General features: G+C 34.5%; 1 long non-coding RNA gene across 1 annotated transcript; it reads right to left on the bottom strand.

The window, feature by feature from the left end:
- Nucleotides 1-52,039: 52,039 nt before the first annotated feature.
- Nucleotides 52,040-120,753, bottom strand: LOC125934329 (uncharacterized). The gene is made up of 3 exons (XR_007461322.1): nucleotides 120,675-120,753; nucleotides 57,476-57,585; nucleotides 52,040-52,311 (listed from the first exon to the last, which is right to left on the bottom strand). It is a non-coding gene; the product is annotated as an uncharacterized LOC125934329 (long non-coding RNA).
- Between the last annotated feature and the right edge of the window lie 8,658 nt (nucleotides 120,754-129,411).

Consider the following 129,411-nt stretch of genomic DNA (forward strand, 5'->3'; position numbering starts at 1 on the left):
TCCATTAACAACATCCCCCATCCGAGCCAGCACATTTATTATAATCAATGAACCTACAGTGAAACATTGTCACTCAAAGTTTATACTTTACCTTAGGGTTCACTCTTGGTGTTGTACATCTGTGGATTTGACAGATGTATACTAACATATATCCATCATTAGGGTATCATACAGAATGGTTTCACTGCCCTAAAAATTCTCTGTGTTGCACCTATTCATCTGTCCCTCCCCACAACCTGTGGTAACGACTGACCCTTTCACTATCTTCATAGTTTTGCCTTTTCTAAAACAACACACAGGTGAAATCATATAGTATGTAGCCTTTTCAGATTGGTTTATTTCATTTAATAATGTACATCTAAAGTTTCTCCCTGTCTTTCACGATTTAGTAGCCTGTTCCTTATTAGCATTAAATAACATTCCATTGTCTGGATGTGCCACAGTTTATTTCTCCATTCACCTATTGAAGGAAATCTTAGTTGTTTTTACATTTTGGCTATTATAAACAAAGATTCTGTAAACATAAGTATACAAGTTTTCGCATAGACTTAAGTTTTCAGCTCATGTGGGTAAATGCCAAGAAGCACCATTGCTAGATGGCAAAGTAAATGTTTACTTTTGTAAGAAATAGCTAAACTGTCTCCCAAAGTGGTTGTACCATTTTGTATTCCCACCAGCAATGAATGGGAGTTCCTGTTGCTCCACATCCTAACCAATATTTGGTGTTGTCAGTGTTTTATCAGTTTTTGCTATGTGTGTAGCATTATTTCATGGTTATTTTAATTCACAATTCTCTATGTGCCTATGATGATGAACATCTTTTCATATGCTTATTTCTCATAAGTAACATGTCTGTTCAGGTCTTTTGTTCATTTTTTAATTGGTTTATTAACTTTTTTATTGTTCATTTTAAAGCATTCTTTGTAAATTTGGATAATTGTCCTTTGTCAGATATATTTTTGTAAATATTTTCTCCCAGCCTGTAGTTTGTCTTCTCATTCTCTTGACTTGTATCCAATTCTCACCTTTATTAAAGCTGGGCATACTGGAGCCACATGTCAATCAGGGTTATATAAAAGACTTGGCTAGTGTCTGTTCATTCTAGAATATTAATAGTAGTGTCAGATATGGTTCAATTCTAGTCCCATATCTCCTACTTACGAAATGTGTAACCTTCAGATTTTACTATTACTCAGTGCAATCTTAGCTGGTGCTCACTCAGATCTCATAGAGACCGTAATACTGTTCAGGAACCATATGATCATTTAGGAGACAGTACAGCCATGTGGCCATGGTTCATTTATTGCTTCCTTAGCAATAGCTATACATGATTTGCTATTCTAGTGCTTCTTCTGCATTCTTTGTTTGTATTGTTCAGCTCTGGATCTTGCCACTGCCTTTACTCTATTTCTGCATGTTTTATGCAAAACTCTGCAAGACAGGACTGATTAGTTTGGCTGGAAGAACACACATACCAGCATTATTATTAAACTCCTGAATCACTGTATGGTTTGATGGCTTTGGGCCAGATATATTTTCCATGCCCAGTCAGCTGTTGCAAGAATAACTGAGCCCTATGCTCTGGAAGAAAACACTCTGAACTTTCTAAAAATTCACTATATACATATATATATATATATATATATATATATATATACACATTTATTTGTATATATATTTAGTATATATACTATATATACACAATGTGGAGTTGTAGGCATGGTTCAACTAATAGTGTCATGAAAAATACTAAAAAAAAAAACCTGTGTCATTGTCTTTTGTATACAAAACTAAAATGCTAATATCTATCAATCTATTTCTTTGCTTATTTTGTGAAATTTGAGGTTTTCATATCCAGTAAACTGTTACCAGTTGTAAAAAAATATCTACAAAAATATATCTGACAAAGGACAAAAATATATCTGACAAAGGACAATTATCCAAATTTACAAAGAATGCTTTAAAATGAACAATAAAAAAGTGAATAAACCATGTTACCATGGTTTCCAGGGATCTATATATCTATATATTTATATATATATATTTTATATATATATATATATATTTATATTTTTCAAACATATAAAATGTATATACAAAATTTAATATTTTGTACCACTATACCTCTATCCCCTCCCCTCCCCTCCCCTCCCCTCCCCGCCCCCCCTCCCCTCCCATCCCATCCCATCCCATCCCATCCCATCCCGAGAGAGGGAGGAGGGGAGAGGGGCAGAGGGAAAGAGAATTCACCTGAGTTGAATCATGACCTGAGCTGAAATCTAGAGTCGACTGCTCAACTGAGCCACCCAGGTGCCTCACTATACCTCTTAATCACTGAATTTCAACCATGCTGATTTTATTTTATTTTTTTTAATTTTTTTTTTAACATTTGTTTATTTTTGAGACAGAGAGAGAGAGAGCATGAACAGGGGAGGGTCAGAGGAAGAGAGAGACATAGAATCTGAAACAGGCTCCAGGCTCTGAGCTGTCAGCACAGAGCCCGACGCAGGGCTCGAACCCACAGACCGGGAGATCATGACCTGAGCCGAAGTCGGACGCTTACCGACTGAGCCACCCAGGCGCCCCCATGCTGATTTTATATCTGAAATTAGAAAACATGTCTCTTCCACAGGGGCTTTGTCTCTTTTTTTTCTGGGAGCATTCTTTCTAGATATTTTAAAGTTGATCTCATCTAGTAATTTCAGACTCAGCTTAAACATACTTCCTAAAGCATTAGACTTTCCCTGGCCAACCATCTAAGGTTACTCCCTATTCAATTACCAGGTTTTATTTTCTCTACGTTATATATCCATCTAAAATTGCTTTACTCTTCTATTTGTTATTGTACTGGAATATATGCACCATTAAGGCCTGGATTATGTCTTCTTTGTCACCCTGAATCACTAGCATCACACATTGGCTAGGACAGAGTAGATGCTTACCTGATGATATGAATATACTAATGGGTTATTAGCAGAGATTTAGAACACTATTCCCCTCAATCAGGTAAGGTATATCAAACACCTTGACACTACCCTGTGTAAAAAGTGGTGTTGACAAATGCTCCCCAAAATTTAATATATGAAAATGCCTTTTTTTTTTTTTTAATTTCCTAAGACAGGACTCATATATATTCCATCAATGTGTGGAAGCTTCATTTGCTGTTTGGTTTTCCAAGCATTTTGAATGCTCTCAAGACCCTGAAATTCTGCTAGTGTTGGAGTGGGAGTACCTCACAAACCATTGCAGTGATGCTACAGTCTCCCCAAAGCCTAGATTCTATGCTCCAGGCAACAAAAAAACACAATAGTGTGGGGGTGCCTGGATGGCTCGGTCTGTTGAATGTCCAACTCTTGATTTCATCTCAGGTCATGATCCCAGGGCTGTGTGATCAAGCCCTGTGTTGGGTTCTCTGCTGAACATGGAGCCTGCTTGGGATTCTCTCTCTCCCTTCCTCTCTGCCCCTCCCCTGCTCATTCTTTCTAAAAAGTTAAACACACACACACACACACACACACACACACATACACACACACATACACAATAATTTGCTTTAATTTTCTGAAGTCTGGAGAGATCAGTTTCCTTTTAAAGTTCCCATAGCTTGCCACATGGTAACAGTTTACTGGATAAGAAAACCTCAAATTTCACAAAATAAGCAAAGAAATAGATTGATAGATAATAGCATTTTAGTTTCGTATACAAAAGACAATGACACAGGTTTTTTTTTTTTTTTAGTATTTTTCATGACACTATTAGTTGAACCATGCCTACAACTCCACATTGTCTATATATAGTATATATACTAAATAAAGTAAAAAACAGAATGAGGGGAAGCACAGAAAGAAATGAAGGAAATGAAGTAAGTTAAAACTTTGTATATTTTTCTTAGAGAGTTTTAACATTAAGTATTAAATTGCAAAAACATAAAACATATTTTTTTTCTTTTTAGTTTTCTCTGCTAACCAGCAGAACCAAAATGTGAGATCACTTTACCTGTTCCTGTGATTCTTAATGTAGACTATTTTATAAGAGTAGTTTGCACAGGAAGATTCCTGAAAATATTTTTTCACACAGCCAAGATCAAGTCTTTCTGGCAAAGTAATGGAGGTGCATTTCTGTATTAACAGGTTTTGTTGCCAGAGATCTTGTTTGTTTTTATTTTATTACTATGTATGTGTGTGTGTGTATGTATATATAGTGTGTGTATATATATATATAGTGTGTATATATATATATATATATAGTGTGTGTGTGTGTGTGTGTGAGTGAGAGAGAGAGAGAGAGAGAGGGAGGACATGCATGAGGAGGGGAGAGGCAGAGAGACAGGGAGAGAGAATCTCAAGCAAGCTTCATGCCCAGTGTGGAGCTTGATCCAGGACTCAGACTCATGACTGTGAGATCATGAAATGAGCTGAAATCAAGAGTTGAAAACTTACCTAACTGAGCCACCCTGGTACCCCAAAGATCTTGTTTCTAATGCAGGCATCAAAGAAAAGAATATGAACAAAGCAAATACCTTGTATAGAATTGTAGCAAAAAATGGTCCCTCAAAATCTGAAGACAATAGAAATGAATGTAAACAAAATGTGTAAACTTATTTGTAATAAATTTTTATCTGATATAAAGCCATAATTCAAGAAGATAGAAGATAATAGCCTATACATTGCAATATCTATTGAAACAGTGTTGACATGAATTTCAGGTCCTGGTAGAAATTACAGAAGAATTTTTAATATTATGCCCTTGGAATTAATTTTAAAATTGACTCTTTGCTACACTGAAATCAATTTTTATTATTTCTCTAATGGTATCATTTTGGAATTATAAACAGGGAATTTAATCAGAATAAAAGGGATTAGTTTACATATGTATATAGTTGTATCTTTTATTGGTTTATATATAACTTGAAGGAAATTGGAAAAATATTTTAGAACAATATCAATTGGGAGTACAAATAACAAAATCCATTCTGGGTAGATCAGTAAAATATGTTAGATTGTTCACAGATTCTTAGGGAGATCCAGAAAGTTGTAACTATGCCCATATACGCCCATTAACACAAATGACACCTGCATCTGGGTACCAGCATTTCTGTCACTATAGTCCATGAAGAATCAGGTCTTCATTACCACACTGATTGACACCAAACCCAAATCTTGTTCACTTGTATCTGATTGATGAAACCTGGGTCATAAACCTGCACCTTAGATATAGAGAAGTCTGCCATTATAAGTTATCGGCCCTTTGTAATGGAAAATCAAGACATCAAATACAAGGAGTTATTACAACATTCCCAATGTTATGAAAGCACAAATAACAAATATATACTATAAAATCATGCCAGAGTTTATTAACAAAACTGCTTCGTACAACAGATAATTTAGATTTAGATATGATGACTTGAGTTCAAGGAAAGATTTCTGAAATTGAGTTCAGCTTTCTGGCCAAATGTGACATGTAGAGCTCTCCTCATTATCAGGATTAGAACTGAGTTATAACTTTTTCTTAAGTCCTGATATACTAATTCCCTGGAGTAATTCTAATTTCCCTAAAGAGCCCTCAAAACTTAAGCTTTTCACTTCAAACCCGCTAGAATGGCTAGAATAAAAAATCAGATAATAAGTATTGGCAAGGATGTGAAGAAATGTAAATCTAATATAGTGCACATAGGAAAGTAAAATCATGAAGACACTTTGAATGATGGTCTGGCAATTTCTCAAATAGTTAAACACAGAGTTAATATCCAAGAAATTCTAAGTTATGTATTCAAGAGAACTGAAATATATGTCTACACAAAACTTGCACAGGAATGTTTATAGCAGTATCATTTGAAATAGGCAAAAAGTGGAAATGTCTCCAAACTAACAGATGGATAAACAAAATATAGTATATCCAAACAATGGAATATTATTTGGTCATAACAGTGCTACATGCTACAACATGGATGATCTTTGAAAACATTATGGTAGGCAAAAAAAAAAAAAAAAAAAAGTTACACAAGAGCACATATTTATTTATTTATTTTTAATTTTTTTTTTAACATTTATTTATTTTTGAGACAGAGAGAGAGCATGAACGGGGAGGCTCAGAGAAAGAGGGAGACACAGAATCTGACAGGCTCCAGGCTCTGAGCTGTCAGCACAGAGCCTGATGCAGGGCTCGAACCCACGGACCGCGAGATCATGACCTGAGACGAAGTCGGACGCTTAACCGACTGAGCCACCCAGGCGCCCCAAGAGCACATATTTATAATTCCATTTATATGTAATGTACAGAACTAGGAAAATCTATAGAGGATCTAATATATAACATGGTGACTATAGTTGATAACACTGTATTGTATAATTGAAATTTTCTAAGAAAGAACATAAATATTTTCACAAAAACAAAGATAATAAATGTATGTATGAGTGTGTATGTGCATACACATATATATGTGCATATATATATATATATATATATATAGAGAGAGAGAGAGAATATATATGTGGGTATATACAGGGGAGAAAGGGAAGGAGAGAAAGAGACAGCAACAAACAATTATTTGCAGTTCTAGACCTAACATTACTTTTTCCTTAAAACCATCAATCAATGACCAATGAAATACTTGCGTTCATTTGACTACTTTCAAAATTCAAATGTATATGACATAATTTTTTCACTGTTACTATCATATCCGTAAGGATGCCTGGCATATAATAAGCACTTAAAATATATGTATTAAATGAATAAAGAAATGAATAAGGTAAAAAGAATAAATTTAGGCAATATCAACAAATTGATAAAGAAAGATTACTAAACATTTTTAAAATGTTATGACCTTAAAATGACTGAATAAACTCAGGTAACGGTCAAAATACTGGCATAGACAAACTTATCAGCTTAAATCCTGAAGGCAGAGAATGGTCGAAATTTAAGAAATTTGATACCAGATGATCATTACATAAAGGAAAATATTGTTAAATAAAGAATTAAATCTGTAGATTTAAAAAGGCACACTGCAGAACAAGAAAAAAATGGTGTAGAAACATAAATAGTGAGTTATATAGATCATATTATTCAGCAAAGAATTCCCTTCACTGCTCCCTATATCAAAGAACCACTTTCTGCCCCATTGATGTATGGCCAAGTAATGGCTTTGGGAATATGAATAGATGTATGGTGGCCTTGTTTACAGTCTAGGCCTAAAGTGATTTTGAGAGATTCTGCAGGTCCTATATAAGCCTATGATTATTGCCTTAGGAATCTATGATCCAATATCCAGGGCCCCATTTGCCCGGATCCCAAAATGAGATACACAGAATAAATCCTCCCCAACCGACCAGCAATCAACAGCCTGAGACAGAGTTGCCAAAGCCAAACTCAGGTATATGAATGATGCTTATCCTTATATGCCACTGTTTGGTGCAGGTGGTTATATACTATTACTGTGGCAAGAACTAACTAATATCAGATATTGCACTTTTGCTTTTAAATTAAAGGAAAACAAAAAGATTCATGAGAAAACAGGCATAAAAAGTAAATCCCTTTAAAAAAATCCCTTGTATGAGAGCAAATAAGTACAACTGTACCAAAAAGAATAAAATACCTAGGAATAAACTGAAACAAAGAGGTAAAAGAGCCACATTCTCAAAACTATAAAACATCTATGAAAGAAACTGAAGGTGACACAAACAAATGGAAAGATATCCCATGTTCATGGATGGGAAGAATTAATATTGTTAAAATGTCCATATGGGAAGAATTAATATTGTTAAAATGTCCATACTACCCAAAGCAATATATATAGTCAATGCAATTGCTGTCAAAAGACCAATGTCATTTTTCACTAAACCAGAACAAATAATACTAAAATTATAGGAAACCACAAAACACACCACATAGCCAAAGCACTCCTGAAAAAGAACAGAGCTGGAAATATCACAATTCCAGATTTCATGATATAGTACAAAGCTATAGTAAACAAAACAGTATGGTTCTGGCACAAAAATAGACACAGATAAATGGATCAGAGCAGAGAACTAAAAAATAAACTCTCACTTATAAAGTCAATTCATCTGTGACAAAGGAGGCAAGAATTGGGGAAATGACGATCTCTTCAATAAATGGTGCTAGGAAACTTGGCCAGTTCCATGCAAAAGAATGAAACTAGACCACTTTTTTACACCATACACAAAAATAAACTCAAAATGGATTAAAGACCTAAATGTGAGACGTGAAATCATAAAAACCTAGAAGAGAACACAGGCAGTAATTTCTCTGACATCAGCCATAGCAACATTTTTCTAGATATGTCCCCTCAGGCAAGAGAAACAAAAGCAAAAATAAACACTCAACTACACCAAAATAAAAACCTTTTGCAAAGTGAAGGAAACCATCAACAAAATGAAAAGACAACCAACTAAATGGGATATTTGTAAATGATATATCCACTAAGGGGTTAATATCTAAAATATATATATATATATATATATATATATATATATATACCTTACACAACACTGAAAACAAACAAATGGACAGAGGACATGAATAGACATTTTTCCAAAGAAGACATACAGATGCTTCGCAGACTCTTAAAAAGATGCTCAACATCACTCATCATCAGGGAAATGCAAATCAAAACCTGTCAGAATGGCTAGTATCAAAAGGCCACAAATTACAAGGGTGAGCAAGGATATGGAGAAAATGGAAAGCTTATGCACTGTTGGAGGGAATGTACACTGGTGAAACCACTATGCAAAACAATATGGAGTTTTCTCAAAAAATTAAAAACATAAACACCATATGATTCCATAATTCCACTACCCTGTATTTACCACCCCCCACACCAAAAATAAAACTACCAATGTGAAAAGATGTATGCACTCATAGGCTTACTGCAGCATTATTTACAATAGCCAAGGTATGGAAACAACCCAGGTGGACATCAATAGATGAATAATCAAGGAAGACAGAGTGCCACAAGGAATAGGAACAACCAGTAGAAGCTGGAGAAGTCCAGAAAATGGATTCTTCCCTGGAGCCTCCACAAAGAAATGCAGCCCTGCTGACATCTTAGTTTTAGTCCAATGAGGCTAATTTTGGTCATCTCACCTCCGGAACTGGAAGCTAATAAATCTTTAAGTCACACACACACAAAGAAGAGCAATTTGGGTGGTCTCCTCCACATAAATAGCAAATGTCATATGACAATGGAGCAATGTTTGCAAATTTTTCAAAACAATTTTAACACCAATATTCTAATCAAATCATTTGTAAGCTTATTAAAACAATAGTGATGTAATAAAGATGAAACTATTCAAAAAAGGTATACATGAGAAAATCTTGGCGAAAGTGCTTGACTGGATTTCAGCCAACAATAAAATCAACCCAAGTAAGATAATTAGGAGTGGAAAGCTGTGGTAAACAAAACAGACAACTGATAATGAGCAATTGGAACGATTTTCACATAACTTAGGTCCAAACAGGTAAGTATTATAGAAAGAAACTATATCTTAAATACCATAACTTTTGAAAAATAAAATGAATATAATTCTCCAATAGGAAGTAGAAAAGCAGAAGAAAGAGAAATCACAGCAATAAATAAAATGTGTACTTTTCTGTCATTGTCCACAATCATGTTATGTTTATTTTCACTCTGTTTTCTGACCGAAGATAAAATGTTGGTGAATATTCCATGTGCACCAAAAAAGGAAACATTTTCCACTGTTGGGTGAGGTACTCTATAGATGTCAGTTATATCCATCTGGTTTATGGTGCTGTCAGTTTTATATTATTTCTCTAGCATTTCTGTCAATTACTACAAGAAGAGTATTAGAAGTCTCTATGAAAACATTGGATTTGTCTCCTCTTTCTATTAAATCCTTATTTGCTTCATGTATTTTAAAGCCCTTTTGTTAGGTACATGTACATTTTAGATTATAATGTCTTTTTAGTGAATTGACTTTTTTATTATGTAATATCCCTTTTATTGTTGAAAATTTTCTTTGATCTATAGTCTGTCATTTGATACAATTTTACTTCTGCCTGAAGAACATTGTATAGCAATTTTAAAAAAAAGTTTTCTTGCAAAGGATTCTCTTAGTTTTCTTTAATCTGGGAATGTATTCACCTTCCTTCTTAAAAAATATTTTCATTGGATATGGATTTCTGGGTTGACAGTTTATTTCAGCTCTTTAAACATGTTGTGCTACATTTTCCTGGCCGCTATAGTCTTTCAAGAGAACTATACTGTCATTTGCTTTGCTGTTAACTTTAAAATTTTCCACTAGCTCCTTTCAGCATTTTTGCTTTGTCTCTAATTTTTAGCAGTTTGATTATGATAGGTCTTAGTATCAATTTCTTTGTATATTATTGAAGGAGGTCATGAGAGGACATGATTGCCATTTGACCCCAGAGCTGGACCTGGGCAATCAGAGGATCCTCACCCCCCACTCCTGACTTTGGAATGTATGTTCTGCCCACCATTTCCATAATAGGAGCCCATTTTAAGTATGCAAACTTGAGAGAGCAATATGTTACTGAGACCATCTAGACTATGTACATGACCTGAACCCTCTTAAGGCCTTCCTATGAACTTTTAAGATCCTCATGGGCAGATCTTTTTGTCTTGACCAAAATTATGTTCTGTATGTAATGTAGCCTTGTATGTAATTTTCATTCCTTATTAAACCTATCACCTATCACTCTGGAGTGGTCCGCCCCTTCCTTCCAACTCTCTGCCCTTCTCGTGTATGGGAGCTGGTTTTGGATTTGACCTGGGAACTCAGGTTGCCAGTTGTGTATACTGTTTAGGGTTCGTTTAATTTTTTGAATCTATGTATTTATGTATTTTGCCAAATTTGGGGTTTTTCTAGGCTTTTTAAAAATTTTTGACATTTTTAAAAATTTTTAGTTTCTTATTGAATTTTTTTCTCAGTTTCTATCATGGGTAGTCTCTTAAAGGAATCTGACATACTATTTATATTTTTCAATCTTTTCTCTTTTGGTCATTGGATATTTTATTTAGGTTTATCTTTAAGTTCCCAACTCTTACCTTTGTCATCTCCATCCTGTTATTGAACCCAAAACACTAAAGGAGTTTTCTTTTTTAAAATTTCCATTTGAATTATAAATAATGTTTCCCTTCTTTATATCATTTATTACATTGCTGAGAATTTCTGTCTTTCCATTCATTTGACAGGTGTTTGTCCTTATTTACTGGAATATTTTTACAAAGTGTTGCTTTCAAGTTTTTCTCAAATAAATGTAACATCTGTGATCTCGAATTTGATTCTGTTGGTAATCTTTTTCCATGTGAATTATTTTTCTGACTCTTTTTATGCCAAGCAATTTTGGATCATCTGATTTTCACTTTGAATAGTATATTATGAGACTGTGTCTTGTTTAAACCCTATAGAGTATGTTGGTATTTTTGATATTTTGACAGAAAATCAACCTAGTTGCTTAAGACTTTAAGTTCTGTGGGTCATGGCTTTAAGTGTTGTTTTCAAATCTTTGCAGGGTTATTCAGCGCTGTCTCATTGTGCCCTACCCACTGTCTAATCTGGGATCTTGGCAGTGGTCTATCTCATGGTTCAGTTTCCAATGTCTGTGCATGTTAGATCAGATTCACGGGGCGCCTGGGTGGCTCAGTCGGTTGAGCGCCGACTTCGGCTCAGGTCACGATCTCGTGGTCCGTGAGTTCGAGCCCCGCATCGGGCCCCTGTGCTGACAGCTCAGAGCCTGGAGTTGCTTCAGATTCTGTGTCTCCCTCTCTCTCTGCCCCTCCCCTGTTCATGCTCTGTCTCTCTCTGTCTCAAAAATAAATAAACGTTAAAAAAAAAATTAGATCAGATTCACATATGCACGTCTTAGAGGTGAGTTCAGGAGTTCATATACAACCCTAAGGGGTTGCTTTCTAAGTGTGTCTGTCTCCATGATCCCCTCCCCCTACTTGTGGTACCCTCATGCTTCTTTTTGTTTTTTGTTTTTTTTGTGTGTGTGTGTGTTTTGTTTGTTTTTTGTTTTGTTTTTTTATTACATTTTGGCCAGAAGCCTGCACCTTTATTTTCCTGGATCTGCTATGAACTGTGATTCAAGAGACAAGATGGAGAAGGAAAAACCACAATAGCGACAGAGATTTGTTTTATCCTAGTGGGACCAGGTCCTCTATTTGGAATAAGTTTCCCTACCTTAGATTTTCAGGTACTCCAGCTGCCCTTTCACTGCTGCTGCTACTTCTACATCATAATCTTGTTTGGGTGCTGACACATAGGAGAACAGAGAAAAAGTAAACTTTTGAGGATTCCTCCCACTCACGTGAATGACAGGAGACCCTTTTTCCTCAAACCGAAACTAGAGGGCTTATCTTTGACCACACTTGCTCAGACTCCATGCTCACTTCTAGGTTTCAAGCTGCACTAAGTGCAAATCAGGGTATAGCACTAGGGGGAAAGTGCCAAACAACACTCTCCAGTCATATTTTGAATTTCCATTGTATTCCTCGATATACCTGCTACTGTTTACTTTTCAGAGCCCTCCAATAGCTGTTCCATGCATTCTGTCCAGGTTTTATAGCTTTTTACAGTAGGAGAGATGGTGGAGTGTGTTTACTCCACATTATGTGGAACCAGAACTCTTCACCTCATCCATAATATTTTTATTCTATCAAAAAGTATAATCATTAGTCCTAAAAGGAAGAGGTCACTGAACTTGGATTTTCAGAATAACACATTTTCAGGGCTCTCTAAAACTTGATGTGTTAAATCTTTATTCATTTTTTTAGTCTATTTTTTTCACTGTAAGCATATGAAAAATTAGCCATAGTTCAAGCTTTTTCAACTAACCAGTCTCTGTATACCTTAGAACTTCCTTTCTTCAGCAGAAAAATGAATGAGCCAGAGAAAAATATTCTAATATATTTCTTTCAATCCAAATCATTTTATTTAAAATTCAATTTAAGTAAACCTATAATCCCCATATTTTAGTCTTTATTACTTCTCTATGGTATATTAAGCTTGGATCTTTTTTTCTTGATAAAAATATATCCAGTTCCATATTAAAATTATCTTATTCACTTATGTGCTGAGGCCAAATGACTCCGATTCATGAGAGCATTTTGGGTACATGTATTTTCCTAACTCCACATTCACTGATGATATATTAGTAGTTTGGATTCAGCTACAGTAGGAATATTTGATTAACACAAATTTTCAAATGGTATAAGTTGGATCTTCGCCCCACCCCATAACTAGTTATTAAACATTTACCAAAACAACCCTGCTTATACTTCTCAAGAATAGAAATTTGTACTTCATATAAAAATTATTTTATAGAATATTTCAAAGATTGCAAAGGTTATCAAAAGGTAGATTAGAACATAGTTCTATCATATATTAGATATATTAGTTCTTCTCGCAATACAATCTACTGTCACAGAATTTGGCTGTTATTGTTGAAACAATGCCTAGTATTTTCTGACACCCTGTCAGATTTTGATTACAAATAAATTAAAATTGTACAAATAAATTGTACCTTACAAAGCCAAAACCATGGCTATTTTTTCAAAGACTCTATTCATTAGTCTAGGAGTAAGGCTTGCAAATATTGCTTATAGACCCTATAGATAGAGCTTATATGCTATATCCAACTATAAATTTAACTGAATTGGAGAAATTATTTGCACATCTGTAGCAAATTTCTTTCCAACTAACATTTGAGCAGAAGAGCGTGTGAACATAGTTTATTTGAATCACTTTGAGAGAAAGTAATCTTTTGCTTTTAAGAATCCCTCTTCTAGTTACAGTTACCAAGACATGTTTCCCCTTGCTGTGGTTAGAAGTTAAATGGAGGAGGGGTGCCTGGGTGGCTCAGTCGGTTAAGCATCTGACTTCGGCTCAGGTCATGATCTCCTGCTCTGTGAGTTCGAGCCCCGCGTCGGGCTCTGTGCTGACAGCTCAGAGCCTGGAGCCTGCCTCAGATTCTGTGTCTCCCTCTCTCTGGCCCTCCCCTGTTCATGCTCTGTCTCTGTCTCAAAAATAAACGTTAAAAAAATTTTAAAAAAGAAGTTAAATGGAGGAAGGCAAGAGGGTGGTGCATAATAGTCTTGTATTGAGAAGCAGGGAGTGATAAATAGCTCTCATCCAACACACATTTGCCCTGGTGATTTTATCATTGTACCGCAATTAAGTTATGGTCCCCATGTTGAAGAGTCAAAAACCAAATTTCATCAAACAAGTATGGGCCTTCTACCTGGGGAATGGTTCACATAAGTAAACCTGAAGATTGGCATATGAAAACAGAATACTAACCATATTTTACCAAAGTAATTGAACCTAGCTATACAAATAGGCAGAGCTACATGGAATACCAAATCATAATCAGAAAATTATTAATTTTAATCAAATGCATTTACAATGGCATCAGTTCTGGGAGAGTAATCTGTTCATCTCTGCAACAGGATTTATGTATTCACTGAAGCTATAATTACTGCTATCAGGGGATGAGATAATCTGGGCTGGCTCCACTAAACTTATTCTGGAATCCATCATCCAAAATCTATTGGCCAAGGCTGTTACTAGGACTCATCTGATCTGACAACTTTATCTGATATTCATATTGAAGCAGTCTCTTCTTTATATTAATGTTTTTTTTTTAAAATCACATTTTATATTTATTCAGAGTAAAATGAAAGTATTCCCACATACACTTACACATGTTTAAATTCTTAGGGAGAAGTAACAACCCAATTTATAATGAGAGGTTTTCTAATGTTTTTTAATTAATGATGTCAAAATAAGTTTGTAAGCAGAACACTGCTGATTATGTGACTCGTATAAAGAAAATACTGTAATATACTTATTTATATTTCTCTCACCCCTACCTCTAAAAGCATTTGATGCAGTTAATAGGTAGAAATAGAGCAAAATAGAATATTCAACAAAATAAAACAATCATCTTTGGTAATGTGATAGTTGTGATTGTGTGGACTCATTTTTGCTGCTGAACATAGAAAGGTAATGAGATTAAAATTTTATTTATTTTTTTAAGTTTTTATTTAAATGAGATTAAAATTTTAAAAAATACATCAAAGCTCAAAAGACAATACTCAAGGGGTGCCTGGGTGGCTCAGTCGGTTGAGCGTCCAATTCGGCTCAGGTCATGATCTCACAGTTCGTGAGTTCGAGCCCCACATCAGGCTCTGTGCTGACAGCTCAGAGCCTGGAGCCTGCTTCGAATTCTGTGTTTCCCTCTCTCTGCTCTTCCCCTACTCATGCTCTGTCTCTCTCTCCTTCAAAAATAACTAAAACATTTAAAAAGTTAAAAAAACAACAACAAAGGACAATACTCAAGTGCCAGAAATAAATTCACCAAATAAACACTGCTCACTAGTTGAGGAAATGATAAAGAAAGCTTGATGCCTGGCTGGTACTGAAAAGGAAAGAATGTTATTTGGTAGTAAAGGACTTGCTTTTCTTAGTAAAGATAACATGATTAATCACTTAATGTATATTATTGACCACAGGCTGAAAGGACCTCTTATAAAAACCCAGATCTTATTCCTTTTCAGATTACAGGTGGTTAACATGGACAGAAAATGTTTCAATTTTTATAAAACTTTACTGAAAAACATAAGAAATAGCTTACAAATATTTATGAAAGACGTTTTTCTACACTTTACTCTCAGTAGTATACTCCCTGATTTCCAAATACACATCGGGCAACAATTCAATTGTTTTGCATTAAGGACTATAGACATCCCAAGTGAAGATGAAGGAATTCTCATTGCTCTGTCTCTAATGTCAACTAAGACAACTTCACATTTAAGGTCCTTCCCTTGATATATTCTATTTTCAAATATCAATTTCTGTGAGCAAAACCCAAATTAAACTACCTTAACCAAGAAATGTAAATATATTACTTCATACAACTGGGAACTAAGAGTTTTGTGGTTACAGCAAGCTTCAATCATGAATGGACCTATCGACTTAAATTAGTCTCAGGCCTTTGATTCTTTCCTCTTTCTTGACTCCAGTAGTCTTTGTTTAGTTTGATTCTTCAAGGATGATCTCACTACTTGTTGATTGATCTGACTACTAACTTACACCTCAGTAGTCTCAGAGTCTAACATCCTTCTTAGGAATCTAGCTTTCCTGACAGCTCAGACACACCATGTATAGGAAGATTTTCTCAGCGTGGGCTTCACCTCAACTTATGAAATAATCAATTGACAAGATGATGAGGTTCTTTTGTTGCTCTGACCTGTGACACAGGCCTAGCCTCTCTGTTCAAGATATGAATTTGCTTCATCTAAGCTGTGTTCCCCTCAGGCAGAGAGGTATGGAAACAGATAAATCATTTGATATTCACTAGAGATTCCTTTCCAAAGGTATTTTCCATTTGCCCCATTAGATCCATTCCCTACTAGTTTATACTCTTCTCTCTATAAGAAGCAAACCAGGACAGAATAAATCAATGAGCACCCTTTTCTCTGTTTTGTTTTGTTTTGTTTTGTTTTGTTTTGTTTTTCCCAAGCACCAGGCTCCTTAGAACTGGATCTCAGGAAGGAAGAGAATGATGCTGATTATTTTGCCAGCTCCTCTATGTGGAGTCACTTCAGGCTAACTGCATCAGTCACCTCAAGGTCACAGCTTTTCTCACAGTACACTTTTCTCCATTAGTCACCCTTTTCAACTTTACTCACATCTGATGGCACTATTTGCTTCCTCTTGAAAACCCTATTGACAGAATATGTTTGTTTCACTGGTCTTCATTGGTTTTATGTTTTACTGCCTCTTAATTAATTCATCTTTATTATTCCCCCCTTTTATTCTGATCAATTTTATCATTAATTTGCTGGCAGAGTAGTGGAATGCTTGCTTTCTGTATTTTTTTAATCTTTCTATGTATCTGGATTTGTTTTTCTAATCTCACAATTACTTGGACTACCAGTACCCTTAAGGTAATGTTTTCTTGAAAGATAGCAGCAATTATTCTTCAAATTCTTGACTTTTTCTAATCATAGTTCTGTTGTATTATCTACATAAGTAGAAAAGAATGAAATACCTTTGCAAAACTGTGTCAAAATTAAAATATTTAAACAGCACAAACCACTGACCTCAAATATAATTCCCTATGTGTACATAATATTATAACTTAAGAATTATTCCATAATCAAATCAAAGTCTGATACATAAGATCAAGCTCAAGGAACCCCATGAGGAATAAGTAAGTGTCATTACATTCCAAGTCCTAATAAGTCTTGCTCTCATGGCTTCTACTTCTGATTAATAGCTCCCTTTTTAGCCCACATGCATGATCTCATGAGGAACTCCCTATAATCAGTAGACTAAAGGAAAACAAAGTTGAACTTTTCCCCACCTACAGGTAGAAAATAGCAACAAAATAGAAAGACATCCTTAAACACTAGTGCTGAAGGAGAATCTCAGTAGACAAAAGTTCAAAAAAGATGGCCATAATCATCTACAATGATCCATAAGCCACTACCCATTTGCTGGTTGGATGCCATGGAGTAGGAAACAACACAATTCATAAATTAGTGATAAGAGTTTAGGGGAGGAGATAACTAAAATGACATCTTAGTATAGACAGAAATCATAACCACAACAGAGAAGCTATAAATATCCAGATAGAAAAGATGAATGTTTGATAGCCTCTCTTCCCAGAAGCCTCTTTGGTTTCTCAGTGGCCTCTTGAATAAAGTGGCCATGGTGACAGGAAGTTAGTTGTAGACTTTAAAACATAGTACTTCCTTTATCCGAGAGTTAACTTAACTAGAGCTCACTTGCCAGTAGTTGTGATTAGCTATAAGCTCCTAACATGACACCATTTCCCTGGGACAAACCTGTCACTTGATACCAGGTCTATTAACTTCCATAGGAAGTTGATTATCTTGTATACTTTCATGTTAGAAATAACAGCATCTGCATTCCTCAGAACAAATATTCATTCTGGGTAGAGACCTGCTTTTCCTGCCTTATCTAATGCTCTATTCATGATCACATACCATCATTTACTCTAAGCCCTGTCATATACACAACAACCTTAAAGATACTAAAGAGCTGAGGGATATTTGAAGAAGAGAATCAGCAGGATAAACACTTAGCGTGACTGGGCAGTGTCCTCTTGGATATGTTATATGCTCTGTACCAGTGATCAGTAGGATAGTGTTCTTTATCTCAGCAATTGTTCATATCACAAACTTAATTTCCCATCAGCAGAAGTTTTGTATCCTATCTTCACAACATTCGGCTATGATGATCTGGAGTCATGGTTACTAAAGAGGAAGGTTATTTGAACTAAGGGACTCAAGATTGATTCCATTTAACCAGAAACTACACATTTTATTTTCCTTCTGTCACTTGAACATTAGGTAAAGAGAAGAGATTTACTCTGTTAACTGAGTTGATTTGTCTTAATTGGAGTTCTATTATTCAATGGAGGCAGAGAGAAATAGGCCTGGAATCTAGGAGATTCTCTTACTACATCTGTGTTTTCTGGTTAAAAAAAAAGTAATGAAAAAATGGAACTACTTCCCACAGGGAACACTACTTAGGGCACATGATCTTTTGGCAATTAATTTGAGGATGCACCAGGCAAAGAATTATGATTGGCTATTGTGCTAGCTGAAGAGGAGGGAATGTGGACAGCAGTGAAAAGGGAAGTTTTAATTGCCAACTAGGACAATGCAACTTTTTGCAAAGGGAAGGACTGTAGTGATTATGCATATTTTTTTCTTTGTATTTATGTACATGTAACTTTGTAAATAATAACAAATCCATTTTTTCATCTTTCTCCCTGTGGTTCTCATATTATCTAATGTACATGGTATCACTAGAGATTGAATTTATATTTTACTTTTTAAGTTTCAAGATACCAAAGAGGGATAGTGACTGAGCTGGAAAAGAAATGAACATTATCCAGAGATTAATAAATAAAATGGCATATGGGATTTTCTATTTCCCTTTGTCAGAAGATGATTATCCCTTTGACTATACACGGATAGTTCTGACAAGTTATGCAAAACATTATACTATTACTTTTGGTCAGGTGTTAAATATGCATAAAATGGGTGTGCATAGATGGTAATTTCACAAATATGTGCATAATACAGGACCATCTGGGGTCAATTAGGCACCATTTTCACCTGCGAAATAGAAACTACATTTCCCAGAATCTTCTTCACTATATGATTATTGGATAAGATTTCCCTATGAGAGGGAAGGCTGGGGTGAAGGAGAAGCAATTATTCCCAGGCAAAGATGAAGTTCACCATAGCACTCTGACAAGTTCTTGAAAACCACCCTCTTCTCTGGAACAGACTTAACATTTTGTGGGAGCCTCTCAAAAGTCCTCAAGGAATGTAGCAGCTTGTGGGCAGACACTTGAGGAACTCTAGTTTAGTTCCTCAGGTAAGAAAAACCTCAATGTCAACTTTTTGTGAACTTCTGTGGCATAACCCCGAAAAACTGGTGGAAAATTTCCCTAAATTTCACTCCTCAAGCAACTGCAAAGTCAGGTAAAGGTTTCATTCTATATTCAATGTAGAGTGGCTTGTGTTTTCCTGGCTGAATCCAGACTGAAATTGGAGTGTAGTTCCTGGAGGACTGCAAATGGAATATATGTTTTCTGCATCTATTTAGTGTTTAATACATAAAAATTGTTCAATCAACTATATGTCCAGATTGAATCTGTTCTTAACCTCACATGGAGAAAAAGCTCAAAAAAAGTAAATGGTAGGGAATTTTAGGAAGAGATAAAACTGTTGCTTCCATGCAATCACCTTCCTACACTGAGAAATAATCAGTCAACAATCCTCTCTTGAGAATTCAAAGGTCCTGAATTATTCAGACAGGCCATTGTAGCACTGACTGTTCCCTTACTTTTACCACATAGAATTTCCACTGATAGCTTAGATCCCCTGGTATTTCTGTAGGTCAGTTGCCTCAATAATGAAAATGCAAAAAACAAAACAAAAACACCAAGGAAAACTACAACAAAAAATTTTCACCAGTAAAATGAAATAAAGTATGCAAGAGTTGTAATTAACCCTGCACATTACTATATTTCTATATTTCCTAGAAATCTTGTCTTTAAGTACCTCTAATATTGTTTCGATACCTTTAAAAGTCAATTTTTGCTAATCTCTTTCCTGAAATGTACATTCTTTGACAGATTTAAAATTACATAGTCATAGAAGGTTTTGTCCAAGCTATACTATAGAATTCACAGTTTGATAGTCACATGCATGCACAGAATACGTTTGATGGCCTGGATCCTAAATCATGTCTGCTTATGTGTTTTTTTCATTTATTTTTTCTTCTCCTAAGATGACTATGAGTAAATGGCAACATTCAAGCCAGGAAAATTGAGATTTTGGTTGAGGGTAGATAATCTAACATAACAGAAGTTGCGAACAGACTCTACATTTTATAATTTAATATCAGAAATACCAACTGGAAAGCAGTCAATAAGAAATTATAGAATTTCACTGACCACATTTTGAGAATGATTCATTCAATTCACTTAATGTTTTCCATAACTAACCACTTACTTGCAAGAACTAGCAGGACATACTTTTTACTGACAGTAATCCTTGCTTTTGGTTACAAAAGTCTGTTTCAGCTAAACTAAATTGACATTTATATCACTAACTTAGCAGGTATGAAATTTTAAGGAGTTCATTGCTCTGCCCTGAGGGGCAGCAGCATCACATAACATAAAAGGCTTTGATCTGGCTTCTAAGGTAGAAGGAAAGAAAATGTATATACAAGTACCAGTTCTTTTTTTCATACAGCAATTTAGCTGCACAGTGGACTACACTGTTTTTATTGTGCACAGAAAGGTATATTTTGATGAATGGATTTATAAATACATATCATCTGGTTGGATTCAGCTGTTAATAAGTGTAATGAAAAAAGGGAAGTATCAAATTAAGCATGATTAAACTTGGGAAACAAGCCTTTTATAATTCTTAATGTTTTCTTTAGAGTCTAGATAAGAATAAAACTTCCCTGAATTCACAACACATTCAAGATACCTGTGACTAATGATAATAAAGGCAGAAACTAGTATGATTCAGTATTATTTCTCACCAATATTACTATCCAGGTTATTAAATTTGGATGGCCCATTTCTTCTTCTATACTGTACTTATTATATTCCTATCCTATTAGAAAATAAATTGTTTCCTAATATTGCTGCAAAGCTATTTTGTGTATTGTAAAGAATCTATGATCCTGCTCTTTTGATAGATTCTATTGTTTTTTTTTTTCATTAATATTGATTAATGAAATGGTATTGTCCTCCCCTTTACTCTAAGTCCGCTTACTTTCAGGGATTTGATCATTTAGCTGTTGCTTCAATCCTAGTCTTAAACAGATTTCTATTTAAATTCTCTTCTCTATTTATATTTGGTCTAATTTTTAGAACTCATTCTATTAAGGTTCCAATATCCATTTCAATATTAAAGTTATTTTATTTTTATGGACTATTATGAAAACAACTGCCTTTGAACAATTTTCTACGTTTCAGGTTGCAATAATGTCATTAGTACATATTATTTAAATTAATAATCTAGGGAATATCTGCTAATACCTACACTACTGAATAAACTGAATATATTCTATTTTTTCATAAATGTTTAATGTTTTCTCATCTATTTATAAATCTTTTCAAATAATTGGGTTTGAAATGTCATAAACATTATATGGTTATATTATGAATATTCTTTATAATATTCATTTAGCATGGTGCCTGGCTGGCTCAGTCTGGAGAGCATGTGACTCTTAATTTTGAGGCTGTGAGTTCGAGCCCCATGTGGGTAGAGATTAGTTAAATATATAAATAATTAAAAAAAGAAAACAAAACCATGTGCATTTAGTTATCTTTAACTGGAGGCACTCTCACAACAATTTGAAATGTATGGAGTAAGATTTACAAACCTATTTTTCTTTGTACACTGAAACAATCTTTGCAATATATTCTAAAAATTCTGCTTCCTCAGAAAAATATATTTTTAAAATATCACCAGATTTGAAGAACATGAGAGTGGTGAATATTTATTGTCTTTTAAATAATGTATAAGTAGGCTAGCAGGAAGTGAGTGACATTGGATTTTGTGAAAGGTAAGAAAATATAATGAGAATGCAAGGCCTGTATAAAATAAACATATTTTGCATGATACAAGGAATAATATTTCTCAAGGAGATCAAAGATAAATCATGAGGTTGTTAATAAACTCATAAAGTAATTTTCACCAATTAAAATCACAGCAAGTTTTATAACTATTTATACTATTAAGGTCTTTTAAATACAGAACTCTAAAGAGGAAAAAGTCCCCACTCCTCATATAATCAATCAGTATTGATGAGTTTGAAAATATAAATGGGTATGTTTAAAATTCAAATGTATAAAATGAAAAGGAAAATTCCATACTCCCTCCCACATTTCCCTATTCTTATATGTGTACCTACTGTCACATGTTTTTTGCATTCCACAATAAGAAACAGACAGCTAGATAAATAAGTAAATGCATGTAAGTTCCTATCTTTTGATAGCAACAAATAGATTTTTTATACAACTTTTTTCTTTTAGTATATATACATTGTACTATAAACCTTCCATCTATTGCCTTTTGCCACAGTATATTTTGGGTATATTTTCAAAGCAGCATAGTAAAGACATAACTTGTTTTTGTATATAAATATAAATGTGCACACACACACACACACACACCCCAGAATGTATTTAAATAATTTCTGCTTATTAAACTTCAGTTATACTTACTTTGCTATTATATGCAGTTTTGCAAAACGTATCCTATTGTATATAAGCATATTTTTTAAGTATAACCCTATGACATATTTCTACATCTAGAATCTATTGTTTATAATTTATTTTGTATAGCTGTCAGTTTTGACCCTAAAGGTGTTGAGTTGCCATGAATCTACTCCCTAACTTATCTCTTTTTTTTTTCCTCTGTCTCTCATTTTCTCTCAATTATCATGTATCTCATAGCTTAAAAACTGCTATCTCATTTGTATTTTTTTTATTTACAGGTGATGCTATATGTCTTTCTGTGTATATACTAATATTTCTAATTGCTGCTATTTTACTCTCAATTGCTGACTTATATCCTTTCATAATTGGCCTATTTTCTAAATCTTGGTTGAGGCTTTTTTACATTAATAGAGTTGTTTTCAAAAATGCTTTGGTTTTATTACTTTTATTTCTCTCTTTCTTTTCTGTCATTATTTTGCAAAACAAAAGTATTTTGTTCCACTTTGTAGCTTTTCATTAAAAGCATTGAAAAATAATTTCTGATTAAATCATTTCTCATTTCTGGTTGAAAGGATTTCTCCACCTTAGGATCATAAACATATTAAAACTGTGTTTTATCTAGAATAGCATTAACTGAAAGTATGTTGTGAGCCAGATATATAATTTAAAATGTTCTAGTAGTCACATTAAAAAAAGTAAAACAAGTAAAATTAATCTGATAATATATTTTATTTCAAATATCCTAATTATTATTTTAACATGTAATCAATGTAACAGTTATTAATGAGATATCCTGTAGTATTTTATGATTGGCATATTTTAGACTTACATGACAAATTGTAAAGTTTTCATTGGAAATACTTGATCTGTATTTTACTTTTCATTTTTTTTTGTTTTCTTTTTTTTTCTTTCCAAGATTTTATTTAAATTCACATTAGTTAACATAAAGTGTAGTATTGGTTTCGGGTGTGGAATTTAGTGATGTGTATTTTAATTTTATACAATTTACAGTTTAAAATTTAGATGACATTTCAAGTTTTTCCAATCATGTGTAAATATTTTCTAATAACTGAATCAAATATCAGTTTTTAATTCAAATATAAATTAAATAAAATTAAAACTTGAGTTGCCAGTTACACCATCCATATTTGAAGTTCTCAAAAGCCATATGAAATTAGCAGCTCTCACATTAGAAGCACTGTTCTAGAAATTGTGCACTTTAGTCATTTGAATGGCTAATTTATCTATTTGAATGATTTTGGGATCCAGCTTCATTTTTCTCCCAAAGAGTTAAGCATTTTTATTAACATTATATTTTTTAATAAAAAATTTTAAATAAAATATTTAAACAAAAATTTTTATATAATTTTTTAATAAAATTTTTTCACCACTAATTTTTGTCAACAAAATTCCTATTCTTTGGGTCTATTTCCATATTGTTCTTCTGTCTCACTGAGTTTCTTGCCTATTTCTTCTCTGCATTTTTTATTTCCTGATAACTCTGGTATAACCCAATTCTGCCTTCCTGTTTGTATTTAAATAACTATATAATTTCTTCCTAAAGTGCTCTGAAGAAACTGTTTTCATTTTAGCTCACATGTCAATTTTAATATAGTTGGAGTAGATACCATTGTAGTTAAAAAGCATTCACGTTTTTCCACTTTCACTGAGAAGTTTGGCTTCACTTTTTTAGTCATACTTTTCTAACTATGTATTTTTCCCCATTTATAGGAATCAGATTTATTGTTAAATTCTTCACTAAGAATGCTGAGTTAGAGCATTTATCTCCTTTTATTTACTGTATTCTGGTAGGCTTTTGAGAAATTCCCCAGGTATACTGCAGCACATGTGTTCATTTTGCTCTCCAACACCCCAAAATATTTTTGCATCAAAACTAAATGATCATTTAGTCTCCAAATATTGAAGGCAAAATATCATCCTCTGTTTCAAATTCAACACTGCATTTTATGTAACTTTTCTCTTTAGGCTCCTGGACATCCTTGTGACATGTAACCGGCAGCATCAATGCCACTAATGGTCTCTCCAGTGGCATCTCCCAGATCCTGGCTGGGTTTTATCAGGGAATAGAGCATCTTTCTTCAATTTCTTCCATTTTTCAGTTTTAATTACTTCAGTTCAAGTTTATATTTTTGGATAAAGTGATGCAGGTAAAGGAAGAACTGAATTATTCTCTTTGATAGGCCCACAATGGAGTCTTCCCACCTACATGCACATTCTACACGAGCATGAATTCCACAGTGTGGCAAGGGTGTGCTGTGGGAGAGACGCAAACACAAGGAACTTTCTTACACCTTTGTGGTACTGGTGGGGGTGGGGGCAGTTCTTAATAATTGCTTCATTTTTGTAACTTATTCTTCTCTTCTTATTTTCTTGGTAAGCCCCATTTAACAGTGTGTCACATTCTAAAGGAGCATACATTCAGCTCCAAAAGACTTTAAAATGATGTAACATTGATGCAATGTGCTTGAAAAGGAAGCTTGGAAACTGTAACATTCCATCCTTAAACAAGGCACTACTGTTCTAAAATTCGTCTTTGGACAGTTTTTCGCTCAAAGTTCTTATCATCTCAAGGGCTGCTCCTTCAAATTTGGTGTCTACCCCAAATTAAAACTTGAGTTGTCATCTGTCTGTAATTCTTTCCTTTCACTTTGCAGATATTAGCTATTCTCTGATAAACAGATTTAATTTCCTTTTAACGTAAACCAAATATGCTTTGCCTCGATTATTCCACTTTTCTCTACTTCTCCATATCAAATGACAATGGAAACAGAACTATGTAGAGAGAATGCAGAATTATCTGAATAAGTATATATGCCTTAATATTTCCCATGTTATATTTATGAATATATATGTGATATGGATTTCTTTACCTGTCACAGAAAAAGTTTTCAAATTATTCACCATACAGAGATTATATCTAAATATAGATTTACACAGGTCTCATCTGCCTTTTTAAGCATCAGTTATTATCTGATAGTTATCATTATTCACTATATTATTGGATTAAGATAAAATATTGTCTAAACCAGACAGTCTTCTCCACACAAATTAAATACTAGATACTAACACTTGTTTACTTTTTAGTAAAACTGTTTCTTCTAAATTGCCAAAATGCCTAAGAGTGAAAAATTTTTTTTCCAAAGTAAATGATACTTTATATAACACCAAATACATTTCTTCTTGCGGGGAGGAAGGCAGGGGCACTATTTGGTGGTTTGGAAGTCATTCCTATTTTTTTTTTTTAAATACTTGTTTATTTTTGAGATAGAGAGAGACAGAGCATGAACAGGGGAGGGCCAGAGAGAGAGGGAGATACAGAATCTGAAACAGGCTCCAGGCTCTGAGCTGTCAGCAGAGAGCCCGACGTGGGGCTCGAACTCACGGACCGTGAGATCATGACCTGAGCCGAAGTCGGACGCTTAACCGACTGAGCCACCCAGGCGCCCCCTATTTTTTTATTCAAATTCTCAATAAATTATTCATACTCATAGACTATATCCAAGGTCAACTCTATTTGTGTTTAGATAAAATTCCTAGGATCCAAACTAAAATAGAATCTAGCATTTGTGAAGTTCTAGAAAAGACAACTTCCTTCATCTACTAGTGCTTCTAATATTTCCCTTATAACCAAGAAAGGATGATTTGGAGGGAACATTTTCTCTCCCCCTATATCCAAAGTAACAGATGCGTTATTCTTTGGGCATATCCCCTCCAGGACACAGCTTTATGCAAAGCAGAATCACCAAAGCCATTTCTAAAATTCAAACCTGATCTGTTTAGTAATGTAATCTGGACTCACACTATGGATAGTTTCAACACTTATAAATGTACTCAACACTTTATATACAATCCTTCAGCATACATATGTAAATCTTATAAACTATGGCTAATCCCTTACCAACATATTTATGGATATGTCTCCAAAAGCAAGGGAAACAAACGCAAATATAAACTATTGGGATAATACCAAATTAAAAAGCTTTTCCACAGTTAAAGGAAGCCATCAACAAAACAAAAAGGCAACCTACTAAAGGAGAGAAGATACTTGTAAATGATATACCTCATAGAAGGTTAATATACACAACACATAAAGAACTTAGACCACTCAACACCAAAAAACCAAAATCTGATTTAAAAATGAGCAGACCTGAACAGACACTTAAAAAAAAAAAAAAAAAAAATATATATATATATATATATATATATATAGTTACAGATAAATAGTTATAGATATATAGTCAACTCATACCAGTCCAACTGGCTAATATCAAAAAGACAAGTGGGGCACCTGGGTGGCTCAGTCAGTTGAGGGACCGACTTCCACTCAGGTCATGATCTCGCTGTCCGTAAGTTCAAGCTCCACATTGGGCTCTGTGCTGATGGCTGAGAGCCTGGAGCCTGTTTCAGATTCTGTGTCTCCCTCTCTCTCTGCCCCTCCCCAACTCATGCTCGCTCTCTCTCTCTCTCTCTCTCTGTCAAAAATAAACAAACATTAAAAAAATTAAAAAAAAAGACAAGAAATAACAAGTGGAAAAAGAAAACACTCGTTCACTGTTTGTGGGAATGTAAACTGTGCTTCCACTGTTCAAATAGGTATGGAGGTTTCTCAAAAAATTATAAACAGAAATACCATGTGATCCAGTAATTCCACTCATGGGTTTTTATCCAAAGAAAATAAAAACACTAATTAAAAAAGATATATGCACCCTTATGTTTACTGTAGCATTACTTACAATAGCCAAGGTATGGAAGCAACCTAAGGGTCTGTTAGTACATGAATGGACAAAGAAGTGGTGTACACACACATGCACACACGCATGTATACACACAATGTAACATTACTCAGCCATACAAATGGCATTACTCTTGCCATTTGCAACAACATGGATGGACATAGAAGGTACTATGCTAAGTGAACCAAGTCACAGAAAGACAAATGCCATATGATTTCACTTCTATGTGGAATCTAAAACACAAAGCAAATGAATAAAGGAAACATATACTCTTAAATACAGAGAACCACCTGGTGGTTGCCAGAGGGTAAGAGAATGGGTAAAACAAAGGGGATTAAGAGGTACAAACTTCCAATTATAAAATAAGTGAGTCACAGAGATGGAAACTATCCATAAAATAAAGTAAGGCTAATTTCAATAATTACTATGGAAAACTATTGCTTTAAAACCTTTTAAGATGCTAGTAGGAAACTCCACAGGCAAAATGGAAAAGTCAGGAATTATAGGCTGAATTGAAAATTTAGGAAAAGATAACTTTGGAAAGAAATACCTGAAAAGTAAAATATCAACAAGATACAGACAGTAGTACTAGACATAGCAAATGCTCTGATTATCAGAAACGAATATTTCCAAATAGCACACTTGCTACTACATATTCCCAGAAAATTGAAGTTATTTTTATATTTGAACAATATGAAATCCTAAAATACAAATCCCAAAACTCTATGGACCTCATATTATTCATTTTTCTAGAAAAGAGAGATCTTTTTTTTTTTTTCTGACAGGTAGTCAGTCATCTTTGCTTCATTTGTGAAGATACTTGACAATCTAGACTGTCCTCATATACCTGGCAGAATTTAAAAATACGATTATGCATGAGACAGTTAGTCTTAAATATGGTATTGCACAGCACAGGTAATGATAGAATATTTAGTGGAAAAAATAAAGCCATGTGAATATTTTTTTATGAAAGGTATAAACAAGATCAAAAACAGACCTTTCCCTTTACCTATACCTAATGACAAAGCCAGACACAGTTCCTTCCCCTTTCATCCTTCCTGTCATGTTTTTTGTCCCAGGAGTAATTAGAATTAGAATGCTGTGTCCCCCAGAAACTAGCTCGACACAGAGATAAACATTTCCCATTCAAATAAGTGACTGACACTCCCCCTACATACAAAATAACTCTGAGTGTAAAGCACCCTGACTATAGCTTTCTTCCCCTCACTATAAAAGTTGCTAAGGCAAAAAATACTCTTCTGAGACACTTCGATTTTCAGATATAGCCTGTTCTGCTTATTGCAGTGGCCCAATAAAATCATCTCTTAATTGTCTGAGGAATTTTGTCTTTGACAGTGCCATCCATCTCCATCAATAATTCTAAACAGATAAAAGAATAAGTAATAGCATTTGAACTGAGGCAAGTGACTTAAAGAATGAAAACAATATGGAGGAAACAGATGAATCTGAAACACATATTTCATTGTCAATCAGTACTGGACAGATAATACAAAATTCTACATTAATAACTTATATGCATGGGAGTTTGAACTATTTCATAAGATCAATTTCAATGAACGCTGCCTTGAAGAACTATTTCTAGAAATAAAGGGAGAATATTGTTACATACAGAAATGAAGAAGTACAAGACTTACCATTCCTTCACTACTATATAATCTTTAGTTTTCTTCTCTAAACAAGTCTATTCTCTACCATCTGCTCTATTTTATTGCTACCATTTTTGCAATATATCTAATAAATAGAAGAGATGCACAATTTACCAGAACTCTCAATATGATGTGAAATCAAAGAAATTAAAAAGGAGCAGTACTAAATTCAGAATGACAGAATTATATTGAAAAATTCTAGTATAAAATTATTTATAATCTAAACCACATATACGTATCTTGTTGACCTCATTCACTTTCTATTTCTTTTTTTTTTTTGTAACTTCTGTGATTTTCTTCTCATGTCCCAATAATTGGACCCATATACAATGCCTACAGTTTATCTTTTGTTTAAAAATTTTCTTTGTCCTGTTGACATCCACAGCGAGGCACTATTTCTATCTTCTTCAGTTACTGCTAGACTTCCCTAGTTCTCGCTTAGCTACAGATTGTCTGACGAAATGGAAGGATAGATCATAATTCAAATGTCTTTTTGTAATATGTGTATAAAGACAATAAACCTTAAATTTTTAAATATTTTTCAAAATTGTCAAGGTCATAATAAAACAAACAAGACTTAAATACAGTCACAGATTGGAAGAAACAAAGGAGAAATTATAATTAATAATTAAATATAGTGTGCTATTGTGGATGGAGCCTGGAGCAGACAAAGAGCACTATTGGAAAAAATATGAGGAAATGTGAATCAAGTTTGGAGTTTAGCTGATGGTAGTACACAAATGTTGGTTCTCAGTTTTATAAAAATATATCATCATGCTGTAAAATTTTATAATTGGCAAAAAATCTAGATGAAGAGTGTATGAGATAAGACAGGGAATTCTATCTTTCCAATTTTTCTGTAAATCTAAAATTACCACAAAATACAAAACTAAAACTAAAACACAACAACATTATAGAAGTACCTACCTTATTCTTCTTCAAGAAAACCTCCACAAAGTTATCTTTTTCTGAGAGACTGTCTCAAAGTCCTGACTATGCTCACTGGGAGAGTTCTCGTTTGGATTTGATGATGTCACTCAATGCTCTCAAACCTGGAAATCAAAGAAATGATATTGTCTATATTCTCCATCGTGACCATCATTCTGGTTGAGGCTTGTGCTCTTGGCCCTTCTTCCCCACTCTGGGTAGCTTTGGGTCACCCTCTCTCAGGAAATGTGCCAACAGAAAGTTCTTTAGGAAAAAAAAAAGTCTGAAGCCTCTCCTTTTCATATGATTCAAACTCTATTTTATTGCAACATTTGGGACCCAAACCATTCTATCATTCATTGCCATTTCTAACCTGTAACAACCCTAATAAGTCACATGTGTACTTCCTCCAGCCAAAATCAAGTGAGAATGAAGATGCAAAAGCTATGATTCATCTACATCTCAAGCTCAGCAATTCATCGGATATAACCAGCATGTCAAATTCCCCTGAAGTGCACACACAGAATTCTGCTCTTTTATTGTTACAAACAATAGTTGAGCACAATTTTCTCTGAGAGGTTCATGAGAAGTCTCTACTAAAAATAAAAACAAAGCAACTATTCAATAATGGTCAAAAGTGAATATTAATCATTGGTTATTTGATGGAGTTGGTATTCATCATGTTCCTTAACTAGCGCTAAATCTGCATTTACAACTCTGCCCTGAAACAACTGAACTCATGCTGTAAAGTCTTGCTAACAAGCTGGGCTCCGGTGAAGACACTTCCTAGCAAAATGTATAATTTGAATCTGAAGAATATATACACTTTTTGACCATATGAAGCAAAGATGTCATTACCACCATGTTCTGCTTCCATCAAGTATTTAAACTCCTCCCTTATTCTTTAATGATTAACACTTTAGAGTCGGTATGATGTGCCATTTCTTCACAGGCCTTCATGTCAGCTACGAAGTTTGTTTTATACATATATAGCCAATGGCTGTATAGGAGGCAGATGTGACTGGGAGGCCTTTTAAACAGTTGAAAATCCATTCATATTGTTATCTGATTCATAGGCCATGAAAATTAATATTATTTATGTTCTACATGGCTGCCTTTACTGCAGGAAGTTAAAAGGTTTGGAGAGAGATGGGACATTTAAAGGAATTATTTTTTTCAACTTGGAAGAAAGATGGCATGTAAAGGAGCATTAAAAATTCATAGATGTACAAAGTGCTTTTGGATTTGCTAATTGTTTTCAAAGATTTACACGGTATCTAGAGAAATATAAAGTTATGAGCTATAATAAATTTTTATGTAATTTAAAAAATTGATTTGGATCAGAAGCACTTATTCACTAGTATGGATGTTATTGACTTTATGTAAGAGCAATAAATATTTTGCATTTAAATTAAAATGGTGCATTACATTACTTGTATCTGCATCTACCCACAAGGCTACTGATGTATGACTTTATGCCTGCAAATAACAAAAAGGGGGCAGGCGACATTAGGAGCAGTTATTTCTGTTGCTCTATTTTTTTTAATTAAAAAAAAATTTTAATGTGTATTTTTGAAGGAGAGAGAGACAGAGTGTGAATGGGGGAGGGGCAGAGAGAGAGAGAGAGGGAGACACAGAATATGAAGCAGGCTCCAAGCTATGAGCTGTCAGCACAGAGCCTGACGCGGGGCTGGAACTCACAAACTGCAAAATCATGACCTGAGCCCAAGTCGGACGCTCAACTGCCTGAACCAGCCAGGCTCCCCTCTGTTGCTCTATTTTTTTAAATTAAATATTATTTGAAAACATAACCTATGCCATATCATTAAAGAAAATTATTAAAAAGATCATGAATAGGGGCATCACTCAGTGAGTTAAGTGTCCAATGCTTGGTTTTGGCTCAGGTCATGATCTCATGGTTTGTGGGTTCAAGGCCCGCATCAGGCTCTGTGCTGGCAGCATGGAGCCTGCTTGGGGTTCTCCCTTTCTCCTTTCTTTGTCCCTTTTCTGTTTTGGCTCTCTCTCTCTCAAAGTAAATAAATAAAACTTTAAAAAAGGTAATGAATATTCTCTTAAATGTTTATTAGAAACAACAAAGTATCTTTTTATTCCATATACTTAATTCTCTTTGGTTCATGTACCAACCACATTATTTTCCTCTGTTTGTTCATTTTAATGAAACATACCCCTCCTAAAAAAAGATACAAAATATGTTATATATTAGAGTATATATAATGTCTTCTTCATACACTCTAAACACAAAGATTATATAACTTCTTCACATTATAAAAATAGCTGTTTATTAAATTTTTAATTTAATTTCAGTATAGTTATCATATAGTGTTATATAAAAATAAATGTTATGTGGTGGCTAGGTGGCTCAGTGGGTTGAGCATCTGACTTCAGCTTAGGTCATGACCTCACAGTCCCTGAGTTCAGCCCCGCGTTGGGCTCTGTGCTGACAGCTCAGAGCCTGGAGCCTGTTTCAGATTCTGTGCCTCCCCTCTCTCTGCCCATTCCCCACTCACGCTCTGTCTCTCAAAAATGAACGTGAAAAAAATAAAAAGTAATAAAAAAATAAAAATAATCCTTCTTTTACCGATTGTTTTTTATTTTTCTTCCGAAAACATTTATTTATTTATTTATTTATTTATTCATTCATATTGAAAGAGGGCAAGAGAAAGCACAAGCAGGGGAGGGGCAGATAGAGAGAGAAATAGAGAATCCAAGCAGGCTACGTACTGCCAGCACAGAGTCTGATGCAGGGCTTTATCTCATAAATCATAAGATCATGACCTAAACCAAAACCAAGAGTCAGATGCTTAACTGACTAAGCCACTCAGGTGCCCCAATTTACTGATTGTTTTTTAAAGGACATTAGTCACCAAGGAGACTAAAGAATATCATACCTTTCTAATTGCTTATGTTAGAGAAGACTGATAATTGGAAGAATGACAAAAATGCTTATAGACTGCAGGCATGCTCAGACAAGGGGGGTAAAATTCATCTTTGATAGAGTGTTAGGTCCTTTTCATTGTCAGAAAAATCCATTAGAATATTTTTCATATACCTAACCAAAAGCTGATTCTTGTGTTTAATCCTTTGTCTTTATAGCTCTATGGAGTGCCACAGAGTAAGACAGATATTATCAGCTCATTTGAGAGTATGTATATTCCTTTGATTTAAAAAACTTTCATAGTTTCTTTAGAGGTTTCATATCTAGTTTGCTTTCCTTACAAGTATTTTAACTCTTGTTCCTCATAAAAATCTGGATTTCTGAAGTAAATGCAACGTAGGGTCTTACGAAGTCTATAAAATGGATCTATCCTGGAGCACCTGGGTGGCTCAGTCGGTTAAGCGTCTGACTTCGGCCCAGGTCATGATCTCGTGGTTTGTGAGTTCAAGCCCCACATTGGGCTCTGTGCTGACAGCTGGAAGCCTGGAGCCTGCTTCTGATTCTGTCTCCCTATCTCTGCTCCTCCCCTGTTCATGCTCTGTCTCTCTCTGTCTCAAAAATAAATAAACATGCACATGGATTGATCCTTTCTTCTGGATTTTTTTTTTTTTTAAGTTGAGAGGGAGAAAGAGAGTGCACGAGCAGGGGAGGGTCAGAGAAAGAGGGAGACACAGAATTGGAAGCAGGCTTCAGGCTCTGAGCTGTCAGCACAGAGCCCCAGGCAGGGCTTGAACTCATAGACCCAAGATCATGACCTGAGATGAAGTTGGACACTTAACCTACTGAGCCACCCAGGTGCCCCCTCGATCCTTTATTCTGGATTCTGATAAAGCAAACCCAATCTTCATAATTTTTCTGTACTCATATGTCCCCATATTTTAAATACTTGAGAGTGAAATCTAAAGATCATTTTACCAATTTCCCCCTATCTTGTCATGTTCATAATTATTTCCTCACTTTCTCTTCCTTATCTTCTAAATTGAAATGAACTAGTCACACGTTTTTCTCATAAATGAATAGTTTGAAGATAACTATGAAAATGGTGAAGGTTGGCGTTTGTGTTTCTAAAGCATGCTTATGAGCCAAATATTCTAGGTAAATGGAACTAACAACCAATTTCCAAATCACTGCCTACTATATGCCATACATTGAGCTAGGCACTGTGTATATAATGGTGAATACAACTATTTATGATTCTTGCCTTAAAAAATTTACAGTCAAATGATGGAGTAACTTCAATAACAAAACCCACAACTGTTAAAAGTACATGTAAAGAGTGGTGAATATTAGTACATAGTTCGATTTTAATTATGGAAATTTTCACACAACTGTACTTAAATAGACACAAAAATATCCATGTTTTGGAATAAATCTAACAAAACATATTCAAGATCTAGACATAAAACACTAAAATATATTCAGAAAAAATAAGGTCCGAAATTAGTGGAGTCCTATACCATGTTCACAGTTTGAACACTAAAAATATTAAAGGTGTATTTTCTTCCAAAATTTATCTATAGATATAATGTCATCCCACTTAAAAATCCTACATATGTTAGTCAGGTTTGATTAAACTCAAAGTGGGACTACCTAGGAAAAAAAAACTGACAAATCAAACTTCAAAGTTCAAACACAATTCTAATCCAAGAAGATACACATGTAAAAGTTAAAGGCCTAAGAAAAAAAGATTCTAAAAATTAGTAAATACATTCTTCACTAAAGAGAGGTTTATTTTTAATTTTTTACTTTATTTTCCTTTCTATATATGTTTACCATATTTAGCACACAAAACTCCATGACCCCTAGTTAAATGTAGATTTCATATAAGCACTGAAAAATCTTTTTTTCATATAATTGCATACATGCAATACTTAGAAGATACATGTACTAAAATATTTTGTGTGGCTTATCTAAAATTTACATTGACCTGGGTATCTTGTATTTTATCTGACAACTCTATTTCTTGGTAAATATGTAAGAGAAAAAATGCGTATGGGGACCAAAAGAAAATTATAGTAATGTTCATAGCAGTATTATTTGTCAGAGTTCTACACTTGATACAACTCTATCATTGGTAGAATGATAAAGAAACTATAGTATATTCACAGAATGAAATACTATAAAGTACTTTAGATGAACAAACTACAGCTAAAGTGAGTAAGAAAAGTCCTAACACTGAATACACATTTTATGATCCTATTTATAAAAGTTCAAAAACAGGAAAAATTACATTTAGTATTCTGAGGTGCTGCCAATGTTGGATTTCTTGATCTTGTATGTATGTATACTTAGAAGTGATTCATTGATATATATATGTATACTTTTCAGTAAGAGTTATAATTCAATAGAAAATACTACAATTCACAGCTACACGCATGCAGCATAATTGATTTTAAGGCAAAGAAGCTTTACTAGAAACAAAAAAGGTCACAATACCATAGTAAAATATTCAGTCAACCCATGAGATGTGAAAATTGTGATATTGTGTTTAGGTTGTAATTAGTTTTAAAATAGTGAAAGTAAGAAAATGGCAAAACAGCATGAAAGTTTCTTTTGTGTCTCGCATCCATGAAATACAGCCAGATCAACACTAAACCATCCTGTGTGCCTAGAAAATTGATTTGAGGATTAATACAACAATCTTAAAAAGTTGAACCACAGAACTCAGCATGTACATGGCACCAAGAGGTGAAATGGGGGAGAGAGAAGCTGCAGAGGGCAGGGAGCTGCTTTTGCTTGCAGAGAGAGGAAAGAGATAGAGGGGGAGAGTATAGGAAAAGCATCCCCCCCAAGAGCCTCTGGAGAGAAAGTGGAGAAGTGGAAACAGCCACGGGGACTGAACAAAAAGGGAGAAAGGAGAAAGGAGATGGTTTAAATTCCATTAAGACTCTATATAAACATGGAAAGGGAAGAGTCTGAAACTCTGCAGCTCAATACCTGGCAGTGCTCTGGTGAGAAGGGCGAATCCTGAGGAGCCAAGTGAGGTCTGGGGATCCTCAGGCCACACAGGGAGAAACAGTTCACCTGCTGAGAGGACATTTGGTAGAGGATGTGTGGCCACCCCACAGGCAAAAGTCCCAGCAGACCCCAAAGAACAATCAACAGTCACTGGTACTGGAACAAGGCTAATAAGGGTGAAGCTTGGTGCCAGATGTATGTTATGATTTTCCATAATCCCTGAAATTCTGCTGCTACACAATCATGTGAACTTTTTCTGTGGTGGTCTGGTACCCAGCCACAGTCACTGGGCATCGGCAGCAACACGGTCCTGCAAACATACCTGGGTGTGGCCAGCACCTGGCCATTGCTTGGTGAGACCCTTCCCCAGAAGTTCTGAGCAGTTCAAAACCACAGTCCCTCAGAAGTGAGGGGTGGGGACACACAGCCACATCTGAGATTAAACTCAGGAGGGAGATGCCACCTGGCAAAGTGACGACTTGTACACAGACAGTGTAAAAGTGGGGAGTGGACAGAAGCCAGAGACAAAGGATGACCACCGAGAGCAGAGTTCTGATACTAGAGACTGGGTGATGCCATTTTAGCCACTCCTATGCATGTGCATACACACATATAAGAGCCACAACAATCCACCCAAGTAAGCTAAGCAGCGCCATCTAGTGGAGAACAGAGCGTTACACTAAGCACCACCCAACTGGGCCAACCTCTCTCTTCAGGAATACCACAAGTCTCTCCGCCTGCTTAGTTTACGGACAATAAAGTGCTTCAGAGTTTGACTTATAGGGGAAAACAACGTAATTTTAATTGTATTTCAGTCTGTTCACTGGTCCATCTATTCACTCCTTTTTTTTCTTTTTCATTTCTTTTCTTTTCTTGAATACACAAAGAGAAAAATTTTATTTTCAATTTTTATTAAAAATGTTTGCCTCTAATTTTTTTCTACTATATGCTTTGCTTTTTTGTAAAAGTAAAAATTCTATTTTACTTCCATCATTTCATTTTATTCTATTTCATTGTATTCCTTCTTTCAAATTTTCAAACATTTTCCTTTTTTTCCCCCTTTTTTCTCTAATTTATAAAGCTCTTTTCAACACCCAGACCAAAACACACCTAGGATCTAGCATCATTTATTGATTTGTGTCTGTGTGTGTGTGTGTGTGTGCGTGTGTGTGGTTTTTAATTTTAATTATTTTTGCCTTATATATCCTTTTCTTCCTTCAAAATGATGAAATGAAGGAATTCACCCCAAAAGAAAGAACAGGAAAGAAAGACAGCCAGGAACTTAACTCAAATAAAAGCAAGATGTCTGAACCAGAATTTAGAATCACGATAATAAGAATACTAGCTGGGGTCGAAAATAGATTTGAATCCCCTTCAAAAGTGATTTGCGGAGATAAAAGAAGTAAAAAATAGCCAGAATGAAATTAAAAATGTTACAACTGAAGTACAATCTCAAATGGATGCCATGGCAGCAAGGATGGATGAGGCACAGCAGCGAATCAGCAATAGAGAGGACAACCTTATGGAGAATAATGATGCAGAAATACAGCGAGACTAAGGCAAAAGAGCAAGATTTAAGAATTAGAGAAATTAGTGACTCATGAAAAAGGAACAACATCAGAATCAAGGGGTCTCAGGAAGAGAGAGAAGTAGGGGTAGAAGTGTTATGTGAGCATCATGGCTGAAAACTTTCCTAACCTGGGGAAAGACACAGACATCAAAATCCAAGCAGCACAGAAGACTCCCATTAGATTCAACAAAACTGACCATCAACAAAGCATATCACAGTCAAATTCACAAAATACTCAGGCCGGGAAAAATCATGAAAGAAGCAAGGGGAAACAAGTCCTTAACCTACAAGGGAAGACAGAGCAGGTTTGCTGCAGACCTATCCACAGAAACTTGGCAGGCCAGAAAGGAGTGGCAGGACATATTCAATGTGCTGAACTGGAAAAACATTCAGCCAAGAATTATTTATCCAGCAAGGCTCTCATTCAAAATAGAAGGAGAAATAAAGTTTCCTAGACAAACAAAAATTAAAGGAGTTCATGACCACTAAACCAGCCCTGCAATGAATTTTAAGGGGAAATGAGGGGAGAGAAGATGGGGGGAAAAAAAAGACCAAAAGCAACAAAAATAGAAAGGACCACAGAACAGTACCAGAAACTCCGAACTCTACAGGCAACATCATGGCAATAAATTCATATATTTCAGTACTTACTCTAAACATCAATGGTTTAAATGCTCCAATCAAAAGACATAGGGTAACAGAATGGGTAAGAAAACAAGATCCACTATTTATTGTTTACAAGAGAACCACTTTAGACCTAAAGACACCTTCTGATTGAAAGTAAGGGGATGGAGAACCATCTATCATGCTAATGGTCAGCAAAGAAAGCCAGAGTAGCCATACTTTTATCAGACAATCTATACCTTAAAATAAAGACTCTAACAAGAGATGAAGAAGGGAATTATATCATAATTAAGGGGTCTATCTATCAAGAAGACCTGACAATTGTAAACATTTATGCTTCAAATGTGGTGGCACCCAAATATATAAATCAGTTAATCACAATCATAAAGAAACTCATTGATAATAATACCATAATAGTAGGGACTTCAACACCCCACTTACAACATTGGACAGATCATCTAAGCAGAAAATCAACAAGGAAACAATGGCTTTGAATGTCACACTGGACCAGATGGACTTAACAGATATATTCAGAACATTTCATCCTAAAGCAGCAGAAGACACATTTTTCTCCAGTGCAAATGGAACGTTCTCCAGAAAAGATCACATACTGGGACACAAACCAGCCCTCAGCAAGTACAAAAAGATTGAGATCATACCATGCATATTTTCAGATCACAACGCTATGAAACTCGAAATCAACCACATGAAAAATTTTGGAAAGGTAAGAAATACCTGGAGACTAAAGAATACCATACTAAAGAATGAATGGGATAACCAAGCAGTTAAAGAGGAAATTAAAAAGTACATGAAAGCCAATGAAAATGATAACACCATAGCCCTAAATCTCTGGACGCAGCCAAGACAGTCCTAAGAGGAAAGTATATAGCACTCCAGGCCTTCCAAAAGAAGGAAGAAAGTTCTCAGTTATACAACCTAACCTTACACCTTAAAGAGCTGGAAAAAGAACAGCAAATAAACCCCAAGAACAGCAGAAAACAGGAAAGAATAAAGATTAGGGCAGAAATCAATGCTATTGAAACAAACAAAAAACAGTAGAACAGATTAATGAAACCAGAAGCTTATTTTTTGAAAGAATTAACAAAATTGATAAACCACTAGTCAGTTTGATCTAAAAGAAAAAGGACCCAAATAAATAAAATCAAGAATGAAAGAAGAGACATAACCAACACAGCAGAAATAAAAACAACAATTAGAGAATATTATGAACAATTATACACCAATAAAATGGGCAATCTGGAAGAAATAGACAAATTCCTAGATACATATACACTACCAAAACTGAAACAGGAAGAAATAGAAAATTTGAACAGACCCATAACCAGTAAGGAAATCAAATTAGTAATCAAAAATCTGCCAAAAATGGCTTTCCAGGGGAATTCTACCAAAAATTTAAAGAAGAGTTAACACCTATTTTCTTGAAGCTATTCCAAAAAACAGAAATGGAAGAAAAACTTCCAAACTCTTTCTATGAAGCATTACCTTGATTCCAAAACCAGACAGAGACGACACTAAAAAGGGGAACTATAGACCAATTTCCCTGATGAACATGGATGCAAAAATCCTCAACAAGATATTAGCCAATGGATGAAAGACCTAAATGTAAGACAGGACCCCATCAAAATCCTTGAGGAGAAAGCAGGCAAAAACCTCTTTGACCTTGGCTGCAATAACTTCTTACTCAACATGTCTCCAGAGGCAAGGGAAACAAAAGCAAAAATGAACTCATTAAAACAAAAAGCTTCTGCACAGCAAAGGAAACAATCAGCAAAACTAAAAAGGCAACTGACAGAATGGGGGAAGATATTTGCAAATGACCTATCAGATAAAGGGTTAGTATCCAAAATCTATAAAGAATTGACAAAACTCAATACCCAAAAAATAAATAATCCAGTGAGGAAATGGGCAAAAGACATGAATAGACACTTCTCCAAAGAAGACATCCATATGGCCAACAGATACATGAAAAAATGCTCCACATCACTCATAATCAGGGAAATACAAATCAAAACCACAATGAGATACACCTCACACCTGTTAGAATGGGTAACATTAACAACTCAGGCAACAACAGATGTTGGCAAGGATGCAGAGAAAGAGGATCTCTTTTGCACTGCTGATGGGAATGCAAACTGGTGAAGCCACTCTGGAAAACAGTATGGAAGTTCCTCAAAAAATTAAAAATAGAACTACTCTATGACCCAGCAATTGCACTACTTTTATTTCTCCAAGGGATACAGGCATGCTATTTCAAAGGGGCACAAGAACCCCCAATGTTTAGCAGCACTATCCACAATATCCAAGGTATAGAAAGAGCCCAAATGCCCATCGATTGATAATGGATAAAGAAGATGTGGTATATATATACAATGGAGTATTACTTGGCAATCAAAACGAATGAAATCTTACCATTTGCATCTACCTGCATAGAACCAAAGGGTATTATGCTATGCGAAATTAGTCAAATAAAGACAAATATCATATGACTTCATCCATATAAGGACTTTAAGATACAAAACAGATGAACATAAGGGAAGGGAAGCAAAAATAATATAAAAACAGGCAGACAAAACATAAGAGACTCTTAAATATGGAGGACAAACAGAGGGTTGCTGGAGGGATTGTGTGAAGGGGGGATGGGCTAAATGGGTAAAGAACATTAAGGAATCTAGTCCTGAAATCACTGTTGTACTATATGCTAACTAACTTGGATGTAAATTAAAAAAAAAAAAATTAATTAAATTGAAAAATAAATAAACCATGAAAAAACAGCCTCCCCCAAAAAATAATAAAATAAAATAGTGAAAATAAAATTAACATTTTTAAAAATTGACAAGACTGCCAAATAATTGGAGGTTTTAACATAACTTTCCCCAAAAGAAGTTATAATATAGATTTAATAACACAAAATTAAGTTTAATCCAATGAATATAAAAAGAATATTGAACTAAAAATCGAAGCGTATGCATTCTTTTTCAATATATAGAAAATATTTACTAAACTCACCACTTACAAGATCATAAAGTCATGTTTCAATGAATTTCAAAGAATAGGTGACTTTAAAACTATTTTTTTCTGCCTATGTAGTTTTTAATAAAAAATGGAAAAATAGTGGAACCTGGGTGGCTCAGATGGCTAAGTGTTTGTTGATTTTGGCTCAGGTCATGGTGTCAGGGTTCTGAGATCTAGCCTCCCATGAGGCTCCACACTGGGCATGGAGCCTGTTTAAGATTCTCTCACTCCCTCTTCCTCTGCTTCTGCCCCTTACCAAATCACGCATCTTTGGACACCTGCTCTATAAATACATAAATAAATAGATAGATAAATAAATAAATAAAATAAATGACCCTCCATATATTTATATATTAAAAATACACTACTGAGTCAAAAAGAAATCAAAGTAGTAATTGAAAATGCTACCCAGAACTGAAAAAATAATTTATATATCCAATTACTAGGATTAAATTTATGTGGTATACAGAAAGATTTTTATAGCATAAAAACCAATATGAGAAAGAAGAAAGGGTATAATTTGTTGATGAATATTTTTAAAAATACAGACAAGACAGTCTTATTTTAGATATAAATTGTGTTATGTTCCTATCCTGGTATATGGTTGCAATGGACCAAAATTGAAATAAACCACATGACTTTCATTAATACAGTGGTAGTGAACCTGTAAGTCAGAGAATACTACATAATGTATTAACATAACACATGTCAAATGCTTGCTTAGGACTACCGGTGTGTAATATTATTTTTAAAAAGAGAATGAGTGAATGATAAATACAAAACCCTTCATTATAGTTACCTCTAAGAGGAACAAGGAGAATGTGAAGGAGGAGGGGCACACAGGTAAAAGATACTTTTAATTCCTCATTTCTGTTATTTTGAAAAAAAGTTATACAAATATGACATGGATGCATCACCTTTGTCAAATGATTCAAGCACTGCATTGAAAGTAGGTTATAAAGTGTAAGTCTCTTAACTTCCCTCTTAGCACTAAACTTTTCTGTGACCATGCCTTTTAGACATTTTTCTATTCATTAAAAATGAATTTAAACTATTACCTATGTATATATAAGCATATAGTTGTTTTATTACATAAATTATATGGAAGCATTCATACTGTCCTATTAACCATATGTCTTATAGATCTTTTAATATCAGCACTGAAAGCTTGGTTCTCCTTTTTCCTAAATAGTTGCATAGCAGTCCAAAATATAGATAAGACAAATATTTTAAAGTAACTCCTTCTTGAAAGATACGTAGGTATTTTTTACTGAGATTTCATTTTTATAGATACTAAATCAAAGAATACTGTTTATTACACAAATTTTTACACATACACATTTTTAAGAGGAGAATATGAGAATTTAGATTGTATCTTATTGCATAATCATATAATAACATTTCAGAATCTTTCTCAAGGGCATCTGCTTCTCCTTCAATCAATGAGCTCTGAATCTGAATGGTACAGACATGGAAACTAAGTTAGGTATCACTATTTTCTACTGTAGAGCTGATGTTCATCTTTTTCTCACCAGGTCTTGTGATTTCCTAAGAATATCATGTCTCTGAGCCATTACCACAGATCTTTGTGGGCTAAGGTAATATATCTTATGGTATCGCTAGCCAATGTGATAACTATCCTTGTCTTTCCTTTGTCTTGTTAGTACTGACACTTGTCTTCTACTATTCTGGAATTCTATCATTCCCATGAACTCTAAGGACTAGAACCCAGGTACATGACGGCCTCTCCACTGCCAACCCTGATCTAGAGCAAAGGGTCACAATTAATCCTCTAAAAAGTAATGGTGACCCCTTGACTGGAGTATTCCTTATTGCTTTAATGAAAGGAATATTTTTAAGCATTTATTACAGAATATTTTCAGCTGTGGGTCTCGTAATAAATCCATTCTAAAATTCCCTAATCCTTGAGCTTCTGGAGTTATTCCTTAAGATTCTTCCAAAGCTTTTCTAGCAAACTATTAAATAGGAAGACTTAAATGGATTAAGTCTGCCTTGTCACACTTATGATTGAATTTTGACCCTGAGTTTTATTAATGTTTGCCTTGTGACTGCCAGGCTTCCATAAATGATACTCACGTTAAACATGGCCATGACTTTTCCAGTGTGTTTTGAGTGATGTTTGTTGACATGAATCTTTCATTCTTTCTTTATGGCTTTAAGGCAGCTAACCAAAAGAAGACAATTTTACATTTCTTACCACTACAATTGAGCTTATACTATTTTAATGCTAGACTTAGTGCATTCCCCAATGCCACCTTTTCTAGTTCACCAATCTGTCACACAGGATAGGTTTACAAATGCTAACGCTATTGTGTTCCAGAATCTCCTACTGAACGTCTGTTTTCTAGGGCAGAGAGACCATCATGTGCTTCACTGCAAGCGGAGCATGAGGTTAGACTTGGATAAAACTAGGTTATTGTGAGGTGCTACCAGCAAGCACAAGTGAAGGAGTGGAAAGAGGAAGAGCCAGGGAAGATGGAAAATGAGTATAAGAGTGAGTAATGTCACAGCAAAGACTTAGCTGTGACCTCTAAGAAGTAAAAATGTCCTCCAGTGATGCCAACCTGAATGAAAAGAAGCCAGTGCATTTATCCAGTGACTCCCCCTCCCCTCACTGGCTTCAGAGGCACTCTTACAGGCATTAACAATCTCACATTTTATGTTGTACATGAATGTGGTCAAATTAGATTGTCTCAGCGCCAAAGGGACCCTGAGGCAGAAAGTGGAAAATTGAGTGGCACACATTTGAGATGGAATGCAGCTAGTGCATTCCAGAATGCAGAATGAGCCTTCCTACAGCTGCCTTGTGAAACCATATATAAACAGAGGAGATATGATGTGAGAGCCAAAGGTATCTGCCACCATGGACAGCACAAATGATATCTCTTGGCAAGGGCTCCTGGAAACTAAATGGTATTCTCATCATATTTATGATGTAATGTCTATCAAAAGTTATTAGAAATAAATTTATATTCATTATTTAAATGTATATGTAAAAGATGCTAGACCAATTTTTAATTCTGACCTAATAATGCAGGTATGAGTCTATTTATACAATTGTATTTGTATTATTATAGTTAGGAATACTAGAATCATTTTTTTAAGATGACACTTTTTTTTTTTTACTCTGTGATACAAGAACTTTGTGATTTTTCCCACCTGTATTTTGATGAAACTTAGAGCTATGGTTTATATTTATGTATGAAAAGAACTTGAAGTAAAAACGCTTGACCCTGGATTCATACTATTCAGGTGTCATACAGAATGAAAAATTTAGTAACTACAATATCCAGGTAAATAATGTTACACTGTTAACTCTTGATGGAAATCAACAATATTATTTTAAAACAGCTACACATGTCAACTTTTATGAAAACGAGTCATTGTTCTTAATGTTAAAATATTAAATATGAGTTGGATACTACTTTATTATAGAAATATATAAAAACTATAATATCTTTGGGTTTATAGCTTAATCAGGTCATGGCTGTACTGCAAAAATTTCTTAAATTGATTTTTTTTTAAAAAGCAAATGAACAAATCCTGCGAATTGTTGTTTGCATGTTTGCTTATTTTAATGTGGTATCCATAAGAGAAATATTTTACTTTAGGTAATTTAAGGAGAAAATATTAAGAATCCATTAGGTAGGGAGACTTTCCAGTGATTTCCTTCAAGATCTTTTCCAAGATCTCCTTCAGTTGAGATCTTTTCCTTTTATTCAAAAAAGATATATTTCTACTTTGATGAACAGAATAAGAGAATTTTGCTAGGAATACTTCCTACTACCTAAATAGTATCAAAATGCAGGCTTTTTCTAAGATATTAAAGTCAAAAAACTACCTGATTTTTTCTAATACATTCCTTCTCCATTTTAATTAACAATATCAGTTTCTATAATTTGTATGCAATAGCTATTATTATGAAAACATATATCTGGCAAGCTCTATTCCTGAATTTATAGGAACCTCCTTTGGCATATTTTAAACTTAAAATACGTGATTTAATATTGTTAGTTAAACTATGGTACTATGCTTCTTACCACTTAGAATTTTTATTTTTAACGTATTAAAAGAGCTCCTTTGGACTTAATTTAGTCATATTCTTATCATCTATAAATCCTAGCCATATGTAATAGGGAAAGTATAAGTGAAATAAATTGGCTAAGATGTTCCTAAACATCTCTGGGATGCCTGGGTGGCTCAGTCATTGAAGCCTCCTACTCTTGATTTTGGCTTAGGTCATGATCTCAGTTTCATGAGTTCCAGTTCTGCATCAGGCTCTGTGCTGACAATGTGGAACCTGCTTGGAATCTCTCTCCTCTCTCTCTGCCCCTTCTTCTCTCTCTCTCTCTCTCTCTCTCTCTCACAATAAACTTTTTTTAAAGATGTTCCTAAACATCTCTACACTTAGAAAAAAAATATGTGATTTAACACTGATGCTCAAAATTTTTACATTTTGGTTTTTTTTTAGTCAATTCTGAAACATCATAATTCAATTCGATTGTACATTCATATCTTTTTTAAAGTTAAGAATAATTTTATCTATTGCACCACTGCATTTTGTTCTGGGTGAATTTTTCTTATACCTTTCTGGAAAACTCATTCCTTGTGTTTTTAATGTGAAGTCTTTCATCACTTGTTTTCATCTCTTATTACTCCAGCCATACATTCATAAAGAGTTGGTGGATTTGTCCTCTCTATAATATTGATCTTTGTTTATATGGTTTTCTTTTTTACAACAGTAACAAAAAAAATTTTATTCTACATTAAGTTTTTGGTTCCTTTCTTTTGTTCCATGTATCATCATACTTTCTTTTAATCAATGTGTATGATTTTGTCATGTCTTCTAAATATCTTCTTCTTAAAATTATTTAAGAATACAGGGAAGATGGTGGTGAGAGGGGATGCTGGGCTTACCTCGTCCTGCTGACTGCTTAGATTCCACCCACATCTGCCTAAATAACCCAGAAAACCATCAGAAGACTACCAGAATGGATTCTATGGAACCAAGCATAGACAAGAGGCCCATGGAAGAGGGTAGAAAGGGCAGAGAGTCAGTGCGTGCTACAAAGACTGGCGGGAGGGAGCCAGGGCGGTGGGGGGGTAGCCCGCCTAGCAAGGCAGAGCCCCCAAAGTCTGGCTTGCAAAAAGCACAAGGGCCGGACTGTGTGAGTTCTGACAGCCCGCAGGACTTATCATCTGGAATGTTAAAAGTCAACAGCACTGCTCTTGGAGAGCAGGGAGGGTGAGAGGACACTGGGAGGGAGATTTGTTGAGCCCTGGAAGAAAGAGTTCAGCTCAGCTTGGGGGGGTGGGTGGGGGGGAAGTGCTGGCAAGTGCCATATCCCTCTCCTATCCCCCAGCCAAAATTCCAAAGGGAAGCTGTTCCCATCACCGAACTTGCTTGCACCAGGCAAACGCCCAACATTGTGCTTCTGTGGATCCATCCCTCCAATGAGTCTGCCTCCATCCCAGTGCTGCAGGGCCCCTCCCACAGGGGACCACTGACCCCAAAGCAAGCTAAGCCTACCCCTCCCACCCCTGTGCAACTTGTGGATCCACCCCAGCTAATACGCCCTTGGCCAGATCCCACTGAGGCAGCACCACAAGCATGGCACTGTGCAAGTAGCCCAGACAGAGGTCACACCACTCCACAGTGAGTACTGCCCTTAAGAGAGGGGAAGATAAGGTACAGTCCAATGTGACGGTGGCCAGAGCGGTGGGCTGGGGGCAGACATTGGGTCTGACTGCGGACCCACCCACCAACACAAGTTACTACAGACAGCACAGCAGAAGTGCCCTGCAGCTTGGAGCCACTACAAGGACTACCAAAAATGACAAAACGGAAGAATTCTCCTCAGAAGGAACTCCAGGAAGTAGCTACAACTAACGAATTGATCAAAAACGATTTAAGCAATATAACAGAACAAGAATTTAGTATAATAGTCATAATTTAACCACTGGGATTGAAAAACCAGAGAGGACAGCAGAGACTCTATTGCTGCAGAGATCAAGGGACTAAGAAATGGTCATGAGGAGCTAAAAAATGCTATAAATGAGGTGCAAAATAAAACGGAGGCAGCCATAGCACAAATTGAAGAGGCAGAGGAGAGAATAGGTGAATTAGAAAATAAAATAATGGGAAAAGAGGAAAATGAGAAAAAGAGAAATAAAAAAATCCAGGAGTATGAAGGGAGAATTAGAGAACTAAGTGATGCAATCAAATGGAACAATATCCGTATCATAGGAATTCCAGAAGAAAGAAGAAAGAGAGCAAGGGGCTGAAGGTGTACATGAACAAATCATAGCTGAGAACTTCCCTGATCTGGAGAAGGAAACAGGCATTAAACTCCAAGAGGCACAGAGAACTACCTTCAGATGTAACTTGAATCGATCTTCTGCATGACATATCATAGTGAAACTGGCAAAAACAAGGATAAAGAGAAAATTCTGAAAGCAGCTAGGGATAAACATGTCTAACTCACAAAGGGAGATCCATAAGAGTAGTGACAGACGTATCTACTGAAACTTGGCAGGCCAGAAAGAAATGGCAGGAAATTTTCATTGTGATGAACAGGAAAAATATGCAGCCAAGAATCCTTTATCCAGCAAGTCTGTCATTCAGAATAGAAGGGGAGATAAAGGTTTTCCCAAACAAACAAAAACTGAAGGAATTCATCACCACTCAACCAGCCCTACAAGAGATCCTAAGGGGGATTCTGTGAGTGAAATGTTGCAAGGACCACAAAGTACCAGAGACATCACTACAAGCATGAAACCTACAGACATCACAATGACTCCAAACCCACATCTTTCAATAACACTGAATGTAAATGGACTAAATGCTCCAATCAAAAGATATAGGGTATCAGAATGGATTAAAAGACAAGATCCATGTATTTGCTGTCTAAAAGAAACCCAATTTAGACCTGAGAACACCTTCAGATTGAAAGTGAGGGGATGGAGAGCTATCTACCATCCTACTGGAAGTCAAAAGAAAGCTGGAGTAGCCTTACTTATTTCAGACAAACTAGAATTTAAGTTAAAGTCTGTAACAAGAGATGAAGAAGGGCACTGTATAATAATTACAGGGTATATCTATCAGGAAGAGCTAACAATTATAAATGTCTATGCGCCAAATACAGGAGCCCCCAAATATATAAAACAATCACAAACATAAGTAACCTTATTGATAAGAATGTGGTACTTTCAGGGAATTTAATACCCTACTACAACAATGGATAGATCATCTAGACACAGAATCAATAAAGACACAAGACCCCTATTGATACATTGGATCAGATGGACTTGACAGATATGTTTAGAACTCTGCATCCCAAAGCAACAGAATATACTTTCTTCTCGAGTACACATGGAACATTCTTCAAGATAGATTACATACTGGGTCACAAAACAGCCCTTTGTAAGTAGAAAAAAAATGAGATCATACCATGCACACTTCCAGATGACAATGCTATGCAACTTGAAGTCAACCACAGGAAAAAGTCTTGAAAACCTCCAAAAGCATGGAGGTTAAAGAACACCCTACTAAAGAATGAAAGGGTCAACCAGGCAATTAGAGAAGAAATTTAAAAATATATGGAAACAAATGAAAATGAAAATACAACAATCCAAACGCTTTGGGATACAGTGAAGGCAGTCCTGAGAGGAAAATACATTGCAATCCAGGCCTATCTCAAGAAACAAGAAAAATCCCAAATACAAAATCTAACAGCACACCTAAGGGAACTAGGAGAAGAACAACAAAGACACCCTAAACCCAGCAGAAGAAGAGAAATAATAAAGATCAGAACAGAAATAAACAATATAGAATCTAAAAAACTGTAGAGCAGATCAATGAAACCAAGAGTTGGTTTTTTGAAAAAATAAACAAATTTGATAAACTGTAGCCAGGCTTCTCAAAAAGAAAAGGGAGATGACCCAAATAGATAAAATCATGAATGAAAAAGGAATTATTACAACCAATCCCTCAGAGATACAAGCAATTATCAGGGAATACTACGAAAAATTATATGCCAACAAACTGGACCACCTGGAAGAAATGGACAAATTCCTAAACACCCACACGCTTCCAAAAGTCAAACAGGAAGAAATAGAAAACTTGAACAGACCCATAACCAGCGAAGAAATTGAATCAGTTATCAAAAATCTCCCAACAAATAAGAGTCCAGGACCAGATGGCTTCCCTGGGGAATTCTACCAAACATTTAAAGCAGAGATAATACCTATCCTTCTCAAGCTGTTCCAAAAAATAGAAAGGGAAGGAAAACTTCCAGACTCATTCTATGAAGTCAGCATTACTTTGATTCTTAAACCAAACACCCAGCAGACGAAGAGAACTACAGGCCAATATCCCTGATGAATACGGATGCAAAAATTCTCAACAAGATACTAGCAAATCGAACTCAACAGCATATAAAAAGAATTATACACCATGATCAAGTGGGATTCATTCCTGGGCTGCAGGGCTGGTTCAACATTCGCAAATCAATCAATGTGATACATCACATTAATAAAAGAAAAGAAAAGAACCATTTGATCCTGTCAATCGATGCAGAAAAAGCCTTTGACAAAATTCAGCATCGTTTCTTAATAAAAACCCTTGAGAATGTCAGGATATAAGGAATATACTTAAACATCATAAAAGCCATTTATGAAAAGCCCATAGCTACTATCATCCTCAATGGGGAAAAACTGAGAGGTTTTTCCCTGAGATCAGGAACACGACACGGATGTCCACTCTCACCGCTGTTGTTTAACATAGTGTTGGAAGTGCTAGCATCAGCAATCAGATAACAAAAGAAAATCAAAGGCATTAAAATTGGCAAAGATGAAATCAAGCTTTCACTTTTTGCAGATGATGTGATATTATACATGGAAAATCCAACAGACTCCACCAAAAGTCTGCTAGAACTGATACATGAATTCAGCAAAGTTGCAGGATACAAAATCAATGTACAGAAATCAATTGCATTCTTATACACTAATAATGAAGCAGCAGAAAGACAAATAAAGAAACTGATCCCATTTACAATTGCACCAAGAAGCATAAAATACCTAGGAATAAACCTAAACAAAGATGTAAAAGATCTGTTTGCTGAAAACTATAGAAAGCCTATGAAGGAAATTGAAGAATATACAAAGAAATGGAAAAACATTCCATGCTCATGGACTGGAAGAATAAATGTTGTTAAAATGTCAATACTACCCAAATCAATCTACACATTCAATGCAATCCCAATCAAAATTGCTCCAGCATTCTTCTCAAAGCTAGAACAAGCAATCCAAAATTTGTATGGAACCAAAAAAGACCCCGAATATTAACAGGAATATTGAAGAAGCCCAAAGCAGGAGGCATCACAATCCCAGACTTTAGCCTCTACTATAAAGGTGTAATCATCAAGACAGCATGGTATTGGCACAAAAACAGACACAGAGACCAATGGAATAGAATAGATACTCCAAATTTGGCCACCAAAGTATGGCCAACTAATCTTTGACAAAGCAGGAAAGAATATGCAATGGAAAAAAGACAGTCTCTTTAACAAATGGTGCTGGGAGAACTGGACAGTAACATGCAGAAGAATGAAACTAGACTACTTTCTTACACCATACACAAAAATAAACTCAAAATGAATAAAGGATCTGAATATGTACAGGAAACCATCAAAACTCTAGAGGAGAAATCTATAACCTAAGCTGCAGTGATTTCTTACTCAACACATCTGCAAAGGCAAGGGAATTAAAAGCAAAAATGAACTATTGGGACCTCATGAAGATAAAAAGCTTCTACACTGCAAAGGAACAATCAACAAAACTAAAAGGCAACCGAGGGAATGGGAAAAGATATTTGCAAATAACATATCAAAGGGCTAGTATCCAAAATCTATAAAGAACTCACCAAACTCCACACCCAAAAAACAAATAACCCAGTGAAGAAATGGGCAGAAGACATGAATAGACACTTTTCCAAAGAAGGCATCCAGATGGCCATCAGACACATGAAATGATGCTCAATGTCACTCATCATCAGGGAAATACAAATCAAAGCCACAATGAGATCCCACCTCATGCCAGTCAGAGTGGCTAAAATGGACATATCAGGATACTATAGATGCTGGACAGCATGTGGAGAATCGGGAACCCTCTTGCACTGTTGGTGGGAATGCAAACTGGTGCAGCCACTCTGAAAAACAGTGTGGAGGTTCCTCAAAAAATTAAAAATAGACCTACCCTATGACCCAGCAATAGCACTGCTAGGAATTTATCCAAGAGATACAGGATTGCTGATGTATAGGGGCACTTGTACCCCAACGTTTATAGCAGCATTTTCAACAATAGCCAAATTATGGGATTTCCATCAATTAATGGATGGATAAAGAAATTGTGGTTTATATACACAATGGAGTACTACGTGGCAATGAGAAAGAATGAAATATGGCCCTTTGTAGCAACGTGGATAGAACTGGAGAGTGTTATGCTAAGTGAAATAAGTCATACAGAGAAAGACAGATACCATATGTTTTCACACATATGTGGATCCTGAGAAACTTAACAGAAGACCATAGGGGAGGGGAAGGAAAAAAAAGTTAGGGAGAGAGCCAAACCATAAGAGACTCTTAAAAACTGAGAACAAACTGAGGGTTGAGGAGGAGTGGGAGGGACGGGAGGGTGGATGATGGGCACTGAGGAGGGCACCTGTTGGAAGGAGCGCTGGGTGTTGTATGGAAACAAATTTGACAATAAATTTCATATTAAAAATTTTTTTAAGAATACAAATTAGATACATTATAAAATATTTATTTTAACAATTATTTTTCTTATAGAATTTTCTTCAATATTTAAAATTATGCTCTGTTTTCCAGCTGTTTCAGATCATTTTTTTGGATTGGGATTTTGTTTCTATTTATTCATCCTTCAGCAAAGAGGGTTCTAGGAAGAACCAGTATCCACCGTAAGCTGCAAGGGATGTTCTCATTTTCTCTTGATTTACTGGAAAAAACAAAACAAAACAAAAGAAAAAAACCTGTTCACAAATCAAGTAACTAGTCATTGATAAGCATGTGCATCACTGAAATTCAAGTTCCTAAGGCTGATCCTAGCTTCTACTGAAATTGTTCCGGTTGGTGGTTGGGTTCACTTTCTGCTCATTTTAAAGATGTAAAACCCTTGTTTATACACAAATTACACATAAAAATTGACTATCTTAACAGGCCTTGATCATAAAGCTCTTAATGTCTTTCAGAACTACATGGCTTAGTTATCTAATATTTCTGTATCCAAAAGTGTAATGATTTCCCTAACAGGTCCCTCTCTAGCCATACTCATACTGTATACCAGGAGTTTAAATTATTGAATGGGAATGGAAACAAAGAATCTGTTTGAAGTGGTGATTAGCAGGATTTCTGTAGTATAACACTTGTATAAAAATGGCCTCTAAAAATCTATAGATTATAGAAAATGTGGCAGACAAAACCTTTTTACTACATTTTAAAAAGTCACCAACATAGTTTGTGGTGCCTGGGTATCTCAGTCAGTTGAGCATCTGACTTTGGCTCAGGTCATAATCTCACAGTTCATGGGTTCAAGGCCGGGTTCAGGTTCTCCACTTTCAGCATGGAGCCCAGTTTGGATTTCCACTCCGCCACTCACACTTTCTCTCAAAAATAATACACATAAAAAAAGTCATCAGCATTGTTTTTTTTTTAATTTTTTAAATCTTTATTTATTTTTTTATTTTATAATTTTTTTTAACGTTTATTTATTTTTGAGACAGAGAGAGACAGAGCATGAACGGGGGAGGGGCAGAGAGAGAGGGAGACACAGAATCTGAGGCTCCCGGCTCTGAGCTGTCAGCACAGAGCCCGACGCGGGGCTCGAACTCATGGACCTCGAGATCATGACCTGAGCTGAAGTCGGCCGCGAGATCATGACCTGAGCTGAAGTCGGACGCTTAACCGACTGAGCCACCCAGGCGCCCCTAAATCTTTATTTATTTTTGAAAGACAAAGAGAGACGGAGTGCGAGAGGGGTAGGGGCAGAGAGACAGAATCTGAAGCAGGCTCCAGGCTCTGAGCTGTCAGCACAGAGCCCCATGCAGGGCTCAAACCCACAAACTGCAAAATCATGACCTGGGCCAAAGTTGGACACTTACCTGACTGAGCTACCCTGGCACCTCAAAAGCCACCAACATTGTTTTAAGTAAGGAACATTTGTAGTGCTGCTAAGTCACTGTCATTTCATTTCCAGGGCCTTGAATTTAAAATGAGACTGATGTCAATATGGTAGTTTTAAGCATCATCATGTGTGCCTACTTATAAATTGAGAACCAGTGAAGCAAGAACTACTAGTCTGCTGCTAAGACAGGAAAATTCTGCTAACTAGGATTTAATCAACATTGGATCTTAAATTCTGGATTTGCATTCAAACATACTGGAAACTAACTTCTGGGTTGAAAAAATACCAATAAATCCTTTGTAGTCTTGAATTTATTAACTGCCTTATATCTGAGATTTCTCATTACAAACACTTTAATTTTATCTCCAGTTATGGGGTTATCCAGTGACAGTGGGATGAAAGAATACCATGAACTCTTAACAGTTCTTTTACTAAGTTTTATGGGCAAAGCAACAGCCTGACCATTATGCAGTAACAGTTTTATTTAAGGTTTTTTAAATGGCCAGATTTTATCCATAATTATACATTACAGCTTGAACAAAGAATATAATATTTTTATAAGACTAGCCATCCCATCTGACAAATGGAAATTACTGAACAAGTCATTTGATATATATTATTTATTAGTATTAAAATAATTGTGATTCATGGCAAAGCCTACTCAATGTTGTAATTTCAGTTCTTCATTGTCATTCTTAAAAATCTATCTGAAAAATAATAGCTCTTGAAAATCATATCAAGAATAAAATTTGCTAAACGAATGACTCTCTTTGGAAATGAATAAACAGCTCAAGAGCTTAGCAATCAATCACTGCAATGATACTATAGAAATATAATTTTCTGTTCCATTAGTATTCGGATTATTTGCTGTATTTTTCTGTTATTTAATATATTGGTTTGTTTAAATTATTATGAACAGTTATTTTATACTTCTGTTTATTTCACTATAATATTTAGCTTAATCTATAATTTCAGTGACCTTCTTTTGTTTATATATAAATGCTCTTTCTAGGAGATCTTGCCAATTACCAACTGCCTTAATTACTGAATAAAGAAATGTAATGAGAGATTCAGTACAATGTATTTGTTTCTTATAAGATAACTGGGTGAAACTCTATCAAGATTTCTTATCAGATATCTTTGTCTTTTATTTTCAATGAAGTGAAATCTGATGCTATTAGCTTATTTACCAAAGGCTTATAAATGATATTCATTAATCTCACAGATAGTTGATATTCAAAAATTGATTTGATATTATGAAAAACTATATGCCAATAACTTAGACCACCTAAAAGAAATGGATAGACTCCTAGAAACATATAACCCACCAAAACTGAAGTAGTAAGAAATAGAAAAATTTAACGGACCGATTACCAGCAAGGAGATTGAATCAGTAATCAAAAAATGTTCCCAACAAGCAGAAGTCCAAGAGCAAATGGCTTAAGAGGGGACTTCTACCAAAAGATTTAAAGAAGAGTTAATATCTATTCTTCCCAAACTCTCCCAAAAAATGAAGAAAACTTCCAAATTCATTCTGTGAGGCCAGTATCATCCTGATGCCAAAACCAGATAAAGACACCTCAAAAAAGATAACTATAGGCCAGTATCTCTGATGAACACAGGCTCAGAAATCTTCAAGAAAATACTAGAAAACCAAATCCAGCAATACATTAAAAATGTCACTCGCCACAATCAAGTGGGATTTATTCTTGGGATGTAAGGATGGTTCAATATTTACAAATCAATCAACATGATACATCACATCAGTAAGAGAAAGGATGAAAACCATAAGACCATTTTAAGAGATACAGAAAAAGCATTTGACAAAGTAGAACATCCATTCATGATATAAAATCCCTCAACAAAGTAGGTTTAGAGGGAACATACCTCAAAATAATAAAGGCCATATATGAAAAAACCACAATGAACATCATACACAATGGAGAAAACGAGAGCTTTCCCCCTAAGGCCAGGAACAAGATACTGATGTCCATTCTCACCACTTTTATTAAACATTGTACTGGAAGTCCTAGGCACAGAAATCAGACAGCAAAAAGAACTAAGAGAAGACCAAATCAGTAATAAACAAGTAAAACTTTCAATATTTGCAGATAACATAATACTATATATAGAAAACCATACAGACTCCAACAAAAACCTACTAAAACTAATAAATTCAGCAAAGTCACAGGATAAAAAAAGATCAATATGCAGAAATCTGTTGCATTTTTAAAAATTTTATTTCATTTTTAATTGGTCTCTACACACAACATGGGGCTTGAACTCACACCCCAAGATCACCACTCGTGCAGTATTGAGGGGAATGCAAACTGGGGCAATCACTGTGGAAAACAGAATGGAGTTTCCTCAAAAAATTAAAAATAGAACTACCCTATAATCCAGTAATTGCACTCCTGGGCATTCATCCCCAAATACACAAACACTAATTCAAAGGGATATATGCACCCCTATGTTTATATCAGATGTACCTTAGCCAAATTACAGAAGCAGCCCAAATGTCCAACAATTATTTAGTCATATTATCTAATCATAAATAATATTGTTTATGTTAATATTAGTCATAAAATATTATAATTAAATAATTTATTACACTTATAAAAAGAATGAAATCTTGCCATTTGCAAATGTCCAATTATTTAGTAATATTTTTTAGTCATAAAATTATTTGTTAATATTAGTCATAAAGTATTATGACTAAATACTTTATTATTTACTTGCAAAAAGCAATGAAACCTTGACATTTGCAATAACATGAATGGAACTCAAGAGTATAATGGTAAGCGAAATAAATCAGTCAGAAAAAGACAAATACAATATGATTTCACTCATAGGTGGAACTTAAGAAACCAAACAAATAAGCAAAGTAAAAAGAGAAATCAAGAAACAGCTTCTTAACTATAGGAAGAAACTAGAGTAGAGGTAGATGGGCAAATGGGTTAAACAGGTGACAGAAATTAAGGAGCACACTTGGAAGAGCACCAGGTGTTGTATGGGACTGCTGAATTACTATACAATACATCCGAAACTAGTATAACACTGTATGTTAACTATACTGAAAGAAATATAATTTAAAGAATGATTTGTATTATACTGAGAGTTGATTCAAAATTCTTCTTGTTTAGATTACTTAATATCTATTTTGCACACCTAGAAGATAAGAAAAAAAAAAAGGTGTGTGTGTGTGTGTGTGTGTGTGTGTGTGTGTTTAATGCAGCAATGCGCTTGTAGCTGTTAACAGGCTCTCCAGAGAGGACAGGAACTGATTTGTAGCATTTGACAATTTCTCTGATGTAAACTGTCCCATCAAGGACAATTTTTGTGCTCCTCATGTGAGGTCACTAAATGAGGAGTTAGGAAGGAATAAATACAACCACTTTCATGAGCCTATAAAAGCTGATATTGATAGCCACCATGACATTAAATATGACAAAGTTTTTTACTTAAAGTTTATAATTAGGTAAATATATTAAAATCTCCTGAATGTGTTTTAAAATGTATGGTGGTCTATAATTGAAGGTTAAAAGTTGTTTTGTAGTAATAGGTGGCCTTAAAAATAAGCTTTTGTTATGCCATTTGCCAGGTCTTATGCTAATGTTTCAAATTTTCCCATACTTTCTACCCAAAGATTCTTTCAAATGTCACCTCCTCACCCATCTCACTCCATTTGTTCATAATTATTAGAGTTTCATCACACCCCAGCAAATGGTAGCTGATCTATGTGCTATTTCCCTCATCTCCTACTTGATACACAACAACATTTTCTAAATGTTCCTAAGTACTTAAATATGGGTGTACACCTGAAAAATAGACCACAAAACAACAAAACAACAAATGATTTTTAGTAAGTTTAGTAAGTTTTTTAGTAAGTTTAGAGCAGGAATGGCATTTATTGACTTTTCAAGTGTGTCAATTTAATTATTATATTATAATATGTGATTAATAAAATCATTAAAATTACCTTCTGATATGAAAACCTTCTTCTGTTAGGAATTCACATAAAGCACCAAATGTATATTACACTGAAATATTGGAAACCAGGAGGATTAGGTGGAAAATGGAGGAGGGATGCTGTGAAAAGGGAGGTAAACATTTCAATAACATTTACTAGGTATTAAAGGAAAAACAAATTCAAAATGTCTTTCCTCCAAATATGCTGGCACTTGCATAAAACACTGGAGATATCTCACCTTGGGAAATAATTTATAGCTGAAGTCCTCACTTCTTTTCTGTAAGAATTGGAATCATGCAAATATAGAAAATGTGCTCAAGATCCACAAACAATCTTAGTGATTTATATTTCTGCTCAAGATCTATTATTTTATCAAAAGAAAAAGCTCAAATAAAAACTTCAGAATCAACCAAGAAACAGACTCTTAACTATAGAGGACAAACTGATGGTTCCTGTAGGAGAGGGGGGTTGAGGGATGGGTTAAAGAGGTGATGGGTGTTAAGGAGAGCACTCGTGATGATCACCAGGTATTGTATATAAGTGATGAATCACTAAACTCTATACCTGAAACTAACATTACACTGTATGTTAACTAAGTGGAATTTAAATACACATTTGGACAGAAAAAAAAAGCCAAATGCTCACCTTCATCTAATATAAAACAAGAATCTATTTATACACACAGGACATAAATTACCATTCTTTTTGTTTGTTTATTTATTTTGAAAGAGAGCATGCAAGCACGCAAATGGGGGAGGGGCAGAAAGGGAGAGAGAATCCTAATTGGGCTCTTCATTTGTCAGTATGAAGCCAGATGCAAGTTTAAATCCATATACAGTGACTTCATAACCTGAGTGGAAACCAAGAGCCTGACACTTAACTTATTGAGCCATCCAAGCACCACAATTACCATTATTTTCTGTCTATGCTAATGCATACAGGTTGCTTAGATCATGGGTGATTTACATTTACTCAAGTTACACTAAGTAAATTCAGCAATACAGGTAATTCTAATTACCCAAGTATTTGCTTTCCAAACAAACAGTATGGATGTTGTATAGCAAAGAGAAAACATCAAAACAAAATAATTCACCAATGACAAAACAACTTAAAAAAAGTAACTATCTCTCAAACATCCACACCCATCTGAAATGTTTGCCTCTTCCTGAATGGAATATGAACAGATTTGTACATTTGTAGGCTTAGAGTGTGGCTTGTTTCATGTGGTTCAACACTTTTGAGATACATCCATGTAGATGCATAGGGATGTATGTCTCAGCAGTCTGTTCCTTTTTATTTATTTATTTATTTTTTTTTTTTTTTAAATTTTTTTTTCGATGTTTTTTATTTATTTTTGGGACAGAGAGAGACAGAGCATGAACGGGGGAGGGGCAGAGAGAGAGGGAGACACAGAATCGGAAACAGGCTCCAGGCTCTGAGCCATCAGCCCAGAGCCCGACGCGGGGCTCGAACTCACGGACCGCGAGATCGTGACCTGGCTGAAATCGGAGGCTTAACCGACTGCGCCACACAGGCGCCCCTGTTCCTTTTTATTAACATATGGGTGTGTTAACGAAATATTTATTTACTTATTTATTTAATGTATTTAATTTCAGTTGATGGGCACTTGTTTTTTCTGGGGGGGGGGGTGGTGGCTATTATTGAAATAGCCCTTAAATGTATTTGTATACAGGCCTTAGTGTAGACATTTATTCTCATTTCTCTTGGGTAAATACCTAAGGGGGATTATTGGCTTATATAGTATATTTTTGAGCTCTTAAGAAACTACCAAACTATTTTCCAAAATGGCTATTCATTTGACCAGCTTTCTGCTTATCTCCTCAGTCACTTCAAAACCCAGTTTTTCCTCATCTTCTCAGGTACTTTGGAGTGTCTTGTCTTTCTTTTTTTTTTAATTTTTTTTTTAACGTTTATTTATTTTTGAGACAGAGAGAGACACAGCATGAACGGGGGAGGGGCAGAGAGAGAGGGAGACACAGAATTGGAAGCAGGCTCCAGGCTCTGAGCCATCAGCCCACAGCCTGACGCGGGGCTCGAACTCTTGGACCGCGAGATCGTGACCTGAGCTGAAGTCGGACGCTTAACCGACTGAGCCACCCAGGCGCCCCTCTTGTCTTTCTAATATTAACTATTCTCATAGGCATGTGCTAGTATCCATTATGGTTTAAATTTGCATTTCCCTAATTAATAATTTTGAACATTGTGTCATGGGCACAGTGCAATTCATATATATGCCTTGGTGAAGTTCTTTGTTCATTTTTAAATAAAAAATGTTGCCCCATTTCTTTTATTATATTGTTACCTTATTGTTGAACTTCAGGGAAATTCTCCATATTCTGCATTCAAGCTTTTTATCAGGTAAGTGTTTGCAAATATTTTCTTTTGGTCTATGTCTTGTATTTCATTTTACTAAGTGTCATCCAAAGAGAAATTTTAAATTTTAATAAACTTCAGTGCATACATTTTCCCTTTAATATTTGTGCTTTTTACAACCTAAGAAATTTTGCCTAACCCAAGGTCACAAAGCTTTATTTCTTGTGTTTTCTTCCAGGGTTGTTTTTTTTTTTTTTTTTACTTATTAAAGTCTATGATCCATCTTGAGTTAACTTTTTGTATATACTTAAAGTAACAGTGAAGGTTTATTGACTTACAAATTCCCAATGTTCCTGCACTACTTATTAATAAACATTATTTTTCTTACATTATTTCATTTACATAGTTCTTAAAAATTAATAGACCACACATGTGAGGGTTTAATTTTAGGCTTTGTGTTTTGATTTATTGATCTATGCCTATCCATACAATACTGCATCGTTATGATTACTATAGCTCTATAATGATATTTGAAGCCGGGTAGTACAAAATTCTCTCACTATGGTTTTCATTAGACAAATATAAATTAAAATTACAACTTCATTCCTCCACACAACTCAAATATCTAGGATTTTTTTATTCATCAATTTTAAATATCAGTGAGAATCTGTGGTAAGTGGATTTATTATACTTGTTTGTAGCACTGTAAATTTGTCCAATATTTTAGAAAATTCTATGAAAATAACTTCTAGGAATATAAATATGCATTGTCTTATAGCCTAGAAATTCTACTTCTATATAATAGGAGTCAACTTCAACTTGATATAAAAAAAATTCCAAGAACTGTAGATCATAAATGGCAATAGATGTTCTTACTACTATGCTTACAATGGGTACTTCAGATCAATGCAAATAAGTGAATTACATCTAGATACAACTTAGATAAGTTGCATAAACATAATGTTGAGTGAAAAAAAAGCAAGAATCAGAGGATAATATAAAAAGGACAAAAACCTGTCTATAGTGTTAGAAGTCATGGTAGAACCCACTTTGGTCAGGAGGTGGAAATAGTAACTAGAAAAGATAGTAGCGGTTTTCTGAGTGTTAAATTTTTGTAGGTTTGGATGACAGTTATCTGAATGTATTCAGTTTGTAAAAATTCACTGACTTATTCATTGTACTCTTTTCCATATGTATACGAATTATTTCAAAAATGTTTATTATAAAAGGGCCTCACATTTCATTTAATAGAAGGACATCAATATAGAACCCTCATAATGTATTCAGTAGAGTAATTAAGGAGCACAGAAACTTTCTAAGATAACCATTTGCATTCCAAAAATAGAATAAATTCAGGCATCATATTCTTCCATATGAAATAAAAAATATAAACTATTTCTTAAGGTCTATGGGCAGAAGCAAGGCTATCATTCCACATGTTTTAAAGGGAGTGTAGGCTTTAAAATAAGGGTATATTTTGTGTTAGGCTTTTTTGTGAACATCTGTCCTAATTTGGATACTGCTATTATATAATTGTTCACATGCTCAAAGTCAGAGTTCAGCAAACTTTTTCTGTAAAGGGCTGGATGGTAAATAGTTTAGGCTTCCTAGTCCACATGGTCTTTGTCACAACTACTCAACTCTGCTGTCATAGAGCATTAATGCCCAGGAATAACATGTAAACAAATGAGCTTACAAGTGTTTTAATAAAACTTTTGACACTGAAATTTGAATTGCATATAATTTCACATATATTTAAATATATTTTTTAAAATCTTTTAAACATTTAAATATGTAAAACACAGGGGGGCCTGGGTGGCTTAGTCAGTTAAGCATCCTACTCTCAGTCTCAGCTCAGGTCATGATCACGGTTCATGAGATTGAGCCCCATGTCAGGCTCTGTGCTGATAGTGTGGAGCCTGCTTAGGATTCTCTCTCTCCATCTCACTCTTTGCCCCTCCCCTATTTGCACTCCTCTTTTTCACTCCTCTTTTTCACTCCTATTTTTCAAAAATCAATAAACATTAAAAAAATTAAATATGAAAGAAATTCTTGTGGAACATACAGAAATAAGTAGTGAGCTATATTTGGCCCATGGATTTCATTTTGTTTACCAAATATTAGCTTTTTTTCACCCTTTTCAATTTTGTCTGTAGTGTTCTAGTCTCAGGGCATAACATCCTGGAATCTGCTTGATTTTTTTTTTTTTCTTCTCTGAGGCCTAACAGAAACCAAAGAGAAAAAAATTCCTGTATGATGGTTTCCTTCTAGTCAAGAAGCTGCTCATACACTACTTACTGGTCACTTAGTCATTAAGCTACTCTATTCTGCTGTAGTGTATGCAAATTTTATTCCAGAAATAGCAAGGACATGTTTAAATATATCTTCTCTAGAACAGGTATTAAGCTGACTGCAGGGGCCTGGCAATACTCTGATACTGTTTGCATATTTTATGCATGAATGTGCATTGTTTATGGAGACCTGAATATATCACTTTCATCTGATTTTAAAGAAGTCCATGGCTCAGAAGATTTTAGGTAGCAAAACAAATTTGGGTAGTTAAATCCCCAACAATATGACAACTTATAGTCAATTAATCTTTGACAAAGCAGAAAAGACTATCCAACGGGTAAAATAATGTCTCTTTGGGAAAAGTGGACAGCAATATGCAAAAGAATGAAACTGGACCACTTTGTTACACCATACACTAAAATAAATTCAAAATGGATTAAAGACCTAAATGTGAGACCTGAAATCATAAAACTCCTAGAGAAGAACACAGCCATAACCTCTTTGACATTAGCCATAATACCTTCTTTCTAGATATGTCTCCTGAGTCAAAGGAAACAAAACAAAAATAAACTCTTCTACATCAAAATAATTTTATTTTATTGAGAATAAAAACCTTCTACATAACAAAGGAAACAATCAGCAAAACTAAAAGGCAACCTCCTAAACAGAAGATAATTTCAAATGACATCTGTATCCAAAGTACATAAAGAATTTAGAAGACTCAACACCCCAAAAAAATGAATCAAAAAATGGGCAGAAGACAGAAGTAGACATCTTTCCAAAGAAGACATATGGATAGTCAATAGACAGATGAAAAGATGTTCAACATCACTATGAGGGGTATGCAAATCAAAACTACAATGAGGTATCAAGTCACACTGGTCAGAATGGCTAAAATCAACAACACAGGAAACAACAGGTGTTGGCAAGGATGTGGAGAGAGGGAACCCTTTTGCACTGTTGGTAGGAATGCAAACTGGTGCAGCCACTGTGGAAAATAGTATGGATGTTACTCAAAAAATTAAAAATAGAACTACCTTATGATCCAGTAATTGCACTACTAGGTATTTATCCAAAGGATACAAAAATACTAATTCCAAAGGATACATGTACCCCAATGTTTGTAGCAGCATTATATACAATAGCCAAATTATAGAACCAGCCCAAGTGTCCATGGACTGATGAATGGATACAGAAGAGTGGTGTGTGTGTGTGTGTGTGTGTGTGTGTGTGTATGTATAATATTTGATATAGAATATTGAACTATATATATTATAGGATTATATATATATATATATATATATATATATAATGGAATATAACTCAGCCATAAAAAGAAAAATCTTACTATTTGCAATGACATGGATGGAGCTAGAGAGTATAATGCTAAGCAAAATAAATCAGAGAAAGACAAATATCATATGATTTCACTCATACATGGAATTTAGGAAATAATTTTTTTTTCTAAAAAAAGGAAATAGAGAGAAACAAACCAAGAAACAGATTCTTAATTATTGAAAACAACCTGATAATTGCCAGAGGTGAACAGGGTGAGGTGATGGGTTAAGTAGGTGATGGGGATTAAAGAGGACACATGTCCTGATGAACACCGGGTTGTATGGAAGTGTCGAATCGCTATATTGTACACCCGAAACCAATATTATAGTGTATGTTACCTAACTGAAATTTAAATTTAAAGACTTAAAAAAAAAAAAAAGAGCCCAGCATTATACCTATGCTCCTAGTACCTGTAAGGGAGGAAATGGCCACAATGAGGACTAACATATGATGAAATGGGAAGAACAGAAAAGCTTAATTTAGAGAAAAAGAGTTACGTATTCTACAACAATATGCACATTAATGAAATTTTATTGTTTAAAAATATGAGGGGCGCCTGGGTGGTTCAGTTAGTTAAGCATCTGACTTTTGATTTTGGCTCAGATAGTGATCTCATGGTTCATAAGACTGGACCTACATTAGGCTCTGTGCTGACAGCATGAAGCCTGTTTGGGATCCTCTCTCCCTCTCTCTCTGCCCCTCCCCTGATCATGTGTATGTGTGTGTGCGCTCTCTCTCACTCTCTCTCAAAATAAATAAACATTTTAAAAAAAGAATATTAGACTGTTAAAAACTGAGAACTGAGGGTTGATGGGGGGTGGGAGGGAGGGCAGGGTGGGTGATGGGTATTGAGGAGGGCACCTTTTGGGATGAGCACTGGGTGTTGTATGGAAACCAATTTGACAGTAAATTTCAAATATTAAAAAATAAAAAAAAAGAATATTAGAGGTATAGAATTCTTAGTTTCTTTAAAACTGTTCTTATTAAACCAATTTGTTTTTTAAATTTATTTTATTTATTTATTTAAAGGAAAGAGAATGGGGGAGAGGCAGAGAGAATCCCAAGCAGTCTCTACACTGTCAGCAAAGAACCCAATGCAGTGCTTGATCTCACAAACCTTGAGATCATGACCTGAGCTGAAATCAAGGCTCAGATGCTTAATCTACTGAGCCAGTAGGCGCCCCACGCAATATGCATTTTAGACTTAAACTAGAAACATTCTTTTTCTTTCACCAGAGCCTCTGCATTTATATCTTGATATTCTGCCATGGTAGTAAGATAAAAGTCTTTACTTGAACCTCCATTTTGAAGCTAGATACTTTGTTCATAGACCCTCCTCTGTCAATTCTGAGCTGGCTGGGCCAAGCTACTGGGCATATATGCCCTTTGTTTGACCCATCTACTTCAACTCTGATGGTGTTTGTTTTGCACATGGAAACACAACTATTGCCCTGTTTTTGTATGTCATCCGGCTTAAATCACTTTTTTTTAAAAATTTTTTTAACGTTTATTTATTTTTGAGACAGAGAGAGACAGAGCATGAATGGGGAGGGGCAGAGAGAGAGGGAGACACAGAATCAGAAGCAGGTTCCAGGCTCCGAGCCATCAGCCCAGAGCCCGATGTGGGGCTAAAACTCATGGACCGCGAGATCGTGACCTGAGCTGAAGTCGGACGCTCAACCGACTGAGCCACCCAGGCGCCCCCGGCTTAAATCAGTTTTATTGAAACACTAGGATAAGTACCCCTGGGCTGAATAGTCCATCTGGTTTCTAAGACTATCTTCTTACACAATCAGCAAAATCTCCTATGTACCTTCTTGATGTCACATATGTGGTTTCTTTTTCCTATTGCCTACCAGCAGTGTTTGCACTTATAACATTTTCCCTTTGTTTTTGCTTCAAGGACTCATATCTGGAAAGCCATGAACAGGGAAAAGTCAGCTGTCTGTTCATCTTCTAACACAAGTTGTTTCTTAGAGGACAGTCCTTTAAATGAGAAACCTTCCTTTAAGGATAATTGCTTATTATAAATGCAACTATCAAAGAGGTAAGTTTTAAAAATCAGCCTCAAAAGCACTTGTTCATAATGAGAAAGTGATTCTCATGATTAAAGATAATGTTCTAATCCATAGGTGGTTTTTTTTTTTTTTTTTTTTTTTTTTGCTGTACCTATCTTACCAATATTGCTAACAGTCTCCTTTTTCTCTTCCCACTTAACGTAGTACACAAGAAAACTTGCTTTTGAATGAAATGTTTTTGGTTATTTTCTTCCCATTTGTAGATTCAAATATCACACATATTTACATTTATAATTACATTCGTAATAGTTACTGTTAATTTACTTTTCCTCATTCAAAAGCACATTGTAGATGCTTCTATTCTAAATCACTTAGATCTGAATCATATTGTAAATTATTACATTGCATGTATTTTTTCATAACTGACTTTACTAAGGAATATTTAGATCAGGCTTTTTAGAAAGTATTATGGCCTGGCAGTCTATTGACATAAATCCTTTTAAACTAAGTGTTTTTGATGTTTTGTAGGCTTATTATTATTATTATCTCACTTGATTTTCCTTGACTCTGAAAAATGTTGTTTTGGGGGTAGTGATTTCTTCCATTTTTTCTACTTGGTATATTAATTACTGAGCTGTTAGATTTTCTGATTCTAAAAGTCAGTATCTTTTATACTTTATTTTAAAATTTATCACGATTTCTTTGATTCTTAGGAGCGATGTGTTCTATTTATTTAACTCATTTAAACTAAAGAAACTGATTTAATTTAAGAGGGAAAAACATCCTTATGAAGTAGATATAATGACTATCTATATTTTACAGATGAGAAAATCGAGGCACATAGGGGTTAAGTAACTAAGCCAAGGTTATATAGTCATTGTAGAGTTTATAGTCTTAACCACTTAGGTAGAATATTTCTAGTATAGTTTTGCTTTTGGCTCTGGCTTTTAGAAGAATTCAAGAAATCAGTCTATTTCATCATTTTATTGTATCAGAAACCTTTTTTTTTTTTTTTGCTATTCATTTCTATTTATTTAGTTTTTATCTCTAAGTTTGTTTTTTATTTTCACTTATGATTTCTTAACTGAAATTGCTAACATCTCTATTTCTTGTTGAATTGATAGTTTTTAAATTATGTTTCTATATTTTTTAAAGAACTACAATACATTGTTTTATAACTATATTTGTTAGTTTGTAAATATTTTCTTCATTTAACTTGTTTTACCAGTTTATGTGTTCAACTTTTTACAGTAAAAGTTCATTTAAATAGCTAATAAATAAAAACTTAATATGGATAAGTATGGAATTTACAAGTTAAAAATGTTATATGTTCACTGCCTTCATTATTTGAATTTGTGGAACCAAAGTAGGAGACCAGGTTGTTATTTTATTTTTGTTTATTTTCTGTTTACTTTTTTTTTTTTTTTTTTTGGTAGAATGCTTTGTTGATTAAATTTAAATCTGAAGTACACTTTATGGATTTGGATGCATGGAGGCTTCTCAATATTTTATTTTCTTCCATTCTTTTTAAGTAATGTTATTCAAAAATATTTCTGTTCACCATGTTGTCTCTTTATTAAGAATGCCAATTATTCATGCTCTGCATTTCTTTTTCTATTATTAGAAATGTATTGACTTCTCTCCCTGTTTTGGAGTAGTTTTACTTGATTTGTTTTATTGCTTGATTTAAACATGATGTACTCTCATTCCTTTGAGATGCTTTTTCCTTTCTTTATATTTTTGGAGATCCCCAGCTTCAAAAAAGCTACTTAATTTTCTTGCAAAATATGGCCTAGTCTTTACCATTTAAAATGATGTTTAAACCTCTCAAGTGACATTGTAAGTTAATTCCTGAATTAACTCTTCCAGATTGCTTTTATTTTTTTATACCTGAATTCATTAAAAGAAATTCTTGAAAGTGTAAATATGTTGCAGGGTAGTATATATCAATTTTTGTTCTGTTTCCTGCATAAATATTCATCACCTCTGTGAATATAATTTAGTGTATTTTTTATATTGGAGAATTTCGCTTATAGATAGCTATACTTAGTTGCTATTGAGTTGAGTTTTTAATTTTACTTTTTCTAACATTTTGAATTCTCCTTTAAGAACATGAGCTAGAGATTACTATTGTCATTTAGGTGTCATATTCCCATGCTTTGCGAACTCCTATGTCCTCTCATATACATGATATCAATCCACCTGCTGAATTTAGACATCCCTAATTCCACTGATCAGCAAATATTTATAGCTGTCATATCTGGTTCTGTTTGCCAGATCAGAGTTTGTTTTCATGAGCATGACCTTTTGTCTGCATAATAATGATTGATACAATTATTAAAATTTCAAAATTACTTTTTATTTCATGTTATAAAACAGTTACAATGATGAAAATAGTTATGTGCACATGTCTCAAACATTTAGTATAATTAAGAGAATGTTGGAAATAATAAGACCTGCCAATGGTATCAAGTCATTGAACACACATTAGATGCATGTCTATTAGAGGTGCATACAATTATAAACAAAAAGAACAAAATAAATTATATTAAAAATCCTAGAAATAAATCATCTATTATTGTGTCCATCAGGGAAAATGAAATCTAAACATTTTATATTTTTAGGATTTTTTTGGTATTAATAACCTCTCCTTTGATGCATATATTGGTTAACTTTTGCATATTAAATATCACATATTTCCAGGATTACATTGTCCACAAAATGATGAAAAAAAAAACTAGAACCATGAACAGATTCTGCTAAAGATACTTACTGTATCTTTTCCCTATTCTTTCTTTGTTGGAACATTGGAACATTAGTGTTTGTGTCTAATGATAGTTTTCTACATCTCTCTTTCAAAGTAAGTGGTCTGTATTCCATGTATTCACAGGGTTGCAGCTGTTTCCTTCCTTCAAGTTTTCCTTACCAATTTTGAGATTCTAGACTTAGATAAGAAAAGGTGCATAGTGAAAATGATGTTCCTTTGTAGTTATTGTCATTCAAAAGGATATTGAAGGGGCTCTCAGCACAGAGCTTGCTTCACCTCTCTCTCTGCACCTATCCAGCCTGCACGCTCTCTCTCTCAAAAATAAACATTAAATAAATGGACACTGCAATATGAGAATAAGAAATAATTTCTATTTTTATAGTGCTGGAAATGTGTACTCAGAACTGGCATTATCTTGGTTCTAACTTCCAAAGTTAAATGTTGTGGACATGAAGTCCCAAAACTGGGAACCTTTCTCTCCAAGTCTAAGAGATCGCTCTCTTTCTTCTTTCTGTCTGATTTTATTATTCTGAAGCATAGTTTAACTGATTTACCACTGGTCAGATTGAGTGCTCATTGGTCCTCTATGACAAATTAACTCTTTTCTGAAAGACTAAAAATGTCTTTCACTCAAGTATGAAACAAACTTTGCTTTATTTTAAGAATCTTTCCTTGGTAATTGAATTCAATCCAATCTTGTTGCTGGCACTTTAATCCAACCATCTCTGTAACTCAGTTGATCTCAACTTTCATTGCCCTGCTTGAGACAGACACTGATGCAGTATAATCAGGCAAATACATTCAAATGATAAAAGTCTCAGTAGGAAAAATGCTCCTTATCAGAACTATCTATCCATGAGAGGCACTCCACCATTCATATTTTATAGCTGTGGACTTGTCCTGAGGGATAAATGCATTGAAATTTCCTGTTAAAGATTAAACACTAATCTCCCAAGAGGACAACATCTATTCAGCTATTTACAACAAGGTTGTAAGTCAACACCAAGCAGCTGTTCAGTTTATTTCCTCATACAAGGATTCTTAGCTTCATAGTCTAATGAATCAACCTGAGGTTGATTTAGCCCTGCAATCACGGCAGAGTTATACAGTTTATTTGTGACTCAATAACTTAAGAGGATCCTTGCCATTTTCTCATAATATAACAAGTAAATAAATCATAAATTCATGACAGATGCAGACTCAACAAATTAGAGAGTAACCTTAGGAAAACATAACATTACTTTAGCTTTTAAAGTTGTATAAGTCATTTTGTAAGTCATTTCAGGATGAAAGCAAAAGAAAACAAGTCATGGCCTTTTCCAGCATGTTTAAAAGGTGAATTAACCCCAAGGGAGCAGACTTGTTTCAAGTAATGAGTGTGTTGAGAGAAACGGTCACAGGCATCATGAACCACAAGAAAACAGAAAACTGAACTGGCTGAGAACAGTATGAAAGATAAGTGACTTTGAATAAACTTGTTAGGAATAATTCTCTAACCATGGAACATCAGGTGACTATGTGGCCATAATTGCCCATCATGTGAACTAGGTAGTGTCAGACCCACCAAATAATAAATTTGGGTAAACCCAATAGCAATCTGTCATAAGATGGGGTATACATATGGGATTAGGAATAAACCAAAAGGGACTGGGTGTTATATGTAAGTGATGAATCACTACATTCTACTCCTGAAACCAATACTACACAATGTGTTAACTAACTTGAATTTAAATAAAAACAGAAAAAAAGGAGCAAACTAAAAGATTAATGCAAGCTGCTCATACAGATGGCCCAGATCCCATGCCATCAACAAATGTTTTATCATAACTTCTTCAGCTCACAGGTATAACCATGAGAATGCCATGTGAATAGCTGATTAAAAGGGGGTAAAAGTTCAGGCTTTGTTGAAGGTAGGGTCAGGTCAATACGTAAGTGCAGGCTGAAAATGGTTAATGGCTGTGCAATGGCACCATTTAAGAGTAGCGTAAAAGAGACTGGTAAAGAAATGTTGTCCTAATGGGTAGAATTTTGTCATCCACTTTGTGTGAAAATACAAGTGGCTTGTGGTTAGAATATATATGAACTCACAGACAATGGTGTGATGGGCTGAATTATGTCACCCCACAAAATGCATGTAGTGAAACTCCCACCCCCAGGACCTTAGAATGAAACCATACTGGGAGATAAGTTCTTTGAAAATGTGAATAAGTTCAAATGAGGCCATCAGGAGGGGGCCTAATCCAATATGACTTAATATGACTTGTGTCCTTATAAGAAAAGAAAGACACACCAGAGATGAACACACAGATAAAAGGTCATGTCACAACATGGTAAGAAGGTGACCATCTTCAAAACAAGAAAAGCGGTCTCAGAAGAAACTAAACGCATCAAAATCTTGATCTTGGACTATAAGAATAGTAAGAAAATAAATTTCTATTGTTTAAGCAACTCAGTCTGTGGAATTTTGCTCTAGCTGCCCTAACAAACTAATATAAATGGAAAATAACTTGACTAGTTGAAAAAGAAAAGTTTGGAAGGACAGGGAATGAAAGATTGGAGACATGAAGATCTGCATCCTAGTTATGTTCAAGGAAATATGGAAATGGGAAATTAGAGAAACCATACTAAATAATGAAATACACAGAATAAACCAAACAGTTGACGTTAACAGGCACTTTCATGGCCTCTCCAGTAATGGCACAATAGTTGCTACTGTGACAAGGAGAGAAGCTATGTAGCTCACCAGAATTGATCTAACTATTGCTTCTGTCTATTGCTCAGTCTTACAGCAACAGAGACCACCCCACAGCCTTTGATACAGCACCATTTATTGAAGAAACTAACAAGTCATTTGGTGGCAAACTAATAACAGTGGGCTTTTTTTCACCTGGACAAGGGAAACATTTTATCATTACTGGGATAGACCCATGTTTTTGTATGGGGGTGCCTTTCCTGCTTGTAATGTTTTACATAGCAACAGTATCTAAGGAATTACAGAGTATTTGATCTGCTGATAATTGCATCAGACCGTGGGACAAACATAAGAGTAAAAGATATGTGGCAATAGTGAGCCCTTGATTATAGGATCCATTGGTGCTTCTGCATATTATGCCACCTTGAAGTTGCAAGCTTGACAGAGTAATGTAATGGCCTATGGAAGATATACATGAAGTATCATTTTGAAAATGATTCCTTGAGATTATGGGGAGCAATCCTCCCAAACACCATAAACCAATCAGCATTATATTGTGAGTTATCTCCAACTGGTCAGTTGCATTAGTTTGAGAATCAAGGAATGAAATTAGCAGTAGCTCTGTTTATCCTGCCTCCTAGTAACCTTCTTAGGAAATGTGTGCTTTCCACCCCTGTAACTCTGGGCTCTTTGGCTTCAGTGGCCCAGTGCTTCATAGGAAGAATACTTCCACCAGGTAACAGAACAATATTCCCATCAAACCTCCAAATACAGTAACCTTCCAATCACATTGTACTTCTCAAGACCAGTAGGCTAGGATAAGAGTCAATCCTGGCAAGGGGAAATTGGCCCTGATCATCAGAAGGAGGTAAGGCTTTTGTTACAGAATGGGGAGGATAGAGAAGAATATGTAGGAAAACCAGGTGATTCAACTTATTGTCCTTTGGTATTCCCTTGACTAATTTTGACTGTGACTGGAAAAATAAACTAATTCCACCCAAGAAAGAGAAAGTTCTCTGCTAGTTGATTATACAGAGAATCTAAAAAGGATCGAAGAGGAGATGGTGATGATATACAGTTGTGCCAACAAGAGACGCTTCAAAGTCAGGGTTTGTACTTTACCAGACTTACCTTCCTCTTACAACTTTGTCCCAGGAAATGAGGCCCAACAGAATCTGAAGAAGCAATCTTCATAACATTATGTGAATCGAGTGCATCCGAGTGCCTTAAGAGATGGACTGTGGTAGATTTTATGGTGAACAACCCAGATAACCCCTTCAGCACAGAAGCAGTCGTTACTTTGGCTGCTGGGAGTTTTAGTGATTTATAGCTCTTAGCTGAATCTCTTTCTGAGACTTACCTTAGCTGTAGAAAGCGGCTTCACCCAAGGTCATTCCTCCTCTCTAAGAGAAACTTGTATTTCCTATCTAGTCAATATTGGGTATAAAAGCCTACCTCCCTTACCCAAATGAGGAATAATTTTGAATGTTCAATATTAACAGTAAAGCTCTTGCTGGAAAAAGAGATACTTTTGAGTGATTAAAGTTCAGTCTTTATGCATTTTCTCTTCTAATCTCATTTTCTAGTTAATTTATTCTCTCTACCAGGTTATATATAACATGTATACTCTGATGGGTCAGGACTTTATACCCAGACCAAAAGCAGATCAAGTAGGTATCTCAAACTTAATAGGTCTATAATGAATTATTAATTGCCCCCACAAATCAGACCCTTTTCCAGCATTCCATATCTCATGCTATTTCTATCCTTCCCGTTTCATACAGTTCTTTTAGATGTCTCTATTGTATCATACCCTAAATGGAATCTATCGGTATGTCTTATCATTGGCACTTTGGAAAGATCCAACATCTCATTACTTTCCACTACCTGTGCTATTACCCTAGTCCAAGGTACCATCTCATCTAATCTGTATGACCTCATTTGCATACACAATTGGTTTCTTCCTTCCACTCCTGGCTATTTTCAGTATTTTCTTTATAGAGCAGCCAGAGTGATCTTTTTTAAAATAATGGATTCATTCTACTGTTTCTCTTTTCAAACACTTCAAATATAACGTTTAAGTTTTCCTATGGATTACACTTACGAGATCAAGAAGCATAGTTACCTTGGGGCGCCTGGGTGGCTCAGTTGGTTAAGCATCCAACTTCAGCTCAGTTCATGATCTAACAGTTCCTGAGTTCGAGCCCTGCATTGGGCTCCATGCTGACAGCTCAGAGCCTAGAGCCTGCTTCAGATTCTGTGTATCCCTCTCTCTCTCTGCCCCTCCCTTGCTTGTGCTCGGTCTCTCTCTCAAAAATAAAAAAAAATTAAAGTTTTTTTTTTAATTTAAAAAGAGGCATAGTTACCTCTTGTCTTACCTCATCTCTAAGTATCTTATTTAAGCAGACAAACATGATCTGCCTAACTTAACATCTGTAGGTTGATAAGCTAGGTGATTTCTAAGAACACTTCTACACCTCATATTTTATTGTTTGAAAATGAGAGAAAAAAGCTGGGGGTAATTTAGAAGTACAACCAAGACTCATAATATTCATTACCACTGCTAACAGCAGTTCAGTTCCCATGCACAAGACACCAGGTAGAGTCAATTGTCGACAAAGTCACAATGGATATGGACAACTTGAAGGCAGGTGCCATATCAGTCCATTCTTATTGAGGAGTAGTACCTGTAAACATTGTTATCTCAATTGAAGAGAAAAATATTTTGTCAAATGCATTTTTCTACATTTCACATGGTAAATTTGAGATATGTTTAAGGAAAATGTTACCTATATAGGTAATCATAGCACCAATGTTATCTGTTACTCCATATTGCTTTTCTTAATTTTTTGAGTGCATTAGTCTTAGGAGATCATTAATTCACTTTCACTCTTCTCATTAGCTCTGACTATGAATGGATATGTTACTAGATGGATCAAGCTGTAAAAAGTCTGAGCTGTCGGGGCACCTGGGTGACTCAGTCAGTTGAGCCACCCAGACTCTTGATTCCAGAACTCTTGATTCTGCCTTAGGTCATGATCCTTGGGTCATGGGATCAAGTCCTGCATCAGGTTCCCCACTGAGCTTGGAGCCTGCTTGGGATTCTATCTCCCTCCCTCTCTCTGCCCCTCTTCCCTGCTAGCTCTCTTTCTCTCCTAAAAAGAAAAAAAAGTTGATCTGTCATAAAGACTACCATGATATCATCAGACTATTTTATATACTTTGTCTTCCTCTTCAAAATGTAAGAGATGCCCTGAGGGTACATTAACAATAAAAAATTATAAATTATTATAACAGAAATAAAAAATTATGAAGGAGATAATGTCCATAATTTAAATATTGTTAAAATTTTATGTAGTTACTTTTATATTTTACATTGGACTATCATACATGTGCATATTTGAAATGTGCTGTATTTAGTCCTAAAAAAATGTTTTGTGTTTTTACTTTGACTATATGTCAACAGCCTACAGTAGGAAAAAAAAATTCACATGTCTTTTACTTTACATAATGTGTGAAAATTGATAAAGATAGGCTATTTATTTTACACTATCAAGTCTTATGGGAAAGTTTTCTTTCCAGTCTTGGTATCAACATAATTATTATGAATTGCTATTGCTATTTTCCATTAAGCTCTGGTAAGAATTCCTTCCTCTACTTTACTCTCTGGGTAGATACTTTCCTTCTGTTAAAATGCAAGAGCTGCCTAAAATGCTGGTAATCTCAGCCACTTCATTCCTGGTGCCAGGAGAACACAGCTTTCTCTTTTCCCAGTCTATAATTTCAGTGGTGAAATAATGCATATATGTTATGCCCTAGGACTAGACCAGAGTTTGTAGTTTCAAAACCATCTTCAAATACAAAATCTTGGGTTTAAACATATTTAAGTATTTAATAGGTATATTAAAAATTTCGAAAGCCATCTGTGGAATCAACACAATTTATATCAAAATTCCAAAGGTATTCTTCATAGAAACAGAAAAACAATCCCTAAAATTTGTGTGGAACCACAAAAGACCCAAATAGACAAAGCAAGCCTGAGGAGGAAAAACAAGAGATATCATACTTCCTGATTTCAAGCTATATTACAAATCTATAGTAATAGAAAGAGTATCAGTACTGACAAAATAATAGACCCATAGCCAATGGAACAGAATAGAGAGCCCAGAACTAAAACCCCTACATATTTGGTTTACTAATATTTGACAAGGGAGCCAAAAACACCCAATGGGGAGATGATAGTATCCTAAACAAATGGTGCTTAGAAAACTGGAAAACACATGCAGAACAATGAAATTGGACCCCTATCTTTCACCACTTGCAGAAATTAACTTGAAATGGATCAAATAATTAAACATAAGACCAGATACCATAAAACTCCTGAAGAAAATGTAGAAAAGAAGCTTCTTGACATTGCTCTTGGAATGAGTTTTTGGATAAGACACTAAAAGCACAAACAACAAAAGGAAAACAGATGAGATTACATCAAACTTAAAATCTTCTGCACAGCAAAATAAATAAAATAAAATTGCAGTCTAAAAAATGGGAGGACACTTATACACAAACTATGTATCAAATATAGGGTTAATATCTAAAATATATAAAGAACTCCAACAACTCAATAACAAGGAACAAACAATTTGATTAAAAAATGAGCAGAGAAACTAAATGCACGTTTTTTTTTTTCCAAAGAAAACATGCAAATGGCCAACAGGTACACTGAAATATGCTCAATATCACTAATCATCTGGGAAATTGAAATCAAAACCACAAGGATATACTACCTCACATTTGTTAGAATGGCTATCATGAAGGAGACAAGAGATATCAAGCATTAGCGAGGATGTGGAGAAAAGGAAATTTTATACACTGTTAGTGGGACCATAATTTGGTTCACCCACTATGGGAAACAGTAGGGAGATTCCTCAAAAAATTAAAAATAGAACCACCATATGATCCAACAGTTCCAGGTTCTGCCATATGGTCCAATGGTCCTAGGTATATACCCAAAGGAAATGAAAAGAGAACATCAAAGACATATATGGAATCTCATGTTTATTGCAGCATAAATAGGAAAAATCCATGCCCATTCAAGGGATAAATAAAGATGAGGTGGGATATTATTTAGCTATGAGGAAGAAAGACATCCTGCCATTTACCATGACATGGATGGACCTTCAGCACATTATGCTGAGCAAGAGAAGTCAGAAAAGACAGGTATTATATGGTATCAGTTATATGTACAATTTTAAAAAGCCAAAGTCACAAAAACAGAGAAGAAAATGGTGGTTACAAGGAGATGGTGTGGTAGTAGATAATATAGTGAGGTTGCTTAAGGGTAAAACTTGCTAAGAGTAGTAAATAAACCTTAGAGATCTAATGCACACTATGATGAATATAGACAATACTGTATTATAACCATGAAACTTGCTATGAGACTGGAACTTCATTATTCCATCCACTAAAAAGAAACGATAATTACATAAGGTGACAGAAGTGCTAATTAAAGCTACAATAGCAATCATATTATGATAAATAACTATATCAAATGAACTTGCTAGACACACTGTTGCATGTGTGTCAAATATGTTTTAATAAAAAAAATTCCTCCTCCCTTCGTAACCTGACTTTGAGCCATACTTGTTTTTAGGCAATACTTTTAATAAATGACGCCACAGAACCTCATTATCTATGGCCACAAGTCTTCTCTCATTATGTCTGTAATATTAGCACAGATGTGCTCATCCCACTGATGACTGCCAGCAATTTATCTTTTTATTTCTCTTGATCTTATACTTTCAATTCTGCTTATTTACCAAAGGTTGTTTTCATTTTATTCCTTTTTTTATCTATGAATTTCTACTTAAAATAAAAAGTTTATTTATTTATTTTGAGAGTTAGAGAGAGCACAAGAGCAGGGGAGGGGCAGAGAGAGAGGGAGAGAATCCCAAGCAGGCTCTACACTGTCAGCGCAGGGCCCAACGTGGGGCTTGAAATCATCAACGGTGAGATCATAACCTGAGCTGAAATCAAGAGTTTGACACTCAACTGATTGAGCCACTCAGGCATCTCTCTACTTCTCTTTTTAATGCTTATATGACATTCTTTTTAATTTTATTCCTATTTATTAGAAAGTTTAAAGTTTTCTTTGTACCAGCGATACATTTTGATGCTGAATTTATTTTTTTCTTTATCTTTTCCTGGGACATTATGTTGCAACTATTTATTTCATCCATTTGTAGAGTTGAATTTTTTTATATATAGTAGTTTTCACTGGTGGAATAAAATATGGCATTTAAAAAAATAAATTTGAGATTTCTGAGGAAAAGAGAATTAATCTTTATTATTAATTTTCGGCTTTATTTATATTGTTGTCAGAAATACTGGCCTACATAAGTTCAGAACTGTAGTTTTAAGTTTGTAGTTTTTTGGTGTTTATTTTTTTATTTTTTGATGTTTGGTATATGGTGATTTTTTTTCTTTAATTTTTTTTTTTCTCAGCGTTTTTTATTTATTTTTGGGACAGAGAGAGACAGAGCATGAACGGGGGAGGGGCAGAGAGAGAGGGAGACACAGAATTGAAACAGGCTCCAGGCTCCGAGCCATCAGCCCAGAGCCCGACGCGGGGCTCGAACTCACGGACCGCGAGATCGTGACCTGGCTGAAGTCGGACGCTTAACCGACTGCGCCACCCAGGCGCCCCGGTATATGGTGATTTTTGATGCTGCTTTCTTGGAAAGATGGTGGCTCTCATTGATTTTAGCTTGGTTAATTCAAAATTAGGTAACCAAGGTTTATTTTATGAGGAAAAATGGATTATTACATTAATTATATGAATTAAATAATAAGAATTATATCAAAAATAATAAGATGAGGAAAATTGATTAAGTATATGAATTAAATAAGAATTATATCAAAAATAGTAAGATTTCAGTATCAGATCTATAATTAATTAGCAGACCTGCAATCGTAGCCTAATTCAGACCCTACAGCCTAGACACTGAAAAGGCAAGTAATTCAACTGCTCCATATTTCAATTTATTTTTCTGTAATAATGAAATAATATATATTATTTTGCCCAACTATTAAATTATTATAATTATACTGCAGATCCAGGAAAACCTCTTACACACACCAAAAATTTGGCATGATGTTGAGACTTATTATACACACTCACACACCCAGAGTGTATGAAAAATTTCATCATTCATATAATGATACATCCTGTGGAAAACCAATATGTTCCCAACCATGTCTAAAAAGGGCATGAGAGAACAGAGAAAGGAAACTGGCTTGGTGTGTTCATTTGGGATGGGGCTGGGGTGAAGGTTCCTACTCATGGCTTGAGCTTCAAACCAGTGACAAAGGAAGGGGCACCCTGGCTTTCTTACCATCTTGTCCAAATGTGGGGCAAAAGGGGAAGAGGGAGGGATGAGATTTAAAAGTGACAGCTGTCAACACAGATATATGGAGTCAGATTATTAGAATAAGGATTATATGTGACAATATTTGCAGATTGCTTAGGTAGTGGTTATTTTTATTATCATTATTATTATAATAAATAAACGATTTATTACCTCAATTTCTTGCCCACAATCTGTAAAAGAAGGAAGGTATCTGAAGTTTGAATGAGTTTCCAACAAACTTGAGCTATAGCTAAATTGCCATATGACAAGAGCAAAGACAAACTCTGTTTTGGTTCACCATCTTTACACTTTCCATGATTTCCTCCAATACTTTCTTTGTAGCTATCCAATGTATTCCTACTTGTGACCATATTAGGATACATATAGTCTACATACATGGAAAGGACATCCAATGAAACTTTCTTAGCATATACAGCTAACAGGAATTCATAGAGACAATAAAAATTCGAATTATCTGGGGAAATATTCTTTGTATTTTGCATTAAATCAGACCAATTCTCCTTTTTACCTACCATTGATTTGAATTAAGAAGGAAGGTAAGTGAACTACATATTTCATAGTTTTAGCTGGTTAGTATATATAAGCATGCCATTTTTCTATTCCTGTTTACTAGAGATATGTAACAATCTAGGGCTAGTGATAGTGTTAAAATGTATTATAAAGGTTGTTTCTCATATCTCAGAGATGCCATTGCCCAGCGATTAAATCGTATAATTATTTTTACTTTATTTTTCAGGGGAGAACAAAGATAATTACTACAATATACCAGGTGTATTTTAAAGGATTGATTCTTCATCTCCCATCCTCACTTCAGACCAGTCTAATTTGATTTATTCCCTTCGACTACTTGATAGTGCTGTGGCCTGGCACTCTCACTTTCCATATTGCCAGATGTACAGTGGTCACTTGACTATCCTCATATCACTCTGCCAGTTAGCACTGTGCAAAATATTGACGAGTCCATTACTGGGGTGGAATGGAGGGTATTTTTTTTCTCCAGCCTCATTTTCTGCTATTACTCAATCTCCTTAAGTCTTATCCTATGTTCCACCTATAAATGAAGGCTGTCTGCAGCACTGGTCCTGGACCTTCTTTTCTCCTCTACTTTTTCTCTGAAGCAATCTAATTCATCCCATTATTTAAATGGCATCTATCTACCAAGGTCTTTCAAATATTAAAATTTGGGTCATCAATTTATGATGATGAAAATACTATTACAAAAATATTCCCCCATATTCAACGTATTCATTTAGTTGTGGAATGCTGAATTTTAAATGTAGGTTAATTTTATTGCAATTGTTGATGGATTAGCTTTAATTGTAAAGTAAGTTTTTCTTTAACCTACATACTATGAGAATAATAAATTTCCATAATTTTAGCATATCTTTCATTTTGGAGATGTGTCTAGTGGCAAATCCGTTTACAGCTGTTTAAAACAATCTCAAATTTATTGAAAGGATAAATATGTCATCAATAAAAAGCAAGGTTCCCCTCATTAAAATAGAACGGAATTATTTTTTAAAATGTGTTGTTTTTCTTCTTTTTTTCTCTTTATCACTATTGCACACTCTCAGGCAATCTGCAGAGGCTTTAGGGGTGCTTTGGCATGATTAAATTTATGCCATATTAAAGTGTAGCTTGATTAGTAAAATTGAATACAATGAGATTATTAATTAAAGATGGAATTTGTTCTACAAATTTCATAAAAAAATAAAGCAGTATCTTTCTGTTATTATTACTGTGCCTGCTTACCACATGTCATTAGGTCTTTATTTAAGAATACTAATTTTGTTACCACTGAGCTAATGCGTTCTCCCATGCAAATTAAAATATGTGGTTTTCATTATCTTATCTTTCACCACTGTCAGGAAGAGTTTTTATAATATTTGACATTTCAGTGTATTTTAGCAAGTGTAGGGATACTTAGAATTACTGAACCATCGTTTTCTTTATCACAGGAAATCAGAAATACATTTTGTTTTTATTCTATTCTATTTCATCCTGGTTTGATACAGTGAATAAAAAAGAGAACTTCCAGACAGTTTTAAAGACTTTATAAAAAATGTAAAGGGGTCTATTTATTTTATTAGAAATTTCATTTCCCAGTTGTTTGGCTAATCCTTTCTCTATTTGCTATTTTATTGTTCTTATCCTTGGTAAGGTTTTTTTGTTTTGTTTTGTTTTTATTTTTAAAAAACAAAATCAATACTCATGCTATAGTATTAAATAAATCACATCCTCAATAATGAAATACAGGGGTACCTGGGTGGCCTAGTCAGTTAAGCATCTGATTTCAGTGAGGTCATGATCTTGCAGTTCTTGGGTTCCAGCCCTTCATCAGACTCTGCACTGTGGGGAGCCTGCTTGGGACTGTCTCTCTCTTCCCCCCCCCCCTCTCTCTGCCCCTCTCCCTCTTGCTCTCTCTCTCTCAAAATAGACTTATTTTTTCTAAAAGAAAACAATGAAATACAAATCAACAACATCCCTGTGTGTAAAATATTTCTAGAGAACACTGTGTGGCAAAGATGCTTACTATAGGAATAAAAGGGAAGTGTTCCAAGGTGTGCTAAATGATGATTCTATCAAACTACCCTAGGATATAGGTCTTTAGTATCTGTGTTTTCTCTTAACGTGTTTGCCAAACTGCCATTCTTAATCAGAAGGGCTTATTACTCCCCAAATAATTAATAATAAAGTAACTCTAACTAGAAGAAGACAAGGTTCCCAATTTGGGAACATTTTGCCCCAGGCCTTTTCTTTAAAGATGATAGATAGATAGATAGATAGATAGATACATGATAGAACATGAGATTGGTAGATTATCCTAAAAAGTTTGGCAGCACAAAGCTTCTTTTTAGGACTAAATTCAAAAAAATATTGTCTGACTTCTATGGTGCCTTTAACAGCTTCTTTATGGCAGGTTTTCAGTCTGGTCAAGGTTGTTCTGTGGAATTGTTCACCTGAACTTTGCATAATTGAAAGATGCTATTGTTTTCTTTTGGCCTGCCTATGGGTTTAGACAGCTGTTTCTCCAACAGGCAGTAAACTGGTAAACAAAAACACGGCACTTTCTGGACAGCTGTATAAAGGCATAAGAAAGAATTTATTAAGCTTTTACTGTCAATATGATAACTGCTTAGCCTATTTTTTTGCATAAATTCTGCTCGGTAGCATTTCTGTGGATAATTGTTTCGTTTATTTGCTACAATAAAAATATTTTAATCTACATGATCATAATGATGAAAATAAATATATAACACTTATCTTTCTTTTTCATCATACTGTCATTTATCTAATTTGATAATGCTGAAATAACTGGAGGAAGCAGGTGTAACTAAACAGGAATGAAAGCAATAATATTGGATTTTTACTCTATGCTGATTTGAGCTTTTCAAAAAGGCCATTAAATATGTCTCTGTGCTCATACCATTTGGTTTTGCAAAAACTGGCATTGATGACAACTAGACACATCATCAAGTCAACAAAAATAAGTGGTAAATAATAGAACGTAGTGCAAATTTTTATCTATCTAAAAAATAAGTTCACTCCAGGAGTGCCTGAATGACTCAGTCAGTTAAGCATATGATTCTTGACTTCGGCTCAGGTCATGATCTCAGTTTGTGGGTTTGAGCCCCGTGTTGGGCTCTGCGCTGACAGTGTGGAGCCTGTTTGGGATTCTCTCTCTCCCGCTGTGTCTCCCCCTCCCCTGTTCACACGTACTCTTTCTCTTGCAAAATAAATAAATAAACATTTAAAAAAATGAAGGTAACCAATGGACTAGATGTTTAATTACGTATTCTGTGGTAGATGAAGAGAGTTCACGTTATTTATTAGATTGTACATAATATGTAATGTGTATATCTGCATATCTGTACATATATATGCATTTTATATAAATTACTTTGTTAACTTTTAGTTTGCATCGCTTATGTATATATTTTATAGATCATAATTTCATAATAAATGAAAAACATAAAAAATGAAGTTGACATGGATTAAACAGCATGCATTAAATGTCTCTGTCCTAGGGACCGTAATGACAAGAGACCTCATTTAGTTTATGCTACATAAACTCCCTGGGGTAATGGGGAAGTTATTATTTGGGTCATTGTATATAACTTTCAAATTAAAAATCTTACAAAAATTATTTTTCCAAACCAATCAACCACAAGACTAAAAAAACATATTTTTACATAAAGACTTTTACCTTCTCTTTAAAAATAACACAAAATTTATTTTATTTAGATTCATTTCCAAACTCATTGCTCTCGTTAGAAAAAAAGTAAAAACGGTTGCTTTTAAAAGCATGTGAAACTACATTAATTTTCTTCTAGAACATTTAGCTTCAGGTATAAATTTGCCTTGTATTAAATTGACACAGAGGAATATAAAAGCACTTTCAAAAAATGTAAAGAAAGTCAAGCTATATTTAGGTTATGAAGGCTTAGGTATAAGGAGGAGAAAGCCAGAGAACTAATTTTTTTCTTTAAACAGCTGATTTCTTCCCTAATGCTAATATTTTACTTTTTCTGGAATCCATTATTATAAATTGAGAAATTGTAATATGCTTAATTATAAGCCATTTCATTTCTAATACTTGCCTAAAGTTTAGTAAGGAAACTAATTCCTTCTCTGAGTCTCCAAGTCTGATTTTTTTTTTAATTCCCAAACATCGATATGTAGTTATCTTCAAACACAATGTAAATGTTCTCTTTTCCTCACATTTCTATTTGATAAGTTTTGACCTGGAAAATAGTTTATATATGTGTACCTTAAAGAAATCTTGAAGAAATATGTCAAATATTACATAATTTTAATGTATAATTTTAATAAACAGAACAAAAACAGTTTTTTGTTATTTGCATGTTGTTGCTATATTTCTATGTATGTTATTATATTGTTATTAATAATGACTTTATTAAATTTAAACTATGATCTTTTCCTAGTTTATATATATATGCTTTATATTTATATAAAACATACTTAACTTTTTTCTGAAAAGCGAAGCATGCCTACTTGCATACTCCAATATTTGAGTTCCTCAACTGCTTTTTAAATCTGATGGTAAGTTTCTTAAAAAATACACAGAAGAAAAAAAAATACACAGAAGATATGTATGTTAATATATTTATATCATATCTTTTAATATTTAACCCTTATCTGTATGGATTTTATTAATTTGAAATTTTTATTATACTATCCTATTAGAAATTAAATAAGGATATTAATATTATATAATTTGTTTTTATAAAATATTTTATTTCTTATGTATAGTATACAAATGAATCACATTTAAAACTGAGATTTAATAAGTAAGTTTTCTAGGCATTTAGCATTTAATACTTACATATTTCTCCCTATAACCATGTCTTCACATCTTCCTGGTATAGCATGTTTTGCCTTTAAGCTCAAATATATAATATTTCAAATGGCTTAAACTAATTATCATTTGACAGCAATGTGTGATGTTTTATTAAATAACATAATAAGAAAATTGATAAAAATGTAAAGCTGTTGGAATGTTATCTGCATTTATTTATAATTTGTAATTATATTTTTCTTGGGGTAGAAAAGATACATGTAAATATAGCCAAAAAAACACCGAATCAAATATGGAATAAAAAAAAATGACTGACAGGTGTGATCTTGAAAAAAAAACATAATCAGCATGGCAAAGAGATGCTAAAGATGAACTATAAACAAAATATAAACAAGTTCCAAAGACAAATGATAAACTGGGTAAAAAAAAAAAAAGTGACAGGAACATATATTGCTAATTTCTAAAACTTTCTACCAATTCATGTAGACTAGTCCTTCATTAGGAACATGGGCAAAGTTAATGAAAAAACAAATCCTACATTAAAAATAAAAATGTGGAATATGTTCAGCTTTACTAGTAACTCTCAATTTAAAAATATAATCTTTTGATTTATTGCATTTTTAAAAATTATTAACAATGACAAACCCATACTTGGTAAAATGGAAAAAATACATGTTTGAAGCCCAATTTATAAAACTGTAAATTGTTCCCAAGCTTCTGAAGGGCAATTTAACAATGTATATCATCTAAAACTTGTATATCATTTGTCCTACCTGTCTTTCAAATAGAAATTTATATTGGGGAAGGGGATGATGAACAAAATGGGTGAAAGGGAATGAGAGAGACGGGTTTCCAGTTACGGAATGAATAGAACATAAGAACAAAAGGAACAGCACAGGGAATATAAACAATGATTTTGTATAACATTACATGGTGACAGATGGTAAGCAGACTTGTGATGAGCATAGCATAACATATAGAAAATTTGAGTCACTATGGTGTATACCTAAAACTAATGTAACATTGTGTGTCAGCTATATTCATATGAAAAAATATTTTTTAGGAGAAAGAAATTTTTACTAGGGAGTTAATTGTACATGTCAGCTGGCTTCTCTCCCCATGGTTATCTATTATACTATCATTTATATAGTGCAATGGTGAAAAATGAAATTTGCCTAAAAACCATAATTAGGGGAGTGGATTAATAAATTAAAATACACTTATATAATAGAATTCTAGGCAGCCATTAAAGTGGCAATGTACATTTAAACTATTCACGTGGAAAGGAATACATATTGTTCATTGAAAAATGCAGGGTCCATAAATATAAGACCTTGTTAAATTAAAATGTTATACTACATTTGCAAAGTTATACGTGTTTACCTTAATATTAAAAATATTTACCAAGACATTAGCAATTATTTTCTTTGAGTGGCAGGATTTCAATGAATATTATTTCTGCTATTTGTTGCTTATGCTTTTCTGAAAACTTAAACTGGTAATTGTGCTGATTTTTTAAATTTTTATTTTTTTTAATTTAAATCCAAGTTAGCTAATATGTAGTGTAATAATGATTTCAGGAATAGAATTTAGTGATTCATCACTTATGTATAACACACAGTGCTCATCTCAACAAGTGTCCTCCTTAATACACCTCACCCCTTTGCTCTTCCCCCCCACCCAACACCCACCAGAACCCTCACTTTGTTCTCTGTATTTAAGAGTCTCTTGTGGTTTGTCACCCATTCTATTTTTATATTATTTTGCTTCCCTTCCCTTATGTTCATCTGTTTTGTATCTTAAATTCCACACATGAGTTAAATCATATGATATTTGTATTTCTCATTGGATCCAGCCCCGTGTTGGGTTCTGTGCTGATTATGGAGCCTGCTTAAGATTCTCTCTCTCTCTCTCTCTCTCTCCTGTCCTTCTTCTGCCCCTTTCCCGTTTGCTCTCTCTCTATATATCTCTAAAACAAGTTTAAAATGTCATGTACAGTAGCATCAAATTTAAATATATCATAATAAATCTAACAAAGTATATTAAGATAGCCACAGTAAAACTAAAAAAGAGGAGAGAAAGAGAAATTAGTAAACCCCTAAATAAAGAGGAAAATACATTACATTTACAGATTGGAGGAAAATGTTTAAAGATATCCATTTCCTCAATGGTAATTTTTTAATTTACAGGAAAATAAATGAAATTGCTTGAAAGATTTTTATCTCAAATTGACAAGCTCAATCTAAATTTATATGGAATATTCAACTCTAAAGCACTGAAAATAATTCTTTAAGAAGGAATTATTTACTTAAATTCATTTAATCAAATTATTTACTTAAATTTAATTAAATTATTTAAGAAGGAGAGGGAAAAGGAAGCAGCTTTGTAAGACTTAGATTATTAAATGTAATACTTACGAAGCTAGAATAGTTGACTGTGTAGTATTGGCATAAAGGTAGACAAATTGATTAATGGGAAATAATAAAAAGTCCAGGAATAGATTCACACATACATGCAGTATGATTCATGACACGATGACAATGTGGTATAAAGGGATTCAACATCCTTGTCAATAAAATGGGAATAAATACCTCCTAAAGAGTGGCTGTGAGGACTGAGATAATCACTGTGAGTTTCCAACCGAGTATTCAGTACATTTTACAGCTGAGTAGGTGCCGGCTGTTAATTTACTACATCCAACAAATTATTCTTCTTGTCATATAATTACTGTTTATCATTTCATTTGGAAACAACTGCTTCTAAATAATTTCATTTATTTCCGAAATATAACTACCATTCCTGCTTCATAACCCATAGTCATTTTCTCCAATTCTAATCTATTTTCTCTGCCTTTAGGCCTGACTATTCACTTGTCTCCCTACAATATGTTCTTAAAACAGCATTTTTATGTATTTAAAATTGCTTTATGAAGAATGTAAGTTCTCTTCCTTTTCTTTCATGTTTATTCATTTTTGAGAGACAGAGACGAGTGTGAGTGGGGGAGGGGCAGAGGGAGAGGGAGACCTAGAATCTGGAGGAGGCTCCTGGCTCTGAGCTGTCAGCACAGAGCCCCCAGGGCTCAAACTCATGAACCACAAGATCATGACCTGAACTGAAGTTGGATGCTTAACTGACTGAACTACCCAGGCACCCCTCTTCTTTTTCTTTGTATTCTGGGGCTTAACTAGACCTTCTTTTTTGGAAATCATAAACTTAACCATTGTCATAGAACATTCTGGATACTTATACTGTGTAATTTTTCTGTTTATGGTTATGGAAATAGCCAAATCAATTCATGGCTTAGAATCCTGTACAATCTACCCAGATACCCAAATTCTGAATGGAATATCAAAGGAAGTAATCTGCTCTAGGTAAATGGAATATTATTCCTAAATGTACTGAAAAAAAGCAAATTTGCTTTCAGAAAAAGACTATGCTTGCCATTTCTTTCTTTTTTTTTCTTCTGAGCCTAAATATATTTTTCAGTGTGTATACAGCAAACACTAAGATGTCATGTGAAATGACCAAAGCCAATTTTGTCTGCCTTCCTATACTTTAGATTTTTTCTCTGATTTAAAGCATTTAATCACATCTTATACATAAGATAGCCATATGAGAAGACATCTTTTGATTGAATGTAAGAATGGTGATTATATTTGTTGGTATGACCACTTTAAACCATAAAAATGTATGAAAGCGCCACATGAAGCCCATTTCCTATAGACACTGAGTACAGATCATCAGAACTGATAACTGGACCAAAAATCAGTTCATGAGCAAAATACTTTATTTTCATCTGCTGATTTCCATGACAACTGAACTGGTATAAATAATGATTTATCTGTTTCTCTTACCCAGATGTCTATAAACATCAAATCATCTTTAAATTGGATTTAGATTTATCTTGAGATTAGTATACTGCACCTAAATAAATAGCATTCACCCTTTCAATACATGTATATAACTAAAGTTTTCTTTTAAATGACCAAGTAAAGGAAGAGTGAACCTCAAAATCAGATAGCATTGTGAAAAGCACATTATTTCAAGCAAGTCTTTCAATTCACAGCATACAGGATAGTTAATGAATCCAACTGATTTCTATTTTCTTCCCATAAAATTACTATTTTGTTTTACTACCCACTGAGACTGAAAACAAGTTGAACAGAACATATTTAAAGCAACTCCCTGTTCTACTATAAATATATAAAATGCACTGCTGAAAATTAACATTTGAATCAAAATATAATGTTGATTTAATTTTTTACTGGTATGCCAACAATAATAAGACCCCTTTCCCTCAGGAATATAGCTTGGTAAGCACACAGGTGCAATGTTTCATTTTGTACAAATTTTGCAAATTATGTTTTCTAAAAATAATCAGAGGACAGTATTAATTCATCCTTCGTTTTATAAAAATAAATGCTAAGATATGATAAATAAGACTTGATTTTAGCTGCTATAAAAATGCCATCATAAAATTTATTTCTTAAATGTATGAACCAAAAGTTTTCAAGGGTGGTCAGGAATCTGTGCTATTTTTTTTTTAAGAGAGAACCCATTTGCCCACAGTGAACACAAATATGCTATAAGCTGCAAACATTACAATTTTAGGATAAAAATATAGTTTGAAATAGGTCTATAATGATCTCTTTCTCTCTGGAAGGTGTATTTCCTCAGTCACTTAGTCTGAACACTTTTTTATACACAAGTACAGAAGAACTCTTCTATTTTAATACCAATCTTGCAACAATTTGAGAGGTAATGTAACTTGAAATTTTATAGACAACAAAATAATTTACAGTTGCCATATTTTAGATTTAAAATTATTTAAATTTACCAGAATGTAAACCATATATAAACTCTATAAATATCAAAGGTATTTATATCTACTTATTATTCTCTAAATAGTAGTTAACTCTAAGTCAATTGCTATTTTACTTGATAGTACTACATAAATTTTTTTGGGATTCCTGGACTTTTATTATGAGGTTTTACTAATCTTTTTCTGGTACGCTACATCATTGTATAATAATATGATCACTTTGGGGCGCCTGGGTGGCTCAGTCGGTTAAGCGTCCGGCTTCAACTCAGGTCACGGTCTCACGGTCCGTGAGCTCGAGCCCTGCGTCGGGCTCTGGGCTGATGGCTCAGAGCCTGGAGCCTGCTTCCGATTCTGTGTCTCCCTCTCTCTCTGCCCCTCCCCCATTCATGCTCTGTCTCTCTCTGTCTCGAAAATAAATAAATGTTAAAAAAAAATTTTTTTAAATAAAAAAAGATAATAATATGGTCACTTGAGTGTGTTTGAGCAATTTATTACAAACTGTATCACTTTTGCTTCTCTTCTAGATTTTTCAAAGTGTGATATTAAATAGAATCCTTGGGCCACCTGGATGGCTCATTAGTTAAAAGTCAGACTCTTGGTTTTGGCTCTTTGGTTACTACTTTCATGATCTCGTGGTTTCATGGGTTCCAGCACCATGTTGGACTCTGTGCTGGCAGCACGGAGCCTGCTTGGGATTCTCTCTCTCCCTCTGCCCCTCCTCCACCTGCGCACGTGCTCTCTCTCTCAAAATAAATAAATTAACTTCAAATAAATAAATAATAGAATCCTTTCCAGTTAATTTGTATTGCCACTTAATTTTTAATTTATGTGTAGATTTAGAATTAGAACAATTAAGAATTGTTATTTTCTGAATCTGCATAGGTTTTACATACTCCAATCTCATGATCCACTCTCTCTTGTGAGCACAGTTATATCATGAACTGGTTTGCTCCTTTTTTTCAAGAATTATTTGTTGCCTCAGAAGTTTTTCCTCAAACACAGAAACATGATACTGTATTTTCCGTGTATGCTCTTAAATGGGTTTTGTTAATGCAACAAAATGGGATTTAATAGTTTAATTATTTCCTTCCCTCAATCATGCACGCCACACAAGTATATCATAATTCAAACTCAAAATACATAGTTTAATACATCCTGTTTTCACTTGGGATGGCAATGAGGTTTAAATAAGAGCATTATCTTCTAACCTTTTACATAACACATAGCTACTGACACTGCTCATTACACAGTCTCTTCTTACAGGGAGCAAATAATGCATGTTTCTCCCATGTTTGTATTCAGGGATACAATTCCAGATTGTACTTTGAATGTTAAATTTACTAAGATGATTTCTGGGATTTAGACCATTTTGCTGTTTTATTTATATTACAATGGCTATGATGGAAATGTTTATGTGTATAATATATATCCAAATCCTGCACAAATAACTGCGTATAGAATTTAATATTTGTATAATAGAGATTTCACTGGGTCTTCAGCTGTGTCTTCTTTGTAAATTCAGTTATATCATGCTACAAAAAGCTCAGATGAGAATATTAGACAAAGATAAAACTATTACCCTCCCATTTTGATACGAGCACTTATATATTGGGAGATGCACTAAGCTACTGGTAAACAACAGTTACCCAGTAAACTATTAGCTGGAATACACACGGGGGACTGCATGCTCTTTGATATCATAATGAAATGATTTAGTACATATTTAGTACTGAATACTGAATTTGATTTAGTACAGCAATTGGCATTAAGATGTCCTTCTTCAGGCGCCTCTGGATTAGTTCTCCAGTCAATGTTAGAGTTTTAAGAACAAAGTATTTCACCGTAAGGGAGCCTCCAGGTGTGCTCCTATGTTCTCTATGCAAACTCAAAAGTGCAAGGTGTGCTACCAGGTGATTTCCTAATGGAATAGGATGTTGCTAAGAGAAAGATCTTTTTCCTGTAATTTCAGATAGTGGAGCCCACTGGAATAGAGTAACAACAGGCCCTGATAAGAACAGATAAGAGTAAAGCATTTAACAGACATGAATGGTTTCTCCAAGAAGAGGTGGCAGTCCTACACAGCTCTGTCCCTGGCTATTCCGGCTACAGTTGGTGAAAGAAACCAGACATTTAACCTCTCCATTTAAAACAGATAAAGGATTTGTTTATAGCAGTATTATCAATAATAGCCAACCATGGTGAGAGCCCAAAAGTCCATCTTCTGATGAATGGCTAAAGCAGATATGATAAACACACGCCCCCCCCCCCCCACTACACAATGGAATACTACCCAGACATCAAAAAGAATGAAATCTTGCCATTTGAAATGATATGGATGGAACTAGAATGTATTATGCTAAGTGAAATTAGTCAATCAGAGAAAGACAAATACCATATGATTTCACTCATGTGGAATTTAAGAAACAAAATAGATGAACATATGGGAAGGGGGGAAAGAGAGAAGTGAGGGAAACCACAAGAGACTTCTAATGATAGAGAACAACCATGGGCTGATAGAGGGAGGTGAGTGGGAGATAGGCTAGATGGGCGATGGGTATTAAGGAAGGTTTTTGTTGTGATGAGCACTGAGTATTGTATGAAATTTATGAATCACTGAATTCTACTCCTGAAACTAATATTTCCCTACATGTTAACTAACTAGAATTTAAATTAAAAAAAGGGAAAAATTAAAAAAAAAATAAAACAGATGAAAGATTTGGACAGGCAGAGAATGTCAACATTTGAACTATGGTAATATTTTTCTTTATGGCTACTTCTGCAAACTTTCTATTTATTTCCTAAGATTGTGAAAATAAAGGAAATGTAATAAGGCCAGTTTACTTGGCATCAAAAAGAAGATTTTTTAAGAAGTTTAAAAATTTCAGAAAATCTTTGAAATTCAATTTGTCCCCAAGTGACAAACTTTGATAATAAATTTATAAAAGCTAGTGAAAAAAAATAAATGAATTTAAACTCCTTATTCTCCCAATGACGTTTTAAAATCAAATATTCAAAAAAAGATGTGGCAAAAGGGAGAATAATAAACTCAACTAATAAACTAACATCACCTTGATAAGAGTAGGTTGGCTCCAATTCATGCTTTTAAAGAAATAATGAATACATGCTCCCTATAGAAGTATAGGATCTATTAAGATCACCTCCTGTTAAGTCTGAAAACCCTGAATTTTGGAGAAGTTATGTGACTTCCTCAAGGTTCATAAGCAGCAAAACTACTAAGTGGAAAAGTTGAAACTCCCACCCAAACTATATGTTCTAAATAACAACACAGTATTTTAGTGGTTCTCTTTATCTTTGTTACAACTTTTACTATATAATTTCATATATTTTTTACTAAACCCTATGTAACTTATTTAGATCTATTTTAGACATGAGGAAACTACCATATTAACTTATTTCACAGCTGTTACAGAGCTACCAAGTAGTGGAGTAATTCAGGCATCAAGGCCAGTATCCTTCCTTTATTTCATTAGTTTTTGTATCTATCACCCTCCCAATTTTATTTTCCTTAGCTCTAGACAAAACTCTGAGGTATACACACACAGACACACAGACACATACCCACATCACACATTACTGTTTGGCATATTTTATATATCATAATTACTATGATAAGTTTTTTTAGTGTTTTTAAGAATATTTGATATTTGTATTATTAGATTAAAATACTTCATTCTTAAATTTTTTTAATGTTTGTTTATTTTTGAGAGAGGAGAGAGATGAAGCATGAGTGGGGGAGGAGCAAAGAGAGAGGGAGACACAGAATCTGAAGCAGGCTCCAGGCTCCAAGGTGTCAGCACAGAGCCTCATGCAGGCTGGAGTGTCTCAGTCTGGACTTTTCTGCACAGTACAGAGCTAGTCCTTCTCTGACACTCTTCTCACTGCTTCCCAGGATGCCTCCATAGAGATACATCTTGACCCACCTGTTCTAAAGAGATTCCTACTTTCATTCTCCACTGCACTGCCCTATTTTATTTTATGCAATGTCCCTGTTACCTTCTGAAATGTTTCTGTTCAATCACTTGTTTGTTGTCTTTTATTGCCTACTAGAATGTCAGACCACTGAGAATTAGAAATGTCACTCTGTGCAGTCACTGGAATAATGCCAGAAACATAGCAGATTCTTAATAAATATTTGTGACATCCAAGAATCTTAATTGGCTCTCTTATTCCACATCTCTTTAATCTTTACCTCTCCCTTCACCTTCCTAGTTTGTTTTCCAGAGCTCCAATTTCTTTTCTTGCTGTAAGGAAGATGAGCTTCTCTCCAGTACTGTTGGGTCTCATTTTCTATGTTAAGCAATAACCAAGTCATTCATCTAAACAAGCATAGTATTCATCCTAAAAAGACCTAAAATCTATGTACATCATTTCATAGTTGTATATTTGCAGATAGTCTATATACATACAAATATTTTTGTGTGCATATAAACCCATATTAACTTTTTTTTTTCCCAAACAGAAGCAATCTATGAGCTCCATCAAGGAGCATTTGAAATGGCATATGTCTGCATAGTAAATTGTCTATTTATGCTACAACTTTTAATTTTTTTTAATGTTTATTCATTTTAGAGAGACAGAACAGAGCGTGAGCTGCGGAGGGGAAGAGAGAGAGGGAGGCAGAATCCAAAGCAGGCTCCAGGCTCTGAGCTGTCAGCACAGAGCCCAACACGAGGCTTGAACTCACTGACCATGAGATCATGACCTGAGCCGAAGTCAGATTCTTAACTGACTGAGCCACCCAGGCGGCCCTACAACATTTTTTTAAATAAATAGGGAGAAAATGATTTAAGGACGAAGAATCTAACATTGAGCAGGTATGACAAAGACAGACTCATTAATTACTCCAAAATACTAGTTAATATGAGATCCACAAAAGACACTTACTGAGGAAAACTTTCTAGCAAGCTCCAGGAGCCAGTATGTATTTCTGTTACCAAGCTATTTTGCCAATGGTGTGGCCTTTGTAGAGCAATGCCTAAAGAGGAAGAACTTCAGGTGCTGCTGTATCTCTGAACTATTACTGATGAAGAAATAATTCAAAAGGATAATTCAGCTGGCAGGGATATTTTTGAGAAGATTAAAAATCCAAGAGTTACAAAGAAGTAAATAATGAAAGCAAAATCATATAAATGTCATCTAAGATCAGTAATTATTCAACAGCTAAGAGGACAAACTTGGACTTTCTGTTAAAGCAGTGTCATTCTACCATGGACAAATAAAAATGGCTTACTTATGCTAGAAGATGAAAAAAGTTATGTTACAAAACACAGAAAGAACAAATATATAATTTCAGTTGCTGACTTTTTTTTGAGAGGGTGGGAGTGAGGGGCAGAGAGAGGGAGAGAGTGAGAGAGAGAGAGGGAGTGTGAGGGAGAGACAGAGAGAGAAGTGGGGCTCACCTGAAGCAGGGCTCATGTTTTTACCCGAAGAGGGGCTCGTGCTCAACCATTGTGGACCTGAACTCACGAACTCACAAACTCACAAACTATGAGATCATGACCTGAGCTGAAGTCAGATGCTTAGAATGAGCCCTCCAGGAGACCTCAGTTGCTGATTTTAAGCTGAGAGGGCTATGGAAGTAATCTTAGAGCCAACTCGACTACTTTCCCTGAGTATGTTCCTAACTAGAAATTTTGGGAAAATCTAACAACTCACACTGACTGCTGTTATTAAAGCTATAAAAGATTGATATGGCCAAAGAAATCTCCAATTTGAAACTAAAATGTTAGATTGGAAGACTGTGTTTGCAAAACTTGTGCCACTGCAAAAGCGTGACATAGGAATAGACAGTTCTAGTGAATGTGATTAGCAGACTAGATAGATGATAAGCATTATTTTTTTTTCTCATTAGTGATTTCTTTTTTTTTTTTTAATTTTTTTTTTTTCTCTTTTTTTTATTTATTTTTGGGACAGAGAGAGACAGAGCATGAACGGGGGAGGGGCAGAGAGAGAGGGAGACACAGAATCGGAAACAGGCTCCATATGAATGGAGTCTCACAGTATACACCCTAATGCCGGACTTCTGGTCATAATATCAGCGAGATTTATCTATTTTTAAGTGTGTTACTGATTTCATTTTTTATCAATGAGTATGGACACTGTATTAGCATACCACAACTATTTATCCATTGTATTGCTGATGGACATTAAAAGCATTTTGAGTTTTTGGTTATCTTAAAAGCTGCTATGAGTATTCTTGTAAATGTAGTTGGATGAACATGAAAGAGCATTTACAAAATAGGGACGGAGAGGCAGAGGCCACAGTCACTAGATTTGGAGCCAGCTGCTTAACTATGAAAATTAGTTCTTCTATTTTCTTTGTCACCCCAAGCAAGTTATCCAAATTGTCTTTGCCTCAGTTTTTCCTTTTGCAAAACTAGAATTTAAATAGCACTTAATTCATAGAATAACTGTTAAGGAAAATGAGTTGATATATACCAACAACACAGAGCAATGCCTGGGACGAGTACAATTTTTCAAGGTTGATTTATTTATTTTGTGAGAGAGGGGGGGAGGAGGGAGGGAGAGAGAGAGAGGGACGGAGGGAGAGAGAGAGAGAGAGAGAGAGAGAGAGAGAGAGAATCTTAAGCAGGCTCCATGTTGTTGGCACAGAGCCCAATGTGGGGCTCGAGCTCACAAACTGTGAGAACATGACCTGAGCTGAACCCTTAACTGATTGAGCCACCCAGGTGCCCCAGGACACATGTATTTTAAAGAAATTCAGGACAATAATCTCAGGAGAGCAAATAGCAAAATGAATGGATGTTAGTATAAAATTCAAATGACAATAGGATTTTTTTAACTTTGTGAAAATAAATCAGTGAGTTAATTAATTATTTCTACTTTCTCCATTATGTAAGTGTAATCAAAGTAAATATGTAAATAGCCTTTGATCATTAAAAATAAAATCAGGGCAGATGTTCAACTGGTATATCCTCCTGTGGCCATACCTGTTGTTAAATAACAGCTTCTGTTCCAACTAGTCAACTATTTTATTAGTTTTAGGTGAAGAGATACTAAGAGAGCAGTTGGCCATGTTAAGTGACTTCCCATTTCTAGGTTCAGACAAATTGCTTGTGGGATGTTGGACACATTTCAAATGCAAATATTTAGCAACTGTACATTCTTAGTAACATAAAATAGGAAAAGAGCCAGATGACAATGTGCAAAGAGAGTAAATTGGATTCTGAAAAGTACTGATTTGTGGCATACTTACTGAATGACAATTAGAGTCCAGAAACTGTGAAAGGCAGTGGGTATTAAATGATACACCAGACAAGATTATTGTGTTTAAGAAATTTATATGTTATTCTGTGAAACAGCCAATTAACAGGTAAAAATGTCAATTAGCGATAAAATTTATCAGCTAAGATTACTAAATAGAAATCTTCTGGGGGGAAAAAGAGTCAATACTAGAGATCTTCAGGAACAGTAAGTCACCCCAAAATAAACAAATTTTTGTATGTAGGTTATGTGATCTCTAGATTGTGAAATGTACTTACATTGTTTTTATAAGACATATGTGTATCATTCAATTCTTCCATGTTAGAATCAAAATTATAATAAGCTTTTATTATGATATATGTAATTTGATTTGAAATATTTCAACACAGGCAGTATCATATTTGTCTTCAATTAGTTTAAGGATACACCAGGGATAGTCGGTGGCCTTTTAAAGGAATTCCTACTTTAAGAATGATCTCCTAGCATTTATTTACACTCTAAAAATATTATGCTACAAAATGTTCAGCTTTCATATTTCATTCTATCACTACAACGTTTGTTAATTGAAATAATGAATGTTAGAAAGGAGTTTGAATTTTAAAAACTATGATATCACAGCATTAAAGATAGGTTAAAATATTTATTGTGGATATCTACCTTTGTATGAACATGGCATAAAAATCTAAAGGGACCTTCACATATTACCAATGATCCCCAAATAGCTTGTGTCACAGCACTGGTTTGGAAGATTGTTTTTCACCTTATTCTGATAGATGTTTGAGTGTGGCCACTGGAAACTCTCACAAAGCTTTCACTAAAGGTTCCTTTAAAACAAAAAAAAAATATATATATGACAGAGGGCTGAGGATATAACAGATTTATAAAACAGGTTTTAAAAACTGTGCCTGGGGACGCCTGGGTGGCTCAGTTGGTTATGCATCCAACTCTTGATTTCAGCTCAGGTCATGATCTCATGGTTTGTGAGTTCATGTCCCGCATTGGCCTCTGCACTGCCCGTGCAGAGCCTGCTTGGGATTCTCTCTCTGCCCTCTCTCTCTCCTCTACCCCGCTTGCTCTCTCTCTCAAAAATAAATAAATAAACTTTAAAAAAAAGTGTTTTAAAACTGTGTCTGGCTTTTAATAAATGTCTGTGGGCAAGGCAGAATTAGGTCTGAGACTTTACTTCAGTATAAGCCAGACACCACACTGTAGGGATAGTTTATCTTTGTCTAATTGTATTCACCTCTACAAACCAAGCAAACAACCAAACACACGCACATGCCACTAGACAAAATGACATTATTCTTTTTTAGTTATGTATTCTATTAGACTTCTCTGCTCTATACCCACAAAAGACTAACAACAGACATAGAATATTATTTCAATACATGCTTTTGGACAATAGAATGACAGAGGCATTAAAGGAAGTAATGATAAACCCATTAAAATTTTGGTAATTATGGATTTAGAAATAACGAAGTTAAGTATAATCCTAAAAAGTATGTCTACGAGCATTGCCTAAGAAAAGGTGCCAAAACAAAGTATCAAGCAATTCTGTATAATTTTGGAATGTTTTCCTATATCCAGAATCTCATACTCCTTTTTCCTTATTTCTTTTTGTTTTTCATTTCTTTTGGTAACCACATTAGACATCTACCCTTGTACCAATTTTAAGTGTGTAACACCTTATCATTCACCATAGGTACGATGTTGCACAATAGATTCATTTTATCCATCTCGCTTAACTGAAACTTATGGCCATCAATTAGTAATTTCCCATTTCCCCCTCCCAGCAACGACCATTCTACTATTTGATTCTACAAATTCAACTATTTTAGATACTTCATACAAATGGAAACAGGCAGTTATTTGCCTTTCTGTGACTGGATTATTTCATCTAGCATAATGTCCTCAAGTTTCATCCTTATTGCAAATCACATATTTTTCCTTCCTTTTCAATTCTAAATAGTATTGCGTGCATGCCCTCCCCACACACACATTTTGTTTATTCATCTACTGGTGTATATTTAGGTTATTTCTACATTTTGGCTATTAAAAACAGTGCTGCAATAGACATGGCCCTGTTTCTTAGTTCACAAATTTTATACTATTTAGATGTATATTCCTTTGAGCATTTGCTATTCCTTTTCTCTCAACTGACAGATCTTAAGACAAATAAATTATTTCTATTAAAGCATGACTATGCTAGGAAAACTTAAAATCCTATCAATCTTGATTTGATTCTATTCTATGTCAAATAATAGTATCTAATTTCCTCTTTATTAATTATCTATAAGTAAAAAATTTACTGTGTATAGTTAAAACATAAAGGTCTAAACTCTCAAATAATTTAAAAATTTCTCTGACCTAGAAATATATGTATACCTGTGCACACACTTGCACACACACCCCACATGCATAAAAATATGAGTTATACACATTCTGTATGTGAGATAGGGTGAGGGGGTATTTTCTCCCTTTAACAGGAATTTGGAAAGAAGATGTAGATGATATCTGTGTATCTACATTCAAAAATTATGGAGATCGCCACAAAATAATAAAATTCTGGTTAGAAAAGATCTTATAGATGATTTAGTTTAGTTTCCTTATGTTTTAGCTGACAATTCTGAGTTTCACATAGATGGAGGAGTTTCAAGGGAGAATGATAATAATAAGGATTTCTAAGAGATGATATATGGCAGAAAGGGGGTTTGAGTAAGGGAAAAAATTAATTAATGAGTCAAAGAAGAAGGGGGAAAACTGCACATTCCCAAAAATGTATCATCCCAATCTATTCTGATACTAAAAAATATAATTTCTGGAATGTTATAGTTAAAAGTAAAATGGAGTAAAACTCAAAACTTTGAAAATATATGAGATATTAACAAACATTTCAGTAAGGAAATAAACAGAAGGCAACTGAGCATATATTTAAACATTTCCTAGCATTATTTGTCATTAGGAAAATGGAAATTAAAATGAAAATGAGATACCATCATACACCTATTCAAATGTCTACAGTCCAAAACACTAGTACCTACCAAATGCTGGTAAGCAAAAGGAACTCTCATCGATTGCTGGTGGGAATACGTGACAGTTAAATCACTTTTAGGACAGTGTAGAAGTTTCTTATACACTTGAACCTACACATGGTTTTTAACCTAACAATTCCACTAATTTGTCTTTACCCAAGTAAATGGAAAATACACGTTCACACAAAAACTTTTATGTGCATATTTATAGCTTATAGGAGCTTTATTCCTATTAACTTAAAACTGTAAACAACGAAGTGTCTTTTAACAGGTAAATGAATAAGCAAACTGTTTTTCAGTTGCGCAGTGGAATACTTAGCAATGAAAGAAAGCAAACTGCTGAGTCATACAGAGACATAAATAAATCTTAAGCCCATTTTAGTAAGTGAAAGAAGCCAGATTCAAGAGGGACAGGGAACCATACTCGGAAAATAGATCAATAGTTGCTAGTGTTTGGGATAGAGGAGGCAGCAGTGACGGCAAATGGGCTGTGCAGAGAAAACTTTAGGGTAATGTCACAACTGCTCTGTGTGCTACTGGAGTGATGGACACGGGATGGTATGCTTATCAAAACCCTTATCAACTGCACATCCAGAGCAAAATTTAATACATGCAAAAAATCCCAAATTAAACTAGATTTGGGAGTCCAGGGATGGAATGTAGGGTAGGGAAAATGAACATAACTATATTGCAAATAGATGACACAATCTTATTTGAAGCAGTGGGAAAAACAAGAGCTGACATAAGCAAGTTTGAAGGATTTTGCTTTGAGAAACAGCTGTAAGACTAAAGACCAAAGTAATTGTACATAAACACTGCTCTATTTGGTAACTTCTCCTCAGGGTATGGTTTATCCATTCTGAAACTATGTTATAACTATTAAGGTCCGAACAAAATAATTAAGTTGTAGTTAATGGGAGACAAATTTCTCACTCTCAGATTAGGAAATTGTAAATAAATCACAATGACCCCATCATGCTGGATTAGAATCTGAGATATCAATATAAAGTCATATATATGTTTACACAGAGATAATTATGGGTATGTGTGAATAAATGGATTAGTACATATGCTTGTATTTTTAGCCCTGCCTGCTGAGATAACTTAGAAGCAGTTATATTCTAATAGCATCAACCATACATGGAGTACAGGTTGGAGTGTTTAATACCATCTTTCCGTGTCTAATACCCTTCCTTCAGTAAAAGGAATGAAAACACTTCAGAAAATAACTGATCCCCAGGTTTGAGTGAGAGAAATCTAGTATGAATCTACATTTTACAGTGTTAAGGAAAGTATGGTGACTTACCAAAGCTAACCAAGAGCCAACCTGGAAGGGCATCCAACCCAACAGCGAGAGCTGAAGAAACTTGAGCAACAAGTAATGAAATGGTAGAGTACGACATGAAGTATGAAATAACTGTACAGAAGTTTATACTTATATAAATAAATTATTGAATGAGGCAAAAATGACCAATTTTTCTTACAGACAAATTACAATCTTTAAAGAAAATTGCCTTCCTTGAATAGAGATTAAATATCCTCCTCTTTAGTGTTTTCTAGACTTGGTGACTTGCTTCCATAGAATATAGAGTGTAAAAATAAAAACAGTTTTTTACAGTAAAGGAACTTGGAAGATCTCAACCAAATGATCAAGTTTAATGTCACAGTGATAAGTCATGCTAACAGCATGCACCTTCTGATATGATGAAATGAGAAATACAGTTTATCTCTACAGGACTTTTTCCAAAGCTCCATACCTCCATTGTAATTTTGAGGAAAACATCAAACAAACCCAACTGAGTACCTGACCAATACTCTTCAAAATTCTTAAGGTCACGAAAAATAAGCATAAAAAATTGTCACAAGTCAGAAGAGACTAAGTAAATACAGCGACTATGGCCAAAGTGATATCCTAGTTTGGATCCAAGAACAGATAAATTACAGTTGTGGAAACTGATAAAATATGAGTAAAGTTGTAATTTAAATAGTAGTAATGTACCAATGTTAATGTATTAACTTTGACAAGAGTACCGTTGTCTTGTTAACATTAGGAGAACTGGGTGAAAGGTGAATGGGAATTTTCTGTACTATGTTAACAATATGTCTTTAAAATATTCCAAACAAAAGGTTTGCTAAAAGTAATGTACATATATTATGTGGAACCACTATGTTATACATCTTAAATAATATAACGTAGTGTGTCAGCTATAATTCAATTGAAAAAAATTTATTTAAAACAAAAATAGACCAGGGGCGCCTGGGTGGCTCCGTTGGTAGGACGGCCGACTTCAGCTCAGGTCATGATCTTGTGGCTCGCGAGTTCGAGCCTGGCGTTGGGCTCTGTGCTGACAGTTCAGAGCCTGGAGCCTGTTTCAGATTTTGTGTCTGCCTCTCTCTCTGCCCCTAACCCACTCGCATTTTGTCTCTGTCTCTCTCAAAAATAAATAAACATTTAAAAAAATTAAAAAAAATAGACCAGATTGGGTTATGGAAGTTCAGATGGGGTGTGATCTGTTTTGAATCAGTATTGCCTTTGCTGATCTCACCATCCTTGCCACAACAGAGATGGCCAGATTTTGGACTATAAGTTAAAAAAACAAACAAACAAAAACAAATTTTTCCGGGACAGTTGGTTGAGCATTCATGGAACCTGCTTACGATTCTCTGTCTTCCTCCCTCCCTCCCTAACCTCTGCCCCTCTCCCACTTGTGCACATTCTCTCTCTCACACTCAAAATAAACAAACATTAAAAAAAAACCAAATTGTTCTTAGTGCTTTCTGAAGTGTTGCTATTTTTACACAGGAGACTGTATAGGCTTCTGAATTAATCTATTCAAGGTTGCATTTATTTAACTGATTGAAGTTTGATACAAAATTGGCAAACCTTGAAATTCTGGTAAATAGCCCAATTTGCACTTTTGTCTTGTTAAGCAATCCACTTTGATAAATTAACTTGGCCAATGATATCATCATGACATCAATGGTGGGAGTAGATCAATAAATCACAACTCCATTTCTGGAATTTTCTGACTTCGTAAATTTATTTTGTTTTCCCTTCTGGCTCAAACATGTAGATTTTGTGTGTGGGTTGGTTTCCCTGGAAAACAATTTAATGTGTGGTTCACAGATGTTTCCTTTACACTGGCCTGAGGACTTACAGATGTCTAACTCTGTCTATTTCCAACAGAGAAGAAATATTCTGAGTACTCTCTGGCTGCTGTTTTTCTGAAAAATTCTTAGTTAACATTTCTTGAAACCCAGGTATATAACATGGAACATGAACATATCTATCATAGTATTTAAGAGGAAATCTAAAAATTAGGGTTTACTTTTACTAAACTCATTAATTCAATATTAAACTATAGTACTTATATATTAGGGATAGCAAGTATATTAGGTTCCACCAGTTGAACCATAAATAAGAAGAATCTGTCTCAGTGAGTACACAGACTAACTTAGAAAGAGCTGGTAAATAATTAAATTTTTGACATAATAGTACATTTGAATATGGTCAGGTAGCTATTGTGCCAAAAAATTAAAATAATAAGTACTTGAATGACAGAATAAGCAGCATCAACCTTAAGACTATACATAAGTTGGATCTTAATGGATGTGTAGATATTTGGAAACTTGGAAAAATACTTTTATTGCTGTTGCTTAAAATCTGTTTTTGAAGGCTGTATATCAAAGTGTTTTAGAAGTAGGCGCTTATTATCAACAACAAACAAATGATCAAACCCATATCTGTAAGATATAAAACTGTGGGTGTGCATATACATATGTACATATATACATATATATGCATATATCTGTATGTATCTATGTACATATATATGATCACACATATAAACAAACACCTGACATCTCCATCACCTCAAAATATATTCACTATTAAAAATTTAATATGTAAGTCTGTATGTATACTATGATTTGGAAGTTATACATACAAATTATAATAATATATACAATACGCAAGAAGTGACACCCTCAAATGAAACAGTTTACAGAAGATCTGACCCAGCTTTGTGGGCATAAATCATGCGATCATATAGGACCTCACATTAAGTTTAATTTTTTGCTGTTACCTCCTGGAATTTACTGACAATTTTATCTTGGAACATGTGTTTTGAAAATGACGTCAGGTAAGAAAATGGAAAGAGAGGGTAAGCAGAGGAGATGTATGCAATATGTTTTCCTGCCATTTCTTGCCACCAATTCACACACACATAGCATTCCCAGTGCCCTACAAGAATGAACGCATAAATGTGGTGCACCTGTGATGTGTGGGGTAGAGCTAGGCTCAAAATAAGGATAAATGAAGTGTGTTATGTCTACAACTAAGCAAATGGAGACACTAAGAGCCCCAAGAGGTCATGATTTCCATTCCAACAATAACTTACTCTGAACAAAGAAAAAGAAGGCAAAGGATTTCTAAGAAACACAAAGAGTCAGGGGCTCCTGGGTGGCTCAGTCTGTTGAGCGTCCGACTTCGGCTCAGGTCATGATCTCACGGTCAGTGGGTTCGAGCCCCGCGTCGGGCTCTGTGCTGAGAGCTCAGAGCCTGGAGCCTGTTTCAGATTCTGTGTCTCCCTCTTTCTCTGACCCTCCCTGTTCATGCTCTCTCTCTGTCTCAAAAATAAATAAATGTTAAAAAAAATTAAAAAAAGAAAAAAGAAACACATAGAGTCAAGAGAAATTATCATATTCTTTGTGTTATTTGCCTGTATTAGCTAAATAACCATTTTAACTGAAAATGATGACACAGAATGAAAAGTAGAGAAAGATAAGGCAACTCAGAATTACCTTCCTTTTCAGTACTTCCTTACTCATCAGTAAGCTGAAGGTAGAGTACTAGTAAAATATACTACCTTATATCAGAAGTAAAATAAAAAGTGCTGTTAGATTTGCAGTTCCAATATTCTAGTAACAACAAAACATATACATGTTTGGCAAGCTAAAAAATTATTTTTAGTGATGCTGCTTATGAATTAAAAACTCTCATATTTGTATTGAAACTCTCATTGTAAAATATAGATGAACACTAAAATATAGATGAAAACTAAAAGATGCTGATAATGACTTAAAATTTCAGTTTTTCTTTTCTTAGAATGGCATTAAATACCAAATAAAAGACAACATAACAATTAAAGAGCACACAAAGGAAAATGCTGTATATTTTGGTATTTTTAGCAGCAATTACTTAACTACTTGCTATTATTACTGTTTGCTATGTGCTACTATAGGAACAAAGGGATTCAAGATTTTTTTCTTTTTTGATTGAGTCCCACAAATTATGTAGTTGGATCTACAGAGGAAAGAATGTTGGTTCATATCCATAGTAACTACAGCTCATATTTTTCATTTAAAACAGATTTGCCTGTGAGAGGTAGCATGGGATAGGAGCTAAAGAAGGAGATGTGAAGACAAACAGGCATGATTTTATCTTATTTTTTTTAATGTTTATTTATGCATTTTGAAAGAGAGAGAGAGAGAGAACATAAGCAGGGGAGGCACAGAGAGAGAAGTAACGAGAATCCTAAGCAGGCTCTGTGCTGTCAGCACAGAGCCTGATGCAGGGCTTGATTTCAAAACCAGGAGATCATGAACTGAGCCAAAATCAAAAGTAAGTCGCTCAAACAATTGAGCCACCCAGGCACCCAACATGCATAAATTTACTTTTTTATTTGTTTTAAATGTTTGCTTATTTTTGAGAGAGACAGAGTCGGGGAGGGGCAGAGAGTGAAGAACAGAGAAAATCCCAAGCAGGCACCATGCTGTCAGCGCAGAGCCCAACATGGAGCTCAAACTAATGAACATGAGGTCATGATCTGAGCCAAAATCAAGTTGGACACTTAACTGACTGAGCCCAAAAGGCCTCCCCCAACATGCATGATTTTAGTCCTACTTCAATCTGTTAGCAGGTTTATCTATTCAGTTTTCTTTCTTTCTTTCTTTTCCTTTTTCTCTTTTACACTTTTCTTTTTCTTGAGTACAGAAAGAGAAAAAATTCATTTTTATTTTCAATTTTTATTAAAAATATTTTTCTTTAATTTTTATTACTATAGTTTTTATCTTTGTGTAAATTTTTTCAAATTCTATATTACTTCCATCATTTTATTTTAGTCTATTTCAGTGTATTCACCTTTTCAAACTTTCAAACAATTTCCTTTTTATTATTTTTTTTCTTTTTTTCTCTTTTTTGTTTCTTTTCTTGAATGCAGAAAGAGAAAAACTTCATTTTTACTTTCAACTTCTATTAAAATATTTTTACTTATTTTTTTACATTTTTTGCTTTTATGTAAATTTTTCAAATTCTATTTTACTTCCATTATTTTATTTTAGTCTACTACAGTGTATTCACTTTTTCAAATTTTCAAACAATTTCCTTTTTTTCCTTCTTTTTTAAAACTTTTTTCTCTTTTTTGTTTCCTTTCTTTTTTCTTGACTACAGAAAAAGAAAAAAATCATATTTATTTTTAATTTTTATTAAAAATATTTTTCTTTAATTTTTTTCTACTATATTCTTTACTTTTGTGTATATTTTTTTGAAATTCTATTTTACCCCCATCATCTCATTTTAGTCTACTTCAGTGTATTCATTTTTTCAAATTCTCAAACAATTTCATTTTTTTTTCTTTTCTTTTCTACCCCCCTTTTCTCTAATCTGTCAAAACGCTTCAAAACTCAGACCAAAACACACCCAGGATCTAGCATCATCTATTCAATTTTTGTGTGTGTGTGTTTTTAATTTTTAATTTTAATATTTTTTTAATTTTAATATTTTTTAAATTCAATTTTTCTACCTCATTAATTCCTTTTCTCCCTTTAAAATGACAAACGAAGGAATTCACCCCAAAAGAAAGAACATGAAGAAACGACAGCCAGGGATTTAACCAACACAGATACAAGCAAGATGTCTGAACCAGATTTTAGAATCATGATAATAAGAATACTAGCTGGAGTCAAAAATAGATAAGAATCCCTTTCTGCAGAGATAAAAGAAGTAACAAATAGCCTGAATGAAATTAAAAATGTTATAACTGAGCTGTAATCATGGATGGATGCAGCGGTGGGAAGGATGGATGAGGCAGAACAGAGATCAGCAATATAGAGGACAAACTTATAGAGAATAATGAAGTAGGAAAAAAAAGAGGGAGATTAAGTCAAAGGAGCACAATTTAAGAATTAGAGATATCAGTGACTCATTAAAAAGGAACAACATCAGAATCATAGGGTCCCAGAAGAGGAAGAGAGAGAAATTGGGGTAGAAGGGTTATGTGAGCAAATCATAGCAGAAAACTTTCCTAACCTGAGGAAAGACACAGACATCAAAATCCAGGAAGCACAGAGGACCCCCAACAGATTCAACAAAAACCGATCATCAACAAGGCATATCATAGTCAAATTCACAAAACACTCAGGCAAGGAGAGAATCATGAAAGCAGCAAGGGAAAAAAAGGTTCCTAACATACAAGGGAAGACAGTTCAGGTTTGCAGCAGACCTAGCCACAGAAACTTGGCAGGCCAGAAAGGAGTGGCAGGATATATTCAGTGTACTGAATCAGAAAAATATGCAACAAAAAATTCTTTATCCAGCAAGGCTGTCATTCAAAATAGGAGAGATAAAAAGTTTCTCAGACAAACAAATATTAAAGGAATTTGTACCAATAACCCAGCCCTGAAAGAAACTTTAAGGGGGACTCTATGAGGGGAGAAAAGATGAAATATATATATATATATATATATATATCCAAAACAATAAAGATTAGAAAGCACCAGAGAACACCACCAGAAACTCCAACTCTACAAGCATCATAATGGCAATAAATTCGTATCTTTCAGTACTCACTCTAAACGTCAATGGACTCAATGCTCCAATCAAAAGACGTAGGATAACAGAATGGATAAGAAAACAAGACCCATCTATATGCTGTTTACAAGAGATCCACTTTAGACCTAAAGACACCTTCAGATTGAAAATAAGGGGATGGAGAACCATCTATCATGCTAATGGTCAACAACAAAAAACCTGGAGTAACCTTATATCAGACAATCTAGACTTTAAAATAAAGACTCTAGCGAGACGAAGATGGGCATTATAGCATAATTAAGGGGTCTATCCACCAAGAAGACCTAACAATTGTAAACATTTATGTGCCAAATGTGAAAGCACCCAAATATATAAATTGATTAATCACAATCATAAAGAAACTCATCAATAGTAATACATAATAGTAGGAGACTTCAACACTTCCCCCCCACCCCAACAGCAATGGAAAGATCATCTAATCAAAAAATCAACAAGGAAAAAATGGCTTTCAGTGACACACTGGACCAGATGCACTTAACAGATATATTCAGAACATTTCATCCTAAAGCAACAGAATATGCATTCTTCTCCAGTGTACATGGAATGTTCTCCAGAATAGACCATATAACGGGACACAAATCACCCTAAGTAAGTACAAAAAGATCAAGATCACACGGTGCATATTTTCAGACCACAACACTATGAAATTTAAAATCAACCACAAGAAAAAATTTGGAAAGGTAACAAATACTTGGAGACTGAAGAACATCCTACTAAAGAATGAATGGGCTAACCAAACAGTTAAAGAGGAAATTAAAAAGTATATGGAAGTCAATGAAAATGATAACACCACAGCCCAAAACCTGTGGGATGCAGTAAAGGCGGTCATAAGAGGAAAGTATATAACAATCCAGGCCTTCCTAAAGAAGGAAGAAAGATCTCAGATATACATCCTAATCTTACGCCTTAAGGAGCTGGAAAAGAACAGCAAATAAAACCCCAAAACAGCAGAAGACAGGAAATAATAAAGATTAGAGCAGAAATTAATGCTATTGAAACCAAAAACACAGTAGAACAGATCAATGAAACCAGAAACTTGTTCTTTGAAAGAATTAACAAAATTGATAAACCACTAGCCAGTTTGATCAAAAAGAAAAAGGAAAGGACCCAAATAAACAAAATCAAGAATGAAAGAGGAGAGATCACAACCAACACAACAGGTAAAAACAATAATAAGAGAATATTAGGAGCAATCATATGCAATTAAAATGGGTAATCTGGAAGAAATGGACAAATTCCTAGATACATATACACTACCAAAACTGAAACAAGAAGAAATATAAAATTTGAACAGACCCATAACCAGTAAGTAAATCAAATTAGTAATCAAAAATCTGCCAAATAACAAGAATCCAGGGCCAGATGGCTTTACAGGGGAATTCTACCAAACATTTAAGGAATGTTAACACCTTAAACATTCCTTAAGGAAGAGTTAACACCTATTCTCTTCAAGCTGTTCCAAAGAAATAGAAATGCAAGGAAAACTTCCAAACCCTTTCTATGAAGCCAGCATCACCTTGATTCCAAAACCAGAGACCACACTAAAAAGAACTGTAGACGAATTTCCCTGATGAACATAGATGCAAAATCCTCAACAAAATACTAGCCAACCAGATCCAACAATATATTAAAAAAATTATTCACCATGACCAAGTGGGATTTATACCTGAGATACAGGGCTGGTTCACTATCTGCAAAACAATTAACGTGATTAATCACATCAATAAAAGAAAGGACAAGAACCATATGATACTATCAACAGATGCAGAGAAAGCATTTGACAAGATACAGCATCCTTTCTTGATAAAAACCCTCAAGAAAGTAGGGATAGAAGGAGCATACCTCAAGATCATAAAAGCCATATATGAACAACCCAATGCTAATATCATCCTCAATGGGGAAAAACTGAGAGCTTTCCCCCTAAGGTCAGGAACAAGACAGGGATGTTCACTCTTGCCCCTGTTATTCAACATAGTATTGGAAGTCTTAGCCTCAGCAATTAGGCAACACAAAGAAATAAAAGGCATCCAAATCGGCCAGGAGGAGGTCAAACATCCACTCTTCGAAGATGACATCATACTCTATATGGAAAACCCAAAAGTTTCCACCAAAAAACTGCTAGAATTGATTCATGAATTCAGCAAAGTTGCAAGATATAAGATCAATGCACAGAAATCAGTTGCATTCCTATACACCAACAATGAAGTGACAGAAAGAGAAATCAAGGAATTGATCCCATTTACAGTTGAACCAAAAACCATGAAATACCTAGGAATAAATTTAGCCAAAGAGGTTAAAAATCTATACACTGAAAACTATAGAAAGCTTATTAAAGAAATTGAAGAAGATACAAAAAAATGGCAAAAGATTCCATGCTCCTGGATAGGAAGAACAAGTATTATTAAAATGTTCATACAACCCAAAGCAATCTACATATTCAATGCAATCCCTATTAAAATAACACCAGCATTCTTCACAGACCTAGAACAAAGAATCTTAAAATTTTAATGGAACCAGAAAAAAAACCCGAATAGCCCAAGCAATCTTGAAAAAGAAAACCAAAGCAGGAGGCATCACAATCCTGGACTTCAAGCTATACTACAAAGCTGTAATCATCAAGACAGTATGGTACTGGCACAAGAACAGACATTCAGATCAAAGGAACAGAATAGAGAACCCAGAAATGGACCCACAAATGTATGGCCAACTAATCTTTGACAAAGCAGGAAAGAATATCCAATGGAATAAAGACAGAGTTTTCAGCAAGTGGTGCTGCGAAAACTGGAAGAATGAACCTGGATCACTTTCTTACACCATACACAAAAATAAACTCAAAGTGAATGAAAGACCTCAATGTAAGACAGGAAGCCATCCAAATCCTCAAGGAGAAAGCAGGCAAAAACCTCTTTGATCTTGGCCACAGCAACTTCTTACTCAACACGTCTCCAGAAGCAAGGGACACAAAAGCAAAAATCGACTACTGGGACCTCATCAAAATAAAATGCTTCTGCACAACGAAGGAAACAATCAGAAAAACTAAAAGGCAACCGAAGGAATGGGAGATGATATTTGCAAATGACATATCAGATAAAGGGGTAGTATCAAAAATCTATAAAGAACTTATCAAAGTCAACACCCAAAAAACAAATAATCCAGTGAAGAAATGGGCAGAAGACATTAATACACACTTCTCTGAAGAAGACATCCAGATGGCCAACCAACACACGAAAAAATGCTCAACATCACTCATCATCAGGGAAATACAAATCAAAACCACAATGAGATCCCACCTCACATCTGTCAGAATGGTTCACATTAACAACTCAGGCAACAACAGATGTTGGCGAGGATGTGGAGAAAGAGGATCTCTTTTGCATTGTTGGTGGGAATGCAAGCTGGTACAGCCACACTGGAAAACAGTATTGATGTTCCTCAAAAAACTATAAACAGAACTACCCTATGACCCAGCAATTGCACTACCAGGCATTTATCCATGGGATACAGGTGTGCTGTTTTGAAGGGACACATGTACCCCCATGTTTATAGCAGCACTATCAACAATAGCCAAGGTATGGAAAGAGCCCAAATGTCCATCGATGGATGAATTCATAAAGAAAATTATATAAAATATATATACAATGGAGTGTTACTCGGCAATCAAAAAGAATGAAATCTTGCCATTTGCAACTACGTGGATGGAATTGGACAGTATTATGCTAAATGAAATTAGTCAGAGAAGACAAAAATCATATGACTTCACTCATATGAGGACTTTAAGAGACAAAACAGATGAGCGTAAAGGAAGGGAAAAAATAATATAAAAACACGGAGGGGGACAAAACAGAAGAGACTCATACATATGGAGAAGAAACTGAGGGTTATGGGAAGGGTTGTGGGAGGGGATATGGGCTAAATGGGTAAGGGGCACTAAGGAATCTACTCCTGAAATCATTGTTGCACTATATGCTAACTAATTTGCATGTACATTTAAAAAAGAATCTGAAAAATTATATTTAGGAAAAAAAGGCGTCCCCCAACATGCATGATTTCAAATCATGTTTCTGCTACTTATTAGCTGATGCTATGGAATATGGAAATCTCATGAACCTCAATTATACCTCTGCTTTCTTTTATTTTAATATAAAAAAAATTAATCTTTATTTATTTTTGAGAGACAGAGTGTGAGCCAGGGAGGAACAGGGAGAAGAACACAGAATCCAAAGCAGGCTCCAGGCTCCAAGTTGTCAGCACAGAGCCTGATGCGGGGATTGAACTCTGGAACCGTGAGATCATGACCTGAGCTGAAGTGGGATGCTTAACCGACTGAGCTACCCAGGCACCCCTATACATCTGCTTTCTTAACTAGAAAATGGTGACAATAAGATCACTTCCCTTACAGGGTCTTGTTTATAAATTATACACTTAGAAGGATATAGGCTCATAACAATGTGTATAGACCATGGTGAATAAAACGTATATTATTTGCATCAATCAATATTGCTATTCTATACAAAATATTCCCACACATGATTAAAAATGGAGAAGGAAAAATGGTGGATGGAAATTAATTAGAAAGGATTTGGTGAGTGAGGACTCGCAGAAGACAGAAAGGAATTACATATAATATTATAGCATAGCATGCAAAGTAAAAATTTATGATAAGTGGATTCATATGAAAATTATCTAGCCAGCCCTAAATAAGCAAACTGATTATACATTGACCACAGAACAACCATTCAAATCATGTTAAAGTAGAAGGTAGTCTTGTCAAAGATTGAGAATGTCTGTAGACTCACTGTGTTACAATAAAATGTGGTAATGTGTGATGGGTTACCTCAGAAGGAAATGAGTAGTTCCTTCAGAAGAGGTAAACAAGTACTGGCTAAAGAAACAACTAGAAAAGCTAACATACACAACATTCAACATCTTTTTTTGAACTACATAGCCTATAAAGTTCCTTTTCATATATAAATTTGGGATTACAACAAAGAAATATAGATAAAAGTGAAATTTTCCTTTTTAGCAGGGTCTCATCTGGTTTTGGAATCAAGGTAATGCTGGCCTTGTAGAATGAGTTTGGAAGTTTTCCTTCCAATTCTATTTTTTGAAACAATTTGAGAGGAGTATTAACTCTTCTATAAACGTTTGAATTTAGAATTCCCCTGGGAAGCCATCTGGCCCTGGACTTTTGTTTGTTAGGAAATTTTTGATTATACCGATTCAATTTCTTTGCTGGTTATGCATCTGTTCAAATTTTTTATTTCTTCCTGTTTTAGCTTTGGTAGTTTATATGCTTCTAGGAATTTATCCACTTTTTCCAGATTGCCCAAATTTATTGGCATATAATTTTTCATTAAATTATGTTATCATTATATTTCTATGGTGTTGGTTGTAATCTCTCCTCTTTCCTTCATGATTTTATTAACTTGGGTTCTTTCTTCTTTTAGCTAAGTCTATCTAGGGATTTATCAACTTTATTAATTCTTTCAAAGAACCAACTCCTAGTTTCATTGATCTGTTCATTTTATTTGTTTGTTTCTATATCATTTATTTCTGCTGTAATCTTTATTATTTCCTTCTTCTGCTAGATTTAGGATTTATCTGCTGTTCCTTTTCTAGCTCCTTTAGGTGTAAGGTTAGATTGCATTTGAGACTTTTCTTGCTTCTTGATATAGGCCTGTATTGCTACATACTTTCCTCTTATGATCGCTTTGCTACATCCCAAAGGTTTTGGATTATTGTGAATACATTTTAATTTGCTTCCACGTAGTTTTAAAATTTCTTCTTCAGTTGCCTGGTTAACCCATTTATTCTTTGGTGGAATGTTCTTTAACTGCCATGTATTTGTGCTCTTTCCAAATATTTCTTATGGTTGACTTCAAGTTTTATAGCATTGTTGTCTGAAAATATGCATGGTATAATCTCAATCTTTTTGTACTGGTTGAGGCCCGATTTTTGACACAGTATGTGATCCTTTCTGGAGAATGTTTCATGTACACTCAAAAACAATGTGTATTCTGCTTCTTTAGGGTGAAATGTTTTGACTATATCTGTTTAGACCTCGCTAAGAATTACAGGACAATATCCTTGATGAAGATGGATGAACAAATTCTCAACAAGATACTAGCAAATCAAATCCAACAGTTCATTAAAATAATTACTCACCATAAAATAATTATTCACCATGATTTATTCCAGGTCTGTGAAGGCAGTTCAATATTCACAAATCAATCAATGGTGATATTAATAAAAACACATTAATAAAAGAAAGGATAAGAAGCTTATATCCTCTCAATAGATACAGACAAAGCGTTTGACAAAATACAGCATCCTTTCTTGATAAAACCCTCAACAAAGTAGGGATAGAGGGAACATACCTCAATATCATAAAGGCCATATATGAAAGACCCACAGGTAATATCATCCTCAATGGAGAAATGGGAGCTTTTCCTTTATGGTCAGGAAAAAAACAGTGATGTCCACTCTCACCATTGTTATTTAATATAGTACTGGAAGTCCCAGTTTCAGCAGTTAGACAATAAAGAGAAGTAAAAGACATCTAAATTGTCAAGGAAGAAGTCAAGCATTCACCATTCACAGATGCCATGAACCTCTGTTGAAAACTCAAAAGACTCCACCAAGAAATTTCTAGAACTAATACATAAATTCAACAAAGTCACAGGATACAAAATCAACATAGAGAAATCTGTTGCATTTCTATTCACCAATAATGAAGCTGCAGAAAGAGAAATCTAGGAATCAACCGGATTTCCGATTGCACCAAAAACCCTAAGATACTAGGAATAAACCTAACCACAGAGGTAAAGTATCTGTACTCTGAAAACTATAGAATATTTGTGAAAGAAATTGAAAATGGCACAAAGAAATGGAAAAACATTCCATGCTCATGGATTGGAAGGACAAATATTGTTATAAAATCTACACTACCCAAAGGAATTTACACATTTAATACAATCCCTATCAAAATACCACCAGAATTTTTCACAGAGCTAAAACAGTACTAAAATCTGTAGGGAACCAAAAAATATCCTAAATAGCCAAAGCAATCTTGAGAAAGAAAAGCAAACTTGGGGCATCACAATTTTGCACTTCAAGCTATATTACAAAGCTGTAGTCATCAAGTCTGGTACTGGAACAAAACCAGACACACAGAACAATGGGTCAGAATAGAAAACCCATAAGTGGACCTATAACTATATGGTCAACTAATCTTTGATGAAGTAGGAAAGAAGAGCCAGTGAAAAAAAGACAGTTTCTTCAACAAATGGCATTGGGTAAACTGGACAGCGACCTGGAGAAGAATGAAACTGCACCACTCTCCTACACCCTACACAAAAATAAATACGAATTGGATGAAATACCTAAATGTGAGACAGGAAACCATCAAAATCCTATAGGAGAACACAGGCAGCAACCTCTTTGACACTGGCCATAGTAACTTCCTACTAGACATGTCTCCAGAAGCAAGAGAAATAAAAGAAATAATGAACTATTGGACTTTATCAAGATAAAAAAACCTTCTACATAGCAAAGGAAATAATCAACAAAACTAAAAGTCAACCTACAGAATGGGAGAAGATAGTCACAAAAGACATATCTGATAAAGGGTAAGTATTCAAAATCTATAAAGAGCTTACTTATCAAACTCAACACCCAAAAACAAATAATCCAGTTAAGAAATGGGCAGGAGATATGAATAGACATTTTTCCAGAGAAGACATCCAGATGGCTTACAGACACATGGAAAGATGCTCAACATCACTCATCATCAGGGAAATACAAATTGAAACTACAATGAGATGTCACCTCACAACTTTCAGAATGGCTGAAATTAACAAGACAGGAAATAAGGAAATAAGAGATGTTGGTGAGGATGCAGAGAAAGTGGAACCCTCTTATATTGTTGGTGGGAATATAAACTGGCACAGTCACTCTGGAAGACAGTATGGAAGTTCCTCAGAAAGTTAATAATAGAACTGCCCTATGACCCAGCCATTGCACTAGTAGCTATTTACCCAAAGGATACAAAAACACTGAATTGAAGAGACACATGCACCCCAATGTTCATAGCAGCATTATCAACAATAGCCAAATTATGGAAAGAGCCCAAATGCCCATTGACTGATGAATGGTAAGGAAGATCTGGTTTATGCATGTGTGTGTGTGTGTGTAGTGGGATATTACTCAGCCATCAAAAAGAATGAAATCTTGACATTTCCAACAACATGGATGGAGTTAGAGTGTATTCAGCTAAGTGAAACAAGTCAGAGAAATACCATATGATTTCAGTCATATGTGGAATTTAAGAAACAAAACAGATGAACATAGGGGAAGTGGGAAAAGAGAAGGAGGCAAACCATAAGAGACTCTTAACTATAGAGTACAAACTGTGGGTTGATGGAGGGTGGTGGATGGGGGGTAGATTGGTGATGGGTATTAAGGAGGGCACTTGCTGTGATGAACATTGGGTGTTATATGTGTGTGATGAATCACTAAATTCTACTCCTGAAACAAATATTAAATTATATGTTAACTAACCAGGATTTAAATGAAAACTTGAAACAAAACAGTGAAATTTTCATAAAATGAGTAATTGCAGTCAAGCAAGAGTTTATTTGTTGATATTTATGGTCAGGTTTTACCTTATAAAGATTATAGCTCAAGGGTTCAGAAATTATATTAAGAAAGATAAAGGAAGGAAAAATATCAAATACATATAAAAAGAAATTCTCCCTATAGATGCTTTTGAGAAAAAAAGGTGATTTTTAAAGAGAAAAATATTAAATCAAATGCAGAGAATTACCTCATGTCAAAACAGAGTATGTAAATTATTTCTAGAGCATTACACCTCAAAGACCACCCAGACTAATTTTGTGTGTGTGACAGAGGGGGATTTCCTTTGATGCTAATCAAGCTTAAACTTCAGAGACTTTAATTTATGTCTCTATAAAGCTACCTAATTAAAATAAAAGAAGGTTAATGAAGGTGTGTGTATTCTTGAAGCTTCGCAAAATGTAGGCCGTTTACTAAGTGTGACTAAGGTCAAGTGTTAAAAGTCATAGTCACATGTGTTAAAAGTCATGTTTATATTTGTCAAAAGCCATGCTCATATGTCACCCCCCTTTCTTGACAATGCATCCACATGATAGGGTGTCTTCTAAGTAGGTATTTGGGTAACTTTCCTTACATCCAGCCCTCCATTAGTTAGCTCATAAGGCTCCCATTTTTAGATACATTCACAGAGTATTAAGGAGACAATTTGAACTATATGACTAGCTTATATCCCTGGCCTTGTTAATTGGTGATAAAGCTCGTATTTTGATAATTGTTGTTATTTTGTATCTAGTACCTAACAGTGAACTCTTGTAAGGAGACACGGGTATGAATTAATTTCATCACAAGGGCACAGTCACCTAGGGATCAAGATGGCCCTATGCATGATGGCCCTGACTCAACTAAAGTACTATGTTTCTCCACTTTTTTGTGCCTTATTTTTAGGCAAATTGTGCAACCCCTTACTCCCAGAATAAGCTTTGCCTCTTTCCTACGACTGTTGAAGGCCTTCTCCTGTCACTATCTCACCATCTTACTTTACACTTCACTTTTTCTTTCTATCCCATCTTTAACACACCCATCTTTATCAACACATCTTTCTTAACACAACAAATATGATAGTCTCTGAGAAGTGTATTTCTCCCTTGTTTCTTGTATTACTACTTATTTACTATATTGTATACATATTCATCATTTTTCAATAGATTGTAACTTCTTTAATAGAAATATCCATGATTCACATTACTTTTCTATCTTTTTGAGACTTTTAACAGAGTAGACATTCAATAAATGTATATTGAATAGTTTTTTGATAAATGATAGGTTGCAGGTTTCTTATGTTAGGGACATAGTTGCCAAATATCTGTATTAACAGCTCTTAAAGTCACTTATGTGAGTACAGTTAAATTCACTGGCATTCATTTGGAAAATAAAAACATAAATTTTGTACCAGTGTCTGAACCTGCACATCTGTTGTCATAGTAGAAATAAATTTTCATTTGGTTTTGTAATCCTGTAGTCAAAAATAACATCTTTCATGTGTTTTAAAAGAATCTCGACCACAATAATTTAAGAATACTTTACTTTCAATTCTTTAATTAAAATGCTTATTAACCATTTATTTCTTTTTTTGAAATTCTTTAATATTTATTTATTTTTGAGAGAAAGACAGAGTGCAATCCAGGAGGGTCAGAGAGAGAGAGGGAGACACAGAATCTGAAGCAGGCTCCAGGCTCCAAGCTGTCAGCACAGAGCCCAACGCGGGGTCGAACCCACAGACCGTTGAGACCATGACCTAAGCTGAAGTAGGAAGCCCAACCGACGGAGCCACCCAGCCACCTCCCATTTTTTTCTTATTTTACAATGTCTTTATTTTTAGTGCAATCCAGAAAAGAAAATGAATGTGACTTAATAATATAAGAATGCTTGGCTTTGGCTGGGTAAAGTTTACAGCCTTATTTTTTCAGTCTCAGGGGATTTATAAAACTCAGAGGAGTTTAAAAAGTTGGTCTGTGAACCATGCTGACGAATCTTAAAATGTGTGATATTTTTCTCCCTTGCAGGACCTTAGAAGAGCCCCTATGCCATGCTTATTAATCCTCATTTTTTTTTATTTGCTTTTATGTTGGTAGGTAGAACCTAAAAAAAACTCACACTACCAGTAGCCTGAGAATTCCACTGGAGCATACTAAAGCAACTGTGACACAGGTGTATGTGTATGTGATCAAGTTTAAAGATATAAATCTGGGACTATGCAATGTATAGCCCTATGAACTTTGTAATGGAGCTATTGCTGCTGGACTTGATAGGGTAACAGCAACCATATTACCCTCTCACTTAAAACAACTTAAAAAATAAAGAAAATATATAGAACAGAATTTTTCAGATGTTAGCCCTAGGACAGAACACTTCAAACGCAATCAACCAGTTACTACCAATTTAATATATAAAATGTATATAGATGTGAATTTTTATTCCATGATTGAATAAGACCCTGCTTAGTCGTTATAGCTTTTCTAGACAAACTACGCCAAAACAGAGAAACCACAGACCAATACTTTCACAGGAACTCAGGAGAGTTTACTGATTTCATGACTCAACTAAGGATATTTTCAGAAAGATCATATAACTACACCTATTTCCACATTGAATCCTCATTTCAAATGCCTCAAATTGTCTCAACCATGTCATCACAAAAAGAGGTTTAGGAATTATTAGGAAAGATTAGCAGAACCAGTTTGTAATGGTTCTTCACTTTAAATGTAATGGTTTTATTCTGTGATCTTCTACCCAGTGATCACGTGTGTGTGTGTGTGTGTGTGTGTGTATGTGTGTGTGTGTGTGTATACACACACGTGCATATGAACTCTTAGGGCTGGGGTAGGCAGCCTTACACAATCAGCACCTGAACTCATCCCTGGATTTAAATATTACCTCATTTTGTTCAGTTATGAGTGTCTTCCTTGATGGTCACTCCAACAGATTTGATGAACAAAAAGATTACATAGAATCTAGAAAACAAAATCTGGAGTAGTACATGCATCCCAATTTAACTAAATTCCAATCATAAAAGAAAATGGATACATTTTAACATAGACTAGTGCCAAAAGGTGCTATGATCACCCCAATAGAGAACATGTATGTGCATTAAAGAAATCCAAGTAGATACAAACATTTGAAATTTCCACTTATATTTCTTTCCATGTGAGTAAATAGTATCTCCTCATTTTCATAAGTAACCAAGCTGCACTAAGAAAAAATGCATTATGATACAAAAAATTAAATGTTATTCTGTTAGGTATATCTGGCTAAAAGGTATTGAAACAGTGATAATAGTTACTACAAACTGGGAATGTTTACATTATGACTTTTTCCCTCTGTTAAATTCTGCCACAGCCATTTAAAAGTTATTTTTTATGAATTGTGAATTCTCAAAACAATTTCAGATTAACAGCACTATACGCATATACAGCAATAACAGATTCTTGGAAAATTAGAAATAACAGATACTTGGAAAGTTAGAAAAGGTGGCTAATTGTGTAAAGAAAATAAGGCACTCACATTATAAAGAAAGTAAGGTCTCACATTTGTTCACTGGGAAGCTTTCAACTGACAGGCTGCTGTGATCTCTCCTATCTACTCCAGCCTCTCAACAAATATCCTTGTTCAAATATCTGCCCAGTAATTTTTCTATTCTCACCTTCAAGTCCTTTGCAAAACCAGATAATATGCTTGGAAACACCTATTTTCTCCTTCCACCATGCTGTTACTATTTTATCAGACGTACCCAAATTTCTTATCATTCTGGACATTTCCTAGTTTAACCAGAAAACAGACATCTGCTACCTGTAAACCATTTTTTTTGGAAAAAGATTTCACATAGCAGTTCCCTTGTCACTTCATTTCGATTAAGTGCTTTTTAGGTCCTCTCCTCTAAAACATACTTTGACATAAAGCTTATTTTACTGTCTCCGTATTTGTGTCATATATATATATATGTCATATATGTATATATACATATATATATATACACACATATATATACATACATATATACATACATATATACGTATATACATATACATATATATGTATGTATATATATATGCGTATATATATATACATATATATATATATATATATATATATATATGGCTTTTAAATATATTGTGTTTGTATGATGTTCTCTTCCTTATTTTTACTGGGTTACTAGAAGCCAGGAAACTTGTCTATAACTCAACAAATGTCCATCTCTGTCTAGTTCTCAAGAAGGTGCTCATGAAAAGTCTTTCAGTGTAGAAGAAAATCTATCAGCCTGCTACATCAGTGAAGATTGTTTCTGAACCTCCAGGAAAGCCACAGATATTCTCACAGAAAAATGCTTCCATAAGAATTTTCAGTACATTTTTAAATTAAAACAAAATAAGCCCATTGTCAAAAGGAAGCAAATTTCTTTTGGCCCAAAATGTATACTTTCCGAGGCTTACAAGTTATTTTCTGATGGATTGAATTAAAAGTATAACAGTTGCTGTCATTTATTATTGGTTAAAATGTTGAATTTAAAGATTCTATTCATAATTCCATATGGAATAGCTATCTTTTTAAATTGAAACTTGAGGGATTTTACTTGTTTTCTTTTTGTTTTTCCCCTTTGGTAGAGAATGAGGACTGGTTGCTACAGCAACAGATTTATTCTCCACGTACATTGGTACTTTCATCAGATGCTCACTCTGACACTGAGTTCTGCTTCTGAATGTCTGACTTTACAACCACAGCTAATTGCAAAACCTGTAACAATTCCAGTCTGTTGCCCTAAAGGTTAATGCAAAACTTGTAGTATTGAAGAAAATGTGGATTGCCAAAACAATTCTTAGGAAGAACAGAGCAAAACAAGTAATTACATTTTTAAGTCTTTAGTCAGAAATATTAAACTTTAGATTATCTGTAGCTGTTAGGCTTATAAAATACCTTTGGGAAGTAAGAAAAAAAATGTCAGTTTTCCCTTTCTTCATTTTCTCCATCGCTCTTCAACCATGGTTCTTGAATTAGAACTAGAATATTATATTGCATTTCAATCACTTGGCTTTTCAACTGAAGAATTTAACTCCTGAACCAGGGGAGGAAGTTAAACTCGCAACGTTTGGGTTTTCTACTATATGAACCACATTTTTTATCTCTTATTGATTGTTTACTTTCTAAAAACATGGTGTGTTTGAAAGCTGCAGAATATACCTACCATATTAGAAAACAAAACTGAATATTCAAAGGTTTTGCTTTGTCAGGATTTACAAAGAGCGAAGGGGTGAAACATGTTAACCCTAAAAAGAGTTTTTGGAAATATCAATCAACAGAGCAGAAATGCAAAAAATAAAAATAAAAATTGAAAAATAAAAAAAAATCAGCAGAAAAGGAAGTTTCTTAGAAAGAAAAGTAAAAAACCGAAAGACCTACTGCATAGGAATAAAAGGGGTAAATACCGAGCAAGTCCAGGGGATTCAATATTCAATTACTACTCCCAGCACTGTGATGATTCCATCTGTGAGAACGACTTCCAACTGGCAAACCCTCCAGGAACATCACTGTGCTTTGCCTAACTGCCATTCTGTACCAGACTCAACAGATTTATTCCAGATTTATGGGCACTGCTAGGCTCCAACTCCACCAGCCAATAATGAAACAGCAACAACACCAAAACAACGTACTTTTTAAAAAGATAAATAATTTCCTTTAATTAAGAAATCACAAGGGTCTTGCTTTCCAAAATGTCATTTGGAAGGAAATTTCAGTCTTCTACTGTTTCATTCCTCACATGCTCAACAGTACCTGCAGGGTAACTTACATGTGTTCACTTTTCTATTATCATTATCATCTGCCAGAATGACACAAATACTCCTTAAGGCCAGGTGCAGGTAATCTGTAACATCTCAACCTACTTGCTGTGAGTTTTCCATTGCATAGACCAGTCTGCATGCTTTCTTTGGCTACAGAGCCAATCTGGAGCCTAAATATTTTACATGTAAAAATGCACTCTGCAGTGTTACTTTAGAGCAGAATCTCAGAAAGTATCTAAAACTAAACCAATAACATATTGATAAAATAAATAATTTATACCCATACCAAAGATATTATTGACAAAAGGAAAAAGAAATGGCATGCATCTATATTAATTGATGTGAAATTCACACGACCTAAATGGAAGGGATTTCCATCATAAATGGTTGCTAAACATCATTTTCTATCTGGTTTATACAAATTTATTTTATAGGAAAAGATCTAGAAGGATGTTCACTAAATATTGATTTTAATTTTTGAGCATTGGCCCATTTTTATCTTTTTAGGTAACATCTTCCATTTTTTAAATTTATCACCTTTTTAGGGACCCCAGGGTGGCTCAGTCAGTTATGTGTCTGATTTGATTTCAGCTCAGGTCATGACCTCATAGTGGTGAGATTGAGCCCTGTGTTGGGCTCTCCACTCAACCTGGAACCCGCTTGGGATTCTGTCTCACCCTCTCTCTCTCTGCCCCTTCCCCCCTCTCAGTAAATAAATATTTCAAAAATATATTAAAATTTATTGTCTTTTAAATAGCTTCCAAAAACTTAGAAAATATGCAGTGAATTACTGTCAAAACTAAAGGGGGCGCCTGGGTGGCTCAGTTGGTTAAGCATCCGACTTCGGCTCAGGTCATGATCTCACAGTCCGTGAGTTCGAGCCCTGCGTCGGGCTCTGTGCTGACAGCTCAGAGCCTGGGGCCTGCTTCACATTCTGTGTCTCCCTCTCTCTCTGACCCTTCCCTGCTCATGCTCTGTCTCTGTCTCAAAACTAAATAAACATTAAAAAAAATTAAAAAAAAAAAACTAAAGATACCAATCTTTTATTTATACTTCTGTCCCTTAAATTTTCTGGAGTACATAAAATTACACAATGTTTGTAAATGTTATTGTCATTGTTTTATCACCTTCTCATATTATAATAAAACATGTTAAATGTGAAACCTCACACGTATTATCTAGTGATATAGAATACTAGTTACACAAGTGATATTCAGTAGGTCTTCTTAGACCGAATATAGGGTAATATTCATTTTCTGTGGTTGCAGTAACAAACTGCCACATACCCTGTGGCTTAAAACAACAGAAATTTATTCTCTCACAGTTCTGGAGGGCAGAATATCAACATCAGGCTGTTGGGCACTATAGGGGAGATTCTGCTACTTGCCTCTTCCAATTTCTATGGCTGGTGAGTATTTGTTGACCTGAGACCACATCACTCCAATCTCTTACCTCCATCTACATCACCTCCTCTCCTGGTGTCTCTCTCAAAACTCTCTCTGCCTCTAAGGATACATGTGATTCATTTACATATCACTTGATAACCCTAATTTCTCCTCTCAATGTCCTTAATTTATATATTTATATACACACATATATATATGCATACATGTACACACACACACACACACACACACATATATATATATATAATTTAATCATGTTTTTTGCTATGCGAAATATATTCACTCTTTTCAGAGATTTGATGTGGACATCTTTTAGGGGAGCTAAGTTTTGGCCTACCACAGAGGGGAAACAGTGAATTTGGCCTTCTTATCTGGTGTAAGGGCCTCTAGGAGTGTTTCCCTTTCCTGGACTATTTTCTACTCTGAAGTAGTATCATGCTTCATTATTTTCATACATTTCTGTTAATTACACCAACATACTATATTCTTATTGTTGGAGGGGTGAAGTCAACACTGATTTTGTAGCAAAACAAAGCTCTTTTCCTTTACCTAGAGTTCATGTAACCACTAAAGGAGTAAAAACAAATCTTGTGTTGTTGAAAAGCCAATAACACAATTGTTAGAGTATTTCTTTGGCAAAGCCCTTGACTTTTTAAAGTTGTATGACACAGAACTTCTTCAGGTGATCAGATTTAAGTGGTAAAATTTTAAAATTCAAGCTATTTATAATTTTCAAATAGTGTTTGAGAAAATATATTAAAGCAGCTTTCTCACAATATTTCAATCAAACTATTTCTGGTTTTGCTTATTAGTTGGTTTAAAATTTCCTCTTATAATGCACAAAATGATTTGAACAAAATCCTATTACTTTTTATTGCAATTAGAATTTTCTTATTCTTAGACTCATTGAATCAAAGGATATATCCAGTGAAAATAAGAATGCTACTCAATTTTGGGGTGTCTGGGTGGCTTAGTCAGTTGAGTGTCTGACTTTTGATCTTGAGGTCATGAAATTGAGCCCCACCAATGGGCTCCATGCTGGGCATGGAGACTGCTTGGGATTCTCTCTCTCTCCCTCTCTCTCAGTCCCTCCCCCAATTGTTCTCTTTCACAATAAATAAACTTTAAAAAAAAGAACACTACTCAATTTTGAATAGAATTGAAATAGAATTTGTAATAACATACTTCCATGGAAGGGATGATAAGTTTAATACTATAACCAAAATTCCATTATTGATTCAAGAAAGATTCTGAAGATTAAATAAAAATAGTAATCTAAATACCTCACTATAATCTTTCATTACATTCTCCATCATCATACCGAGAGCTTTTACAAGAAATATAAATCACAACTATTTTTACTTCTTTTCCTCCTTATCAGTGTCACCTGTCACTTTAAATATTTGAAAAGTTATTTTCACTACACAGTTACTATGTGTTGTTTATGGGTGGTTGGAGGATTTCAACCATGTCTCGCATATCAGAATATACTTGTTTTCCTTAGGCATATCAAATTTTATCATGAGTGGGTTGGGAATGCTTTGCAACTATATTCTTGTTTGAGAAAAACTGACCTGTGAAATAAACAGGAACTCAGAGTCACTATATATTATTAAGATAAACCCACAGTTTGGAAAGTGCTCAATTTTTTAGAAAAGTGAAGAGCAAAATCAATCAGGAGAAATAATTTTCCCACACCTATACATAACTGTCACTTTAAATCTGCTTTATCAAAGAAATACCCCTGTATTATTTTCTGTGAGCTTCCTGACAAGAGTCTGTGCCTTGTCTCACATAAATCAATCAGTGCAACCATGTGACAATGCATGGTGTCCTCCCTTCTAATGAGAGGATTTATGTGCAGTTATTGCAATTTCTCAGAGAACTACCATAGATGTGTTCATGAATTGATATACATCAAATGGTTTCAAACAATGTATTAGTCCATCTGGGCTGCTAAAACAAAAATACCAAAGAATGGGTGGCTTAAAAACAAACATTTATACCTCACAATTCTGGAGGATGGGTAGTCCAAGATCATGCACAGGCGAATTCTATTTCTGGTAAGATCCTGCTTTCTCATTGACTGGGTCTTCTCATTATAACCTCACATGGCAGAAGGGGAAGGGATTTTTCAAGGGCATCTTTTATAAGGGCACTAATCCTATTCAAGAGGACTTTGTCTTCATGATCCAAACACTTCCCAAAGGCCCTACTTCCAAACACCATCACATTGAGGATTAGATTTCAACCTATGAAATACATTTGGGGAAACACATTCTTTCAGTTCATACCACACAGCCACTACTTATTTGGGATCAATAGAGGACTACATGAGATGTTGCTTGTATGTTGAAAAGCCATCAGAGATCTTGCACTTAAACCACATTTCATCAAGCTTCATCTTTTCAAATGTAAAGATAAAGGTAGATTCTTTGTCTTGCTTAGAGACAATTGTAGTTATTTTCAAATTTTGCTTTAAAAAGGAATACTCAAACATATTAAAAATAATTCAAATTTAATTTAAATTGATGCATAAAGTTAATAAAATGAATTATTTTTAAGGAAATAAATTTTTATTGACACTTATCCCCTATGTAACATGTATAATATTTTTAACAAGTTCATCATAAATCTTTAAATGCACTTTATATTAACTTTTTCTCCTTTATTTCTAAACACTGTAGAACAAAATGAAAGTTTGTTTTCTTCTACCATGAATACTCACTGAGTAGCATTTAAATTATAATAAAACTGACAATTATCTGGATCAAAAGAAAGGAAAACTTACAACTATAATCACACTAATGATGCAGAAGTCAATACCCATCAGTAATACATGTGTAAATTAATTCATTTCAAATAGTCAATGCTTACCATTTACTTAGTAAATACATCCATTACTTTATGTAGAGGATGCAATTGAAAGTCAACTTCACTGTGTCACAGGCTTCCATAATACTTTCCCCTTCGCTATAAGCATCATCTGTCAATTGCATCTAGCCAGTGGACTACAGTAAAGGTGATAGGATAGGGAGTCCCTGATTAAGTTACACTATGTAAGACTCCATCTTAGCCTACTGAGGGAGAGATTCTCCTGCTGGGCTTCTAGAAGCGAGCTGCCATGTTGTAAGAGAGTTCCCAGAGGAAGAGGAACATGTGGCAAGAAATCACAAATAGCCCTTAGAACAACTTGCAACTGACAGCCACAAACAAATAAGAAACCTAGTTTTAAAATTGCAAGGGATTGCATTCTACCAACAATCACGAGAGTCTGAAAGAGGAGGATCCTGGCCTTCAGAAATGAATGTGGCCCAGATGATACCTTCACTGTTGTCTCCTGAGACCTGACCAGAAGACTGAGCTAAGCTGTAACTGAAAACTGTGACACAATAAATGTGTGTTGTTTCCAGCTGCTGTGGTTATGAAGATGTCCTACATAGAGACTGAAAACTAACCTACCTTGTTTAATTTTTTTTGAGATCTCTTTATCACTTAAAGTGATTTTAAACTTGAAGTAACTGCATGTGAGCGAGACTGTATGCGTATGCAGGGCTATATAAAATTGTGTATCTCATCTAACATATGCTCCTAAAAATAATTGTTAATTAAATGCCTCAAACCATTTATGTAACTTTCACGAGTTTTTGTATTTTTTCACTTGTAATGAAACATTTTGTGCAAACCTAAATCTAATGAACCGTCTAAAATCTGAGAAAGCAAAACCAATGTGGTCATCAGTGACATACATTTTGTATGTTTGTTTATTTACATTTTAGTTCAAGATAGCTATTCTTTTAGAAGGGTATTACTATGGAAGCAAGTACTGGATAAATGATTACTACTAGTTGTACATCAAGAATGCTAAAGAATGATTCTGCTAATGACAGATATGCTAAAATAAGAAGACTATTCAATAGATGCCTATGACCTCACTGGGTGATGCTTTTACTCACAAAGGTAACAGGTACTTGATGTGCTTTAACATTTGACAAAAATAAATATCAAAAACAGAAAGTTGTAATTTTGTCCAGAGATTTCTTTTTGCCAAAAACGTTTTAATTATTTCACCAATATGAATTACGACTGAATTTTTATTATATGAAAATGAAAAATTCTTGGGAACATTTTGTCAAACAGTATTTAAAATGTTAATCACAAAGATTTTTATAGTTACTCTATTGTAGAATTTTTTTAAATGTGGTTTTCTAATTTTTTACTGAAACAAAATATAGAAACATAGCCTAAGTGCGGAGTAGTAGTTTATAACAATATTATATTTATCACTTTATTTATTTTTTTAAATGTTTTTATTTATTTTTGAGACAGAGAGAGACAGAGCATGAGCAGGGGAAGGTCAGAGAGAAAGGGAGACACAGAATCTGAAGCAGGTTCCAGGCTCTGAGCTGTCAGCACACAGCCCGATGCAGGGCTCGCACTCACAAACTGTGCGATCATGACCTGAGCTGAAGTCGGACACTTAACTGACTGGTCACCCAGGTGTCCCTCACTTTGATTATTTAAAGGCACCTCAATACTCTCAATTTTTTAATGTCTTTATTATTGGCCTTTTTTGTCATGAAAGGAAATTTAAATTATTGGTTCAAAAATTTTTCAATTTAACCTTTATAAATGATGAATATTGTTTTGTCTAATAAAATATCCCTCTGATTATTGGACATAACACCAATAGTTACATAACAGTGCAAATACAAAAATCTTATCATCCTGACAAGGCTATTATGTTTTGCACAATGTGGCAAAAGCAAGTCTACATAATGTTTTAACTATTTCAATTTTTAGTACAAGTTCTAAGGACTTACTTGATTTCCCCAGGCAGAAGGTAAATTTTTTGACATTTAAAGAATTCCCCTGGCAACATGTTTTCCATTGTGTTGTACTCTGCCAATTATGATCATTCCAGTTCATTAGATGCTGTCTGGAAACAAAAGGAATGAGGCAGAAATACTCCCTACTGATACATTATTTTTGGAGGATTGGCATTACACAATTAGCAAATGTTATTAAATGTCTTTAAGTATCATTAGTGAAGAAGAATGGAAAACTGTTTAATGGTTACCCCTCTCCGTGCTTTAAATGGATTGATAGTGCATGAAGCCATTTAAAGATATAAAATATCAGAAGACAGGCAGGACCATCTGTTTTATATATTCATTATCCTATACATTTTATTTTGCATAATTATTCATCAAAAAAGAATTCATTGAGCTGATACAGAGTTTATGAAAGAAGGTTAAATGTCTACATATACTTCTGAATAAAACTTTATCTTTAATAACATTTTGGCAACATTTATATCAGAGTTAAAATACATAGCTTTTCGTTCATGTTACTGTACTCAAAATGTTGTCATTAGAAAATCTGACTTAATAGAAATTTTTACAATGTAAGTGACAGTATCCTATTGTCAAATATTTTTTTCTTTGTCACTGAAAAGCCATGTTACCAAGTTTATCATTTTACTTGAAAAAAGCTAATATTTGAATGATGTCTCAATATCTACTATTAATAAAACATATCAAGAATTAAATGAGTTGAATATTATCTTTCTTTCCAAAGTAATATTTACTTGACTATATATCAGAATTATTATAGAGTTTTTATGTTTGTACCAAGATGGAAAAGTATGAGAGTGGAATTTGAACAATAAACATGAAACAGTAAATCTCCATTTGCTACAAAGCAATAGAGTTAGGTAATAGAGCTGGCCAGCCAAGGCCCTACAATAAATTAGACATGTATGTTGCATAATTCAGTTGCTCACATAGGAATCTTTATATACCTTATGAAATATAAATTAGTCTTATTCCCTCCAAAATGAAATAGAATCATTTTAGAAGTACTAAAAATACTTTTTAAAGAACTTAGAAGAGTAACCACTCTTGCCAGCATCTCTTTATCTCTGTTGAGTATTGTTACAATTTGTAAAAAAAAAAAAGGCTTACTACCTACCAACAAAGTAGATAGCATCTTTTAAAAAAAATATTTCTTTAAATAAAAACAAATATACAAAACAGAATTTATAAAGCACTCTAGCTGGCACCTACATAACTCTGAGGCATACTATTGTACCGTAGTATAAGGTTCCAGATAAAACAGAAACTACTACAAACATCAAGAAAGAAGCCTCTAGGATATAATACTTAAAGCACAAGCAATGAAATAAAAAATAAACAAGAGGGACCACATCAAACAAAAAGCTTCTTCACAGCAAAAGAAACAAAATGAAAAGACAACCTATAATGGGAAAGATATTTGCAAACAATTTGTAAGGGATCAATATTCAAAATATATAAAAATGCGTGCAACTCATTAACAAAAAACCAAACAGTTCAATTATAAAATGAGCAAAGGATATGAACATTTTCCAAAGAAGATATATGAATGGCCAAAAAGTACATGAAAAGATGCTTAAAATCATTAATCATTAGAAAAATGCAAATCAAAGCCATAGTGAGGTATCACCTCATACTTGTTAGAATGGCTATCATCAAAAAGAGAAGAGATAAATGATAAATGCTGTGGTGGATGTGGAGAAAGTGTGGACCTTGTACACTCTTGGTGGCAATGTACATTGGTACAGCCACTGTGGAAAACAGTATGGAGGTTCTTCAAAAAATTACATTATGATTTGACAATTTCATTTTGGTTATATACCCAAAGGAAACAAACACACTATGTTGAAGAGATATCTGCACCCTTGTGTTCTTAGCAGGATTATTTACAATAGCCAATACAGGGAAACAAGTATCATCAATGGACGAATGGATAAAGAAATATGGTATATATACACAGTCATATCTGTCATATCTGATATGAACATTACGCAGCTGTAAAAAAGAAATCTTGTCATTTTCCACAACATGGATGAACCTAGACAGCACTCTACTAACTGAAATAAGACAAAGAAACAACTATTATATGATTTCACTTATATGTGAAATCTTACAAAAAAA

The sequence above is a fragment of the Panthera uncia genome, assembly GCF_023721935.1.
Source record: "Panthera uncia isolate 11264 chromosome A1 unlocalized genomic scaffold, Puncia_PCG_1.0 HiC_scaffold_17, whole genome shotgun sequence".
Taxonomy (NCBI): Eukaryota; Metazoa; Chordata; class Mammalia; order Carnivora; family Felidae; genus Panthera; species Panthera uncia.